The sequence below is a fragment of the Ochlerotatus camptorhynchus genome, unplaced genomic scaffold (assembly GCF_037179485.1).
Source record: "Ochlerotatus camptorhynchus isolate MF236.1 unplaced genomic scaffold, CSIRO-AGI_Acam_v1.1 ptg000366l, whole genome shotgun sequence".
NCBI lineage: Eukaryota > Metazoa > Arthropoda > Insecta > Diptera > Culicidae > Ochlerotatus > Ochlerotatus camptorhynchus.
In genome coordinates this window covers 145,001-282,500 of record NW_027040854.1, presented here as the reverse complement: position 1 = coordinate 282,500, position 137,500 = coordinate 145,001, and the positions used below count along the sequence as shown (strand labels likewise).

At 38.8% G+C, this 137,500-nt stretch overlaps 5 protein-coding genes across 7 annotated transcripts in view; 2 read left to right on the top strand and 3 right to left on the bottom strand.

The window, feature by feature from the left end:
• The window catches only part of LOC135709855 (protein phosphatase PTC7 homolog), a 56,461-nt gene extending 41,817 nt beyond the window's left edge, over positions 1 to 14,644 (bottom strand). Inside the window, exons 1-2 of one of the 2 annotated variants that reach the window (XM_065232278.1) lie at positions 14,621 to 14,644; positions 14,333 to 14,561 (exon numbers count right to left, since the gene is read on the bottom strand). In XM_065232278.1, coding sequence (XP_065088350.1) covers positions 14,333 to 14,534 — 202 coding nt within the window. In that variant the 5' untranslated portion in view covers positions 14,535 to 14,561; positions 14,621 to 14,644. Of the gene's footprint in view, positions 1 to 14,332; positions 14,562 to 14,616 lie in introns of both variants that reach the window. The other variant, XM_065232277.1, reaches the window with a different exon arrangement.
• A 38,404-nt stretch (positions 14,645 to 53,048) lies between these two features.
• On the top strand, positions 53,049 to 127,032 carry Spt6 (transcription elongation factor Spt6). Of its 2 annotated transcripts, none has more exons than XM_065232262.1 (10): positions 53,049 to 53,296; positions 53,372 to 53,453; positions 53,514 to 53,722; positions 53,810 to 53,929; positions 82,385 to 82,557; positions 82,626 to 84,286; positions 84,361 to 86,712; positions 126,182 to 126,315; positions 126,390 to 126,751; positions 126,818 to 127,032. In XM_065232262.1, exons 1-10 carry the CDS (start codon positions 53,258 to 53,260, stop codon positions 127,026 to 127,028), a joined length of 5,343 nt encoding a protein of 1,780 aa, XP_065088334.1. In that variant the 5' UTR covers positions 53,049 to 53,257; the 3' UTR covers positions 127,029 to 127,032. The 2 variants fall into 2 exon arrangements, with proteins under 2 accessions (XP_065088334.1, XP_065088333.1); XM_065232261.1 differs by having other exon boundaries at positions 53,369 to 53,453.
• Positions 57,376 to 61,654, bottom strand: LOC135709853 (uncharacterized). Its single transcript, XM_065232275.1, has 2 exons — positions 58,619 to 61,654; positions 57,376 to 58,553 (listed from the first exon to the last, which is right to left on the bottom strand). Exons 1-2 carry the CDS (start codon positions 59,640 to 59,642, stop codon positions 58,486 to 58,488), a joined length of 1,092 nt encoding a protein of 363 aa, XP_065088347.1. The 5' UTR covers positions 59,643 to 61,654; the 3' UTR covers positions 57,376 to 58,485.
• Positions 109,385 to 112,045, bottom strand: LOC135709859 (uncharacterized). The gene is made up of 3 exons (XM_065232281.1): positions 112,004 to 112,045; positions 111,786 to 111,926; positions 109,385 to 110,201 (listed from the first exon to the last, which is right to left on the bottom strand). Exons 1-3 carry the CDS (start codon positions 112,043 to 112,045, stop codon positions 109,986 to 109,988), a joined length of 399 nt encoding a protein of 132 aa, XP_065088353.1. The 3' UTR covers positions 109,385 to 109,985.
• On the top strand, positions 115,583 to 119,168 carry LOC135709854 (uncharacterized). Its single transcript, XM_065232276.1, has one exon. It carries the CDS (start codon positions 115,949 to 115,951, stop codon positions 116,906 to 116,908), a length of 960 nt encoding a protein of 319 aa, XP_065088348.1. The 5' UTR covers positions 115,583 to 115,948; the 3' UTR covers positions 116,909 to 119,168.
• Positions 127,033 to 137,500: the final 10,468 nt, after the last annotated feature.

Below are 137,500 nucleotides of genomic sequence, written 5' to 3'. Positions count from 1 at the left end.
AGTTGCTGAAGACAGGACGAGTCAAGGTTGGGTGGTCAGTATGCCCCCTGAAAGCTATCCCTCGGGTTACCAAGCAAATGGAGAGATGCTTTAAGTGCATGAGCTTTGGTCACCAGGCGAGAAACTGCAAAGACCCTGATAGATCGGAGCTGTGCAGGAAATGCGGAGAGAAGGGGCACGTTGCTAAAGACTGTATGAAGCAACCGAGGTGCATGCTCTGCAGAAACGGTCATATGACAGGAATTTTCAGGTGCCCAGCTTACAAAAATGGGATAGTGGGCCAATACCCGAAAAAAAAGTTACAGTGAAATTTTCAGTGGAAACAATGCTCTAACATTAATATTTATTGTCGACAATAAAAATGATTGTTATAATGTTGTACCCTTCCGAAAACGGCAAAACTGCTACCTAGATGTACAATGAATGTACATAATAAAATGTTGTTACAGGTATACCTCGATATAACGTAACTGTCACTTTTGACTTCCATCATCGATATCTCATAAATAACAATTCAATTATTTAAATTGGCATGACCCATAGATGAAGGATTGTGTCATATCTCTGATGGTGTTATTGATTTGCTTAATTTAATGATTGTTAGCTAGAAATCAACGATGGAAGTCAAAAGTGACAGTTACGTTATATCGAGGTATGTACAATGATTTTTATCGTATTTTTCATTTATTTTATTGTGCTCTCTTGCCGTGCGGATCTATTTGCTTTTTGCTTAGGGAAGTGTTACTACTACCTAAAGCTACAACAAATTTAAACAGCACTTTTCAGTGCTCAACCTCTTATTCCTCTTCGATCCTTGTTTGGACCCTACCCGAGGTAATCCTTCTTGGATATCGATTTGGAAAATGCCTCTTCGATCCTTCAGATTCTTATAGTAATCTGCTTGGAAGTCGATTTGGATAAAAAATTACTGCCGCCATGGCGAAACGCAAAAGAAAGGGGCAAACTCTTGTTCCTCCTTCTGATTAAATTAATTTGAGTAATCAATTTGATTTGCTTACGGGTGATGAGAATTATCCATCATCCAAGAAAAATTCTTTTCCGGCTTAATGCCAAGAAGGAAAAGATTCCCCCTATTGTGATAACCACTTCCGATTTTCATGCTCTTCGCATGGAACTTTTGAATTTCGTGAAAGTTAAGTTTTCACTACAAATTGGACGTCGGGGTGAATGCCGTGTATTGGCTGAAACCTTGGACGGATTTAAATGTCTTCTCAAGTATCTTACTGAGAAGAAGCACAAATTTTTTTTACTTACGACACCAAAACTGAACGTGTGTTCAAGGTTGTCATGAAAGGACTGCCCAGTGGTGAATCCCTGGATCAGATCAAAGATGAACTGGCAAAATTACTTGGAGTTGTGCCCCTCCAAGTAATCAAAATGAAAATGAAATCCCGTCCTGGCGATTCGCGCAACGGGATTTTTAATGATTTTTATTTAGTTCACTTCAAGTCTAGTGAACTAAACAACCTTAAGGCCTTAGAAAAAGCTAGCCTTATGCTCCATGTCCGAGTGAAGTGGGAACTCTTCAGGAAGACTGGAGGAAATTTCCAAAACCTCACTCAGTGCCGTAAGTGCCAGGGATGGGGTCACGTAACTAAAAATTGCTACATGCCAGCTAAATGCATGAATTGTGGTGATTCCTCTCACGCAAAGGACGACTGTCCTGTGAAGGAAGATCCTAAGAAATTTAAATGTTCAAATTGTGGTGAAAACCACAAATCCAATTTTTGAGAATGTACACACTAATCCAGTCAGTAAGGTTTTACTGGGTTTTTGAATTGCGGAACTGTTCGGTAAAACTTAAAAAATCTGTGGAAAATCCAAAAATAAGAAAATTTATTCCGAACTAAAAAAATAGAAAATAAAATTTATCGATTTAATTGATTCCTTACGGATAACGGCCATTTGAACTTTTACCGACTTTTTCAGCAATTCAAAAACCCAGTAAAACATACTGACTCCTGTAAAATAATCTAAGTGTGTAAGACTCGCAAAGCGATCCTACAATCTCGTTCTAACCGACAGGTAGGAAACGCTCCACGTTTCCGACCAGGTACAAATTCCTCTGCTGTTAACAACGGTCAGCGAGGAACAAATTCTACATTCGTACCCGTAGGTACAAATATCACCCCTGCTTCAAATTTTTCATCTGTACCTACTCTCCTCGCTACTAACAATGTTCAGCGAGTTAATGGAGCTACCTATGCTGCTATTGCAGCGGGTAGAAATCAAAATACAAACCAACGTTCTAACGGAAATTTTGACTTAGGAAGCATTACTGCCCCTAAAATGGAATTTTTACAGAATTCATTAGTTGACATGATTTCGGATATGCTTAAATCTAACTCCATGTTTGATGCTGTTCAAACTGGAGTAAAATTTGAAAATAATATTGTCATGACTTTAAAATTCAGTAATGGATTTTAATGCATTAAACATTTTAAATTGGAACGCTCGATCTCTTAAAGATAATGAAGACGAGCTATTTAACTTTTTGGGAGTTCATAACGTGCATATTGCCGTTATAACTGAAACGTTCCTTAAACCTGACCATAAGGTTAAGAAGGACTCAAATTATTTAATTTATAGAAATGATCGTCTTGATGGACCCTGTGGTGGCGTTGCCATCATTGTTCATAGACGAATCAAACATAAAATTCTTTCTTCATTTGAAACCAAAGTTTTTGAAACTTTGGGAGTATCTGTTGAAACAAAATTTGGACAACTTACGTTTATAGCTGCCTATTTGCCATTCCAATGCGTAGACAAGCAAAACTTACCCGTCATAGGTCTGTGAAGTACTTCAAGTCCCCGCGTACATCGTACGGGTTAGGCAAAAATGTGCGTCTATCTCTAAAAACTGTCGCATTAATGGCCCTTCGCTCATTTTCAACTTCTATTCAATTTTCATACTGCCGTACTCTAACGGAACTATCCACCTACCCTCTTCTAAAAAAGATCATTCTCTAGCTAATAAATCATCACACTAAAGCTTCATGTTAGCATTTCCAACCAACTCTGAAAATCGTTAGCTTCGCGTATGAAGTAACATAAAAACACTTTGAATGATTAATTCCCTTTATACAGTTAAATAACAATAATATATAATGCTAATGAAAAAAAATATATGGGGAAATCACGAAAATTTCATTGTTAAGATACTTAACAACCCCCCTTTTTTATTGTAAATTTTCCATTTACCATGAAATTTACTGTTTTGTACAACATAAATCGAGCTAAATTTATAGTAGACGTAACAATATAAATCATTGTTAAGACAATAATTTTCGTCTTATTGTTACATTGTTTTTTAATGTATTTTTGTTGTTATTTTTTTCGGGTAGTAATGGACATAACCCAAATAAATCTCAATCATTGTGATACAGCACAGCAACTGTTGTGGCAGTCGACAACGGAAACAAAGTGCGACGTTGCAATGATTGCGGAGCCATATCGAGTCCCTCCCGATAATGATAACTGGGTGACCGATAGAGCAGGGATGGCGGCGATACAAGTTATGGGCAGGTATCCTATACAAGAAGTGGTGACGAGGTCTTACGAAGGTTTTGTGATCGCCAAAATTAATGGAACCTTCGTATGTAGGTGCTATGCACCCCCTAGATGGACAATGGAGCAGTTCCACCAGATGCTAGATAGACTCACCGGGGAGCTCACCGGACGGAGACCAATTGTCATTGGAGGAGATTTCAATGCTTGGGCAGTGGACTGGGGAAGCAGATGTACCAACGCAAGAGGGTATAGCCTGCTGGATGGCAAAGTTGGACGTCAGTCTGGCCAACGAAGGAACCATCAGCACCTTCCGCAAAGATGGTAGGGAATCCATTATCGACGTCACTTTCTGCAGTCCGTCGTTAGTGGCAAGTATGAACTGGAGAGTGTGTGAGGAGTACACTCATAGTGACCATCAGGCGATTAGGTACAGCTTTGGCCAACGGATACCTACGGCAATGTGGAAAACGAAAGTAAGCAAGCGGAGGTGGAAGACGAAGGCATTCGACAAGGATTTCTTTGTAGAAGCTCTCCGGGTAGACAGCAGCGTTCCAGACCAAAGCGCGAACGAGTTGACCGAATCGTTAACGAGGGCATGCGACTCAATCATACCGAGGAAATCGGAGCCAAGGAACAGACGGCGCCCAGCTTACTGGTTGAACGAGGCACTTAGCACCCTCCGCGCTAGTTGCCTCCGAACCAGAAGGCGCGTTCAGCGGGCAAGAACTGATGCAGACAGAGCAGAGCGAAGGGTGGTGTTTCGAGCAGCCAAGGCCGCTCTAAAACAGGAGATAAAGCTAAGCAAGTCAAACTGCTTCAAGGAGCTGTGCCGAGACGCTGATGCCAACCCCTGGGGTGACGCATACCGAGTCGCGATGGCGAAGATTAGAGGTCCAACGACGCCCGTTGAAATGTGCCCAGAAAAGCTGAAAGTCATCGTGGAGGGACTTTTCCCGAAGCACGACCAAATGACCTGGCCACCTACACTGTAAGGTGAGGCAAAGGCAGACAACACCGAAGGTAGACAAGTCTCTAACGAGGAACTCGTAGCAGTGGCGAAAGGGCTGAAGACGAAGAAAGCTCCCGGTCCGGATGGAATCCCCAACGTGGCGTTTAAAGCGGCGATCCAGGCGTTCCCGGACATGTTCAGGATAGTGCTGCAGAAGTGTCTGGATGAAGGTCACTTCCCGGACCGATGGAAGATACAGAAGCTAGTGCAGCTGCCGAAACCCGGAAAACAACCGGGGGATCCAGCATCGTATAGGCCTATATGCTTGCTGGAAACAGTAGGAAAGCTATTGGAGAAGATCATCCTAAACAGGCTAACGAAATGCACGGAGAGTGAGCATGGATTGTCGGTGAGGCAGTTCGGATTCCGTAAAGGGAGATCAACGGTGGATGCAATTCGGACAGTGGTCGAAAGTGCCGAGAAAGCGTCTAAACAGAAGCGGAGAGGAGATCGATATTGCGCCGTGATAGCGATCGACGTGATATACACGAAAACTATGTTGGAACGAAACTTCTAGAACAATATGAGGAACATTATGCCGTACACTACACATTTTTATATCATATGGGTGGAAAATTCGTAGAACAAATACTTTAAAATTCTTCACTTTTTAAGATATCTTCGAGCATGAAACTAAGTCAAACTTCAATAAAATCACTTCGAATAGTCAACCTTTGGTTACAAAGTTGATACATGACACATTAAACTTTGCTATGAAAGTTGTTACAGCAGCTTTCGTTGTTTCAGTCTCGAGATACAAATATTATAAGCCGTAAATTACCTTGAAAACATAAAATTAACTAGAAGCACCTCTAAATCAACACCGATTTTGCTGAAAATTTGCACAAAAGTTCAAATTAACATGACGAACAGTAATCACGGTTGACCCGTTACATTCCGAACATTTCGTTTAAAATGAACAGGTCTAATAATTATATATAATAAAATATTATATATATTTATATAAATAACAAAACGGCATATAGAATTATGATGTTGGCGATAGGTTGGCTTCCAAAATCGTTGTTGATACCAAAGAAGATCTTAATTTAAATTTTATTCATACCTAATTCTTTATGGATAATTTTAGCTAAGAATGCTAAGTTGCTATAGAAGTATCGGATTTTGCCTCAGTAGTAGACAATATAATCAATTATATTATTTTCTAACGATATAAGCTCTTTTCATATGGAATTTTCGATTAATCCAAGTGCTTAGTTGCTGATTAGACAAAATTGAATCACAAATTGAGCTTCATTGGGTTATGAGATGATTTTGAGGTTCACTGGTTTGGTTTTGTGTAAAAATTGTACGTAAAAACTTTTTTTCCTTTAAAGTGCCCATCTCGCGATGTATGGACGATGGTAGTAAACATAATAAACTATCTTGAGGCAAAGTTTTCATTTCATTTTCAAGCACAGAAGGGGGTCATAGGGCCAAGTCACCAGCGAAAAATCGCTGTCCATACTGCACCAGGGTAGAGGTATAGATTTGGCATCACAGAATAATAACCACAGGGGTCAAATGAATCCTGTTTACGATACCGGATAGTAAGGAAAGCTGTTGAACATAGGGGATAGTCAGAGTAACAGCAATAATAGTGAAAGTTAGGAAAATAAGCAGGTAGAGATGGTTGATTTGCAATGGCTATCGACTCTGTTATATGGCCTACCGTATCAGATTCAAATTTAATGTCGTTTAATATTGCGCTTATTACTTTCATCTTTATTCTAAGCAATCTCCTTTCATACTTGTTTGTTTTAAAGTGAACTGGATGAAATGATTGTTTTATCAAAATTATGTTAAAGTTAACTACTATTCATATTTGCTAATTAATACCTAAATGTAATTTTTAATTTTATGAAGATAAGTTGCTCAGAATAGCAGCCTGTAATTCCGTACCAGAATCCGCCTCCAATTTAATGTCTTTTGTGGATTCGTAGTAGCAAAGTTGTGCTAAAAGCTAAATAGTTACCTAAAAATACTACCTAAATCGTTCACAATCAGAGCCGGGCCTCTGATGAAAACCAAAACTACAACCCTGAAAAAACGAATCGATATTTTCGAAGGCGAACACAACCTATTCTTGCTAGTGATTCTGTCCAATTGTTAGGTATCCAAATTATAGTCATTCATAAATTTATTATTGAATATATGGATGAATTATCTATTATTGAATAACTATTATTTACGATAATTACATGAAAGAAATAACATATAAACTACAAACAAAACGTGACTACTAAAATCTCAAAAAGATATTCTCACAAGTATATTTCACGCAACCAGGAATCTCAAAACCATTAGACGCTATAATGATACTCTGCACATGTTAGACACAAGAAAAGGCCAAAAAGCAAGCGTCCGACACACAAAACCCGCCAAATCCACTAGCAGTCACAATCAACGATTCTACGAATCGCGAGCGCTCACGAATCATAAAACCGCTGACTGCGACACTCTGAAAGCGAAATTGACAGGCTCTATGCGTCAAACACCCGCCCTCCAATCTCCTCCCGCATCCAACAACACAAACCTCCATTACAACATCTAACGAATTCAAAACTCCGAAAATCACTCATCTATAGAAAGTGAGTGGAAGCAACCCTGCATGCAACTATTCTTCATGATACGCTTTGTCTGTCTATCTTTCTATTAGGCCTGTGGACATGTGTTAGCTTCGAAACTTCTAACCAAACTAGGAAAATTTTGAAATCACAAAAAAAAAATCAAAGGTAATTACAAGCAAAATACATATTGATTATTTTACGCAAAACCGAGCAAGTAATATTAAATCTCTTGTATTGTATGCTAATGCTAATTGACTGTAACAAAAATAATATGCTTAAATAAAATAAAATATTAATAAAATGATATGCAAAATTTACTAGAAGGTCATTACTTTATTGGTGAGAAGTTTCTAACAACCAAGAATTAATCGTTTGAGGTATACTGAAGCATTAAGAAGGTGATATGTGTCACTATGGGAAATCATCATCGTTGCAAATATAAAGAAATTAAACATAACCCTTTGCTTCAGTACCGTCAACCTCCATGTCCATGGGGAGGGAACTATCTTGAGGCAAAGTTTCATCCAAATCAAACATGGTCATTTTTTAAACAACTTTATATTTTTTAAATCGATTTTCGACAAATTGATTTTTTTTTTCGAAAACTTGGACAATTTTCTAAAAGTTGTCCATACAAAACATTTTTGTAGGAGTTGTCATTTTTCCATAATATTTTTTTGAAAAAAATCGCCCTTTTCAAATGTAAGTCTAGACAAATTTTGGAAATTTTCATTGAAATCTGCCAGCTTCGATTCGATTTGGCGCGAAATGCGACAATAAATTTTTAATTCCTACATGTACGCGCTTGTTGAACATTTATCACGATTATTTTGCCGCGCAACAAATCAAACATATATGTGGACGGAGCATAAATTTCAATTTTTGCATCATCTGTCTTAAATTGGTAGATAATCGAGCCAAAGAACCAACAACTTTGGCTTCAAGCAACATGTTGGTGGATGACGTTTCTGCCATCGGAGTGATCAATACCACATAGGGAAAGATAGATTTTACAGTCACGTAAGGTTAAGTTCATAGATTAAGACTGCTGTTTACAAATGTCAGTACCTACTTAAACAAAAAGAAATAAGTAAACTCAAATGCTTTAAACGCATTCATCAGAGATTTCGCTTTAATAGCCTTACAAGGTTTGTTTACAAAATGGAGTTAAGGCCATTTCAATTATTGGTCTTGAATTATTAGAAAGTTTCGGCTCTTACGACCAAATTATTAACGTCTTTCTGGGTAAGTTTAATGATTGCCTGTATTGGATTCTAGATGTTATTTATGATTATTGCAGCAAATCAGTACACGGTTGAAGTTCTTAAACGCATCGAGCGAAAGGAGGTGGAAGAACTTATTCCTCAACCTTTCCTGGCCGAGAGGACCAAATTTCTTCACGGTTTCAACGATTGGCGAAAGCAGCTGGTAATTTGTAACTAACTGACATAAGATAGAATATAAGTTATACTTTAGATGTTGTAATTTCTTTTTTTTTTTGTAGTGATCCAGTGGCAGCACTTGCTTAAACTCTACACTTGACCCCTTTTATTGATAAATTTTGCTTCTATGAGCCTCTATTTTAAATCAACACACAGACGTTCCTAGGCTATGGTGCCCGTTTGGTCACTGTTGTTTTTGTGCTGATCCAAATAGTTTTGATAATATAATTGCGCATTTTTTTTTTTAAAGGTTGATTTTTGTCTCAGTCTTGTCACTTATTTTGTCATTTTGTCTTGTGTATTAACCCCCACTTGTCTTGTTTATTGTGTCAACTTGTGTCTATTGTCCTTCCCCATTTGTTTTTAAACTCGTTCTGTTACTCTCTCATGACTAATTTCATTGATATATAAAAATAGTAATATCAATTACAGGATAATATGGTTGTTTCTCGATTACTTCTTCAAAGGGAAGCACCAGCTCCTGCAAACAATGCATCCGATCGTCGATCCGGCGCAACCGGCAGCTCGCGCACGCCTACCAACACCACTACCAGGTAGATGAAAATCTCCCTATCTGATGATAGTGCTAGCATGCGTGGGCGAACCATCAGTTACGCCAAATCGACGACCAAACGCACCGCCTACAAAAGCGGATACGCTCCCTTGAAAAAGTTATCGAGATTTCTACTAATTAATGAATTATAGACAATTACCTCTCATGATCCTTGGATCCACTATGATTTTAACTTACCACTTTTAGATTATTTATCAAATACCTCTCCGAGTATATAACGCCCCGATGCCTTGTTGATTTCTGGTCTCATTTGGATTGGTCCTGAATTTGTTTGATATCCTGTTCGAAGTTATTCTTTTCCTTCTCCTTAGTCAATTGAAATCCCCGTGTCTCATGTCATATGATTCGCCATTCATAAAGATAATGGGTTAAAAGGGAGTAATACATACATAAAGGTAGATTAGTATTAGTTGTACTTGATCCAAACACTAGAAAGAAGCATAGATAACTTAGTAGGAAAATAAAACTAATATATAACTAGTGCAATGGATAAGTGTTAGTTCCGGGATCATTTTAGTGTTAGTAGTTATGTTAGTTTTGATCCGTATTCAGTCCTGCCGGCCCCTCCAGCACTATTTGCAGCAATTGTGATAAGATTATGCGACACTGCTACTACTACTATGTTAGATGTATGACTTGTAAATTTTCGCAACGCAATGTCTTTCAATAAATCACTCAATCACTTTGATGTCTGAAAATTTGCTCAAAAGGGTTTTGTTGACACATTATACCTTACCTAAAGCACAACAATCCTAATTCTTATTTCAAACCTATCAACATATTTAACACATCTTTCCTAAAACTTTACTAGTTCGTAAGCGTCTGGTTCAAGATATGACTTTCGCTATTAACATTGCCTGTAATTAACAAATACACTAAATAGGATTTATTATGCAACTTCAAAGGCTAGTCGCCTCCCTACGCGGACCCCCCGCGTCCTATCTCTTATGTTAATTAACTTTCTGAATTCTCTAATTGAAGTTTATTTAATAAATAACTGAAATCTCTACCTACACAATCATAACCCATGCTTTTAAACTTAAATTTAACGTGTTTCAAGAACTTCTGGCTTTGACATATATTAATTATATCTTTGTTCGTCCCAGGTGACACCTTCAAGTGACTAAAATGCTTCACTTTGAAGTAAGTTTCCAAGCTAATTTTAAATTGTATATTGTATAGGGTAAATGTTCCAATTACGCTCTCACGTTTCCACTATGTCGCACCACAAAAATACATATGGGTATGTAACAATAGAAGCACACCACACTTATCCCAAATCAAAATGAAGCACATATAAGATTAGTTACAATACCATGTACAAAAATGGTGTTTAACATTGTTTCCTGAGTAATACTTCAATGAAAACAACAATGAAAGCGTGGCACGTAAATAGAAGGAGTACCGTTCGGCACTTTCTGAAATATTTCAATAGTATAATTCCCTTGCAAACCCAAATAAATCTATCTGCGTAAAACTAAATAAATTAAGAGTGATTTGCGGCAAAACCCACCAGTATCACACCCAACGTCAGTGCCTATACGTAAGCGTACTACGACGCGGCTCTCAATCGAAGGAGTAACAAGTGTGATACTATCACTGCTAGACTAGATCTTTGGTTCTCTCATGCAGTGGTTTATCAGAGAGGGGAAGCTTAGTAATCCCCATTGCCTGCCCATGGCGCCATTCTATCGCGGCATGAGCCAGCAACGCCAGCCATAAACCTACCGTCTCCAACACTCCACTAAAAAGCATGGAATTAAGCCCGCCCACCAGCATCAAGGTGCAAAAATTAGCCAAGGGGAGGGAATACTTTAGGTGTTGTAATTTCATGACAATAATAAATGACGCTTAAAAAATATTTTATTGTATTATTATAAGTAATAAAAGCACAAAAAGAATCTAGCGTAAAGCGAACAAAATCGGTTTTTGATACAATGCGTTGATATTTTTGGAACTAAAATACAAAATTGTTAAAACAATAATAGGGGAAATGGCTCTTATGTTGGCCTATAGGTCTAAGATTGGGCCCATCGCTAAAAATCTGCTAGGGTAAATGCAGGTAATGTCGGCCTAAGTGTCCCTAATTTGGGCCCATACATAAATTCAGCAATGGACTAAATTTTCAATAGCAACCAAAAATATCCATTAGTAACTTACCAATAACGCGTTCATCTAGATAAAATTGATAAATAGCAGATTTTTAGCGATGGGCCCAATCTTAGATCCATAGGCCAGCATTAGAGACATTTCCCCTATTAATCAATTTATCTAGATGAACGCGTCATTGGGACGGTTCTAATAGATATTTTTGGTCGCTATTGAAAATTTAGTCGATTGCTGAATTTTTGTATGGGCCCAAAATAGAGGCATTTAGGCCGACATCACATCCATTTCCCCTATGTATTTTTTGTTTCAAAACAATATCTTTAGCTATTTCCATACACATCTGCATTGATCTAACAAATCATATTTTTGTTTCAACAATGATTTTGTTTTGTTTGTGACAGCTGGCAATTTTAGAGCAATTCTTGAAACAACAAACTTTATAGTGGAAGTAAATGACCGTACTACACTGAACGAAAACACCCGCCGTTTACTGAATGATTTTTGCCTCACCCAAGCCCCATGCTTATTATCAGATGATTTTAAGAAGATCGTCATTTAATTCATCTTTTGACAGAATCAAGGCCAAATGTATGAATATAATTTAAAATTAGCTTTATAATCATATATACAATAATCAAAACAGAACACTGTGTGAATGATTTGCATACAAAAACTTTTCAACTCATCAGTCTTGTAATGAAAGAAAATGAGATAGAATTCAAATGATGTCCATATCTATGTAGTTGGCTTAATAGGGGTATTTTCTTATCAGAAATATTCTTGAAAAAAATAATTACACAACCATTTCAATCAGTTATTAGCATTACTGTGTAAAAATAAGAAGACTACATGAGTCATCTCATATGAAATGGTCGTCTAACTATATTTTTCTAGAATATTTAAATAAACAATTAGACAATTATTTCTATTGATATAACTTTATTCCTAAAGAATGTATCTTAATTAAATCTTAAAATAATTAAATGTTTTCTCGTCAACGGATGTCATCCCGTAAAAAAAGAACGATAGAGGTACCGAGGGTACAAAATATCACTTTTTCCCGAACAAACTTGAGCCATTTACTATTCATTTTATTGTATTTAGTCAAACACTAAATTTCACTTTTTTCACAAATGAAAACAAACTCGCGCAGTCACGGTCTTCGCCACCATTTGCTAACTGATAGAGAATAGCCGAAAGATGATGACAAACCTAACCTGAAATAGAATGATTTTTGAACGTTTGAAAAGTAAACAAAAACCACTTATTGTTGATCATAAAATCATTCGACGTGTTTTTCATTCAATCTCAGGAATCATTAGTTTTGCTTGACGCTGAATGAGATTTCATTCAACGATCGGTGGATGTTTTGGTTCAGTGTAGTTGAATCAAAAATAATTACTGGCAAGCCGTCAGTCTATAATAAAATTTGTTGAATCGATACAGAATTCTTTTGGATTTACAACATATTTCTCTGCGTGTACATTTCTATATTATACATTTTTTACGCTCTGAGCGAGAGATTTAGAAATTTGTGCCACGAAGCCTGGGAGAGGTTGGATGGGAGTTAAATTCTAAACCTTTTACGTTTTTTTGTAAATATAGGGCACAATTTCTTTAATATTCTGTTGATATAAATAAGCGTCTCCTTCAAGGGATGGTTCATTGATACTGAGAAACTCCAATGAGTATTCACCTTTCTTATTATCACATGCAGCATGTTCTTTTGAGTTACAGGAATTCCCCGAGTAGCGCGGTGGATAGTGGCACCCTCCGCCATTTCTCGGCTGTCTTCTAATCAATTGAGCTGATTTCCTGTAGGTGACAAGTTTATGGTTGACCCTCATGCAAGGGTGAATACTCATTAGCATGTATTTCTCTAACAGTTTCAAGGTCACCGCACTGCAATAGAAATAAATTTCTATTGTTAGACGGATATTCTGCCGCTATTCACATAACAATCCCATGTCCTGTGGGTTTCATATCTTCATGGGACTGTTATGGGAATTTTTTTTTTTTCCTTTGGTTTGTTTTTTCCGTCGATCTTGTTTTCCGTGCTGAGCACCAATGCTACCGACGTGCCAGGAAGGCAGCTCCCACACCTGGACCCTACCTATCGACCCATCAACTCATGAACCGGGGACCAACGGCTTTACTTCCCATCCGAAGGAAGGCGTGATCAGAGATATTATGCCTCAGAACATCCCGGTGGCGCCGACTGGGATTGAACCCAGGCCTGCTGGGGTGAGAGGTAATCACGCTTACTACTACACCACCGGCGCCACCTGTTATGGGAATAGCGCTATCTACAAAAGGTACGAATTTTTGGATGGAAGTGAACGTCCAGGACAGATGGAATACATAATTTTTAAAGCCCTTATAAAGAATAAATAAACAAAGACTTGGAATATGGATTAATGGTCCATTCGGGTGAATGGAATTCGGGGAAATGGAAGGCAATCTTGATGACGTTTTTCTTGCCGATAATTATTATAACAACAAGTTATTATAAAACCTATAGGTAACATTATACACAAAACTACATACCTTACAAACTGACTTAAAAATTCCACCAACAAAATGATGATAACCGTCATCATCATCATCATCATAACATTCATCGTGAAAAAGCAATGTCGTAATCGGTCACAAATACTATTTAGGGCCCATGCATTAATTATGTCACGCTAAATCGAGCAAAAAATTACCCCTCACCCCCCCCCCCACCTATCGTGACGTTTTTCCTATAACTAATGCATTGCTTGTCACAAAATCTTAGACCCCCCTCCCCCCTTAAAGCGTGACATAATATATGCATCAACCCTTAGGCTTATGAAAAACAAATGTATAATGCGACATCCGTATCGTTGATTCAGTTAATTTGGTCAAATACGGGGTGTAGAGCTTTGGAATCAGAATTAAATGATTGAATACTACATCCAAATGATAAATTAATTGGTAAGCGTCACGAAAAATGGAACCTGTTTGCGTGTCTTAACCCTCGGGATGTTGCATTCAAGGTGTCTTTCAGGTGATCTCTTAGAGGTTGGTGTCCAAAAATTCAGTAGGATAATATTGCTAATGTAACGATACTTACCAATCACGTCTGCCTTCTTCGTGGAAGTTATAAACCATGCATCATCTCCAAACTTTCCTAGCCTAAATTTGGAACGCAAAATGTTTTTCGGAAAACCGCAAGCTACGGAAACTAGATAGTAGGGCTTTTCAATGTTTGTTTCTATCAAAGTTGAAAAACTACTACGCAGAGTTCTGCTCCATATACGTGCTGCCCAATTCATGGCTACCGATTGTGGACTGTAATTTCACTAAAAATAAACCACTTAGTAATAATTGTGTTGAAAATACTAAAATATAACTCACCAACCTATTAATTTCGGAAAAATCCTTTTTATAATTTTATATGCGTGATAAATTTGGCACCAATTTATTATCTTTCATTATGTGCACACTAATTGTAAATATCACAATTTAGAATAAATACACGCACGCTCGAAACTTAGGCTGTGGTCCATTTCAGTGCCAACATTTCAAAGGGGCGTAATTGATTTTGTAAACAATGGCTTTAGCCGTCGATTTCTCGCAAATAAAAGTTCACCTCTCCATATTAACAATGCTAGCTGGTAAAGGTAACATTCCTCTATCTGCTGGTGACATTAATCTTCATGATTGAGCTTTTATTCACCAGAAATCGAAGGCTAAAGCCATTGTTTACAAATGCAATTACGCCCCTTTGAAATGTTGACACTGATTTGGTGAATTTTCACTTAAATTTGACACTTCGAAACTAAATTATAATGTTCGAAAATCCCTCTGTTGTTGATCGGCCAATTTTCGAGAAGGTGTGTGTCAAAATTGATTCCTTGTCTGTCAGATATAAGTCTGCTGGAATAGCAGGTTAATTTGGAAATTTTCCATCTGTCAAGTTTAAGTGAAAATTCGCCAAATGGAACACAGCCTTAGGCTGTGTTCCATTTGGCGAATTTTCACTTAAACTTGACAGATGGAAAATTTCCAAATTAACCTGCTATTCCAGCAGACTTATATCTGACAGACAAGGAATCAATTTTGACACACACCTTCTCGAAAATTGGCCGATCAACAACAGAGGGATTTTCGAACATTATAATTTAGTTTCGAAGTGTCAAATTTAAGTGAAAATTCACCAAATGGACCACAGCCTTAGCGACTATATATTCATAGTCTGGCGGATAGAATCTCGGGAACCAATTGGGTTGTTTAACTTCGAAAAATATATACCGATTTTCATACATCATCATACATCATTCTGATAGACCCTACACGGTGTTTCGCAAAAACCCATTAATGGGTTAAAAAATATCCATTTCCGCTAAAATTGCCCCTCCTCATTTAAGGCCTGTATAGAGATCGAAGCGAAGCGAAAAATTCATACAAAATAAATACGCAATTGGCAAATATTTCGCTTCGCTTTGAACTGTAAACAGATGCGATCCAGCGAAATCTTATTTTGTGGATCGTATCTTTTTCGCTTAAGCCTAGTATACAGATCGAAGCGAAACGAAATTTGAAGCACGCGAAAAATCATGAAATTTCGCTAGCGAAAAAGGTTGTGAAAAAATGTGTGTGGAACATTTTCCAGTTTCCTTTTTTCGCAGTTTACAGTTCATGTGAAACGAAATCGATCAGTTTACACCTCCGGTGAAGTGAAAATCTGACAGATACGCTCTTCCGAAACGTCAACTTTTCGCTTAGCTGCTGCTCTTTTCGCGAGCGCTGCACGGTGTAAACAGTTACGATCCAGTGAAATCTTATTTTGTGGATCGTATCTTTTTCGCTTACGTTCATTTTTTTTTTCGCGCATGCAGTGCTAACGAAAAGAGCAGCAGGTAAGCGAAAAGTTGACGTTTCGAGAAAGAGCGTATCTGTCAGATTTTCACTTCACCGGAGGTGTAAACTGACCGATTTCGTTTCACATGAACTGTAAACTGCGAAAAAAGGAAACTGGAAAATGTTCCACAAACATTTTTCACAACCTTTTTCGCTAGCGAAATTTCATGATTTTTCGCATGCTTCAATTTTCGTTTCGCTTCGATCTGTATACTAGGCTTTAGTGGATAAAAAATATACCCATTATGCAACCGTGAACTGATTCTTTAAATGGGTATTTTTTCACCCATTTTATGATTTTCAAATTCCCCCATTTTTTGACAGCTTCATACATGGTTTGAAAATGGGTATTTTTTACCCATTAATAGGTTTTCACGAAACACCGTATAGGATAGACTAGAGTCGGTGTATAATGAGTCACGCCAAGAGAAAAACAGTTGAACTTGCATCACGGTTTTCGAAACATTCCAATTCTTTTCACTTGGCAACAGAGGACTTCTACAACAACTTCAAATGACTTCTAGCGAGAGAAAAAATATTGCGGCTGTAGTAAATCATTATATCAGTGATTTTGACAAATAATCTGAACAAAAAATAGTAGAAATTCTCATTACTAATCATTACCGAGCGTATCCCATGACAATTTAACGCTCACTGCGTGTTTATGCTCATTTTTTCGATTATATTTTATATTATATTGCAATACCTTTCGTGGATCTTTCATAGCATCGTAATGTTTATTAGCTTTGCACGATAGGTAGCCGGTTTGACAGTTCAATAGGTAGACTTGGCTTCACTCTTGGCGTGACTCATTATACACCGACTCTAGGATAGACCTTCGTTTTCTGAGCACAACGATATTTTTATCGATCCCGTACACGCTAACTCGAAGGTACCCATTAAATGAGTATCTTGTACTATTTTTTTGAAGTTATTCAAACCTGTCAAAAAATGGGTATTTTCAAAAAACGAAAAGCGAGTACTTTTTCCCCATTTGAGAAATATCTTCTGCAATCAAAAATGGGTAAAAATATGCCTTCAATCAATGTAAACACATCTCTCACGAAGTGAAGACCCAGAGTGTTTAACTTTTTTTTTTAACAAGTGAGTGTTGTGATCATTCCCGAAACGAGTATTGTTTGTTTCATTGGAAACAAAACGCTTCGAAACCATTGCAAAAATCGTTGCCATAGGAGTTTGGAACCGGTTGATACGAGGTAAGAATTAGAATCATGATGAACATTAAGACACGGTATTTTGAAAATGTGCTCCGTTTCAGGCTAGCGAAGAACTCCAAAAAGGGAAAAGTGGTAGGATCTGGGCCTGTGCGATAAGCAGCCTCTCTCTCTCGCTCTGACCAGCAGTGAACTGCACCTGTGGTCAAAGATTTTTAACGCGATTTATAAACTCAAATAAATTATAATGATTGTGATTATATTCAATAAAGAGTATGAAGTGTTTTAATTATATCCGCTTTTTATATAATTTAATTTGTTACTTCCAGATAGCCCAATAAAGCAAAACAAATCAATAAAATGTGTACTTTTTACTCATCTACAGAACCATCAAGAAGGATATTTTTTTTTGACGTTTTCATCGAATACTCATTAATGAGTAAAGTCTGTTTTACTCATTTCATGAGTTAAGCCACTTTTCTACAAAATGGGTCTTTTTTTACTCTTTAATGGGTACTTTTAAGTTAGCGTGTAGACATTCATCTCAATTGGAAGATTGCCGTAAAATCTCAACGCAGATGTCGCCACTGCATGATGATGATAATGTTGACAGACTGCATATAAAATTCGTGAAAATTAGCGTTAAATCATAATTTTCATCAAGCCTGTGTAAAATCCTTCCAATATAACATTCGAATTGAAGAAGAAAACGTTTTCACGATCAGACTGATATGCATCTTTGACTTTTCCAGTTGAACTTTCATTAGATATATTCATTTCATTTCGCGGCTCCATCAATGCTGCATTGTAAATATGATGTAAACAGAAGTAAATTGCTCAATTACTCAAAATAAAGATGATTTGTATTGACAAATCCATGTTTCAATCGACCACCGTGACGCTGCAATCGCAGCGGTGATAAGTTCGAAATAATGTGTCAAACTGAATACATTTTTGAAATTTCAACCAAAAAACCATTATTTTCTATTTATTCTAGCGAGTTTCTGTGGAAGTCAAAACATGATCCGAGCAAAAAAGTAGTACTCGTAATAATGGTATATAATGCTGAATTTTATCGTGCTTTGTTTCGAAAATATCTTCCACATAAACAAACATCATCCAAATCACCCGAATCGTCCACCGACTAAATCTATTGTCACTTAAAAATTAATTTCAGTCGGTGTATTAATCAGCAGATTAAATCGTTTTAGTTAGAGTCGGTGTATAATGAGTCACGCCAAGAGAAAAACAGTTGAACTTGCATCACGGTTTTCGAAACATTCCAATTCTTTTCACTTGGCAACAGAGGACTTCTACAACAACTTCAAATGACTTCTAGCGAGAGAAAAAATATTGCGGCTGTAGTAAATCATTATATCAGTGATTTTGACAAATAATCTGAACAAAAAATAGTAGAAATTCTCATTACTAATCATTACCGAGCGTATCCCATGACAATTTAACGCTCACTGCGTGTTTATGCTCATTTTTTCGATTATATTTTATATTATATTGCAATACCTTTCGTGGATCTTTCATAGCATCGTAATGTTTATTAGCTTTGCACGATAGGTAGCCGGTTTGACAGTTCAATAGGTAGACTTGGCTTCACTCTTGGCGTGACTCATTATACACCGACTCTAGTTTTAGTCTGGTGCTACACCGAGCAATCGGCCTATTTAATAGTTTTTCGTCGATTGATTTAGTCGGCCAACTTTGTCTGTTGTTTAATCGGCAGATGATTTCAAACCTTAACATGTTTTCAGTAATTTATAAGTCTTGAAGTAGCTTTTTATTTAAGAACAATGCACTACAAAATAGTTTTATGTATTTTGTACAAGATTCATCCATGCTGACAAGAAATTTTCATGAAATTACATTGAAATTAAATAATTTTGCAAACAATCAATGAAATTTTCAAGGGCTGTCACAGAATTATCACCGTCGGTTAGTACTTATTCCTGCCACCAGGCGCGCATGAGTTTAAGTTGGATTTCTCAATTCTTGTTATCACTTTGAAGACCATCTAGCACCATTTTATAGCATGGTGCGTGTTGAGTAAAGCAAGTTCCGTTGCGTTTTCCGTCGAAAATTGTGAGTATCAATATGTTTTCTTAGAAAAGGCCAAAATGAACATTTATTTAATATTGGCGTCCTATACAACCAATTCTCCATTACCACCAGCATGATACAACCTTTCATAAGTAAATGAACTTAATTTCCACTTTCATCTTAGTGTAAATCTCACATATTTACCATTTTCTGAAAAATGCAGCTGCGCAGGAGGTAACCTCTCCCTGTGGGTGCAAACTTGTTATGCATAATTTGCCATGAAAACATCTCCGATCCATACCGAAATAATAACAAATAGTTTTCAAACACGTTTTCTTACACGATTCAAGCAAAAGTTTCCACGGGAAATTATTAGTTTTTCTTAATGGACCGATTTGCCCCAAAAAGCGTCTGTTTTACTTGGAAAATTTGGAAACTATCCTCCTTCTAGTAGTTCTCACTTCGAAATGTAGGTGGCGAAAGCTTGGAAAAGTTTCACTGCAAGACGCCAATTGGCGTCTTGCAGTGAAACTTTTCCAAGCTTTCGCCTCCTACATTTCGAAGTGAGAACTACTAGAAGGAGGATAGTTTCCAAATTTTCCAAGTAAAACAGACGATTTTTGGTTCAAATCGGTCCATAAAGAGAAACTAATAATGAGAAAACGTATTTGAAAACTAATTGTTATTATTTCGGTATGGATCGGAGAGGTTTTCATGGAAAATAATGCATAACAAGTTTGCACCCACAGCGAGAGGTTACCTCCTGCTCAGCTGCATTTTTCGGAAAATGGTGAATATGTGCGATTTCCACTAAGATGAAAGTGGAAATTAAGTGAATTTACTTAGGAAAGGTTGTATCATGCTGGTGGTAATGGAGAATTGGTTGTATAGGACGCCAATATTCAATAAATGTTCATTTTGGCCTTTTCTAAGCAAACATATTGATACACACAATTTTCGACGGAAAACGCACCGGAACTTGATTTACTCAACACGCACCATACTATAAAATGGTGCTAGATGGTCTTTAATGTGATAACATGATGACAAATCATCTTTATTTTGAGCAATTGAGCAATTTACTTTTGTTTACCATCATATTTACGATGCAGCATTGATGGAGCCGCGAAATGAAATGAATATATCTAATGAAAGTTCACCTGGAAAAGTCAAAGATGCATATCAGTCTGGTCGTAAAAACGTTTTCTTCTTCAATTCGAATGTTATATTGGAAGGATTTTACACAGGCTTGATGAAAATTATGATTTAACGCTAATTTTCACGAATTTTATATGCAGTCTGTCAACATTATCATCATCATGCAGTGGCGACATCTGCGTTGAGCTTTTACGGCAATCTTCCAGTTTTTAAATCAAGATTTAAATTTTTGATCGTTGACTATTCGTTGACAGCTCGCTCCCATAAAAAGTCTCACCAAGGGGCGCTAAGCTGGTGATTTTTGCTAATGTAATCGTACTTATTTAAAATAGTTACAGTGTACCAAAATTGATGAAATTTTGGATTTCGGTTCCATTTTCAATTCAGATAACGAATATGTATTTATCTCAATACCCCTACACCACGCTCGCACAACTAATAGAGATTAGTGACGTTTAACGCACGCACACTAGCGGGAGCAACGCCGTATGTGTTCATTTTTAGTAAACAGGGCCCCGCTGTTGTGTCACTTTTTATCGAGTGAGTCAACTCAAATCCATCCGTGCACTCGTCAATGGACGAGTGCACCTGTGAATTTGAGTTCACTCACTCGAGAAAAAGTGATACAAGCTGCGGGCAATGTTTACTAATCATGAACTCTAATGGCGGTAAGCTCCAACTCGGATTAACTTTTAATACCGTCCCTGTTTGTATGATCTGAAAAATGTTTGCTCAGAATTATGTTGATTAACTCTGATGTCGACATCAAACCAGCCGGACATTCTTGATCGGGATTTAATCCGAGGATAATACCGGTTGGAGCTTACCACCATAAATGTTTATGAATAATGAATAATCAAGAGCAAATTTTCATTACGTCGAATGTAACAAAGGTAAACAAAGTCGAGCTATCAGTGTCAATCGATTCTCCTGCTATTACACTATATACTGTCCGAATATAGGATCAAATCCCATTTTTAAAGTCAAATTGCTTTTTGACGTAATCACCTTCCGATCAAAATAGTTTTCAATGTTACTTAAGTCACCCAATTTCTATGGAGATGCCGTTTGACTTAAGTAACAGTGCTGAGAAACCCGTGAAAAGTGTACGTTCGTCGTTTCGCTTTCTCATTATTAAAGTGAATAAATCGAACTGTTTGTTGCTAAGATGATTTTGGTGGTCCTAAAATGATGAATGGGCTGCACGTAAGGAGACATAATTGATAATTCTCCCGAATATCCTGGTAAATACACTTTGACTTAAGTAACAATAGGGGCCACCAAACGACGTATAATAACTTTTGACTCAAAAACCAGTATTTTTTAGCATGAAAGCTAGCGATTTGCATTTGTATGATTAAAACCCTGCTAAATATGTTAAACATTGCTATCACTATGAGATTATATGTGTTTACTTGGAAATAGGAATAACTTTTCGGTCATCAAAACAAAACTTTATTTTTCTCGGATTGGTGCGAATGTTACTTACGACATAATGAAAATTTGCTCTTGTAATGAACATTTAGTGTTCATGATAAGTAAACATTGCCCGCAGCTTGTGTAACTTTTTCTCGAGTGAGTGAACTCAAATTCATCGGTGCACTCGTCCATAGACCTGTGCACGGGTGAACTTTAGTTCATCTACTGAAAAAAAAAATTGACACAACAGCGGGGCCCTGTTTACTAAAAATGAACACATGAATAATGCTCGCGTAACATTTGAAAAGGGCCTATCAACTTTTGTAAATAATTTGCTAGGTCCTTTTCACAAGAACCGAAGTACGCCCACGCAAACCAAGAGCACTATCGAGAAGGGGAGATTTCCCCTGCCCGATGGTGTTGTTAGTTTGCGTGAGCGTATTCGGTTCGCGCGAAAAAGGCTTAACAAATTTTGTGTACATAAGTTGATAGACCCGTTTCAAATGTTACGTGAGTATTATTCATGTGTTCATTTTTAGTAAACAGGGCCCCGCTGTTGTGTCACTTTTTGTCGAGTGAGTGAACTCAAATCCATCCGTGCACTCGTCTATAGGATGCTGCACGTTGACGTCACGAATGAACGCGATGAACCCACATTCATCAGTTTGAAATCCAGTGGTGGTTTGTTTACCTTTGCTTGTTAGTCGATTCAAGTGGATTTGAGGTTTTAAATAAAAAGAATTAAAACAAATGATATCCGACTATGTTCGTTTGAAAAATATTCCTCTCCAAAAACTAAAAAAAAAACATTTAATAATTTTTTTTATTTTTTTTCTTAGTCCATGTAAACAAACCACTGTCAGATGTAAAAAAAAGTGAGGTTAACCCGACGGTGCAGCTCCCAATAGAGAGCTGCACCGTCGAGGTAACCTCACTTTTTTGACATCTGGCAGTGGTTAGCTTACATGGACTTAAAAAAATTATTAATTTTTTTTTTGATTTTTTGAAGAGGAATATTTTTTAAACAAACATAGTCAGATATCATATATTTTAATTATTTTTATTTAAAACCTCAAATCCACTTGAATTGACTAACAAGCAAAGGTAAACAAACCACCACTGGATGTCAAACTGATGAATTCGGGTGCATCGCGTTCATTCGTGACGTCAGCGTGCAGCATCCTATTGGAACCAATCGAGCAAATCACGACCAACGATGCCAGATATACAGACTTTTGTACACGATAAAAGTGGACACTATCTTTTTTAAACCCTTGTAATTATAATTATAATGACGATTTTTCTAATCTCAATAAATATAAAAATAGTTACAAACATTAACTAGTTATTGCATTCATTGTAGCTTCACGAAATACTTCATTTGATGTTTTTTGGATACAATTAAAAAAGGGTGACCACTTTTTTCGTGTACAGAAGTCTGTATATATGGCATCGTTGATCACGACCAACAACAGAAAAGAGCCCATCCGCTATTGCGAACAAAATTTCGAATGAATATAGCCCGAATATAGCTGTAGAGGTTTTCCGTCTAAACAATTAAGAATAACTCGTTATCGTTTCTAGATTAAAATCTTCTTTTATTCTGCGCACTCCATCATCTCCACTCCCGTTCACTCGCCCGTCCTTTCTACCTCCCCCCCAATCCACCACACCCACATTCATTCCCCCGTTCAGCCCGATCCAGGGTTGTAGATGTTGTTCAGGTGTGCTCCATTACAGCTTGTAATTGTATGCGTTGTTAAAGGCGCGTCCCTACACGGTTAGAAAAAAGAACCCAAAATTAAGTTCTTTTCACTCATCTCGGCACTATAGTGCAGGAACCCAAAAGTAGGTAAAGCGGGTCAAAGTAATTTTCATTTACTTGTGTGCAGTTCGTATGGAATTTTCCACTGGCTTTTTAACCAAAAGTAAGTTAGTTGTACCCAACAGTAGGTAAATATGATTCTACTCAACGTTGAGTTCCCACACTTTAGTACCCCTGTTGGGTGGTTTTGCTCCTCCGTTTTTGACAACATTAGAAGGAGAAAAGGAGACAAACTAGTCAAAAGTAAGTAAAAGTGAACTGGCCGTTGGGTACTTTTTTCTTACCGTGTACAATAGCGACTATATAGTTAAGAACCTTTACCATTCCTAGTACCATTTCAAATTCTTGTTTTCTCCATACATTTTCAGGAAAGGAATTATATTAGAATTTTATTAAAGATTTGAGAACTTTAATTGTAATGGTTATGGTAGTTGGTACACATACCGAGGTACACACTTATAGCAACAATCAATACGAAACTAACGATTTTAAATTGGCTCACCACTTTAGTAGCCTATTGGTCCCAAGCAAACGATTAACGTACCCTATTCTAGTTGAAATTCTATTACTACACTATGTTTGTTTTGATTCGCTATGAAAGTTTGACAGATAACATCAGGGGTGTGTGGATTCATGCAGAACATGCAGGGGTGAGTGAAATAGCTTGGGACTGCTTGGGACCGTTGTTCTGGTACTGAGTGAGCCAAAAATAATAGTGATTTTCTTCGGGACCCAGTGGTCTTAGAGTTACACTGATGAAGACTGCACATTGTAGTCGAAATACGTATCTGTCATGGATACCAAAATTAATTAAGTGGAATTAAATGGAAGATAAACCCTTTTGCTGTTTTATTTAGCATTCCGCTAACAACCCGATTTCATTACTTCATTCCTAAGGTAGATTGGAAAATAAATCTGGAGAATGTCGGAAGCCAGAGCGCTTACGGAACAGTCGAAAGAAACAAGGACATATTTCCGCAAGAAAGACCTCCTGGGGGATGTTCTAATGATCCAGAAATTTTTCCAAATGGTCACAAAACATCCCTGAAGACCCTGCAATGCCCCTAAAGCTTTTGGAACATTCCTGAAATGTACTTAGGAAAATTCCATATTTCCTCGGGCTGTTTTGGAGTACTCTGATCATCTTTCTCTAGACTTTCTTGAAGATTATGAAATTTCTTAAGCGCTCTCACAATGTTCTTGTATTTATTGTAACATCAACATTGAAGTTCTCTCATCTTACCGATTTTTCTAATTTTTAAAAGTTATCGACACTGCCATTAATAAGCACGGATCTTCCCATAAAATGTTCTCACAATGTGTTCCTATAACTTCCCTTACGTTTCTTAAATTTGCATGAGCCCCTCGGAATATTGCTGAAGTTTTCGGAAATTGCCTGAGTTTTTCGGAACTCCTTTAAAATTTAAGCGATTTCTTTGAAATTATTGATCTGTCCTGATGTTCTCGGAGCTTCCTAAAGTTCTCTCAATTCTCCTGAAACGAATGGAACTGTCCTGAAAAACATTAAATTTTCCAGAAGAGTTTTGGACTTGTGAAGTATCCAAAATATTTATGATGTTTCCTTAAATTCACTGGAGTTCGCTGGACCGGGATTTAGAATTTGAACAGAAGTTTTAGAAACGTTTTTTAATTTATCGAAATTTACTCACATGGTGTAACAAAAAGTTGGTTTCTCATAGAGAAATACCGTTGCGGTGGTAAAGGACAATCCCTTTGTTTACGTTGCATGGCGACATTTATGGCGGTAAGCTTCACCTCGGATTATTTTTTAATTCGGACTCTGTTTGGATAACCTGCCAAATGTTAGCTTTGAGTCGTGTTGATTAACTCTGATATCGACGTCAAGCAGATTGATATTCTTGATCAGGTAATTAATAAAAGTTAATAAAGTTAATCCGAGTTGAAGAAGCTTATCACCATTACTATTTTCAAGTGCGTACGAAAAGCGGTTCATAAATTTTGCTGTTTTCTTGAGGAAAACTATAAATTCGCGTTTATGTTGATTTCCCGACAGGTAAGTATGCAATTAACGAATATTCTGCTTGTTTTTCTTTTTAGTATGACTTCGTTTTCACTCCGAGCGAGGACGTGGAGGTGGGGCAGACGATGTTACTTAGGGGTAACAAATTGTAACAAACGGGTGGCAGGGTAGGGATTCAGAACACAAGGTTTGGAGAGCAATATGCTCTTGATCTAGAACTAAGCGACATACTGGAGAAAAAGACAAACATGGGGGGTACACCAATGGAGACCTAGCAACTTGAGAGAACACAAGGTGAAACTAACTATTAAATCCTCAGATCGATCCGTTTTAAAAACACATAAATTAAATTAAAATATTCGAGATCTCGGCTCGCCAAGATTTATCTAACGGGCCGCATAGGTTGTTTTCCTCGGGCCCTGAGGGATGCGGATAACTCGGATCTAGCAACACAATGTAGGGTGCATGACCAAAGCACGTGGTCGATATCGTGATAACCCCTACCACAAGCGCACAAATTGCTGCCTGCGAGCCCGATTCGGAAGAAATGCGAGTCTAACGAGTAGTGATTAGACATGAACCTTGACATGACACGTATAAAGTCACGGCTCATGTCCAATCCTTTGAACCATGGCTTGTTCGACACCTGTGGGAGAATAGAATGTAACCATCTTCCCAGATCACTCTCATTCTATTTTTGTTGCTAGTTGGTGAGGACGTGCTGACGGGTAATTGAAAAAAATTCCGCAAAGGCGATTTGTCGATCAAAAATATCGCCTTCCATTGCGCCCACCTTAGCTAGTGAGTCCGCTTTCTTATTACCCGGAATTGAGCAATGAGATCCCGAAAAAAAAAATTACAGTGAAATTTTCAGTGGAAACAATGCTCTAACATTAATATTTATTGTCGACAATAAAAATGATTGTTATAATGTTGTACTCTTCCGAAAACGGCAAAACTGCTACCTAGCTGTACAATGAATTTACATAATAAAATGTTGTTACAATGATTTTTATCGTATTTTTAATTTATTTTATTGTTAACATGATTCGATCATGGACAATAATGAACAACTCTATTACAATAAAAATTGTTGTTACATTAAATATTGGTGTATTTTCATTGTGGGTTACTTCACGAACAATAAAAATAAATCTGATTGAAGCATGATACTATGAGAGGGTCAGCAACACTGCCAATGTAATCAAGATAGGCACTGCTCGTATGGCTCTTGCTTTGACAGTTCGTTTGGCTCAAAACCAGGCAGTCCGCGTCCGCTCATCTCTTATCCTAGACCCTCTCTAAAGCTTAATGGAGACCTTTTCCGTGCAGTCAATAATCATACAATAATAATAAAAAATTCCACCACTTGAAGATGTCAGGAAGGAACTCTCAGGTGGAAGCATATTTCATGGGCGATTCTCTCCAGTCGAATGCATTAACTTATCAACGACGCTCAACCACCAAGGAGACGTGACCTAGAGATATCGAGCGCAGGGGAGTTGGCCTGCATTTCTCACAAGTTCCGGATCGAATCTCGATCCATATCCAGTAAAAAAAAGGACCACCCGTAACAGACATACCACCCCTTCCCTTCCCGCGGCAATGTTTTATTTTTTCGATTTATTTTTAAAGTCGATAAAGTAGATCTGTCAAGCCAACACATACACTCTAAAGTACACTGTTATTTTTTTTAATCAATAAATTCACCAACCAACAGTAAAATAACAATAATATATAATGTTATTGAAAAAAAAATATATGGGAAAATCACGAAAATTTCATTGTTAAGATACTTAACAACCCCCCTTTTTTATTGTAAATTTTCCATTTACCATGAAATTTATTGGTTTGTACAACATAAATCAAGGTTAATTTATTGTAGACGTAACAATATAAAGCATTGTTAAGACAATAATTTTTTAATGTATTTTTGTTGTTATTTTTTTTCGGGATGGGACCCAAACTAAGGTGATAGTATAGGAGCAGCTAGATAAAGTACTCAATTTAGCTCGGATTTCGGTCAGGAAATACGAGGAGTGCTTCATCGGCCTCATTGATCGAATAGCCTCCAACGAGCTAAGGCTATCAGTAAAAATAAAATAGTGATCAGATGTGTAACCTGCGTGTTACAATGTATCTCGTTTTGTGTAGTTTTGCCGCCGAGTGTAATATTGCCGTATTTCACACGAGCGTGTGCCGTGTTTGTTATGCTTTGTTTTTGTTGTCATTGCACGCCCGGTGACATACTCACCACTATGCCTTCGTGAATAATTTTAACTTGTAAATTTTGCGCGTTATTTTATTTATTTTTTGTTGTTATTAATTTAGTTAGATAAGAAAAAAATTATCGTTTTAGAATGTATCGCGTCTCAAATAAAATTAGGTCCCGTTTCTCCTCCCGCTGCAAAAGAAGGCGAATAACATAAACAGCATAAAAAGTCGAGCGCGGTTGCAGGAGGACGATGGCGGTTTTTTGTTTTGTGACGTTGTGAAAGAAGGAGAACAATTCGAGCCACGGTGGAGTGAGCGTGAGTTTTTTTGTTCGGAGACGATTTTCCCGAGATTTGGGTCCCGAACTAGCTCATCTCCTATTGGGAAGTTTTCCCAATCGCGTCGCGAGTTCAAGTACGACCACTTTTGTGTACCGTGAGTGAAAGCCGGCTCCGTGGCTGCGAAAATCACTGTACTGATAGTGTAGTGAAAAGGGTGCCGGATCGCCATTGTGGGAAGCAGGAACTATTCGCTTCCCTGGCTAACAAAAAAGGATCCGGTAAACACCCGCCGTCCTGACTGCGGTGGCTCAGCCAATAGAGCCAGTCTCGCCACCGCAGTTAATCGTCAAGCAGGACGAAGCAGGCGATACCAGAGGTGAGTTCGCATAGGCAGAAACACTGCGGTGTCTGCCGGGGTTGCCTACGGCGAGTAGGCAATCCGGTGATTCGTCACCAACGTCGCCGGGGGGGTTCCAACAGACGAGCCCCGCTCATCCCCCCCCCCCCCCGCTAAGTGTCAAGGACAGCTGCTAAGCAGCGAAGAAGCAAACCGCTCAGCACAGTCCGTGCTTTGTAGCAGCAGAACCGCCGCCATACCGTCGTCGAAGGGCCCCACCGAAGAGCAGCAGCAGCAACAGCGAGGAGGAGAGGGCAAAGATAAGTAGCGAATAGACGTCTAAAATTTTTCATCCGAGCGTGGGGTACTTCCACCAAAAGTTGGATTTTGGGTGGAATAAGGATAGTGGTGAGGCTTTTTCCGCAATAGGCGCGGTTCGTTTTAATTTTTTGTACATGTTTGTCTTATTCTAAATCGGCTAATCAACTTTTATTGCCTTCTGTAGAACGAGTTGTCACATCCGGCGTTGTTTCGTTCTCAGAAGTTGATTTTTAATTCCCTCGAGCCGATTTGGATGGCATTCGGACGCATTTGGTTACCTAAAAGTTAAGGAATCGTCAGTAAATCAATTAAGGTACCTTACCGTGTCCATACTGTGGAACGATACAACAGTTACCACTTCAACCCACCTCTACTCCTCTCTATATATCTTGGCCCACTCGGGGTACGAGAGAGAAGGCAACGAACATCATTATCATTCCAAAAGTAACTGCTACCGCGTTCGGTTGCATTGTATTTTGCGCTCGATCAATAAATGTAGTTAAAGTGATTTCTCGCGAGTTCCATTATTTCCACAACAGGTCCGAATCCGTCCGCTGATATTCCACTTCGTTGCCCTGACTCTACCGTCGGTTTCGTCAGGTTATGGGCCCAGCGGGATCGGACAGAAATCTGGTGAAAAGTTTTTAACCCGGAGTGACGCCATTTTTTTTTGTGCTGCTGCCGCCGCGTGCGAAGTGTGGAGATAGTGATCGCGAAAGACCCGAGCGAGAGCCATTTTTTTTTCAACCGCGTGTGAGTGAAAATCGATTTTGACGATGGCGGACGCTAGATTCTCGATTCCGAAGCTTAACGGAACAAATTGGTCTTCATGGAAAATACGAGTCGAAAGTTTGCTTTGCCGGGAAGATTTGTGGAGTGTTGTTGAGGATGCTCCCCCGGGTGAAGCCGATCGTACCGCTGCGTGGAAGACGGGCGATTGGAAAGCAAAGGCGACGATTATCCTCTTGCTGGAGGACAGCCAGCTGCCGGTGCGTATACGGCGCTGAAAAATTATCATCAAAAATCGTCCCGTTCAGTGCGCGTTTCGATTCTGAAGAAGCTTTGTGCGTCAAACTTGTCGGAAGGAGGTGACGTTGAACAGCACCTAGTGGAAATCGAGGAATTGTTCGACCGTCTCGACGCCGCCGGTACAGAGTTAGACGCCGACACGAAAATTTGCTTGCTGTTGCGTAGTTTGCCGCCGTCGTTTGACGGACTAGTTACGGCGCTTGACAGTCGCGTTGGGGACGATGTAACGATTGATTTGGTGAAGTCGAAAGTCGTTGATGAGCACCAGCGGCGGGTTGAACGTGACGGTGCTACAACACGATCGGAAAAGGCGATGCGTTCCGCCGAAAATAAATCGGGAAGTGGTTCGGGTGGTGCATGGGAGGTCCGAATTTGCCATTATTGCAAAAAGCCGGGGCATCTCAGAAGAAATTGTCGGCTGTTGAAGAAGCAAGATGAAGGTGCATCAAGGAAGGTGAAGAGTGGAGTGAAAGCAAAAACGGCGCAAAGTGATAACAGAGGAGTTGCGTTCGTGGTGTCTGGGAAAACGTGTCAATCTTGGATCATTGACAGTGGTGCCAGCGCGCACATGACAAACAATAAGTCTTTTTTCACCAATTTAAGTGAATTCGCCGGTGGTTGGATAACCATGGCTGATGAGAACAAAACCCAGATTCTTGGGGAAGGTAGTGGTGTTGTTTTTGGTGTTGATGGAAACGGTGAAGTGATCAAGATTGATACAGAACACGTAAAATATGTGCCGGGACTGTCGACCAGCCTGCTCTCCGTGGAGCAGCTGACTCTAAAGAACTTAGCAGTGTATTACGATAAGGAGGGTTGCCGAATTATGAAAGCCGGTACTGTCGTGGCGACGGGTTTCCGTCACGGTGGTCTGTACCATCTTCGAGTAGCTGAGTCATCGTTGCAAGCGACATCGGGGCAGCATAAAGAGAACTGCCAACACCAGTGGGATCGGCGCCTTGGCCACCGCGACTGGGCGGCTGTAGAACGGATCGGTAAGGAACAGCTTGCGACCGGAATGCAGGTGAGTGACTGTGGGTTAAAATTAGTCTGTGAATGTTGCTTGGAAGGGAAAGCCTCGAGAGCTCCGTTTCCGGAAGTAACCGAAAGGAAGTCGATCCGTGTACTTGACATTGTACATACGGACCTTTGCGGCCCCATGAAAACGGTCACCCCTAGCGGAAATAGATATGTGATGCACATAATCGACGATTACAGTAGGTTTACTGTAACGTACCTGCTGCTGCACAAGTCAGAAGCCACCCAGAACATAATTGATTATGTGCGTTGGGCAGAGACGAATTTCGGGCGCAAACCGAAGGTTGTGCGGTCCGATGGTGGGGGGGAGTTCGATAATAAGCGGCTTCGGAACTTTTAAAAGCAGGAAGGTATAACCACAAACGAAGTGACAGACGGAGCGGCTCGAAATTTGATTTGACGCACTTACATTTAAAATTTTTGAGTGTACCTCACGGCAACACTATCTACTCATATGTACTAGATTAAAGTAGGGGGTACCACCTGTTATCTCTTTTTCTCTAACGAAAATTGAAAGGGAGAGCCTTGTCAATCAGCATGTCATTATGTGGAGAGTTGTCAAACAGCATGTCATTATGTGGTCTGCACTTCTTTTGTATAATGAAAGACCATAGGCCAAAATGATTAGGGGTGAACACATAGGGTTAACATTTGCTTACAAGTACACGATGTTGAGCAGTCAATGACTCGCGCTTGCTGCACCCAAGCTGCCTGTTGCGATATCAGTTTTGTATGCTTCAGCTTCTTCTTTTCTTCTGCAGAACCAGACAGTGCGAGTACTGGACACTGGTTGTGTTTTATCATGCCAAACCCTCGGCCAAACCAACCGGTGGAATACTAATCCGAGAGACGATTTCTTTGGCACGTTGCATTTGTCGCAGTAGATCGTCACTTGCCGATGCATTTTCATGACAATCGTCGTGGCAGTAGTGTCGTACAGATCGACCACTGGATCGATATCAACCCGATAGGTAAGGCCGGCATGCTTCGTAGTGGCACTCCCTCATGTCGCGGGGAATACTTTCCAAATAGGCGGCGCATTAAAACGAATATGAGAATCGATCGGATTCCAATTACTGCTGTGTGCGGCGTTTTCGTTTGGCAACTCGAACAGGTTCCGGAGAGGTAAAACATTTGCCGGTATGGGTGCGGGTAGTGGAGCTAACATTTGTATCGGAGTGGATGTCCCTGTCAAATTGGTTAATTGGACGAGATCATCGTCATCGACAAGTACCAGTTATCAAACTGTCCAGTCATCAACGGAAAAATCTTTTCCACCTATGCAGCACAAGCGAAGGTTCAACTCGTGCCGTATGACTCAAAATTTCTAATTTGAAGAGTTCTTAATTATTTTGTAAGCATGAAATCAGCTGTTCGAAGTCTCCGAATTTTGAAAGCTATTTGCTCAATCCTGAACAAATGTTTAATCTCTGTATTACCTACATGTAGATAATTTCTATGTTTCTAGAAAACAACTCTTCATTAGATATCTTTTGATATTTTTTTAGATTGAATTTGGGTTTTATCATGCGATATTGCCTGTGATCTTACTTGAGGTATTTTATCATATTTATCTATTTCAAGTAATCCGGGAAAACTAGGTTAACAACCGAAAAAACAGGTATTTAAGTTCTTGAATAGAAAGGCCAGAGTGTATTTGTTTCAAGCCCGTTAACTTAAAAAAATAGATTATACAATTTCTCTTTTTTTCCTTTGTCTATGATCTCGAGATATCACAAATTTTCTGAGGTAACGAAAAAATTGAACTACGTTTTCAATAGCTTGGCTTTTTTGCTTGGCCATCTTGAAAGTTTTCCAAGTCTAAGATATTGAAAAATGGTCTAAGAAACTTTAGAAGCGTAAGAGATTTTTAAAAGACCTGAAGACCTGGCCGGTAGCTTTAGTATCTGTCCAAACATCGAAAAATTATGTAGTAGAACCTTTTTTTTTCAAAAGTTCTTTTTCTAGTCCATCAAATTGTATTTTTTACAAGTCCGGAATCAACAAATTTTCAAGCCCAGATTTTGGAGAAATTCTATGTCAAAATCATGAAATCTTTTCTATATTTTAAAAACATTTAAATTTTTCTAGGACTGTGAAATTAAATTCTTACATATTGTAAAATATTCTAGGTTTTCTTAATTTGTTTGTAATAGAGATCGCGAATTACTAAGTTCCAGCATTAATCAAAAATGTCCAATATCTCTAAAATGTATACCAGAATCATGCTTGGCATACGCAGTTTTGGCTCATTTGCTAACAACTTTGCACACAGTTGACGAAACATGGTTCTTTTTGAAGCAGTCGATAGAATTGAGTTTAAGCTTGTTATAGATACGTAAAAAAAAAGTAGATTTTAATTCTAGTAATACACTGTATTTGTTTTTGCGTTGTAAAACTGAAGTGAGAAATTCTCGCTGCACATCTCGGACTTTAAGTGTAAAAATTCAAATGTTAAGCTTTACCTACTCCTTGCATATCTATAGTTAACGATGATCCTAATCTATCAATTACTTAAAAAAAACTAATTTCAACAACTGAGTGAAAAGTTATTAACAAATGAGCAGTTGGTGTGTACAACCACCAAAGTTTTCGAGACGCTCCGTCTGTCACTTCGTTTGTGGTACAACTGTGCATGCCAAGCATGACCAGACTCTTACAACTATTTTAAAGATCAAGATTTTAAAACATAAACGCATGTAATATTGTCTTTCTAAGTGAGACAATTTGGCTCGTTCCAGAATAGTGATAATTTTTCTTGAACTACGATCTAGAACAGTTATCTAGGTTCCAGAGATTTGATCATTTGTCTATGTTTGAAGTTTTACAGAATTTTCTATATTCGAGATCTTTAAAATTGCTTGTCTTAAAATTGACAATTTTTGTTTTTCCTTTGATTTGTTTTCCGTCGATCTTGTTTTCTGTGCTGAGCACCAATGCTACCGACGCCAGGGAGGCAGCTCCCACACCTGGACCCTACCTATCGACTCATCAACTCATAAAACGGGGACCAACGGCTTTACTTCCCTTCCGAAGGAAGCCGTGATCAGAGATGTTATGCCTCAGAACATCTCGACGGCGCCGACTGGGATTGAACCCAGGCCTGCTGGGATGAGAGGTAATCACGCTTACCACTACACCACCGGCGCCGCTAATTGATTGACAAATTTGTCCTAGACTTTGAGCTTTTCTCTATGCACCTCAATTTTTCTCAATTTCAAGATTTCCTAATTAATGACTATGTTCAATCGTTCACATCCCGAAATTCATTCATAACCAATTCGCGTTCGGAATCTAAATTCAACTTAAATGGTTGGTTTCCCAAAAATAGAGACAGGAAAATGAGTACTGAGTGAGGAAATGGAGGTTAGAAATTAACCTATTGAAAAATGCTGGTTTGTGAGTTTACAATATTTCTCAAAGTGGGTCGCATTCAACGACAGATCGGAACCACATCTTTCACTTCTTTCCGATCAATAAATGTCACTATTGGTCATTTTTGTCTGTTTTAATCTCACTATTTGGTCACTTTTTTTTCGTTATTTTAGACACTACAGCCACTACTATTGCATAAAATACCCATCACCAGCCCCGCAAAGTAGACGTATTGTAAAGCAATTCTGCTGACAAAATTATATCATTATCTCTAAAGGGTTAATTTTTAACGCCTTTTTTTTAAGGCAGATTTTTTATTTAAATAACCGGGAAAATACCGGGAATTAAGCAATGGGATTTGAATGGACACCCTGGTGAGCGACGGGTGACGCTGCTAATCACTGGACCATGAAGGCCACAAATGTTGTCGAAAGAAGGAATATTTACGGAAAAATAGGACAACGCAAACATTCCAGAAATTCTATATGTAACAGCAAAACTGGTTTATACACCACTTGTTAGATATTGAAAAGTATTGCATAGCTTAATCATTCCGAGCAATCGGGACAAACCAGGGTCGCTGGAAGGATAACAGTAACATGTTTGCTTACCAACAAAGAATGTCGGGCAGCATGATGACAATAAATGGTCCGCACAGCAATGTAAAAAGCATGGCCGGAATACGTAATCAACGTTCCCTGTCGGATCGTCACAGCAGCGAAATATTCTGCAACCGCTACACTCAACTAAATATACACCTTAATCATATGTGTTAAACTTCATAGATTGTTGCAATCAACGATTACAATTAAGTTCAGTTCAATTCCATATTGGTTCTATGTGTGATCATTATAGATTCTTTATGCTGTTGAACTAAAATATATTCGATGTAACTTACGTATCCGAGTGTTTATTACAATATAATTTAATCTATGAGACACATGATGATCATATTTTATGTTTATTACGTTATATAAGAAGTATTTTATTATTTAAAGATGAATTGCAGGTACACATTTTCGTTTTTTTTTCTTCAATAAAGCGAGGATTATCCTTCTTGGTCCATATTGATAATGTCGATAACTATCTTGCTAGATCAGTTAAAAATCCCACAAACACTTAACATCCTGCATCATATCCGTAAGTTCAAAAATTGAATCACCATCGGAAATTCGTTTCTCGATTGCTGCTCGATTATCATGCATAAGCCTTATGGCAATATTTTCCAACAGGGACACACTTAATGATCCATCGAGCATGGCTGTATATGATTGCTTCGAATCTTCTACACAGTTGACGATCATCCAAACTTTCGGCAGGATCTCCTTCGCCAGATAACTGCAGTTGAGTGACGTCAAAATCGTAAAAATTTGACATCTTTCCTAGTCTACAGTAAACTTCTTTGGTCCTTGTCTGGATTACAGTTCCGTGTTTCTAAAAATGATCATGAAATGAAATTCGTAAATTAACAAACTAATGCAACATTTACCTGCTTCACTGCAAATGCTCGAAAACTTGTTCTAATGGGCCGGTTATCTGTTTTCCCAGTTCAAGTATGAGAACGTTCCACTCGTCCGCAGAAAAAAAACAGCATATTAGGAATATAAATACACCCATTTCTGTTCGTACAACTGGTTTTTTTCGAAAATCTTCCTCGAAATCTCCAATTTATCGTGCAATTGCCAACGCTTGATAAAGCGCAACCGTCATTCAACAAACCACACAGAGTTTTTCCGAGTACATCTGGTTCCGGTGGTTTCTATCGGTAGGCAAATCTTCAAGAAATAAAAAACCTATCATGATCACCACAAATAACATGAGAAAAGCAAATCTTACCACAATCAAGTGCAAGTGATCTGCTAAGTATCTCCCAACTTCCAGACCAGTTTCACATGAGCCAGATATCGGCAGTCGAAATTCCTCCTCTTTCTTTGGGTGCCTGACGTAGCTCGGCCAAATGTTTATGCATCCGTATGTACGTTCAACGGGTCGTAGTCAACGTTTATTTTTTATCTCACAAAGTTTTGATTGAAACTGAATTAGAGTTTAATTTCAACTAAAGCATACACTACTTCACAATATTGCAACCTGAATGAACAGAACAAAATGCAAGGACAATGTGATTGGTGAGGCAGAAGGAAACAAGTCAGCTCTTTTATTATCACGACGTTCTTATGCATAATCTAGTGTGACGTAACGTTGGATCATGCGTAAGAACACCGTGAGAACGAAAGAGTTGTCTACATTCCTTCTGCCGCACCTATAGTAACGCACACGGTTCCCACGCTGACTGTTCCTTACCTTCTCACTCTAATAAAAATTTCCTTCGTTGAGTGAGAAAACAGCACCTCGTCAACGCGAGTGAGAACGCGGGTTGCCAGATCATTGCACACAAAACCAACTTGAATTAATTCAAAGCAAAAATACTAGCGAACCTGGCGGTGAGGGGCGAAAGGTGGACTAAAATTCTATTACAGAGAACCACATTATTTTAATTAATTTCTTCGGAGAAAGTCGTCTGTCACTTCGTTTGTGGTATAACCATAGAGGTAACTCTAAGACCACTGGGTCCCGAAGAAAATCATTATTATTTTTGGCTCACTCAGTACCAGAACAACGGTCCCAAGCAGTCCCAAGCTATTTCACTCACCCCTGCATGTTCTGCATGAATCCACACACCCCTGATGTTATCTGTCAAACTTTCATAGCGAATCAAAACAAACATAGTGTCGCTTTAATGGCCCTTCGCTCATTTTCAACTTCTATTCAATTTTCATACTGCCGTACTCTAACGGAACTATCCACCTACCCTCTTCTAAAGATCATTCTCTAGCTAATAAATCATCACACTAAAGCTTCATGTTAGCATTTCCAACCAACTCTGAAAATCGTTAACTTCGCGTATGAAGTAACATAAAAAAAAAACACTTTGAATGTAACAACTCAAGGCGGGAGTAGCCGTCAACAATGCTGATGATGGTACAGCACGCAACAACCACCCTACTGCTTCCTCTCTGAGATGATCACGTTGGTCATGACGAGAGGAGCAACACAATAGTTGGGTAAAGAAGAACTGCATTATAACACACCATCGACTGGAAATGCTCTCGCAAACGTGGGGCTTTAGGTAGTGATGAAAACGTCGCTAGAACTATTCCACAGCCGCAGTCAGTTTATGAGCAACAAGAGGGACGCACATTTTTGCCTGTGGACTTGGAGACATACTTCAAGTCCCCGCGTACATCGTACGGGCTAGGCAAAAATGTGCGTCTATCTTGAAAACTGTCGCTTTAATGGCCCTTCGCTCATTTTCAACTTCTATTCAATTTTCATACTGCCGTACTCTAACGGAACTATCCACCTACCCTCTTCTAAAGATCATTCTCTAGCTAATAAATCATCACACTAAAGCTTCATGTTAGCATTTCCAACCAACTCTGATACAGAGGTTATTTTGACAGTACCACAACTTTTCTTTTGAAAGATCACACTTTTAAAAATAGCAAGTAGAATGTGAAAGATCAACTTTTAAGCTAAAAGAACAACATTTGCGGTGAATATTTTCGTAGTTAATATCACGAAATTCGGGAAACTTTTAACTTAAAAATGTCATATTTTTACTAAAACAATTTTAATTTTTTGTGTGTAGATCCTTAGAGATCCTCGGAATGTTCAAAGGTTTTTGTTTGGGCCGGAAAAAAAACAACCCATGGGCCTTTCGAGGCTTCTGGGTAAGCCTTTAGGCGGGGGAGCGCAGAGGTTTTCGGGGGCAATGGTGTGGGGGGTGATGGCATGGCAACCCTGCCGTGTGTAGACATAAACATCACGTGCCATTTTTTTTCTATTATCTTTTGTGCTCTACCTGCAATAAAATTTAGTTGATTTTGTTCTCTTTACCTAATCGGTGGTGTTTTATTTCGCTGCGCCATACAATCCAATAGGTTATGGGCCTAGTGTTAGCCATTTTGTTTTTCCGTGCGCGTTAGTACATGCCTAAAAATAAAAGCTTGGTATTTTTCGCGAGTGAGTCGGAAATTTGCTAGTGAAAATGGAGAGAACGGGCATTGTTAAGTTAAACAACGAGAACTATGATTCGTGGAAGCTCGAGGTGGAATTTCTGCTCGTTAGAGAGGGTCTATGGAAGTACGTCTCGCCGGGTGTGAAGCCGGAACTGGCTGCTAACGGTGCAAATGCGGCTGAGCTGACTGCTTGGGATGAAGCAGATCAAAAAGCGCGTGCGACTATCGGATTGTTGATGACTCGGAGTCAACACGGCCATATTCGGAACACTACAACCGCAAAGGCTGTGTGGGATAACCTGAAGAAGCAACACGAGAAGAAGACGCTGACTTCCAAGGTTCAACTTCTGAAGCGGATTTGTGACCTTCAGTACCACGAGAGAGATGATATCGTTGAGCACCTGCAGCAGTTCGAAGATTTATTTGAGAAGCTTGCGAATGCGGGAACCAAGTTAGAGAACGATTTGCAAGTGGTTCTCGTTTTCCGAAGCCTGCCTAGTTCGTTCGATTTTGGAGCTGGTCAAAGGCAAGATTATCAACGAAGTTCTCAAGCGGAAGGAATCAACACCAGCAGATGCAGTTGTAATGAAAACGGAAGGAATAAAGAAGAACATAGTGTGCCACCATTGTAAAAAAGTGGGACATAAGAAGCGATTCTGCAGACTTCTGGCGAAGCAGAATCAAGAAGAAAACGTCCGAAGCTCCGGTGAATCCGATCGTAAAGTGGCGAGGGCGAAGTTTACTAAATCGGAAGAGGACAGTTTCTTGTTTTGCGTGAGTGCTAGTTCGGTAAACGGGTGGATTATTGATTCGGGCGCGAGTTCACATATGTGCGCTAATCAAGATTATTTCCAAACGTTGGACAGACCGCGCGCGAACACTCCGAAGTCAGTTACAGTAGCTGACGGGAAGAACGCCGAAGTGAAAGGGATCAGAAATTGCGAACTGCTGTGCTATGGTGAAGATGCGACACAGAAGAAGATTGTGTTGAGTGAAGTATTGTACGTTCCGAATCTCGACATGAACCTTGTGTTAGTGAGCAAGTTGGTGCAGAAGGGAGCAAAAGTCACGTTCGGCGAAACGGGATGCATAGTAGCAAGTGGAGATCGAGTTGCTACAGTTGCACCTAGAAACAAGGGCCTCTACCATTTGCGAATGGTGGAACGAGCGAATGCATCGTCGGAGCAGAATTGTGTAAAACATTGTATCCACGAGTGGCACCGAAAACTGGGACACCGAGATGTGCAGGCAATTCAAATCCTCGAGAGTAAGCAATTGGCAACAGGAATAAAGGTAGGTAGGGTAAACGCTCCTATAGTTGCGGTACGTTAGAAGCGTTAGGTTCCTATAGTTGTGTATGGAGACTCCATACACAACTATAGGAACCTAACGCTTCTAACGTACCGCAACTATAGGAGCGTTTCCCCTAGCTGTTCACACAATTTTACCTGTGAGCCTTGCCTGCAAGGAAAAATGGCTCGCTTCCCGTTTCCCAGAAAGGCTAAAATAAAATCGAAAAGCGTACTTGACCTGGTGCACAGTGACTTGTGTGGTCCTATGAACACAGTCACTCCAGGTGGGCATAAATATTTCTTGACGCTAATCGATGATTTCAGTCGGTACACTACGCTGTATTTCCTGCACAAGAAGTCAGAAACAGTTGACGCAATCAAGAACTTCGTGCAGTGTATGAAGACACAATTTGGAAAATCACCAAGAATTATAAGATCGGATCAAGGCGGCGAGTACCGTGCTATCGAGCTGATCAAGTTTTTGAGAGAAGAAGGTATATTGCAGCAGTTTACAACTGGCTACACCCCGCAGCAGAACGGCGTCGCCGAGCGGAAAAACCGTTCGCTGGTTGAAATGGCGCGCTGCATGCTAATCGATGCTGGCATGCACTATCGCTACTGGGCGGAAGCTGTCAATACGGCAAATTTCCTTCAGAATATGCTACCTACTAAATCAATCAAGTTAACGCCATTCGAAGTGTGGCACGCCAAGAAACCAGATTTCGGAAAGGTGCAAGTTTTCGGAGTGGAGGCGTATGTTTTCGTACCTAAAGAAAAGCGTACCAAACTCGATTCGAAGGCGGTGAAGATGATCTTTATCGGGTATTCATCGCAACATAAGGCGTGGCGATTCGTAGACACGAGCAATAACAAAATTGTTTTTAGTCGTGATGCAAAATTCCTTCCTCCGAGAGAAGCGAAGGGTTCGAGCAGTGGAAATCAGTTCGAAAACGACGTGTTTTTGGAGCTATCACCACTTTCATGCGTATCCGGGAATGTCGAATGCCAGCCGTATAATGCACCAGGAGGAGGAATTGTATCGGATGAAGAAGAGGAAGATTTCTTAGGATTTGAGGATGACTCGGAATCCACCACGTATGAAGATGCTCACGATAACGACGAACTTTCGGAGGAATACTACAGTGATTCGGTTCAGGAGGAGCTTAGTGAAGTTGAGGATGAGCAATCCAACGGAGAAGTGCGATGTTCTATGCGAATGAACAAGGGTGTTCCGCCGGAAAGTTTTGCGGCCTGCGGTAAGTTTGTCTGTCTACAATCGAACGAGCCGCGTAGTTACAAGGAAGCTATAACCGGTGCTGAAAGTGAGCAGTGGATGGCCGCTATGAAGGACGAGTTGAAATCGCTTCACGACAACAACACTTGGGATCTCGTCAAGCTACCACCGGGGAAGAAGCCCATAAGATGCCGGTGGATATACAAGAAAAAGCTGGATGAACAAGGAAGAATCACCAGGTACAAGGCGAGGCGAGTAGCCCAAGGCTATTCGCAAAGATTCGGCCTGGACTACGACGAGATATTCGCGCCAATTGCAAAGCAAGTTACGCTACGCACATTGTTGACCATCGCAAGTCGTCGTGATATGGAGGTAAAACACGTAGATATTAAAACGGCTTACTTGAACAGTGATCTGGAGGAAACCGTTTTCATGAAGGTACCACCAGGCGTGGAAGGTGATGAGGTTTGTTTATTATCTAGTTCGTTTATTTGGAAGGCTCAATCGCGTTAGCTTTACGGAGCCGATAATTCATTGTTCACTGTGTGTAACAAGATTCACTTAATTCTATGTCTAGTAGGAGTTGGGCCGATTACTCGCGGCTTACTCGAGGTTAGAAGGGTACATTTTCGAAGGATAGGATCAGGGGAGGAGCTTGGGGTAGGGTTTCGTTGTCTCATCAGAGCGTTGTCGCCAGTATGAACGGTAGTGCTGTTCTAGCTTCGTCCGGAGTTCGACCGGCTATGGTGGGTGACCAGTGGGCGACGATGAGACTCATCGAGACGGGGGGACAAGACAAACAAAAACTAATAAAGAGAGACAAAAGACAAAAGGAATTAAATTCTTATACTAGACATTTGAAGAAAAACATAAACGGACTGCATATAGCAGAGATCACGGGTTGCCAACACGTCTCTGATAGGAACATAGGGTTGTCTTCCTTGGGCCTCGAGGGTATTCAAAAGTCGCTCTCTGGCGGCGTCATTATCCGTACATTGCCAAACTGCGTGTTCGATGTCATCATAACCGTTTCCACACCGACAGATGTTGCTGTCCACGAGGTTTATTCTATTGAGATGCGCATCTAGCGAGTAGTGGTTGGACATAAGTCTACTCATCACGCGAATAAAGTCACGACTTAAGCCCAAGCCTTTAAACCACGCTCTCGAAGAAACATTAGGAATAATTGAATGTAACCACCGTCCAAGATTTCCAGTGTCCCAATCGGTTTGCCAACTCGAAAAGGTACTCTGACGCACTAAATGGTAAAATTCATCGTGTGAAATTTGCCTGTCATACAATTCGCCTTCCTGCGCGCCCACCTTTGCGAGAGAGTCCGCCTTCTCATTGCCTGGGATTGAGCAATGTGAGGGGACCCATACAAAGGTAATCATATATAATCTTTCGACCAGTACACTCATCTGCTCCCTTACCTTTGAAAGGAAATAAGATGAGTGCCTACCTTGTTTCATCGACCGAATAGCCTCAATCGAACTGAGACTATCCGAGAAGATGAAGTAATGGTCTGTGGGCATATTGGAAATCATCCCTATGAGGTTTGTTTGCTTCGCAAGAGTTTATACGGATTGAAGCAGTCGGCCCGCATGTGGAACCGTAAGCTGGATGAGACTCTAAAGCGGATGGGGTTCAAACCTTCGGAAGCTGATCCATGCCTTTATGTTCGTTATGGGAATAATAAGAAGAAGAAGACGTATATATTGGTGTACGTCGATGATATGTTGATCAGTACGTGCAGCCAGGAGGAGTATGAAGAAATTCTGGATATGTTGAGCAGCAAGTTTCAGTTGACAACCTTAGGAGATGTGAAAAATTTCTTGGGGATTCAAGTTACCAAATCTGAGAAAGGATTCTGTTTGAATCAGAAGATTTACATCGACAAGATGGCTGCAAGATTCGGATTGGAAGATGCTAAAGGATCGCGCATACCAATGGATCCGGGATATGTTCAGCAGAAGGAGGAGGCGGAAAGGCTACCGACTTATGATAAATATCAGAGTCTTGTTGGCGGTCTGCTTTATCTATCCGTCAATACACGACCCGAAATTGGAATCACCGCTTCAATACTTGGACGCTGCGTCAGCAAACCAACGATTACAGACTGGACAGAAGCAAAAAGGACTCTACGCTATCTGAAAGCAACTAGTGGTCTGCAACTGGAACTGGGAGGTAAAGTTGGTGGACTGGAAGGTTATGCCGATGCCGACTGGGCCGGAAACGTTGCTGACAGGAAGTCAAACTCTGGATACCTGTTTCGCCTTGGTGGTGGTCTTATATCGTGGTGCGCAAGGAAGCAGCCTTGTGTGGCACTATCTTCAACCGAGGCGGAATACATATCACTGGCCGAATGCTGCCAGGAGTTACTGTGGCTGCAGAAATTAATGCAAGATTTTGATGAACCGATGGAAAAGCCTGTATGCATCTTTGAGGACAACCAGAGTTGCATCAAACTACTCAGCCAACCCAGCGGAAAACGTTCGAAACACGTAGATACTAAATTCCATTTTGTAAAGGACCTTTTCGAACACAATCAAATTGATGTTACCTACTGTTCATCCGAAGATATGCTTGCGGATATCCTGACCAAGCCGTTAAATCGTGTAAAGTTGGAGATGCTGCGAGAAAGGATTGGTCTTCGATCAGCTCGTGATGAGGAGGAGTGATGGCATGGCAACCCTGCCGTGTGTAGACATAAACATCACGTGCCATTTTTTCTATTATCTTTTGTGCTCTACCTGCAGTAAACTTCAGTTGATTTTGTTCTCTTTACCTAATCGGTGGTGTTTTATTTCGCTGCGCCATACAATCCAATAGGGGGTGCAGGTGGACGAGGAGGAGATGGTGGGGGAGAGGGTTGTGGGCGATACCTTTTCTTGAGATATGCTCCAGTATATTTGCTGGAGAGCGAGTCAACTGGAACGTCAAGGGTTTCCATTTCCACAACTTCCTCGAGACTTTCGTGTGAGGTGGAATTAAGAGTTTCGTCGTCTACAGGGTATAATACCCCGGACAGACTATGGCTTACATCATGTAATATAGGCTGTCTTGCAATGAGCACTCATACATAGGATTTCCAGTGAAAACTAGATGTATGAGTGCTCATTGCAAAACAGTCTATATTACATGATATAAGCCATAGTCTGTACGGGGTATAATACCCCGTTCACATTACAGTCTATATAACACGAGAGGCGATCAACTTCATAAATCAGCTGAATGGTAAATACACACTCAAAGAATTCTAATTATTTAATTCATTAAGCTACCCGAAAAAAAATAACAACAAAAATACATTAAAAAACAATGTAACAATAAGACGAAAATTATTGTCTTAACAATGATTTATATTGTTACGTCTAAAATAAATTTACCTTGATTTATGTTGTACAAAACAATAAATTTCATGGTAAATGGAAAATTTACAATAGAAAAGGGGGCGAATTTATTGATTAAAAAAAATAACAGTGTACTTTAGAGTGTATGTGTTGGCTTGACAGATCTACTTTATCGACTTTAAAAATAAATCGAAAAAATAAAACATTGCCCCGGGAAGGGAAGGGGGTGGTATATGTCTGTTTACGGGTGGTCCTTTTTTTACTGGTTATGGATCGAGATTCGATCCGGAACTTGTGAGAAATGCAGGCCAACTCCCCTGCGCTCGATATCCCTAGGTCACGTCTCCTTGGTGGTTGAGCGTCGTTGATAAGTTAATGCATTCGACTGGAGAGAATCGCCCATGAAATATGCTTCCACCTGAGAGTTCTTTCCTGACATCTTCAAGTGGTGGAATTTTTTATTATTATTGTATGATTATTGACTGCACGGAAAAGGTCTCCATTAAGCTTTAGAGAGGGTCTAGGATAAGATATGAGCGGACGCGGACTGCCTGGTTTTGAGCCAAACGAACTGTCAAAGCCAGAGCCATACGAGCAGCGCCTATCTTAATTACATTGGCAGTGTTGCTGATCCTCTCATCACAGACAAACAGACGTAACACTTTATTGTGTATCTTCGTTCATGCATTTAACGGTTGATTTGAATATTATCAGTTCCGCGAACTACTCGCCACAGCGCTGGCATCGGATCACTTTGACGTTTCTATACATTCTATAGAACTTTTATGCAATATTGTTTACGAGCTAGCGAGCAAGCTTGTTTTCCGCGAGAAGCCCGAGAGATGTCGTTACTGAGGTCATATGTTTTGAGATACTATGTTTTCAAGAAAAACTTTTTCAAAGAGTTACGTCTGTTTGTCTGTGCTCTCATAGTCTGCATGCTTCAATCAGATTTATTTTTATTGTTCGTGAAGTAACCCACAATGAAAATACACCAATATTTAATGTAACAACAATTTTTATTGTAATAGAGTTGTTCATTATTGTTCATGATCGAATCATGTTAACAATAAAATAAATGAAAAATACGATAAAAAACATTGTAACAACATTTTATTATGTACATTCATTGTACAGCTAGGTAGCAGTTTTGAAGTTTTCGGAAGAGTACAACATTATAACAATCATTTTTATTGTCGACAATAAATATTAATGTTAGAGCATTGTTTCCACTGAAAATTTCACTGTATTTTTTTTTTTCGGGTAAACTAATAGAGATTGCTAAAGTATGACTGTGTCAGTGATTTGTTTTCATCGGGAAAATTTTCCGCTATGAAGCTTTTTTTCCCGATGAAAACATTTTGCGTATACGTATACGTGGTATGCGTGACGTAGTGTGTGTACGATAAACGTCAGCAATCTCTATACTGTTTGTGTCTAAATAACAAATACTTTTTATAAGAAAACTAATCTTTTTTATAAACCTTGAACATATCATGCTTACACCTTCCACTTATCTTGTATCTGCTTTCCTAATCAAAAGTATAAGGCAAGCCTTATGGCTAAAAGTTATAAGGTTTGCCTTATACTTTTGATGTGATTAGGCATTGATATTGTATCCAATATGCCGCTCGAAAGTATTTCGTGTAGAATGAGCTGTAATTGCCAGAGGAAGTCCTGCAAATATTGGTAAATAGGTAAGTTGGCTCAAATCAATATCTAAAAATAAACTGCTCAAGAATAAAACTTTGATTATTGATGTGCTATGACCCGATATGACCCCCTCTTCTCGTTTTTAATCGATGTGCATTTTATTCTGAACATACATTTTCATCGAAAACGAGCATTGCCTTAGTACCACCAAGATGGTAGTATAATAGAACATATTTTAATATAACGCAATAAAACCGTAAATAAAAACATGATAGCATGAGAATTGTTATTCTCTTCAATATAATATTCATGTATCAATTCGATGACATCTATTTGACGCCTGATAAAGAGTATGTTCGATTGCACTTGAAATGTATAAGTCTATGTTATGAAATTGATTTGACACGGTTTATTGTGCTTCAGCTTCATGTGAAGATTGCAATGGCAAAAATCTATGTGGTTTGCTTAATACATTCGATATGGATTTTTCTTTTCGTGCACACTTCGGAAAATACACAAAAAAAAACGTAATTGCGTAGACTTTGAAACTAATACTCTGGACAGACTATGGCTTATATCATGTAATATAAACTGTCTTGCAATGAGCACTCATACACAATTAAAATTTTTCGCCGAGATTCCAACAGCCGAGCAGTTCTGCAATTTGTTTAGCTGAGATTCAGTAAAACAATTGCCGAGACTCAGCTAACTAATAACTTTTTGCTGAGATATCAGCTAACAAACAGATATTTTGCAGAGATATCAGCAAAAATAAATGCCGAGGTAATCGGCTGTTGGAGATTTTACCGAGCTACACGCAAATCAGGCGTAAACTGCACGAACTCAGATATAGGTAAATTTTTTAACCCAAATATGGGTAAATTTAAATCAAATTTGCATAATATAAATCATTTATGGTTCACAAGAACCCATATTTGGGTTAAAAAAATTTACCCATTTGTGAGTTTGTGCAATTTACGGCCAATCTCGGTAATCTCTTTGTACCGTCTAGGTAAACTGATCTTATAGTACGTTCAGACTACAGAGTTATAACATGTTATAGCTTGATGGTGGTTTCTGTGTTGCAATTATTTGACAACCGTTATAACATGTTATAACTCTCCAGTCTGTACAGCGTTTTATAGTACGTTCAGACTACAGAGTTATAACATGTTATAGCGCTATCTTGATGGTGGTTTCTGTGTTGCAATTATTTGACAACCGTTATAACATGTTATAACTCTCCAGTCTGAACAAGGCATTAGCGTGTAGATTAAGTGTGTACACACTTAGAAATTATCGCCGACTTCGGTAATTTTTACCGAAATCTGAACAGCTGAACTGTTCGGTAAAATTTATGCAATTCAATTCAATTGCTTTTCAGCTACTTTGAAACTAAATCTCCACTAAAATGACAAGATTTGATCCTTTAAACAAGGTTGACCATGTTTTGAAAGTATTTTCAAGTTCAATAGCCTTTAAAATGAAGGTCAAAGTTGTTCTGATTTCGGTAAAATTTACCGAATACAAAAACAAAATCTTAGTGTGTACATCTAGTTTTCACTGTATGAGTGCTCATTGCAAGACAGCCTATATTACATGATATAAGCCATAGTCTGTCCAGGGTATAAAATACCTCGAAAATACTTTGTACACGAAAAATACATTTCATAATTAATTTTACACACTTTAATACAAAAATACGCAAAACTTAAAAATACATGAATACACGGTGTTTCGTGAAAATCCATTAATGGGTAAAAAATACCCATTTTCAAACCATGTATGCAGCTGTCAAAAAATGGGGGAATTTTGAAATCATAAAATGGGTGAAAAAATACCCATTTAAATAATCAGTTCACGGTTGAATAATGGGTATATTTTTTACCCACTAATGGGTGATAAAACACTTTGAAATTTTATCGTCTCATTTCTGTCACCGATTCATTGGGAATGCAAATAGTTAAGGCCCAAGCGCAATGACAGCGCAAGCGAAACGGTAGCGGCAGTGGAAAAGCCCGATCTGAGTAAGCCTACTTGTCGGATCGAAAACTAGTTCGATCCAAATCGACATCCGTTAGGCTTCTTGATGTCATTTGTGACAACTGTCAAACTTTCCGTTTCCGTTCTGCTTCCGTCCACATTGCGTGTGGGCTTTTACTGTCCGCAGCTTTTTAGCGAAAATGGGAGATCTCCGGAAAAGATTAGAATCCGGAACGTTGGAGAGGCTTACGGATGAGTAAATACAATTTCATCCACCATATTGTATCATAATATTTCGTGTAATTTATTTATTTATTTATTTTGTTTTTCTTCATCGGACTTAACGTGTCTAAATGAAGCCTGATGGGGAAAAGCCTAGAAAAGGCGTAAAAACCATAGAGGTAACTCTAAGACTAGAAGGTCCCGAAATAACGTGCTCAACTTTTTGGCTCAGCTCTGGTACTCTCGATTCACCCCTCGAAACATAGGAAAAACCAATAAACCCTCATTTTATCTGTCAAACTTTCATAGCGAATCAAAACAAACATTGCATAGTACTAGAATTTCGACTAGAATAGGGTACGTTAATCGTTTGCTTGGGACCAATAGGCTACTAAAGTGGTGAGCCAATTTAAAATCGTTAGTTTCGAATTGATTGTTGTAAAAACCCCATATCTTTTCGAAATACATGAATCACAATAATACAATACAATACAATTACAACGAACATTAATCAAGTCTATAGCATAAAAAAAGTTATCCTCCTATGGCATAGAGTTGTCCGTGAATCAGGTAGAAGTCCTCGTCATGCAGTTGAACCGGAAACAAAAAAATAAACAGGTAGCGCAATCCTTCACGTGTTCATTAAATGGACAGCTATTCACCTTCTCAGAAGTCTGCGTTGAATACGGTGACGAATGGTTTCCGCTGCACAGTTGAAGTCGAAAAACTCGTAAAATTCATTGAAACGCCCAGACATGAAACGTATTGGGTCATGCAAGCTGTAGTTCGCAGCACGAGGTCCAAGATGCAGGAAACTCCTCGACCGAAGAACTCGTTCGGGTGCGTAGATTTCGAATTCAGCCAAGATTCCTGGAGAGTCGATATCATCAATAAGTACTTTCGCTGCAAACACGCCCTGACTAACCATCCGCCTATGTTCTAGCAACAATCAATACGAAACTAACGATTTTAAATTGGCTCACCACTTTAGTAGCCTATTGGTCCCAAGCAAACGATTAACGTACCCTATTCTAGTCGAAATTCTAGTACTACGCAATGTTTGTTTTGATTCGCTATGAAAGTTTGACAGATAAAATGAGGGTTTATTGGTTTTTCCTATGTTTCGAGGGGTGAATCGATTAGCTTGGGAACGAAGAGAGTACCAGAGCTGAGCCAAAAAGTTGAGCACGTTATTTCGGGACCTTCTAGTCTTAGAGTTACCTCTATGGTTCTAGTGTTTCAAGACCCAGGAGTTGACAACGATCTTCGTACGGCGGAAGGTTCACAGGGTCATTCCAAGGAAGGTGACGAAAGGCATACCGAACAAATTTCCTTTGAACTGATTCAATCCTCGCTATCTAAGCCCAGGGCAGAAAGTCTCCTTAATAAAGATATAAAAAAAATCCTCGCTATCCAAACTGCTTGATACGGGCACCATACTACCAACAATCAATACGAAACTAACGATTTTAAATTGGCTCACCACTTTAGTAGCCTATTGGTCCCAAGCAAACGATTAACGTACCCTATTCTAGTTGAAATTCTATTACTACACTATGTTTGTTTTGATTCGCTATGAAAGTTTGACAGATAACATCAGGGGTGTGTGGATTCATGCAGAACATGCAGGGGTGAGTGAAATAGCTTGGGACTGCTTGGGACCGTTGTTCTGGTACTGAGTGAGCCAACAATAATAATGATTTTCTTCGGGACATAGTGGTCTTAGAGTTACCTCTATGATACTACCAACAATCAATACGAAACTAACGATTTTAAATTGGCTCACCACTTTAGTAGCCTATTGGTCCCAAGCAAACGATTAACGTACCCTATTCTAGTTGAAATTATATTACTACACTATGTTTGTTTTGATTCGCTATGAAAGTTTGACAGATAACATCAGGGGTGTGTGGATTCATGCAGAACATGCAGGGGTGAGTGAAATAGCTTGGGACTGCTTGGGACCGTTGTTCTGGTACTGAGTGAGCCAAAAATAATAATGATTTTCTTCGGGACCTACTAGTCTTAGAGTTACCTCTATGATACTACCGAGCTGAATTCCAAGATCGATCGCACTAGAGAGCAGTATAGAGCTTTTAGACAAGCAGGATCGCGAAACTCGTCAGCGATTTTGAAAATGAACCCGAGTTGCCTGTTAGCTTTCGCAACGATGCCCGAGTAATGAAGCTTGAATGTTAAGGCGCAGTCCAGCGTGATTCCTAGGTCACGAACATTGTCGACACGTTGCAGAAGTTGGTGATTTATCGTATAGTTGAATGCCACTGGTTTCAACTTGCGATGAAATGAGATAATATTACATTTTTGTACATTCAACGTGAGATAGTTTCTTGAGCACCACTCTTCGAAAGTATCGATTAGGTGCTCAAGCCGCAAGCAATCGGTGAAGCTACACACAAAAAAAAATTGTTTTAATAAAAATAATGCCATTTCAAATTAAAAGTTTCCTAAATTTCGTAATTTTAACAACGAAAATATTCAAAATAAAAATTATTTTTTTGGTTTGAAAGTGTTTCTTTCAGGTTCGACTTGTAATTTTAAAAGTGCATTTTTTTTAAATGAAAGTTGTTCAACCATCAAAAATATATTTTCTAGGCAAAGTTTTTGGCAGCACTGGACCTCGGATTGCCGCTTTATTTGGCTTGACGTCAGAAGTGTCACGAAGATCGTGGAGAAGTTGGGAAGGACAATTTTCCTCCGTGAAAAGTAATAATCGCAACAGGTAAGCGATCAAATAACAATAGTCTCGGCTTATATTACATGATATAAGCCATAGTCTGTCCAGGGTATTAGAGTTACCTCTATGGTATTACGTGATATAGGCTGTAATGTGCCCGGTGTATAGAGCGAATTGCTGGATCATGATCAGCAATCCAATGCTTTACTGAAAAACAGCAAACGATATATTTACCGAAAAAATCAGCTAATACCCCGTTCACATTACAGCCTATATCACGTAATATAGGCTGTCTTGCAATGAACACTCATACATAGGATTTCCAGTGAATATCACGTGATATACGCTGTAATGTGAACGGGGTATAACATAAACTATCACCCAGTCAAAGAGCTGTCAAACTGTTAGCATCACAGTCGCAAGTATGTTTGCATTCGTCACCGGTCAAACCGCAGGAGTAGGAAGAGGTAAAAAAAACTACAAATAAATAAAATTATGTAGGCTCGGACACTGGTTATATTTAATAGATGATACACGCAGAAAAAAATATTTTCAAAGTAATAATATTTGACGTAAAATCAATAAGAAATTCATTTTGTTTTGGCTGCAAAAAAAAAATCATTATTGTTTCAACAATCCAGTATTTTTGTTTCTAAAAACCCATGGATTGTTAAATCAAAAAGAAAATCTTTTTTAATTTATTTAAGAGCTTTCATGGTTTTGACGAAAGCTGTCAAATTTGGGAGCTGGGTCAACAACAAAAATATGTTTGTTTTTAAAAGAGATTTCTTGTTGATTCAATCTGACAATTCACGCAGTAGAAATAAAAATGTGTTTATTGATGTAAAAATAATATGGCAATTTTTTTATGTTTCGTTTTCATTTTGAAACAAAATTGCAGAAATTGTAATTGTATTTCTGCCCCCGGTTCATGAGTTGATGGGTCGATATGTAGGGTCCAGATGTGAGAGCTGCCTTCCTGGCGTCGGGAGCATTGGTACTCAGTACGGAAAACAAGATCGACGGAAAAAAATAAAGGAAAAAAAAAACAGAAAAATTGATTATATTTATCAACTGCAGCTCGAATTGCAGCATACTTACTTAACTCAAGTCTCAAAATTTTCGAAAATCTTGCACTTATTTCCCGAAATTTACAATTAAAAACAATACTTACGTGGAACGCGTAAGTATTGTTATTGTTTACATTTTTGTCCGGGTGAAAACGAGGCAATGGTTGGTAGTTATTTTTGCTTTCATGGCCCAAAGAATGGACACAGCAAATAATTGCTAAATTAAAATTAACTTTTGTTGGCTTAGTAATAGAATATTATTATTTTTACAATAGCTGCATTTGAAAAGTGGCTGATTAAAACAAAACGAATCCTCCCTAATAAAAAATAACCATAAACGAACGATAACCCAAATCATCGAACCATTCTACAAATGGTTTGGATGATACCCAGAACACGTCGTTAAGCAAATTAACCATACAATTTTTATTAGGGCTATTTTGAATTTATATGAATAAGTATTATTGAAACAACAAAAAGCAATATAATTTCAACTAGAATTGTTTGCTTAAATACAATTAAAGATTTTTTTGGTTCAATGCAAACAATTTTCTGTCCATGTACTTGGAAAAGAGTCTGGAGATTTAATCTTTATTATCCCTATATTTGTATCAACGATCTTTCACAGAAGCTGGAAGGTTATATAGTGAAAACAAATTCAATTTACTGAATTTAATAGTTTAATCGGCAAAATGCTGCCAAATGTCAAAATTTTGAATAGCTGAAAGATCATTAAAGAAATATTGCTGATTTTCAGTAAAAGGTTGTCATTTTGACAGAAGTTGGAATTGCTGAAAAATTCAGCAGCATTATTTTGCTGGAACGTTTGCTGATTTTTCATCGAGTCTTTCATCAAGTCTAAAATCAGCAAAATTTTGATAGCTCTTTGACTGGGTGTTAGTTTATGTTAGCTGATTTTTTCGGTAAAATATCGTTTGCTGTTTTTCAGTAAAGCATTGGATTGTTGATCATGATCCAGTAATTCGTTTTACTGATAATGAGAACTTAAATTTGGTGTGTAGGATTTCACCATCAGTGGCGGGGCGACATCTGTTGGATTACATGGTGAAAAAGTAGAATCTGCATGAACTGAGTAAATGTGTTTCACCGTGTAATATGCATAAAAAACACCTATAATAATCTTGGTATAAAAAGACAGGAGCGACGACGACAGTAGCAGCGCATTTCAATCGATTCTAAATTTCCAATCGCTTATCGGTGTGTGGAAATTAAAAGTGGCTTTTATTGGTCGCGTCGTGATTAATTATCCTTAGAATTCCTGATTTGTTGAGGAATCAGGTTGTGAATTTAGTGGAGTGGTGAAATCGGATTAGTGGGGTCCGGTAGTTTGCTTTTAACGATCTGTGTTCATCACCTCTACAACAAAAATGGCCGATTTCCTCGACTCGGAAGCTGAAGAAAGTGAGGTAAATAGTGCTTATTCTGTGATTCATTTTGTCGCTGGGATTAGTTTGTTACCCTGTGTTATTTAACATCAGCAGGAGGAGGAGGATTTGGAACCTCATGAGCGTAAAAAGCTGAAAAAATTAAAGGCAGTCAGTGACAGCGAAGAGGAAGAGGAAGGTGGGCTTTCTAGTTTTTTCATTAAATTCTTTGAAAAAAAAAATGTTTCCTTGAAAATAGATGACGAAGAGCGGCTTCGAGAAGAGTTGAAGGATCTCATCGACGACAATCCTATCGAGGAAGATGACGACAGCGGCGGGGAAGATTCGGATGCATCCGGCAATCACCCCAAGAGAAAGAAAAGTGATGACGAAGACGAACTCGATGATCGATTGGAAGACGAAGATTACGATCTAATTGAGGAAAATCTGGGTGTTAAAGTCGAGCGGGTGAATATCATCTATCTATAAGCTGGTCGAATCCTCGTCAATGTTTTTTTTTTCTTACAATTTGTACTATGTTTACCTATTTCGCAGAAACGATTCAAACGGTTGAGGAAAATCACCGATGAGGGCAGCGACGACGATGAGGCCGTTGATGATGGTCTCAACAGAGAGGTGATTGCCGAACAGCTTTTCGAAGGATCCGGCGATGAGGTACGTAAAATTTCAAATTTTGTAGCGTATTTTCCTATACCTACATTATGGTCGGTTGGTATGGTTGATGGACAATCACCCCCTCCATCCCCGCTAATAAGCTACATCAAATAGGGGAAATGTCTCTAATGTTGGCCTATGGATCTAAGATTGGGCCCATCGCTAAAAATCTGCTATTTATCAATTTTATCTAGATGAACGCGTTGTTGGGACGTTACTAATGGATATTTTTGGTTGCTATTGAAAATTTAGTCGATTACTGAATTTATGTATGGGCCCAAATTAGGGACACTTAGGCCGACATTACCTGCATTTCCCCTATATCATATTAACAATATAATCCATTCATGCCTTTTCCAAATGTTGCAATGGCGACCTGCAAAATATATCTTCACGCAACATCTAGCGTTGAAAAAGGTCAGCAACATTCATTCAATTACAATCGAGGGGTGCGAATATAGCACTTATTACAAAAGTAAGAGTCAAATTATTTTCATTAATTACAATGCGTATATTATTTTAAAATTTGTCATGTCACTGTTGTCATCAAATAAAAAAAAAGCTGAAATACATTCATTTGAAATATTAAACAAATTTTCATTTGGTTTACCCCTCGTGACAATAAACAAATACATTGGTAGCCTTTTTGGCCACAGAGGTGCTTTCATCGCTAAAAATTCGGTTCGCCAGCTAAGCGAAAGAGTGTTGTGTTGTTAATATAATATATTTGGCTACATGTCATTTATGCATTCACGCTGGGCAGCAATCCATTTCCATTTCGGAACTGCTCGGTAAGAGTTTAAAAATCTGAAAATTCCAAAATGAGAAAATTTATTCCGAACTTGTAGGGGAAATGGCTCTAATGTTGACCTATGGATCTAAGATTGGGCCCATCACTAAAAATCTGCTATTTATCAGTTTTATCTGGATGAACGCGTCATTGGGACGGTACTAATGGATATTTTTTGTCGCTATTGAAAATTTAGTCGATTGCTGAATTTATGTATGGGCCCAAATAAGGGGCATTTAGGCAGACATTACATCCATTTCCCCTACATACATAGTTCTGTTGAATCACATTTAATGATACGGATTACGGATAAAGGGCATTTGACTTTTATCGATTTTCAGCAAACCCATTAAAACAAATACTGACTCCTGTAAAATAATCTAAGCGTGTAACGTGTACCTACGAGTTCTACCCCAGATGACTGCGTCCGGGAATATTATTTTGATTTTTCTCTTCCGGTAGCTCGCCGGGTATTATAAGCATAATATCCATACCGTTATACACTTTCATATGTACTTCTTGATACGCTGTCTACCGACGACCATGTTCATCGTTAAAGTATGTTTGTTCCTTCTGAACTGGTTTTGTCAAGACGAAGTGGACTGTACTGGGCGGGAGCGAACGGAGTTGATTAGCGTCAATCGAAGTTCTAAACTCAGAAGCTCTGAAAAGAGCTGGAGGGTTCGACGCTGCTCTCCGGGACACCAATGGACATGCAGTAGAAATGACGAATGCTGCCGACTACACTAGACACTACTGTTTTATTACTCTTTGCTTCTTAATACAACGTTTTACAGCTGCTGCTGCTGCTGCTGCTGCGAACGGATGCTCGGTTGGATTCAAACTTAACTTAAGCACGCTACTGCGGGGATTTTTATAGAACGGCACCGACCGTTTGCTCGTTGCTGATTGGTCGACGTTTTCTCCTCTCTTTCGGCGGTAGGCGGAACATCCTCCCCCCGGTTGAGCGATCTCAACACCCTTTGGAAGTCGGAGGGCTTTGACGGGGATCATTATCCTCGATGGGCAGAATGGACACCTTATTGATGGGACGTCGATACGTGGTTCCATTCACGAAGACATCAACTGCTCGGACCAGGCCGTCGGTTCCAGGATAGACGGCTACGATGCGACCTATCTTCCAGTTGAGTAGTGGTTGGTTACGATCGTGAAGCAACACGATCATGTCTTCCCGAATGTTCGGCTTCTCTTGTCGATTTTTCTTCCGAGGCTGCAAGGTATTCAAATAATCCTGGCTCCAGGCACGCCAGAATTGCTCGCGCATAAGTTGGAGATGTTGCCACCGTGTCAAGCGGGATGCTTTGACGTTCTCCAGGGATGGTTCAGCTGGGGCGATCAGCGGTCGTCCAATCAAATAATGCGCTGGAGTTATCACCAGCGGGTCCGCTGTGTCGTTGGAAATTGCGAACAATGGTCGGGAGTTCAAGACGGCCTCGATTTCTGACAGGATCGTACACAATTCCTCGAACGTTAGAATCGTATTGCCGACTACCCGCTTCAAATGGGTTTTGACCGACTTCACGGCTGCCTCCCACAAACCTCCGAACTCGGGTGCGTCGGGTGGAATGAAATTCCACTCAATCTCATGATTGCAGCAGAAAGATTCGATGGTCTCCACGGCCTGTTGGTCACAAAACCGCTGGTAAAGCTTGTTCAATTCGTGGTGAGCACCACGAAAATTGGTTGCGTTGTCCGAATGGATTTCTTGGACCATTCCACGACGAGCGATAAATCGTCGAAGGGACGCCATGAAGGCATCGGTACTCAAATCGGAGACGGACGGCTTTGGTTGCCATGCAAACATAAACGGCCACGTACGGCTTCACCAAAGTTGGACGACGTGTGCCTTGCTTGGTCCAGAAGGGGGGCGACGGCACTACTCTCGATACTGGCAGGTTTCCCATCAATTGGTTGGGAGTGGTGGGATTAGTCCGGAAGCATCTCACGCACCGGCGTGTGATAAATCGGATGGTGGATCTTGCGTTCAGCAACCAATAACGTTGTCTCATGGCGTTCATCAGGCCCGTTTGCCCGACGTGAAGGAGCTCTACGTGCATTTGTTGAATTAGTAGTCGTACTACCGGATCCTTATCTGGCAGAATGATTGGATGGCGACTTTCGAATGGTAATTGGGAGCGGTCCAACCGACCACCTACTCGAAGCAGTCCGTCGTGGTAAATTGGACGAAGACCTCCGAGTCTCTTGCAGGCCTTGTTTGCCAGAATTAGCTTAATCTCGTGGGAGAAATGTGCCTTCTGCAAAACTTGCATGATGACTTCAGATGAGCGGCGTAACTCACGGACGGTCAGATGGGGCTTTATCTCTCGATTGGTCGGGTCCTTTTTCCGACAATTGGCAGTGAATCGCACGACATAGCCCACAACTCGTTGGATTTTGCGGAAGTTACTGAGCTTTGGAAGAAAAGATAGGAAGTCCATACTCACATCTGGCCCTACTACCAAGGTCTTAAGTTCCGGTAGCTTCTCGTCTGGAACGTCTTCAGGGGCATCTATGTAGTACACTCAGGTCTTTTTTACACGGGGGATACGTACCGTGTAAAAAAAAACCTACGAGATTTTGATTTTTCACATGCTTAATTGTTTTTAAAAAATCGGATTTTGATGCCATTTGTAAATATAGCATGCTATGGTCCATAAAGACATATTTTAAAAATTTCTGTATTTACACCAAAAATTGTGATTTTTTTTTCTTAGTATGTCATTCGATTACCTATAGCTTGAAACGGATAATGTGATTGGAATCAAGTCGATAGGTTGTATCGTTGTCGAGAAATCTTTAAAAACGTACCGTGTAAATCGCGAAAAACCGTGTAAAAAAAACCGCGTAAAAAACCGTGTAAAAAAAGACTTCAGTGTACTCAACTCTTTGCAGGAATTCGGGCCCATTCCACCAAAGGCTGTTGTGCTTCAGGGATTCAACTAGTTGACCTTGGGATACGATGTCTGCTGGGTTCTGTTGGGACCGGACATACTCCCACCGGTACTTCCTGGTGTGCTCTTGTATAATTGCGATTCGATTCCGTACAAACAACTGTAGCTGGTTGAGAGGTTTCTTAATCCAAGCGAGGACTACCGTACTGTCGCACCACAGGAATATTTCACGGAAAGTGTTCCAGGGCTGGTAACACCTTCTGTACTAACCGGGTTAGTAGGAGAGGGGCGCACAGTTCCTTTCGTGGGATGGACAGCTCTTTTAGGGGAGCCAGTTTCGATTTGCTGGTGAGGAGACGAAGCTTCGCCGAGCCATCGCCAAAAAGATGCAGGCTCCATAGGCCTTGTTGGAGGCATCAGAAAAGCCGTGCAGCTCGTAGGCGACCACTTTGTCCATCGTCACGCGCCTTGGGATCTCGATCTCGTGAAGATGCGACAAGGAATCTTGGAGTTGTCGCCACTGCTGTGCGATGTCTTCGTCAACCGGGTCGTCCCACCCGGACTTAAGCTGCCACAATTTCTGCGCTAGAAGCTTCGCCAAAACAATGACCGGTGAAACCAGTCCCAGTCAAAAAACCTGGCGATCTCGGAGTACATCGTTCTTTTCGTAGGCCGTTGCGGATGCAATGTTGGGTTTGGACGATAGGCTATGAGTATCGAGTCTTCAGATGGATCCCAGAGTAAACGTAACGGTACAGAGTTCCAGGACTTGTAGGGGTAACGATGGGTGCTCTCTCCAAAAGATTCGAAGGAAACTACGATCCAACAGGGCTTTGAGTATTTGACGGTACATTTTAGAGATGTCTCCGGTGATGGCAACCTTGAATTTTCGGAACCGTAGCGCGATATGGTGCAGATCGTTCTGTACTACTGGACCAACTTACAGTACATCGTTCCGGGAGAGTTCCGATGGCGACAATTTTGCACTTGCGTCGAACACGACTCGACATTTCGTGCTCGAGCTGGACGGACGTAACACTGCATGATGCGGCAAATAGTAGGTTTGTTTGTTGGGTGGATCTTCAGACTCGTTGATCTCGGTGCAGTGGCCGAGAGCTTCGTACTCCCGGATGAAGTTCATGTACTGAGTCTGCAGCTCGGGATTGCGGATTAATCGCTTCTCCAACATCAGGAATCTTTTCAAAGCTAGACTGTGACAGTTATCCAATTGGAGAAGATTGTCCTTGAACGGCAGTTTCACGATGAATCTTCCAGTTTCGTCACGTTCGGAAAGGAAATGGGCTTCGCGTGCTGCTTCCTCGGTCGACAGCTTGGGAACGTCCGGCACCTCCTCGACTTGCCAGAACCGGTGCATCCTTTGCTCAATGTCTTCAACGGCTGTGTTGGATTGGAGCGACACGTTTGACACGAGCTGATCATTGATGGCACCTGCTACGATCCACCCCAGATAAGTGTCTCGCAATTGTGGAAGACCTTCGGCTAGGCTCAGCTGACCAGGTTTCAGGATATCGAAGAATAACTCCCCACCGATCAGCAAGTCCACCTTATCCGGACTGTGGAACTTGGGATCAGCTAGGATTACCCCTTCAGGGATCGTCCATTTGGTGATGTCTATTCTCGATGTAGTAATCGTGCCGGTCACTCTCGGGGTAACCAGACACTCGAGGCTTGCGTGGAAATTGGATACACGGGACTGGAACTTGACCACCACCTTGTCGCGGGCGAGGGACCGTAGGGCGTTGATTCCCACGATCGGAACGTTGGCTGGTTTCTTTGGAAGGCCAAGGCGGTTAACCATCTCTTCGGTTACAAAGTTGACTTGGGAGTCGCTGTCCAAAAGTACCCGGCACGGATATGGCTGGTTATCTTTATCCAAGACATGTACCACTGCGGTCAGCAACAGTACCGTCTTGGGAAATGAGACAACATTCGACGAACAGGTTGTTGACACTGGTAGATCCACTGGGGCAGGAATCGTCTGCACCGACATCTGTTAATTCGGAGCAGCCGGAACCAGAGGCGGGCTTGCCACTGCTTCCGCGGAAACGTTGGACTTCTTCTCATGGCGAGGTGCCCCATCATCATGGAGCAACGTGTGGTGTCGGCTTGACACTTGTGGCACGATTTGTTGGAAGGGCAGTCCTTGGATCGATGCCCTTTGCGCAAGCAGTTGAAGTAGACTCCAGCAGTTCGTATCTTCTCATTCTTTTGGGCAGGAGTAAGGTTGGACAAGGCCGAGCACTGGTGATTGCGGTGAGAACCTCCGATGACATCTCTCGTAGTGAAAACAGACCACGGATGTGGGTTTCTACGAGAACCCGCTTGTTTTCGTAATGATCCTCCAAAATGTCCCAAGCTTGTTGATAGTTCCCTTCACTAAGGATCTTGGTATTCAAAACACCAGCTGCATCTCCGATGAGCGCCTTATCGAGGTGATACAGTTTTATGGCGTCTGTATCCCCCGAGTGAGCCATCAAACCCTGAAAGACAGCTTTGAATTTAGGCCACCCAGAGTAATTGCCATCGAATGTTGGAATTGGTGCGCTGAGCGGCTGCTGCGGGACGACCACCTGCGGGTTATGGACGGTTCTCGGCGATGGAGTGGCCGCGTTCGCTTGTGCTTCTAGCAACAACTCCTGTACGGCATCGGTAACGTTGTTGTAGAGATCTTCGAAGTTGGCATATTCATGTTCCTGCTCGTCCAGCGCATCATGTGGAAGATGCGCCAGTCCTTTGCTGTGGAATCCGCTGTACTCGGTGTACACAACGGACAGATGCTTGGACATATTTGTCAGTTGCGCCAAAGTCGGTGGCTTTCCACTAATGAGAGAACGCCGAATGCGCACAATCTTTTGCTTCACTTGTTCACGTTGCCTGGATATTCCCTGCCACTGTTTTGCAGATTCAGGATCCATAGCTGCTTCCCACTCGAAGCCGTGAAATGAACCGGAACTGCTAACTGGCGATCTAGGGATAGGGTTCCCTTGCTGGTTTTCTTCAGCGTCTTCTGGTGCCATTTATGACACCTCACTCACTACGTGTCGTAAAGGGTGTCCACGATGAAATTGCCACACACAAAATTGATTCGCAAAATTCGAGTTTTCATCCGATTGCCATCAAATTTTCAGGGATTGAGAAATAACTATTAAACTTCATTTTACCATTTTACTCGTATTTTATTTACAGTCCATACGCAAATGCCCGCACCTTGGCCTTAACCCCGGCCATAAGATTCTGCACAACCTGTGAATCAACCGTTTTTTGCATGTAAACCCATACTTTCTTCAGTTCCTCGACTGTCTTCACTACCTTAGGTCGTTTAAGAAGGTGCTGCTTCATAATCGCCCAGTACTTCTCGATGGGGCGGAGCTCCGGAGTTTTGGGAGGGTTGAACATTTTCGGCACGAAATTGACCTTATTGTCCGCATACCACTTCAGCACGTCCTTGGAGTAGTGGCATGAGGCCAAATCCGGTCAGAAGATTGTTGGGACGTTGTGGGCCTTCAGGAGAGGAAGCAGCCGCTTCTGGAGGCACTCTTTTATGTACACCTGTCCGTTCATCGTGTCCTGGGTCACGAAAGGTGCACTCCACTTCCCGCACGTGCAGATGGCTTGCCAAACCAGGAATTTCTTCGCAAATTTGGACATCTTCTGAGTGCGGACATGCTCCGGAACGCTGAACTTATCCTTGGCCGTGAAAAACAGGTTGCCGGGGAGCTGTTTGAAGTCGGCCTTCACATATGTTTCGTCGTCCATGATGCAGCATTCAACTTTCGTCAGCATGTTGAGGTACAACTTCCTGGCACGGGTTTTGGCGGACTTGTTCTGCTTCTCGTCGCGATTAGGGGCCTTTTGTACCTTGAACGTTTGAAGCCCAGCCTTAGTTTTGGCCTTCTGGACAAAACTTCGGCTTAGGTGCAGCTTCTTAGCCACATCCCTAACGGAGGCGTTCGGATTTCGGTTGAAGGCCCCAACTACGCGGTTGTGATTTTTGGTGTTGTACGGAATACTTTTTCCTTCACTTCTGGGCTTCCGATCGGTGGTCAACCGTTCCTCGAACCGCTTAATCACTCGCGACACCGTGGAATTCGCGATTCCCAACGTTTTAGCGATGGAACGATGCGAGAGATCCTTGTTCTCGTGATGAATGCGCAAGATTTTATCACGCACGAGCTGTTCTTTCGACTCCATTTCCGCGAGTTTTGATCACAGGACTTTAAAACTTGCAGGATGTAAATAATGCACTATGAACTAAATCCACCCAAATTTTCATTAAATTCTACCCAACGGTTAAAAAGTTAGAGCAATTTCATAGTGTGGCAATTTCATCGTGGACACCCTTTATTTCAAATATCGAAACCACAACAAAACGTTTTATTTTTTTTCGAAAACGCACTTCTCACTCGCGCACGTTTAAACACGTTCGTTCTAAATGCTCCGCGTCGAGTCGCAAGCGTAGCAGCAGAAGCAGTTGTTTCGTTTTGCACGTAGCACGTCAGTTTCCACTCAACGGGAACGGTTGCTTCGGAATGGCTCGTGATCCGGTTCGTGACGGACCAAATTGATGTTCCTTCTGAACTGGTTTTGTCAAGACGAAGTTGACTGTACTGGGCGGGAGCGAACGGAGTTGACTAGCGTCAATCGAAGTTCTAAACTCAGAAGCTCTGAAAAGAGCTGGGGGGTTTGACGCTGCTCTCCGGGACACCAATGGACATGCAGAAGAAATGACGAATGCTGCCGACTACACTAGACACTACTGTTTTATTTCTCTTTGCTTCTTAATACAACGTTTTACAGCTGCTGCTCCTGTGAACGGATGCTCGGTTGGATTCATTCACGATCGCGTTTGTCATAGTGGTCTTTGGTTTTTTGTTCATGATTCCGTTATAAAAAATCTGGGACTTTGAACGGTTATCTGAAGTCTATGGCTTGGAAAATTGGTAACTACACTGCAATGCTCATTTCTGTTTGGAAACTTTGTAAACATATCAATCAAAAATGAAAAAATAGTGTATTACTGAATTATAAGTGGGGATGGGTGGCATTCACTAGCCCGAGAATACCCTCCAGATGCTAGCCTCTTCACCAACCATACATCAGTACACACTTATCGAGTCAGTAATTTTTACCGAGTTTTTGAATTGCGGAACTCTTCGGTAAAATTTAAAAATTCTGTGAAAAATTCAAAGTTGAGAAAATGTGTTACGAAAAATGATGAAAAATAAAAATGTTCGATTTTATCCAATCTTTACGAATAACAGTCATTTGAATTTTAACCGAGTCAGTAATCCAAAAATCCAGTAAAAATACTGACTCCTGTAAAAAAAATCTAAGTGTGTATACAGAAGGAGCGGAGCTGCACACTCCTCCATCAAAACAGCACCGCAGCTGAGCTGCGAGCGAGATAGGAAATGACAGGTGGGCAGAAACTCACACGGTAAGAAAAAATACTCAAAATTAAGTTAAAAAAAACTCAACGTTGGGTTCTATCATTTGAGGTCCGCTGTTGAGTGAATCAGAAAAGCGGCGTTGGTTAAAATTTACTCAACTATTGAGTAATAATAAATGAACTCAAATTTAAGTTTATTTTCATTGAGGTTGCTTTTAAAGGGTGATACGATCAAAATTTGGTCAATATCAACTTGACGTATTTCTTTCAATTTTGCATTTAAAAAACCTGAACACCCCTCATTTTGAAGGTGTGTGTGTGTAGAATGTTGCTCCTGTTTTGATTTTGGAATTCACTCTTCAGTTGTCAAAATCCCGTCCAAGCAAGAAGAGCAGCGTATCAAAATTTTGCTCGCGCATCGCGAAAATCCGAGCTACTCGCACGCAAAGTTGGCAAAATCGCTAAAAGTTGCCAAATCAACCGTTACAAATGTAATTAAAGTGTTTGGGGAACGTTTGTCGACAGCCAGGAAGTCTGGATCGGGGGGAAATCGAAAACCGGAAGCCGCTGAGACGACAAAGAGAGTTGCCGGTAGTTTCAAGCGAAACCCTAACCTCTCTCTCCGAGATGCCGCAAATAAGCTGGGTGTATCGTCTACAACCGTGCATCGAGCCAAAAAACGAGCCGGACTATCGACTTACAAGAAGGTAGTGACTCCAAATCGCGATGATAAACAAAATACGACGGCCAAAGCGCGATCCCGGAGGCTGTACACGACGATGCTGACGAAGTTTGACTGCGTGGTAATGGACGACGAAACCTACGTCAAAGCCGACTACAAGCAGCTTCCGGGACAAGAGTTTTATACGGCAAAAGGAAGGGGAAAGGTAGCAGATGTTTTCAAGCACATGAAACTGTCAAAGTTCGCAAAGAAATATCTGGTTTGGCAAGCCATCTGTACCTGTGGCTTGAAAAGCAGCATTTTCATAGCTTCCGGGACTGTCAACCAAGAAATTTACGTGAAAGAGTGTTTGAATAAACGTCTGCTGCCTTTCCTGAAGAAACACGGTTGTTCCGTACTGTTTTGGCCGGATTTGGCATCTTGCCATTACGGTAAAAAGGCCATGGAGTGGTACGCCGCCAACAACGTGCAGGTGGTTCCCAAGGACAAGAACCCTCCCAACACGCCAGAGCTCCGCCCAATTGAGAAATACTGGGCTATTGTCAAGCGGAACCTAAAGAAGACCAAAAAAACTGCTAAGGGCGAGCAGCAGTTCAAGGCAAACTGGCTTTCTGCGGCGAAGAAGGTGGACAAGGTGGCTGTACAAAATCTGATGGCAGGGGTCAAGCGTAAGGCCCGGCAATTCGGATTTGGAAAAGCGGAAGCCTAACTGAATATTTTTCCTGAATTTTATACTAATTGAACTTGAAAAAGAAATTTAATTTGATTTTTTAAATAAACGATTTCACCGATTTACACGCGTTTTCCCTTGACCAAATTTTGACCGTATCACCCTTTATGCGCCTTTAACCATTTTATTTTCACAAGCGTTGATAGACAAGTGGTCAACACACCGGCCCGTAATCTCAACGTCCATGTTTTTTTTTTATGTTAACTCTTTATTTGTTCCAAATTCAAAATAAATTACATTTCATTTTAACCTAGGTGCTCCAGTTACTGCAGTAACGTACCAGCCTTAATTGTTATGATATATATCTAAGTGTTTTTACATTGTTCATGTCTTGGCAATTCAGTATTTTAAACAGGTTTTTTAACCTGCATGTCAGTATAACAATTGATATCTTAAAACTAAAAACTAAAACTAAATCTTATCTAAGTATAAAAGGAATTAATCGTTGCAATTGAGGATTGCAACGATTTTTGCCTGAAATTATTAATTATTTTGTTGGACATTTGTTCTAAAGTCTCAACATTCGAAATTCTATGTACCTCGGTAGTACTGTACCAGGGAGGCAACTTCAAAATCATTTTCAGAACTTTGTTCTGAATCCTTTGAAGTGCTTTTTTCCTGGTAGTGCAACAACAAGACCATATTGGCACAGCGTAAAGCATGGCCGGTCTAAAAACTTGTTTAAATATTAGAAGTTTATTCGTCAGGCAAAGTTTGGATTTCCTGTTTATAAGAGGATACAAACATTTTATATATTTGTTACATTTGGCTTGAATGCCCTCAATGTGATCTTTAAAAGTTAATTTTTGGTCAAGTATTAATCCAAGATATTTCACTTGGTTTGACCAGGAAATTGGAACTCCGTTCATAGTGACTATGTGACTACTACTAGGTTTCAAAAACGAATCTCTAGGCTTATGTGGAAATATTATAAGTTGAGTTTTGGAAGCGTTGGGAGAAATCTTCCATTTTTGTAAATAAGAAGAGAAAATATCTAAACTTTTCTGCAGTCTTCTGCAAATAACACGAAGACTTCTTCCTTTAGCGGAAATGCCTGTGTCATCAGCGAACAAAGATTTGTGGCAACCCTGAGGCAAATCAGGGAGGTCCGAAGTGAAAATGTTATACAATATAGGCCCAAGAATGCTACCCTGGGGAACTCCTGCTCTAACAGGTAGTCGATTAGATTTGGAATTTTGATAATTTACCTGCAGAGTTCTGTCAGTTAAATAGTGTTGAACTAATTTCATAATGTAAAGTGGAAAATTAAACTTTTTTTCAATTTAGCAATCAAACCTTCATGCCAAACACTGTCGAATGCTTTTTCTATGTCTAGAAGAGCAACTCCAGTTGAGTGGCCTTCAGATTTGTTTGAACGAATTAAATTGGTAACTCTTAAGAGTTGATGAGTAGTTGAATGCCCATGGCGAAATCCAAACTGCTCATCTGCAAAAATTGAGTTCGTATTGATGTGAAGCATCATTCTATTCAAAATTATCTTTTCAAAAAGTTTACTTATTGAAGAAAGCAAACTTATTAGGCGGTAGCTAGAAGCTTCAGCTGGATTTTTATCCGGCTTCAAAATTGGAACAACTTTTGCATTTTTCCATTTATCAGGAAAGTATGCCAAATGGAAACATCTGTTAAATAATTTTACCAAGAAAGACAAGGTACTCTCTTGGAGTTTTTTGATGAGGATATAGAAAATTCCATCATCACCTGGAGCCTTCATATTTTGAAATTTTTTAGTTATAGACCTTACTTCGTCCAAATCAGTCCCCCAGGAATCATCAAAAATATTTTCCCGAGAGAAAATATTCAGAAAATCCCGAGCAACCTGATTCTCAATAGGACTAGTAAGACCCACACTGAAATTATGGGAACTCTCGAATTGCTTAGCAAGTTTCTGAGCTCTTTCCAAATTTGTGATCAAAATTTTACCACCTTCTTTAAGCGCTGGAATAGGCTTTTGAGGTTTTTTCAAAATTTTTGTGAGTTTCCAAAAGGGTTTGGAACTCGGGTCTAATTTAGAAATATTATTTTCAAAAGTTTTGTTCCTCAGGGCAGAGAATCGCTTTTTAATTTGTTTTTGCAAATCCCGCCAGATAACCTTCATGGCAGGATCGCGTGTTCTTTGATATTGTCTCCTACGGACATTTTTAAGACGGATCAAGAGCTGATCGTCGTCTATTATAATTGAATCGAGATTCAGAGATTCAAGAGCATAATTAATTTCATCTTTGGTTTGCAAAGGAATGTTTGGATCGAAGTTATATTCCATAAATGTTCGATACTGCTCCCAATCAGCTCTATGGTAATTGAAAGTAGAGCTGTTGGGATTACAAATTATTTCTTGGGATATTTCAAAAGTTACTGGAAGGTGATCAGAATCGAAGTCAGCATGGGTAACCAGTTGGCTACAAAGTTGACATGAATCAGTTAAGACCAAATCAATAGTGGAGGGATTTCTTGCAGAAGAAAAGCATGTCGGGCTGTTTGGATATTGAATAGTGTAATAACCTGCAGAACAATCATCAAACAGAATATTACCATTGGAATTGCTTTGAGCATTATTCTATGAGCGAATTGTTTTGCATTAAAATCACCAATAATGAAGCATTTAGACCTATGACGGGTAAGTTTCTGGAGGTCACCCTTGAGAAAATTCTTTTTCTGGCCTACGCATTGGAATGGCAAATAGGCAGCTATAAACGTAAGTTGTCCAAATTTTGTTTCAACAGAAACTCCCAAAGTTTCAAAAACTTTGGTTCCAAATGAAGAAAGAATTTTATGTTTGATTCGTCTATGAATAATGATGGCAACGCCACCACAGGGTCCATCAAGACGATCATTTCTATAAATCAAGTAATTTGCGTCCTTCTTAACCTTATGGTCAGGTTTAAGGAACGTTTCAGTTATAACGGCAATATGCACGTTATGAACTCTCAAAAAGTTAAATAGCTCGTCTTCATTATCTTTAAGAGATCGAGCATTCCAATTTAAAATGTTTAATGCTTTAAAATCCATTACTGAATTTTAAAGTCATGACAATATTATTAGCAAATTTTACTCCAGTTTGAATAGCATCAAACATGGAGTTAGATTTAAGCATATCAGAAATCATGTCAATTAATGATTTCTGTAAAAATTCCATTTTAGGGGCAGTAATGCTTCCTAAGTCAAAATTGTCAAAATTTCCGTTAGAATTACTTTGGTTAGTATTTTCATTTCTACCCGCTGCAATAGCAGCATAGGTAGCTCCATTAACTCGCTGAACATTGTTAGCAGCGAGGGGAGTAGGTACAGATGAAAAATTTGAAGCAGGGGTGATATTTGTACCTACGGGTACGAATGTAGAATTTGTACCTCGCTGAGCGTTGTTAACAGCAGAGGAATTTGTACCTGATCGGAAACGTGGAGCGTTTCCTACTTGTCGCTTAGAACGAGATTGTAGGATCGCTTTGCGAGTCTTACATTCCCAAAAATTGGATTTGTGGTTTTCACCACAATTTGAACAGAAATTTTTAAATTTCTTAGGATCTTCCTTCACAGGACAGTCGTCCTTTGCGTGAGAGTAATCACCACAATTCATGCATTTAGCTGGCATGTAGCAATTTTTAGTACCGTGACCCCATCCCTGGCACTTACGGCACTGAGTGAGGTTTTGGAAATTTCCTCCAGTCTTCCTGAAGTGTGCCTACTTCACTCGGACATGGAGCATAAGGCTAGCTTTTTCTAAGGCCTTAAGGTTGTTTAGTTCACTAGACTTGAAGTGAACTAAATAAAAATCATTAGAAATCCCGTTGCGCGAATCGCCAGGACGGGATTTCATTTTCATTTTGATTACTTGGAGGGGCACAACTCCAAGTAATTTTGCCAGTTCATCTTTGATCTGATCCAGGGATTCACCACTGGGCAGTCCTTTCATGACAACCTTGAACACACGTTCAGTTTTGGTGTCGTAAGTAAACATATTGTGATGCTTCTCAGTAAGATACTTGAGAAGACATTTAAATCCGTCCAAGGTTTCAGCCAATACACGGCATTCACCCCGACGTCCAATTTGTAGAGAAAACTTAACTTTCACGAAGTTCAAAAGTTCCATGCGAAGAGCATGGAAATCGGAAGTGGTTATCACAATAGGGGGAATCTTTTCCTTCTTGGCATTAAGCCGGGAAAGTTTACTAGAATTTTTCTTGGATGATGGATCATTCTCATCATCCGTGAGCAAATCAAATTGATTACTCAAATTAATTTCATCAGAAGGGGGGTCAAGAGTTTGCCCCTTTCTTTTGCGTTTAGGCGCCATGGCGGCAGTAAATTTTTATCCAAATCGACTTCCAAGTAGATTACTATAAGAATCTGAAGGATCGAAGAGGAATTTTCCAAATCGATATCCAAGAAGGATTACCTCGGGTAGGGTCCAAACAAGGATCGAAGAGGAATAAGAGTTGAACAAGGTAGAAAATTTTTTACAGGTTGAGCACTGAAAAGTGCTGTTTAAATTTGTTGTAGATTTAGGTAGTAGTAACACTTCCTTCAGCAAAAAGCAAATAGATCCGCACGGCAAGAGAGCACGATGCGGACTTCAACGTCCATGGTTTGTTTCCAGTCTGCTCCGTTTTATTATTTTTTTTTGTCAACTTGGTCAACGCCAGGATTACTCAAAATTGAGTTTTCTTCTTTAACTTAATTTCTCCTAGCCCCACGGAAGCCACGTGATGAGTGAAAGGAACTCAATTTTGGGTACTTTTTTCTTACCGTGCACGGTCTCCCAGTGTTGGTGAGTTCTTTTCCGTTAATGTTCACGAAAACTTCACTATTTTGCCATGCAGAAATTCAAAACAACAATTTTTATCTGCGGATTTGGACAGTTTTTGACCTCTTTTTTTTAACTATTTATTTGTTCCAAATTTAAAATAAATTACATTTCATATTTAACCTAGGTGCTCCAGTTACTGCAGTAACGTACCAGCCTTAATTGTTATGATATATATCTAAGTGTTTTTACATTGCTCATGTCTTGGCAATTAAGTATTTTAAACAGGTTTTTTAACCTGCATGTCAGTATAACAATTGATATCCTAAAACTAAAAACTAAAACTAAATCTTATCTAAGTATAAGGGGAATTAATCGTTGCAATTGAGGATTGCAACGATTTTTGCCTGAAATTATTAATTATTTTGTTGGAAATTTGTTCTAAAGTCTCAACATTCGAAATTTTATGTACTTCGGTAGTACTGTACCAGGGAGGCAACTTCAAAATCATTTTCAGAACTTTGTTCTGAATCCTTTGAAGTGCTTTTTTCCTGGTAGTGCAACAACAAGACCATATTGGCACAGCGTAAAGCATGGCCGATCTAAGACAGTTTTTGACCTGTTTCATACGACCGGAAGGTGTATGCTGGTCACAAATGCCGTGCCAAACTGTTTTCTTACGCAATTAATCAATCTTTGATGTGATTTTCACTAATAAACACGAGGAGCATTTCTTATAGCAAAACTTGCCATAACAAAATGGGCGGTTCATTTTAGTAAACAAACTAACACTTTCTTCCGACTGTGTCACCTCTCTTACTCGCCTAGAGCTGCGAGTGCTATGAAATAAAAGGGACATCGACTTATTACCACTACCCACCCTAATAAAAATGTTATGGTTATTTTGCTTAACGACGTGTTCGGGGTATCATCCAAACAATTTGTGGAATAGTTCTACAATTTGGGTTATCGTTCGTGTATGGTATTTGTTTATTAGGGCACTTCTCTCCCTTCCGCTCTCAGAATTCGCCGATTCGGTGTCTCTCGTTGTGGTTTCTGTTGAGGCTGAGCAATATTCGATACCGCGAAACATCTCCGCAGTTATGTTTTCTTTCGGCGCTGGAGATGTGGGGTAATCAAAAGTTAAGAATGTAGCTCAACATTTACAATAACATTCTACCAAATTATCATGTGACGGATTTCACGCCAACTCGTCTTCGGAGTTGGCAGCACCCTCTCAGAACCTTATGACACTTTGTGGGTGTGGAGACTTAGCAATTTTAAGCAACTTTGAGTACTTATTTTTTTCAAAATTTATCTCGCCTAACATTTGATAAGGGTCAAAGTTTTTTGTCGATTTTTTTTTCAAATCGATATAGCTTAAAAATGACAAGCCCTACAAAATAGTGATGTATGGCGAACTTTTAGCAAATAATCTGAAATTTTATAAAAAAATTTAAATAAATTAAAAAATTGGTTTCTACACTCTAAAAAAATATATTTAAAAATTAAAAGTCATTTTCCCAAAAATGGTACCCCTCAGATTTGCTTGATATTTTTTCTCATGAAAGGCAATATAATTACCTTACTTTTCTTCATACATCGCAAAGTGGGCGCTTTTAAGGAAACAAAGTTGTTCGAACAACAACTTTTTCATGTTAATTTTTTTTTAGCGTGTTTCACTCAAAGTCGAATAGTAATACGCGCACAACCTAATTAAAATCCGTTGAAACTTAATGAGCATAAAGATTTTGACCTTTTGATAATCTGGGCGTGCTTAAAACAAAAATCTAGCCTAACATTTGAAAGGGCCTAATACAGAGGATTTTCCTGCATTTCGAATGGTGTTTTAATAAATGAAAACTCTAGTGTTTTTGTTTAGTGCATAATTTATTTTCCTATAATTCTCCATACATAATTTGAGTTTTTCATTGATTATTAGTCTATCGGAAACAGAGTGAAATTTTTCGGAGTTTCCTTTGAATGTGAAAATCGCTTAGTAGAAATTATGTTTTGAGAAATAGGTACAAAACAATGAAATTTTTGTGTACCAGGTATAGTTTTTGCATGACTGAACAGCTCCTTGAATTCATCGGACATCTTTGTGTATTGATCATTTGATATGAAGCAGAAGTTCAATTTTGTTATGCTTGTATCTGTTTGTTTAACTGCCCAGTCATACAGTTCTTGTGGAGTTGTGATTGTGTTTCCATAATCTCGAGCAAGACTTGCTCTCTTTGCCATTCGTTTGAGAGTTCCTCCAATTGCGTCACATGGGCCTTTCCCATGAGACGTTGCGAAGAAGTGCCATTCTGCTTCCAATCCATACTTGGACTTGAAGTTGCACAAACTGGCAAAATTCTTTTTATTTTTGTAATGAGCCGCTGCTCCATCTGACATGAAAGTAATTTTTATGAAACTAATAGATTGTTTAATGAAATCTAACAATTTTGATATAAATAATTGAACTGCTATTGTATCATGGGTCAATACTTCTGAAATAATAATAAAGCTTAAATTTTCCAACTTGTTTTCTTTTATGTAGTAAATTTCGAAAGGATGTATCGTAGCTTGATTATTGTTCCAATGATACCCCTGTGCTGAGTTTTGAATAATAAATGAATAATTTTCAGAAAAGTCGCAAATCACTAAAATTTCACCGTTTTGAAGAGAATTTTTTTTATTACTTAGGTAAGATGATTGCTCTTTATGAATAAAATCATGGGTTATGAGCTTTTCAACTTTTTCCGTCAAATATTGAACAAACTCATCTGCAGGTTTAATAATAGTTTCCAAATTACAACGGTCGGTAGTCAACCACTGTTGAAATAAAACTTCTTCCATATCATCTGCTTCTAATACTGATGTAAGTTCCCTCACGATACTATCTGTGGAAATGCATTCTTCACATGTACGATAAAAACAATCTATGGTTCTAATAGGACTACTGCAAAGTATTTTGTCTGCAATTTCTTTATATGAATCAAATTTTACACTATTAATAATCAATTTAACATTTTCATGTATAGTACAGACACATACATTATGTGTACCTGTACTATCCAACAGTATGCAATGCTTTGGTCGGAGCTGAGTGAACGAAGTAAATCCGATTTTAACACTTTTGTATTTCTCTTCAAAAATCATAAAAGCCTCTTTAAGAGACATCATCAATAAACGTTTCTGAACATGCTCTTTATATCCATTTCGATATTCAGAAACATAATCATTACTTCCTGGCATAGGCCTACTAATATCATCACTGTCAAAGAAATTTAAAACAATTTGTTTTTCAGTATCATTAAATCCATGACCACTTCTTGCTTTCTTACTACAAAGAATACCTTGTTCTCTGACTAGCCTTTTCATCTGTTTCACTGTATGATGGGGTGCATTAAACTCATTAACTATTTGATTCACTGACCATGATTTAGGGAGCACTGATAACACTTTTAATTTGTCATTTGTACTCGTAGAAGGCAAATTAAATTTCTCCTTTAACTGCATGATCATTTCGTCAAAATCATTTGATTTGTTGACATCGTCTGAATCCATCCCAAATATATTTTTACGCACTGCCTTTGTGATCTCTGCATCATACTTCTCGATGAAATTGGTGATAACTGTAAGGTTGAAGCTATACAATTGAATTGTTCCACATTATATGGACCTTGGATCTGATCCGCTGATGGGATTGATTCTAGCGATGGATCTGTATCTGTAAAATTAAAGAAAAGAAAAAAAAAATATTACCACACATTAATATATAACGCTGTTAAGGTGATAGTACCATGAACGGGGGTGGTTTTGATAATAGGGGTAACTTTGGTAATGCAGCTAAGCCAAAAATTTATGACTTAAGGCACATCGTACGCAATATTTTGGATAGGAAACCGATGTTCCCTTCCAAAATAATGAATACGAAGAGCATTAAGTCATAACTTTTTGGATTAGCTGCATTATCAAAGTTACCTCCATTATCAAAGACATCCCCGTTTACGGTACATCGAAGCCGCATCTGAATTTTCCCCATGTTTGTGGAGCACGAGCTGCATAAACCGCATATCGTACAGTCGTGAAAATTTGATAGATTGTTCACCGAGGTTGGCCTACCAATCGATCAAATTTGTACGATAAGCGGTTCATCCAGCTCGTGCTCTAAAAAAATGTTGAAAATGAAGTTGTGTCTTCGATGTACAATCCTTAAACCACACAGTTGAAAAAGTTAAAGTTATTATTATTTACCTAGTGTATCATCAAATTCCTGATGTTCTGATTGCTGATGACTTGTTGATGGTTGCGGCTCTTCAAACTTCCGAGCATGGCTTGATTCTTTTCCATCCGATCGCCTCTTTTTCGGGAGAGGTGTCCTATTGTGCACTAAAATTCCACGACACGATTCACAAATACGCATTGTTACATCCAATTGATGATCAAAGCCCCATGAATGTATTTTCTCTATGAGACTTGATGATAAATTACGTAAATTATTGCGGCTGCAATTGGGATTGTTTATGTTGGCACTACATTGCACCCTTTTAATAATCAATTCAGCAGATTTTTCCATTGTTGTATATATAAACACTTTTTCGTTTCAACAACTATGCAGCACTACACTTTCAACAACTATTCACTACAGCAACTATGAGCATTGTTGTGATATCACCAAACTTAAATATTAGATTATGTCGGTAGAAACAGACTGCGGTGCTTTAAGTTTATACCTTATATCTCTCATGTGACTACCTGCGTTGTTATATAACTACTATATAGCAGGTAACTTAACGATTATTTTAGGCATGCCTTAAATAATCGTTAAGTTACCTGCGCTATTATATGTATTCACTTGAGAGATGAGGTATAAACATATATATGCATATTGCTTACTAATGGACACACCTAATACATAAAAATAAATGAATGATTATTTTTCTAATTAAATTAATCACAAATACATGAATTGAAATCTTTTCATGAATAAAACATACTAAGTGATTTTTACTTAGTTTACCTGTTGATTTTGAACAATTTGAGGGTGGTTTTATAGAAGTTGGATAGAGTGTATGCATATATTATAATACAATCCATCACAGGAAAGTGCAAACCATGCTGAGATGGCTGTTCCTCATTAGAACGTTTTGTTCTGAACTCTTATTGGACGATTTGCAGGTAACTTCTCTGTACCCTTTTCAAATGTTAGGCTAGATTTCGCCCAGATTATCGAAAAGTATACCCATAAAGTTTAATCGAATTTTAATAAGGTTGTGCGCGTATTACTATTCGACTTTGAGTGAAACACGCTAAAAAAAATTAACATGAAAAAGTTGTTGTTCGAACAACTTTTTTTCCTTAATAGCGCCCACTTTGCGATGTATGAAGAAAAGTTAGGTAATTATATTGCCTTTCATGAGAAAAAATATCAAGCAAATCTGAGGGGTACCATTTTTGGGAAAATGACTTTTAATTTTTAAATATATTTTTTTAGAGTGTAGAAACCGATTTTTTATTTTATTTAAATTTTTTTATAAAATTTCAGATTATTTGCTAAAAGTTCGCCATACATCACTTTTTTGTAGGGCTTGTCATTTTTAAGCTATATCGATTTGAAAAAAAAATCGACAAAAAACTTTGACCCTTATCAAATGTTAGGCGAGATAAATTTTGAAATGAGAAAAAATATCAAGCAAATCTGAGGGGTACCATTTTTGGGAAAATGACTTTTAATTTTTAAATATATTTTTTTAGAGTGTAGAAACCGATTTTTTATTTTATTTAAATTTTTTTATAAAATTTCAGATTATTTGCTAAAAGTTCGCCATACATCACTTTTTTGTAGGGCTTGTCATTTTTAAGCTATATCGATTTGAAAAAAAAATCGACAAAAAACTTTGACCCTTATCAAATGTTAGGCGAGATAAATTTTGAAAAAAATAAGTACGCAAAGTTGCTTAAAATTGCTAAGTCTCCACACCCACAAAGTTCCATAAGGTTCTGAGAGGGTGCTGCCAACCACTGGATGAGTTGGTGTGAAATCCGTCATGTACGTAGTCCACTGCGATTTGGAGGCGAACCAGCCTAAGGCTGAAAGCCTCCTAAATAAAGCTAAATTAATTAATTAATTAGTCCACGGCAACAGCCGAACGTACGAACGAATAGGGTGACCATAGCGCATTTTAAGAAAACGTCACAAGTTTTTATGTCTGTTTTAAATCAATAATTACGAAGAAACCATAAAGCCTACAAGGTTACTACCAAAGGCACAAATCTAGGGAACTGCATGGAGAATGTTTTAACAGTAATGAAAAGTTTCAACTTAAAAAGACTAAATTGTATGAAATTTCACCAGTTTTTTTTTGGCATTTTTAATGTATGATAATTAACTTTAATCGAGTTCTTTACTAAAGAGCATTGATATCTTAGACTTTCATCTTTAATCTAGTATGTTGAAATCAGAAAACCACATTAAGATTTTAAAAATATAGCTAACCAAAGTTGGCAATAAAAAAAAACATAGAATGTTGAATAACTCACTTAGCAGTCATTTTCGACCCTATGTTTCATGGGGATTTTTTCATAACTTTAGGAGACCTATCTACCCTGAAAATATGTAAAACCCGGAACCAAACACCCTGTATATATTTATATATCCATGTTGACCCCCCTCGTACACTTTACTAAAATTTTAAAATATTTTTACCGAGCGTATACTTTGGCTGGACTCCCCTACCCCATTGAAGTCTTCGTGGTTTTAAAACAGGCCTCAGTTTGACATTATTAATTTTGGTATCAAAGTTCTGGGAGAAGTACTTGAATGCTACAAATAATGACGAGGTCGAAGAAAAAAAATTAAAACATGAAGCATTTATTTTCTTTAATTACAATTTCACACATTTTTCTTCCGTTGAAAATGAATACCGTTTGACAATAATATACTTTAGCGGCGCCGGTGGTGTAGTGGTAAGCGTGATTACCTCTCACCCCAGCAGGCCTGGTTTCAATCCCAGTCGGCGCCGCCGGGATGTTCTGAGGCATAACATCTTGGTTCATGAGTTTGATGGGTCGATAGGTAGGGTCCAGGTGTGGGAGCTGCCTTCCTGGCGTCGGTAGCATTGGTGCTCAGCACGGAAAACAAGATTGACGAAAAACAAATCAAGGGAAAAAATAATAATATACTTTTCGTTTTTAGGGTTTGGTTCACACGTATATAACGGTTTTTCAATTTTCTTTCCATTTTATTTTAATCGGGTTCCGAAAAAACTGATGGTGTATTTTTGAATCTGGCTTAGAAATAGCCCATGAAAAAAGTTCTTGGGCCGTTGTTATATGGTGGCCTCGCAAACTCGCTTTCGCAGCGTTTCGTTTCAATACTCCTCCCAAAGCATCACAAGGGCCCTTTCCATGACAAGTTGCGAAAAAATTCCACTCGGCAGCAATGTCAAAAGCTTTTTGCATGTTGCATAAATTATATAAAAGCGGTCATCTTATTAAAAATAATTGGCTTCCTGATCCATCTGAGAAAAAGTAAATCTGTTGTAAGCCTGGCAATTTACATTTTATGGACGCTAGACAATGCGTAAGGAATAAACGAACTGCGACATAATTATGTTTAGTGAAATCAGCAATTGCAATAAAACTAGTAAATTTCAAATCGTTCGATTCTTCGTCTTTAAAATAAATAGCATAAGGGTGAATAGTACATTGGGTGTTCGTCCAATGAAAGCCTTGAACTGCATCCTGCACAACGAAAGAATAATTTTCCGAAAAATCACAGATTATGATGCATTGTGTAGCTTTCAAATTGCTTTTGACGTGTTTCAAGTAATTTGCCTGTTACTCAGCTATAAAGTTATGCGGCTATTAAATAATTTTTCTAAAGAAGTATCAATAAATTCATGTGTGTCCATTTCAACTAAGTCCATAATGCATCTATCTACTTGACGCCATTGTTTGAATTGTATTGATTCAACATGTCCGTTACTAAGAATAGTCATTAGTTCTGTGGCCAAAATTTGCGTTCCTGAACAATGTTCGAAACACTGTAGCCAGCATTGTTCACTTGGATTTTGACAAATTATTTTTGTAAACAAATCGTGATAGGAATCAACACCATCTGGGAGTGATTGTCTACTTTGTAGTGTTTTAAAAATAAGTTTAACGTTCTGATGATACATACAAACGCATACGGTATGCGTGCCACTTGTCCCTGTCAAAATGCAGTGTTTCGGACGGTCACTGGCGAACATGGAAAATCCTATTTTAATATCAGTTCGCAAATCGATCCTGACCGATCATTTCCAATTACGCTGAAACTTTGCACAGTTGTTCCTTTTTAGTAAAGATGCCAATTTGTGTTATCAGTTCTTCAAATTGAATCACGACTACTTTTTGAAAAGGGCCTATGTAAAAATAGTACTAATGAGTTTAAAAATATAAATTGCCAAAACGCTTTGTTCGATTGATTTGGTGTTCTGAGCAAAGTTGTAGATATTATTTTGGCAATTGTGTAAAAAATAAACATTGTTAAAAAAATTCGTTTGTTTCAATGAAAAAAATTATATTTATTATTAAAAAAGTTAATTTCTTAAAAAGTACATTTTTGAAAATTTTCGTTTTAAGCCTCATTGAATCTCATAATGTTTGCTACTAACTGGCAAAGTTTGGTAATGGTAAACTCAAAAATTATGGTTTTTTTTTTAATTTCACGATTTTTACATTTTCATTAAAAACACATGTTTTTTAACCGTGTATATTTTTCAAGAATCGCATTTTAACTTTGCACAACTTTCCCGAAGACACCATAGCAATCAAGCAAGCCTTTTTTGCAATGTATTAAAAGGTTTATTTTATAAGCGCTTTTCTACACAGGCCCTATTGGAAAAGTAGTCGGGGTTCGCTATTACAATTTATAATAGCGAATCCCGACTACTTTTTTATTTTAAAATTTCAACTTAAATCCACAAAATACATTTTTTTGCTCTTTTTTACTTTTTTTTAGATGATACATAATTTATTATCACTTACTTTCTATTTTTATTTACATCACTTCTTAAATACATCGAATATTTTGGCATCATTATCATTACAGTTTGAGTAACGTTTGGCTTTAATTTTATTTTCTGAAACAGGAATGAAAGAAGGAAACTTTTGAGTTCATTGAATTATTTTTGCATTATTATATTGCTCGTTGAGGTGTAAAGCCATACTTTCGTATTCCTCTGTTGTGGCAAAACTAAATGATAATTTTGTTAATTCTTCTTCTTTTCGATTATTTGCCCAATTATAAAGCTCTCTTGCATTTTTTATTGGATGTTCACGTTCTTTGGCCAAACTTGCTCTAGTAGCTATGCGTTTTATTGTACCTCCAATAGCGTCACAAGGACCTTTCCCTTGTGATGTTGCAAAGAAATGCCATTCGGCTTCAATTCCATACTTTGATTTAAATTTACAAAGGCTAGCTAAATTTTTCCGGTTCTTGTACTGTGACGCGGCTCCATCGGACATAAAATAAATCTTGTTGATATTTTTACTTTGGTTAATGCGTAAAAAACTTATCATTTTAGAAATAAATAAGTTAACAGCCACTGAGTCATGCCTTAACTGTTCAGAAATTATAATAAAACTTAAATGTCTAACTTGCATATTTTCTCTAAAATATACAACAAATGGATGAATGGTAGCTTGTTAGACATTCCAGTGATGAGACTGAATTTCATCCTGTAACACAAAGCTGTAGTTTTCGGAAAAATCGCAAGTAACTAAAAATTCACCTTCTTGCAAATTGTTTCGTGCAGTTTTCAAAAAATTAGATTGCTGTGTTTTTATGAAATCATGTGGTATCAAACTTGTCAATTTCAAGCAGAAAAATGAAACAAACTCGTCTGCAGGCTTTACAATAGTTTCTAAATCACATCTATCCGTTGTAACCCACTGTTCAAATGAAAGCTGATCAATGCATTTTTCCTCTAATTGTTTTAATAAAATGTTTTCTAATGCGGAAGAGTCTGGACAATCTTCACAACACCGTAGAGAGCAATATGTTGTCTTGTTTTCACAAAGTAGGCTGTCAGTGAACGTTTTTACATCATTTTAATGGTTAAGTTTTTCCAAACTGTGTAAAATTAGATTGATGTTTTCATGCGTTGTGCACACGGGATTGTGGGTTCCAGAGCTGGTTAAAAGTTTACATTGCTTAGGGAGGAGTTTTGCAAATGAAGAGAATCCAATTTTTACATTGCAGTGAATTTCATTGAATCGTTTATAAGCTTCTCTCAAAGTCATCATTAGTAATCTTTTTTGAATGGCTTGTCGTTTTCCTTCTTTCTGCACAGACACATAATCTTTTTGACCAGGCATTGCCCTGCTTATATCATCTTTAAAAAAAATATGACTGCCAATTTTGTTTCATCACTTAAGGCTGTGCCATATTTTGCGGTTTTTGACGAATGACCTTCCTTTATCAACTTAGTCTCTGTTGCAATATATCTACTAGCATCAAATTGATCCATAACTTTTTGTGTTGACCATGACTAAGGCAATAACAATAAAATTAATAATGTTTCACTTCTTGCAGTGGATGCATTGGAAAACTTTTCCTTCATGTTTTCTAAAACTTCTTTGAGTTCATTCACTTCGTCAGCCTCAGGCTCGAAGTTGAAAAGATTCTGTCTAATACCTTCGTTGATTTCATGGTGCTTCTTTTTGGGGTAGCGAACCCCGACTACTTTTCCAATAGGGCCTGTGTAGAAAATCGCTTATAAAATAAACATTTTAATACATTGCAAAAACGGCTTGCTTGATTACTATGGTGTCTTGAAAAAAGTTGTGCAAAATTAAAATGCGATTCTTGAAAAAATATACACGGTTGAAAAACATGTATTTTTAATGAAAATGTAAAAATCGTGAAATTTTCAAGAAATCCTAACTTTTTTGTTTTTGAGTTTATTTTGGCAATTGTGTAAAAAATATACACTGTAAAAAATTTCGTTTGTATCAATGAAAAAAATTATATTTATTATTAAAAAAGTAAATTTCTCAAAAAGTACAGAAGCCAAACGATACTCAAACTGTAATGATAATGATGCCAAAATATTCGATGTATTTAAGAAGTGATGTAAATAAAAATAGAAAGTAAGTGTATTACAATGAAAATAAATTATGTATCATTTGTCCATAAGGTTTTCGAATAAAAGAAAAGTAAAAAAGAACAGATAAATGTATTTTGTGGATTTAAGTTGAGATTTTAAAATAAAAAAGTAGTCGGGATTCGCTATTACAAATTGTAATAGCGAACCCCGACTACTTTTCCGATAGGGCCTGTGTAGAAAAGCGCTTATAAAATAAACATTTTAATACATAGCAAAAACGGCTTGCTTGATTGCATTGGTGTCTTCGAGAAAGTTGTGCAAAATTAAAATGCAATTCTTGAAAAAATATACACGGTTGAAAAACATGTGTTTTTAATGTAAATGTAAAAATCGTGAAATTTTCAAAAAATCATAACTTTTTTGTTTTTGAGTTTACCATCACCAAACTTTGCCAGTTAGTAGCAAACATTATGAGCTTCAATGAGGCTTAAAACGAAAAATTGTACTTTTTGAAAAATTAATTTTTTTAATAAAAAATATATTTTTTTTCATTGAAACAAACGAATTTTGTTACAGTGTATATTTTTAACATTATTGCCAAAATAATATCTACAACTTTGCTCAAGACACCAAATTAATCGAACAAAGCGTTTCAGCAATATAAATTTTTAAACTCATTAGTACTATTTTTACACAGGCCCTGTTAGAAAAGTAGTCGTGATTCAATTTGAAGAACTGATAACACAAATTGGCATCTTTACTAAAAAAAGAACAACTGTGCAAATTTTCATCAAAATCGGAGCCGACAAATTAAAAAAAATAAATAAAAAATTCGTCAATCTGTAGAGAATTGCTCTATAGCGCATTTTAAGAAAACGTCACAAGTTTTTATGGCTGTTTTAAATCAATAATTACGAAGAAACCATAAAGCCTACAAGGTTACTACCAAAGGCACAAATCTAGGGAACTGCATGGAGAATGTTTTGTAGAACAATTAATTAAACAGAAATGAAAATATTTAACTTAAAAACACTAAAATGTATGAAATTACACCAGTTTTTTCGGTACTTTCAACATACTTTTCAATTTTAATGTATGATAATTAACTTTAATCGAGTTCTTTTCTAGAAAGCATTGATAGCTAAGACTTCAATCTTTCATTTGGTATGTTGAAATCAGAAAACCACATTAAGATTAAAAAAATATAGCTAAACAAAGTTGGCAATACAAAAAAACATAAAATGTTCAATAACTCACTTAGCAGTCATTTCCGACCCTATGTTTCATGGGGATTTTTTCATAACTTTAGGAGTCCTATCTACCCTGAAAATATGTAAAACCCGGAACCAAACACCCTGTATATATTTGATTTTTTCAATAAAAAAAATTAATACATTTACACGCATTCTTGTTTGACCACATTTTGATCGTAACATCCTTTATACCATGCAGACACTTTAGAGGGGGAGGGGCAAATCCATAGAGCTTGCTGACGTTTATCGTATGCACACTACGTTACGTATACGTATACGCAAATGTTTTCATCGGGAAAAAAAAACTTCATAGTGAAAAATTTTCCAGATGAAAACAAATCACTGACACAATCACACTTTAGCAATCTCTATGGTTCATACAAAATATTTGCATGATTGTTCACACAGGCGGCGGGAACTGTCAATGCACAAGTATTAGTGCAGAACTCGGGGTAAATTATAAGTATTAGTGCAAGAAAACCTTTGAATTTACCCAAAGTTCTGCACTACTACTTGTTCAATTCACAAACGTCAGAGAAGACTATTGACGAGTGCACGGATGAATTTGAGTTCACTCACTCGACAAAAAGTGACACAACAGCGGGGCCCTGTTTACTAAAAATGAACATATATGTGTTCATTTTTAGTAAACAGGGCCCCGCTGTTGTGTCACTTTTTGTCGAGTGAGTGAACTCAAATCCATCCGTGCACTCGTCAATTGCTGGAATAATTTTCCATTTATTCATCGACGCATCATTCTGGAACCCATATCCAAATATTTTCCCCAATGAAAGTAATAAATTATACTAGTACTAAATTGAATCACTGTTTAAAGGACGAGGAGCACCATTCTGAGCGGGAGAGCAACCGCGAACTTCAAATGACGACCGTGGAAAATCCGGATGATGAGGAGGATGAAGAATCCGACGCTGACGATTTTATTGTCGATGACGATGGTGTTCCTATAAGCGATAAGCGCAAGAAGAAAAAGCACATATTCACAGACGCGTAAGAGGATCAACATTTAATTGTATTTCCATACGGCATTTTTAACTAGATTACATTTGCATTTACAGGTCACTTCAGGAAGGACAGGATATTTTCGGGGTCGACTTTGACTACGAAGAGTTCGATAAATACGATGAAGATGAATACGAAGATGAGTCGGAAGTTGACGATGAGTACGAGGAGGAAGGAGGAGAAGAGCGTGCTAAACGACCGAAGAAACAAGCCAGGAAGAAGACAGCTAAGAAGACCATATTCGATATATTCGAACCTAGCGAGCTGAAAAGGGGTCATTTTACTGATTTGGACAATGAAATTAGAAAAACAGATATACCAGAACGAATGCAGCTACGAGATGTACCAGTAACGCAAGTATCGGAAGGTTCCAACGAACTGGAGGATGAAGCCGAATGGATCTTCAAGCAAGCTTTTTGCAAACCTCCCGTATCCAATCAGGAAACATACACTCGAAAGTCTTCATCGGCGATTCCCAAAATCAAGCAGGCTCTCGATTTTATGAGAAATCAGCATCTGGAAGTACCATTCATTGCCTTCTACAGGAAAGAATACGTGCAGCCGGATCTCAACATCAACGATTTATGGAAAGTTTACAAGTACGACTCAAAATGGTGTCAGCTCACAGTGAGGAAAAATAATTTATTAAAACTGTTCGAGAACATGCGTAATCATCAACTTGACCAGATCATGGAGAATCCAGATGCACCGATTCCCGATGAAACACGCGTAGTCAAAGATGAAGATTTTGACCGGTTAAGGATGGCTCAATCCCAGGAGGAGCTACGAGACGTTCATAATCATTTCCTGCTGTACTACGCACACGAAATCCCAACGATGCAAGAAAAAATGAAACGTAAAGAACGCGAACGCATACGCCAGGAGAAACTGGAAGCTCGAAGAAAGGCACTCGAGGCTAGTGAAGAAGGCGTCGAAAGTATTGATTTGGAGAACTTGGAAATTGAAGAAGAGCCATATACAGAAGAACATGTAAAGCTCAACATTGATTCTGGTCCGTACGCTATGTGTCGCAAGGGGGGATTAAGTGGATTAGCGAAACGGTTTGGCTTGACTCCTGAAAAGTTTGCTGAAAACGCCCGAGATAGTTATCAACGGCATGAGGTCGACCAGGAAGCTTGTGATCCAGCGGATATAGCAAAAGAATATATCAATAACCGGTTCACAACGGTAGAGGATGTACTACATGCTGGGAAATTTATGGTAGCTAGGCAGCTTGCTAGAGAGCCTTTGCTGAGGAAATGTGTCCGAGAGTTCTACTACGAACGTGCAAAACTCAGTGTTCGACCGACGAAAAAAGGAATCAAGGAAATAGACGAAAACCATGCTTGTTATCCGATGAAGTATATAAAGGAAAAACATGTCAGAGATATGACGGGTGATCAGTTTCTGAAGTTGCAGATGGCTCAAGATGATAAACTCCTAACGATAACTATCTCCGAGCGCATTGAGGGTACAACATCCGGAGACATCATTGACGAAATGAAGGCCCTGTATCAGAAAGATGAATTCTCCAAAAGTGTTCAGGAGTGGAACACATTGCGTTCGGAGTGTGTCGAGTTGGCTTTTACAAAAATGGTTCTGCCAGATTTGAGACGGGAGTTGCAGGCCATTCTGCTGGAAGAGTCCAAGGAATCGGTTCTCAAAATATGCTGCCGGAAGCTGTACAATTGGATTAAAGTAGCACCTTTCAATCCCGGTGAGTGTCACGTTATGATGTATATTTTCATTCGGTTGTAAAACAAAACCTTAATCTTTCCCTTCTATTCGCAGCGTTTGATGTAGACGATGATGACTACGATTGGGACACATCACGCGGTATCCGTGTCATGGGAGTCGCATACGTTCCTGACTATTCGCAATCAGCGTTTGCGGCTATAACGGCTCCGGATGGTGAAATTACAGATTATTTGCGGATTCCCCATCTGCTGAAGCGGAAGAACACTCACAGAGAGGATGAAAAATCCCTCAAAGAGGCGGATCTGCAGTCGATCACTGATTTCATCCGAAACAAAAAACCCCATGTGATTGCGGTGGGCGGAGAATCCAGGGAAGCATTGATGATTCAGAAAGACTTTCAAGAATGTGTAAAGACCCTGGTCGATGAGGAGCAGTTTCCGGAGATAGCAGTTGAAATCATGGATAACGAGCTGGCAAAAGTGTACGCCAACTCTGTCAAAGGAACTAGCGATTTTCGTGAATATCCTTTTGTTCTCCGGCAAGCTATTTCGCTGGCGAGGAGAATACAAGATCCGTTGGTGGAATTCTCGCAGTTGTGTAACGCTGATGAGGAAATCTTATGTTTGCGGTACCACATGCTGCAAGATCAGCTATGCAAAGAAGAATTGCTGGAAAGTTTGTACCTAGAATTTATTAACCGAACTAATGAAGTTGGTGTGGATATTAATCTCACTGTCCAAAACTCAATCACTTTGAATTTGGTACAGTTCATTTGCGGGCTGGGACCAAGAAAAGGGCAAGCCCTAATCAAAGTGCTGAAGCAAACGAATCAACGATTGGAAAATCGAACGCAGCTGGTCACTGCTTGTCACATGGGCCCGAAGGTATTCATCAACTGTTCCGGTTTTATTAAAATCGATACAAATTCCCTCGGTGACAGCACGGAAGCCTATGTCGAAGTTTTAGACGGATCACGCGTTCATCCGGAAACGTATGAGTGGGCTCGCAAAATGGCAGTGGATGCATTGGAATATGACGATGAAGATGCCAACCCCGCCGGCGCTCTGGAAGAAATTTTGGAATCCCCTGAACGTTTGAAGGATCTAGATCTGGACGCGTTTGCAGTGGAATTGGAACGTCAAGGTTTCGGCAATAAGAGCATTACGCTCTATGACATTCGCGCTGAGTTGAATTCTCGCTACAAGGATCTTCGAACTCCGTACCGCTCTGTGACTGCGGAAGAATTGTTCGATTACTTAACGAAGGAAACTCCCGAATCCTTGTATGTTGGTAAAATGATGCTGGCTACCGTGGCTGGCATCAGCCATCGCAAACCGCAAGGTGATCAACTGGATCAAGCAAATCCTGTCCGAAACGACGAAACCGGACTGTGGCAGTGTCCTTTCTGTATGCAGAATGAGTTTCCCGAGCTTTCGGAAGTATGGAACCACTTCGATGCCGGTGAGTGTCCTGGACAAGCCACTGGTGTTCGCGTGAGATTCGACAACGGGCTGACAGGGTTTATTCATATAAAAAATATCTCCGACAAGCATGTGAAGAATCCGGAAGAGCGAGTTCAGATGGGTCAAACCATTCATGTGCGAATTACGAAAATAGACGTCGAACGGTTCACCTTGGATTGCTCGTCAAAAAGCTCGGATTTGGCAGATAAAAACAATGAATGGAGACCGAGAAAAGATGCAAATTATGATGAAGACACTGAAGACAAGGATAACAAGAAGGAAACAGAAACCAAGAAACAAAAACAGCGACAACAGTATATAAAAAGGGTAATTGTGCACCCTTCGTTCCACAATATTTCTTACGCGGAAGCTTTGAAACTCCTAGATCAGTTGGATCAAGGGGAGGTCATTGTGCGACCCTCTAGCAAAGGTGCAGATCACTTGACGGCAACATGGAAAGTAACGAAAGACATCTACCAACACATCGATGTGCGTGAAGAAGGAAAAGAAAACGATTTCAGTTTGGGCCAGTCGTTGTTGATCGGTAACGAGGAATTCGAGGACTTGGACGAAATTATCGCAAGGTATATAAGTCCTATGGCCTCCTACGCACGCGACTTGTTGAACTACAAATACTACAAGGACACTGACGGAGGCATGAAGGACAAAGCGGAGGAGTTCCTCAAAGAGGAGAAAAAGAAAAATCCAAACAAAATCCACTACGTTGTATCAGTGGCGAAAAATTATCCCGGAAAGTTTCTTCTGTCATATTTACCGCGTACGAAATATAAACATGAATACATAACCATCACACCGGAGGGCTACCGATTCCGAAGCCAGAATTTCGATTCGGTAAATGCACTACTTAAATGGTTCAAAGAACATTTCCGTGATCCCATTCCCATGGCAACGCCGGCAAGTACGCCTCGGGGTAGTTCATCAGTGACGCGTACTCCTTACTCAGGATCACCAAAGTTCAACAGTAAGTATTGTTTTCACAACAGTCTTAGGATAAAAACCTATAATCAAATTCCAAAAATATTCGGGCATAATACCCAAATGCGAGAAAAAGCATCTTATTGCCTATATCGAACTGCTTTTTTTATAATGATATGTTATTCAAAACATATGAAAGAGCAGTTCATGTTCAAAAGAAGGGGACATTGAATTATGTATTTTCCCTTATTTTTAGCTATTTAGCTATTTTTTCATGTTCCGGTTGAATGACACAGCGAATGAAAAAATATATAGCAGTATAGGAGAAAGCGGGGCAGTTTGACCACCTTAAGAAAATCATCACTAATGATACCAAATTCAGTGGAAAATTCTAAAGATTTTTAACCAAATGGATAGGGCTTGACCAAATATTATAAATTAACAATATGGTTCACTTCCAGAATTCCCTTATATTTCTGAAAAGACGCATAAGTTATATCTCCCAGTGAGAAAGGTGACTAAAAACATTCGTGGCCTTATTATTTAAGCGTGTAATCAATTCATACGTTTAGTCAAATAAAAGGTGTGACAAACAGTATTAGCTTTCTCATGCATGTTACACGCCTACCCTGACGTCATGACATTGTACTACGTTCAGACTAGAGTCGGTGTATAATGAGTCACACCAAGAGAAAAACAGTTGAACTTGCATCACGGTTTTCGAAACATTCCAATTCTTTTCACTTGGCAACAGAGGACTTCTACAACAATTTCAAATGACTTCTAGCGAGAGAAAAAATATTGCGGCTGTAGTAAATCATTATATCAGTGATTTTGACAAATAATCTGAACAAAAAATAGTAGAAATTCTCATTACTAATCATTACCGAGCGTATCCCATGACAATTTAACGCTCACTGCGTATTTATGCTCATTTTTTCGATTATATTTTATATTATATTGCAATACCTTTCGTGGATCTTTCATAGCATCGTAATGTTTATTTACTTTGCACGATAGGTAGCCGGTTTGACAGTTCAATAGGTAGACTTGGCTTCACTCTTGGCGTGACTCATTATACACCGACTCTAGTTCAGACTATAGTTGATATTAATAACGTAATAACCTAATATAATATGATATCAAAAGTGCCTAAATACCGTGATATCTGCTATAGTTTGAATGTACAATAAGCTTAGAGGTAATCCAAACTAATAAAAGAAAATGCAGATTATATATCTGCCATCCCTCTTTACATACCGCACATTGGCAACTGACAGGAGGAAAACTTTCAACACGCTAAGAACCGTTAACAAAATTTTGGGTAATAGATTAACAAACACGGTAGGAAAAAAACACTCAAAAACACTTGAATTCGATTTTCAGTTAAAAGTACTCAATCGTCATGTTTTCACCATTGGGAAATTTTAAACTTATTTTTGAATGAAAATCATAGCAACCTGCGCTGCCTTTGATACTTTCATTTTTGTGTGCTTCATCGCCTTCGTTCGTGCTCCATTATTGGCGTTGACGGCACCGTCGAAAAATGGTCTCTTCTAGAAATGATTGACAGTTTCTTATGGGATTTTTCGGTGAAGTGAAAGGATCCCTAATAAACAAATACCATAAACAAACTGTATCCCGGATGGGTAAACTATCCCACAAATGGTCGTTAAGCTCTTTTTTATGGTTATTTGTATTAGGGATAGTACCATAGAGGTTTTCAAAGAGACCAATGTAACAAATGTAAACAAATCGAGTTAAGCGATACAAGCTATTGCTCTTCTATCATTGTATGATATACAAAAACACCCATCCAAATTTACTTTCATTTATTTAAGAAAATCATTGATCAAAAATTGTCCAATGTACAGTTTGAAATGATTGTTACTTCGGTCATTCGGACTGCTTAACATGATTGGTGCTCATTTTCCAAAGGCGGGGCCAATCTAAAGTTAGGTGCTATACTCTGAAATCTGTGAAAGGGAATCTAGTATCATGTAGACAAAACGTCCAATGTAACACTCATTGATTATGTCATTGAGAAAAATCGTCCAATGTAACATGTCCGATGTACAACTCGACTTGTCAAAACGTCCTATGTGGTTTTTTCTATGTTGTAGCATGAAATTCAAAGGAAAATTGTGATTGTACCGTTTCTTCTGAATTTTCAACGTTATTATAAACTGACTACATTAAAAATAGTATTGCAAAATGTATTGTTTTTAAACAGTTAAAATAATAATCTGTCGAACTTCAACTTCGATTTTCTCAAAATGGTGGATATGTTACATTGGTCTATTTGAAAAGTGACGCGAGAAATGTGCTCAACTTTTTGGCTCAGTTCTGGTACTATCTTCGGTCCCAAGTTAATCTATGCACCCCTCTGAAATTCAATGAACCCCTCATTTTATCTGTCAAACTTCCATACAGAATCAAAACAAACATAGTGTCGTACTAGAATTTCGACTAGAATAGGGTACGTTAATCGATTTGCTTGGTTCCAATAGGCTAGTCAAGTAGTGAATCAATTTAAAATCGTTAGTTTCCACCGGTTGATAGTACGAAGTCCGCCATGTTTCACGGCACAGTCTGAAGTTTACTATTTTAACATAGGAGTAAAGAGCTACAGAGTCGCTGTCAACGCCAATTGCATTCAATTGATGGTTAGGTAATTTTCACTCAATGGATTATTGATGAGGATTTCTCAAAATTTAGTTTTCATAATTTATTTAATTTTACCTAGCCTCATGGAAGCCGCATTATGAGTGAAAGTGAACTCAATTTTTAACTAACTTTAAAGTACCCATTATTGGTTAAAAATACAAATTTTAAAGATAAGTGACTTACCATTAAATTAGCAATTTTTACCCATTAATGAGTATCTGTTACCTATTAATGGATAACAGTTGCTCATTAATGGGTAAAAAACTACTAATACTAGTTTCGTCACTTTTCTTCAAAATGGACCTTTTTTTACTTATAAATGGGTACTTTCAAGTTAGCGTGTTGGGTACCTCGTTCTCCATGCAGCAACATGTGCAAAGGCATACAAGCCAAATGTATGCAATGCATTTAAACGTCGGTTGTTCCCGAATTGCAACATGCACACTCAAACTAACTATATCATCTGATAGAGCAAATTTTCTCTCTGATGTTGGTTTCAGTTTGCCAAATTGAGTCAATACTCACGAAAAATCGTTCAAAGTCATTGTTTATATTTGGCAAATAGGCCTTTTTTACATGTTTCTTTACTTACTAGCTTTCTCTATCATACGTCAAAACCATCATAGCTCAAAACAAAAACGATAAAGTTGAGTGTTGTGGACTGGACTATGGAGAGTGTTTATGTGCAATCGTTGGAAATTTATAGTGGTCGTAAGCAGCGTTGGAAAAGATCGCGATATTTCACGAAGTTCACCAAGGGAAAAGTTCGCGAGTCATAGTGAGTTTTAGTGAACTTTTCCAACACTGGTCGTAAGTAGAGTCGGTGTATAATGAGTCACGCCAAGAGAAAAACAGTTGAACTCGCATCACGGTTTTCGAAAGATTCCCTTTCTTTTCACTTGGGAACAGAGGACTTCTACATCAACTTCAAATGACTTCTAGCGAGAAAAAAAATAGCGGCTGTAGTGAATCATTATATCAGTGATTTTGTCAAATTATCTTATCAAAAAAGAGTAGAAATTCTCATTACTAATCATTACCAAACGTATCCCATGTCAGTTTAATGCTCCCTGCGTGTTTATGATCATTTCTTCAAATATATTTTATATTTTATTGCAATACCTTTCGTGGACCTTTCATAGTATCGTAATGTTTGTTTACTTTGCACGATAGGTAGCCGGTTGTACAGTTCAATAGGTAGACTTGGCTTCACTCTTGGCGTGACTCATTATACACCGACTCTAGTCGTAAGTACTAAATACTACACGCTATTTCAAAACTATTGCTCTTCTATCACTGTATGTGATACAAAAACATCCATCCAAATTTACTTTCATTTATTTAAGATAATTATTGATCAAAAATTGTCCAATGTACAGTTTGAAATGATGGGTACATGATTGTTACTTCGGTCATTCGGACTGCCTAACATGATTGGTGCTCATTTTCCAAAGGCGGGGCCAATCTAAAGTTAGGTACTATACTCTGAAATCTGTGAAAGGGAATCTAGTATCATGTAGACAAAACGTCCAATGTAAAACTCATTGATTATGTCATTGAGAAAAATCGTCCAATGTAACATGTCCGATGTACAATCCGACTTGTCAAAACGTCCTATGTGGTTTTTTCTATGTTGTAGCATGAAATTCAAAGTAAAATTGTTATTTTACCGTTTCTTCTGAATTTTCAACGTTATTATACACTGACTACATTAAAAATAGTATTGCAAAATGTATTGTTTTTTAACAGTATAATAATCTGTCGAACTTCAACTTCGATTTTCTCAAAATGGTGGATATGTTACATTGGTCTATTTGAAAAGTGACGCGAGAAATGGTTATAATCGCATGTTTAGAATGGTGCAGGTATAAAAGGGAGATTTTTGCGGTGTCCAACACGGTGTTTCGCGAAAACCCATTAATGGGTATAAAAATACCCATTTCCGCTAAAAGTGCCCCTTCTCATTTAATGGGTAAACTATGGTTTACTCATAAATGGGTAAATGGGTGGTCTGTCAATAAATGGGTGTTTTTTCACCCATTTTCTTAAATTGTGTTTACCCATTATTCAACCATGAACTGAATCTTTAAATGGGTATTTTTTCACCCATTTTATTATTTCAAAATTCCTCCATTTTTTAACAGCTGCATACATGGTTTGAAAATGGGTATTTTTTACCCATTAATGGGTTTTCACGAAACACCGTGAAATATCCTACAATACTGTGGACCCCCGCTAATCTGAATGACACTTCGTGCATATTAACGGGGTTTATTTTTATTTTGAACTTCTTGTAACCCTATAGAAATTTGAGTTTCTGGTAGCCTTATTTGCGGTTTTGTTTTGATTCTGCTTTCCATTTGTGGGATTTTCGGGAGAAGGCAAAGTCGTGTGGTACACGATTGAAAAATGAATACGAAGTGTGTCTTTATTAAGTTCGGAGAAGGGTTTTTATAAACTTAAGAAATAATTGTTAGTGAGAGTGAGTATGTAAATCTAAACAGAGAATTCTGGAGCATTCTTCATTGTTCAGCTTTTTTTGGTAGAAGGCTTGGGATATTTACAAACTTCCATCGGTATAAAACAATAATTGAATTTAAAACGAGTGGCGAGGTTCAAGTGTTTATAAACCACTTACATTGATGGTACGTTACATCGATGCGCACGGAGCAATAACGATGGAACGTAGCAGCAATGTTTACTTGGACATGTTTCCTTGTTTTCGGTTAGTAAATGGAAAATAAATCAAAGCATTGTTCTACTTTTACCAAGATGTTGATTAAAGCAGAAGAATGTTAAGTCGTCGGTATTCAGGTTTTATGGGTTTAAGGAAATGATATGGATAGTTGTATGTTACGCGTTTCTGAAGTGTTTGGTAAATATTTTAATTGACATACTTGAGTTTTGTCAGTTAAGCAGAATTTTCTTATAAGGTTTGTTGAAAATGAAAACATCATGCAACAATGTTGCATGGGAGAAAGATAGATGGTCGTTTGAATAATTCAACGTATTTATGCCACACATTTTACATCGTTTCATTCCGCTTTATTATTTATTACGCAATTACAGCGGAAGCGGAACGGTAGCGCGAAAACGGAAAAGCCCAATCTGAGTAAGCCTACTTGTCGGATTGAAAACTATTTAGAACAAAATTGACTCCGGCTAGGCATCTTGATGCCATTTGTGACAACTGCCAAACTTCTCATAAAAACAATAATGAATAAAAACTGAAAATGTTCATGCATTTCCAAATGGTTTCCTACCATTCCCATATATTCGAAAGTGACTGGCCCTCTGGATGTGGATGCTGTCAAAAACAACAAAACATGATTAATTAAGTACATGGGACTTTACTTACTTTTGGCTTCCCACATAGTACCTAGTTGGGTGAAATAAACTTTTTTTCCTTGATTTGTTTTCCGTACTGCTTACCAATGCTACCGACGCCCGAGAAGCAGCTTCCACACCCACCCTTGGTGATCAGAGATTTTGTACCTCAGAAAATCCCGGCGGCGCTTGAGATATAAACTTAATTTTGACTATTTTTTTCTTACCGTGTGTAAAATTTTATTCAACAGTGAGTTGTTTTTGATAGCCTTGTTACGCTCAATTTACAATTTCCAGAACAACATGTGAAAAGGGCCTACAAGCTTTTTGTAAACAAACCTTCTTATGCCCTTTTCTCGCCACCCATATGACACCAACGCAAACCTTTAACATCACCGGGTAGGGGACACTTTCCCTTTCCCGATGATATTGCTGGTTTGCGTGGGCGACCCTCGGTTGGTGGGAAAAGGGCCTACAAAGGTTTGTTTACAAAAAGCTTGTATGCCCTTTTCACATGTTGTTCTGGATTTACAGTGTACTAGTCAAAATCGTGTCTTGAGGATAATAGAAGAGTGAACCATATTGTTAATTTATAATATTTGGCTTTACCCTATTTACACAATGAATACAGATTGAATATTAATAGCATATTTTTAAATTTTTTTTTAACCGAAATAAATCCGTTGGGATAAAATGAGCACCATAGTAAACAATCGATAAGAATATTCTGTTTTCATGAGGATTTAAGAAGGGTCAACCATGAACAGTTTTAGCATAACAATATTTAAAAGAATAACTTATTTTCTGTAGAATAAATTAAATTTATGAAATACTAACTATATTTTTTCAATCTAGTAAATTACCAAAGCAGCTGCTTCAAAATATAATTTCATATGATACAGTCATATTTATGAAAGGAATAATGCAAAATCGAAGAATTTAAGTAGACAATGCACAATGGGGAAAAATGGACGGAAAAATACATTTAATTGTGTATCACTGAAATTCGCTGGATCGAAAATAAAGTTTTTATCATTTCTGTAGGTAAACAACTTGCGGGATAGAATGGAAATGGTTTCATCCTGGGGAGAATACAGGATGTTTGTGTTTTTTGCTTTTTAATCCTAAAAAAAAAAGTTCCCTTGAGAATAAAAAAGCAAAAAAATAACACTTCCTGTATTCTCCCCAGGATGAAACCATTTCCATTCGATCCCGCAAGTTGTTTACCTACAGAAATGATATGAACCATATTTTTGTTTCAGCGAGTTTCAGAAATGCTACAAAATAAAATGTAGTTTTTCGTTCATTTTTCCCCATTGTGCAATGTTTGAAATATGAGGGGTGCTCATATTGTCCCGAATAGACAGTATTATTTTACATGCACACTTTTTTTTTTTAATTTCAACAACACAACATGACACTAGACATATACGCTGAAAAAATGCGTCAACAATCCTGTTTGTTGAATCGACGATATTTTTTAACTAGAAATAAATGTATTTTGAATTTACAAGGAAATATTGTGATATTTTTTGTTTCAACTATATGAAATAACTACGTGTAGTTAAGAAAAAAGTAGAAGGGTCTGTGCCTAGAGGCACGAACGAAAATTTGACGTAGGACCGCTAGTGGACGGAACAAATTTGTTGATCATTTAGTTCTTAACTCTTTCCGTTTTTGAATTGGTGGCCCTGAAAATGGCCGGTTGTTTTTCAAATGGTGGCCACACCAGTGCAATAGTCAATGCCGACCGAATGACGGCGGCCTAGTCATGCTGCCTATTGCGGGAAGCCTTTCCTCCGGTCGATGTGGGTGTTTTCGTCGTCGTCGTCGTCTTCGTATTGGTGCGATGCGTGCTGTTCCACTCGTACGTCGTGTCCGATGCTTATTCGTCCGTTGCTCGAAAGCAAATGACGGAGAAACCGATATGGCAAGCGTTTTTATTATCGCTGCTTTTCTCCTCCCTTCCTTTCATTGGTGAAATTGTGAGCGGTTAACCGAGCATTGAACTCGCTCATGTGAGCAAGCACAATGTGTCGTGTGTTCGATTTGCGCTCTATCGTTGCGCCCGTGTTTGGGATTTTTCGTTACATGTCTGAATTTTGATTTTTTTTAATGTGACCCCCAGTATAGAAATTAAAGACGTAGTCCTACGTCAAAAATGTTAATTGAAACTAGAAAAACATCGTGTCATATAAAAAAACCAGCTGCTGATTAACGATACGATTTACTTGATTACTTCATAGTAGTATTTCATTTGTATGAATTAGTTTCCTCAATTATAAGAAACTACTGATAGACCATATTTAATGATTCAGAAATCTTATAACGTTTTGGTCATTTTGAGCTAGTCTAACATTTTTTTTTTAATTTTCGCACTTTAGAAAAGTAAAATTTAAGACAAAAATAAAATGAATAGTTCAAGTAGGCTTTAAGCATTAAGCCTGCAATTTTTGTAAAATATGATTAATAAGTTAATTTTTAAACAGGTGGCCACATTGCCTCATTGGCGAATTTGCCCCACTTTCCCCTAAGTAACGTTTCTCCGCATTTATGCCATGCGGCATTATGCCAAATGGGGTATTACCCTATGTTCTGTGTATCATGTTAATTTTAAATCAGATAAATCATCATTGGGGCTAAAAGAAGCCTGTTGATGAATAATAATAATCATGTTCGATGAACATGATTTTTTTTTCTTTATTAGAGTGACTTTCAGCCACTGGCTGGTTCGTCACTTAAAAATGGATAGAGGGCTTCAGAGAGCGGCCCCCCTGATTGTAAAGGGTACAATTGTGTTGGACAGAGTTATAATAACGGCAGATATTCAGATAACTTGCGGTGTGTCTAGTAGTTGGTCCTTGTCATAATCCATTGTCGTCGCGTGGTCTTGTGTCCGATTATTGTGGTGATTTGGCTTTTATGTGTAGTAGTTTTCCGTGTTCAGTTCCATTGTTGTCGCTGTGCGTAATTTTGTCCCATCATCCGTCCATTTTCGTGTCCTTATTCGTGCATCATCTTATTATAGTCGCTCGTCCGTTTTGAGTCAGTGGTTTTTGCCAATAGTAGTTCAATCCTTTATCCGTAGTCGTTGCTTGGGTCAATATTGGGTCATATATCAAATTTGGTTGATCAATCCTGTCTCCCGCAGAAAGGAGAAGAGCGCTGTGGTGCTAGAGGGGTGCTTACTGAGATCCCGTGTTGGATGCGTGGTCCATAGTACTGGGGGCAGTTGCATAGGAAATGTTCTACTGTATGTGGCACATTGCAAGTCTCGCATTGCTTCCTAAATGGACCTCCGCCTCCCATGTTATGAGAGGCTTCTGTTCTTTATCGCCAAGTCGATAGAAAGTCCGGGTGAGTTCCAACCCCTGGCTCCACACCAGTGGACCCTGGCTACCGGGGGGAGTTCCAGGTCGGCGGCGTCCTTCAGGAGTTTGTTCGCCTCCATAAGGAGGGACACTCCATCACTTGTTCCAGTTGTCTTCCCTGCGAAGCCAACTGCCCTCTTGCAAACGGTAGCAACGATAAATTTGTCAAAGGGTAAGCTTCCACTCTCCACACAAGCTGCAAGCCTGGGGGTGGAGGGGTGGAAACCTGATGTGATTCTAATGGCCTGATAATATACCGGGGACAGTTGGGAAATCATCCTGTCGGCAGCTAGGCAAGTCAGTTCTATACCGTATGTTAATCTTGAATCGACTATCGCTTTAGCCACGCGCATCCGGACAACACGGTTGTTCGCTAGATGCTTCCTGGCTAATGTCCGCAGCAAGCCGATTCTTGTTTGGCAATTCCCTTTCACTTCGTTGAAATGGTCTCCAAAGTTTAAATGCCGATCCAGGCGTATGCCGAGGACGCGGATAGACTTCTTAAACGGCATGATCCTTCCGTCGACGCTGATAGGAGAGCGGAGCACCTGGTGATTGAACGGACAAATGTGGGTATTTGCGCATTTCTCCACCGATAGGTGGAATCCGACGGATTTAGTCCAGCGTGGCCGCGTTGAGTTTTCTGCGAAGGGCTTTCACTGTGGATCCGACCGCCACCAAGACGATAGCGTCTGCATACACGAAGATGTATATTGCTTTGGGTAAGCTGTGGAACACTGCGTTCATCCGTATTAGAAACAACGTGACTGCGATCACCGAACCTTGTGGGACGCCAGTCTCCTCTGGGAATCCTCTTGATCTATGGTTTCCGATGCATACCTGGAAAGTACGGTGTCGGAGGAAGTTCTTCAAAAAATGGAGGACGTGGCCCGACAGACCCCAGTCCGTGAGTTGAGCAAGAATGTCGGGTGTCCATGTCCTGTTATAAGCCTTAGAGATGAAGTCCTTCGGTTCGCGACCCGAGGTGCCCTGCTTCGGGATCGGGGCGACTAGGCTGTGTCTCCAGTCTTCTGGAATTGAATTATCCAGCCATTCTCTATTGAGAAGTCTGAGGAGTGTGGTCTTGCATTCCGGTGATAGGTATTTTAGCATGGGGTACCCGACGTCATCTGGGCCAGTCGATTTCCCGGTAGCCTTGGATAGAGCTAGATCGAGTTCCCGTGGACTGAAAGGCCGATTAATCTCCAGCGGTAGTTCATCCTCTGGGATGTAGATGCTGTCCAAAGAGTGTGTCGAAAGGTTTTTAACACGGAGAAAGCGATCATCGAATGGCCGAGAGAGAGGCAAAATATTCCCCCATAGCTTGGGCGATCTTATCAGGGTCTCTAGTGGTGGTACCATCTACCCGGATGGCCATTCCGTGGCTTTTCCGTTTGCCACTTAGGGCCGATTTCTTCACCTCCGCTTAAGCCTTAAACCAGGTTTAACTATATGGGTAAACCTGGTTTAAGATTTAAGCGGGGGTGAAGAAAACGGCCCTTAATGCGTTGACCTTAACCCACAGGTCGATGGCCGTCTGGCCAGCATTAATGCTGTCCAGAAATTGCTCCCAGCTTGAATTCTTGGTGGCCATGGCCACTTCTTTCAATGGATGGTCTGAAGGTAGTCGCTTAGCAGTCTGAAGAGCCTTCCTTCTGGCTTTAACTGCTGCTTTGGTCTTTGGGAACCACCATGGTAGAGACTTAGATCCCGGGTTGGGACTGGTTCGTGGAATTGATGAAAGTGCCGCTTGATGGATGGAGTTAATGAAGTCTTGGATACTGCCCGGTGATGAATTGGACCATGAAAAAGGGACCAATCAGCCTGGTCGTATTTCCATCGTGGTTTACGTAATGTGTCCTGCGGTCGGTCATCGAGTTGGATTATCAGTGGGTAATGGTCACTGCCCATGGGATCATCCTCGGCATTCCAGAGGAGCCTGCTGACAACGCTGACGCTTGCAAGAGATACGTCTACAGAGGATTCCCTCTGTCCGCTGGTGAAAGTGATGGACCCGTCGTTAAGAACGACGAGATCCGAGGCTTCTGCAACTTCCATAAATGTAGAGCCTCTGGAGTCTGGAGCCAACTTCCATAAGTGTAGAGCCTCCGACTTCGGTGTCAGATATGTAGTTTTTTGGTCGTTTCGGATCTGCTCCACCGCTTGTCTGCTTAAGTATCTTTTTCTTCGCTCCGGTGGGTTTTTCTGGTTGCTGAGATTGGGGTTTTTGTTGTTCCTGCTCCTTTTTTTTCTTCTCTTGGTACTGATGGTTTCGGGCATTTTGACTGTGCGATGAGTTCCTTGTACTGTTAGTTCACTAACCGAAGATTGGTGACCTCCTTATCTTTGTTGGAGACGGCGGCTTCAAGCATCTTAACTCTGGCGACTAAATCCTCAATGGTCCCGTGTTTACGCGTGATGTCCAACCGATTTTCCCGTTTGCCTCCGTTCGCAGGTCCGCAATCATCTGTCGGAGTTCATGCGTTTCAGAGCTACTAGTGGTTGTAGGTCCTTGTTGCAGCCTTTCCTCCAAGGCTGCGATCTTGCGGTCCTTTTCTTTCATTTGGCTGGAGAGATTATCGAACTCCGGCATAGGATCTTTGACTCGTCGAGGCCTCAAACAGCTTCCTCGCCGCTGGATATGAGATCCGCTTATCGATTCGGATGTGCTGTATAGCGTCTTCGCATTTGTAAACGGGGCAGATTCTACTCGACAAGGAGTGTTCAATGGTTTTTTTCACCACGATCGTATGATCGTCAGCAGCGATGGCTGACACGAAGATAGCGTCTCTGTGCTGTTGATGGCACTAATTAACTTATAGTTTTTCCACTGACCGCGTTGCCCTCAGGCCGAAATCCACTGTAGAACGCTTCCCAGGTTGACCGAGAAGCGGACTCGATGTGTTTCACGGCTAATCACTACGAAAAACACTCGCGACGGCGCGATAAATAGAATACGTAAGAAACAGCGTCTGGATGTGACGAATCCGAGCTGTCGAGTGTGGATGATGAACATGATGTTTCAAGTTGCATTTTGTTTATTTCCTGATCATTCCGCCAGGTGACCAGTCTAAAATGCATATTGCTGAAGATTCCTCCAAAGCGGCAAAAAGTTCCACGCGCTGTGTGTTCAAGGACGTATTATCCTGTTGCCTTTGTAGCAAAAATGCCAATTATGGATTGCCTTTTGCATCCGCCGTTCCTCCAGCTGCGTTCCGGCAGACACCTCGTGATCCCGTTTCAATAGGTACTGTACTGCCTATAATCGCATATCAGTCCCATATGGAAAGAAAAGGCATTGAGAAAATGGTAGTCGAAGTTACGAAGTGCATTTCCCATGTAAATATTTGTAAAATCATAGTAAATCAATAGATCATTCATTCAAGTTAAAATCTGTTGCAATGAAGCTTGCATGGTTTGTTGAATTAGCGAAAAATATGGTAATTCGTAAAGCAAAACTTGAAAAGGATTGAATTTCAGGATAGGACTAATATGCGATTATTTTGCTTGATGGGACAAACTGACTTGATGTTGTTTTCACCTTTTTCAAGATCAAAGTCCAAAGTTTTATCACATAATATGATAGTAGATGCCAATTGATAGTTGATAGTGTTGTTATCTAAAAAATGACGAAAATCCATATGGGACTGATATGCGATTATAGGCAGTGTAGAGCAATTCATCCCGTAGACGGTTGCAGTCTGGCATTGGCTTCAACAATATCCGCCCTTGGATAGTCATCCGTTAGTGGAGAAATTCCTTAAGGTTGTCGATATATCTCCCGTTCGTTCGGAGGTTGTTTCCAACCTCTGCCTAGTTCTTACATACCATACCAATCAAGCTAAGACCTTGATGTCGTATGTTTTCCGAAAAAGTCGTCTTCACTCCACTCGATCCATGGCCACACGTCGCCAGCCTCGTTGTCTGCGAAGGGTCCGCAAGTAACCTAATTTTATGATGATAACGGAACTGGAACGGGTTCTACGAACTATTCGTTTGGTTCATGGTGGAATGTCTGTAGGTGGTTGATTGCAAGACTGCGTTCCCCTCTTCATCGGACCCTGTAGTCCCATCGAATCGTTTGCCTCCGAATTGGACAGGTCTTGTTGTTGCAGCTGTTGTTCATACTGTTGCTCTTGTTGTTGTTGTTGTTGTTATTATTTTTCACACATTCACTATTCACTGTCTTTTTGTTACACTTCCTTGTTCTTTCTAAAGCATGTGATCCAACGAAAACTCTACCTCCTTCTTCTTCTTCTTCTTCTTCTTCTTATTATACTCTGTTATGCCACAGTGACAGTGACTACAAAAATAAGGATAAAGTTACTGAGACTATACCCGAGCAAAGTCTGAGATCAAATTGAAATCTAAATTTCATGTTGTGCTTTCGCTGATAATGATTAGATTGTCGTTTTGGTCGTTTTAACGGTTAAAATATCAAAATTGAGAGCAAAAAAATCTCCCTTCCCTTGGCTAGTTTTTGCACCTTGCTGTTGGTGGGCGGGCTTAATTTCATGCTTTATAGTGGAGTGTTGGAGACAGTAGGTTTATATCCAGGCAATGGGGATTACTAAGCTCCCCTCTCTGATGAACCACTGCATGAGAAAACCAAAGATCTAGTCCAGCAGTGATAGTATCACACTTGTTACTCCTTTGTTTGAGAGCCGCGTTGTAGTACGCTTACGTATAGGCAGTGAGATAGATGAGGAGATGAAAGTATAGAATTGATAGTTCCGTTAGAGTACGACAGTGTGAAAATTGTATATAGAGAGTAGAAAGCGAGCAAGGACAACTTGAGGAAGGTACAAATCGGTTTGATCATCTCTCTTAACCAAACTCCCCCGTTGGAGAGGGATGGTCAGGGGTATTCCCCCCGCCACCACTGGCAAAAAGAGATGATCACCGACTCGTTCATGTACCGACGATGTGTTTGAAACAGTTCTATCGATTTTTACCGCACTCAGTTGTTTTCTGAAGGAAGGCATTCAGTCGTAGGTTTGGAAATTGCAGCTATTGTTACCTCTACTACGGTATGTGCTCCTGTCATCGTCGACTTGATGATCTCGAGGGCCACGGGTAGGGTAGGTGCTGCTACTATACCTTTCTACCAATGACAGTAATTGATGGTAAGCTCTCATCCAGAGTTATGTACTTTGACTATATGTTTTGTGTTACTTCTGCGGGAAGTCAACGATTTACATAGTTGATCTGAAACAATCCTATTATGATTAATCGCTCTAGCTATATCTTTAGCTGCAATAAACTCATGTCTATACTGAAGAGGTTGTTGTGCATTGATTGCCATTAAAGTATTTAAAGCTGTAGTTTTGGCACCGACAAACCGACTTGACACTTAATTCTTACTTATGCGCCCAAAAATTGTAAACGGTCGATTTAAATGTGCAGTGATCCGAACTGTCAAATCCATAGGATTGTTTGATCTAGATAAAAATAATTTGTCCAGAATAGATCAGACACGAACCAATTTATAACTTTTGTATGCGGGTTCATGGCTTGGTTAAATATTTCCGAAGAGTTGAACTAGCCTTCGCCTTTAAATCTCTAAAATAAAGAATTTAAAAAAATATATATATTTCTTGTGAACCCGGAGCCAGATGTCATTAGTGTGCTTTGGTCAGAAATTTTATTGTTTTTGCTATGGTCATTCATGTCGGTTTGTCGGTAGTTTTGGTACAGCCAGTTATTTTCCGTAAACATGTATTATTTACTGTTTCAATTATTTTCTTATAAGTTTTTGTTACTGTTATTGTAAATTGATGAGCCATATTCAATAATACTTCTTAAAATAGATTTATAAATAGTGATCATAGTTTGCGGATGAGTTCCTATTTTTAGACTGTTGATAACTTTAATCATATTTAATCGATCTACAATTTTAATTTTTGTATTTTTAATATGAATTCCAAAATTTAAAAATTTATATAATGTATAAGTTCTGTGAGATATAACTGTTTCTGCACAAGTGTTATTAATATATATATATATCCTAAGTATATTATTTGAATTTTGAAAAAGAATTACTTTCGTTTTATCGGGGTTAATAGTAAAATTTAAATTATTCGTTCCTTGAATAAAATTTATCGACAACATTTTGCATTTTAGGATTTAAACTTTCTAAATCTTTAGTTTTTACTACGATACCAAAATCATCCGCATATTGTACAAGCACTACTTCAGAATCAATAATTTTATGGAGATTAGATGTATAAATATTAAAAAGAGTGTGAGAAAGAACATCCCCTGGGGAAGACCGCTACTTACGAATCATTAAATTTTCCTATTTTTGGTGTTAAAAATAATCTTTCTATTTTTCAAAAATTGTAAAATCCTTGAATTAATTCAGCAGGAAAATAATAACATTGCATAATTTCAACTAATTTATCTGTATTAACTACATTAAAAGCATTTGATAAATCTAGAAAGATACACGCAGTTACAAAATGTTGTCTTTTATGTTCCCTTATGGTATTAATTAAAAAAAATTAGAACATGTTATTGTAGAAGAATTTTTTCTAAAACCAAAAGATGTACTAGGAATAATAATTTTCTTAATAATAAAATTTTGTTTTTTTTTTCTAAAACTGCTGTATTTGCTATTTTAGTCAAAGTAGGAACTAAAGATAATGGTAGTTTGCCTTCAATTGTACATTGGTTTTTACCCGGTTTTAGAATTTTTAGAATTTTAAGTACATCATCAGAAATTTCATCTTCCCCAGGGCTAGATTTTTTTCTTTTTTTTTTTTATTTATGATGTTATTGAATTTATCAAAACTTAAAAGATTATAATCAATATAGTGCAGGTTTGTTAAGTTTTCTGGATTGTTAGGTCCGTTTCCAGTTAATCGATTTTTTTTTGTCAAAGCTCTGAAGAGGTCATTTGAGTATTAATTTCTTCAACAAATTTTTTTACACAATTTTTAATTTTGTAAATATAGCTTGCTTCTTTTTCAATAATATTAAATTTTCCACACTTGAAATCTTATTAAAAATAGCTCTCGCCTCATTCTTTTCTTTCCAAGCTGTTTCCACATTCTCTGACCACTAGTATTTGGGGATAAATTTATTGTCCTGTCTATTTTTCGAAAAGGTTTTTGTTACTATTTCCTGTAAATCTTGAATTGAATTAAAATCATCTGGATCTATATTACATACTGTATCACTGATATTTTTATGGTTATAAAAATACTGTGGTCGAGTAATTTGAAAGTGACTCGTAAAAGCAAACTCTATTAATAAATTATGGCAACCTATGCTACTATTTAAGGTTTCCCATTTTATCGAAGAAGGAATATTGGTGGATGTACGTAAGGTTAGGTCTATTGCAGTTGATTTTCTATTGCATTGTATAGGTACAAAAGTTTTTGAATTATTATTTAAGAGAATCAAGTTGCTATTGTTTATATAATCTAAAATTAAATCGCCTTTAGCATCTTGATAATCATTACCCCAAATAAAACGATGGGCATTAAAATCACCAGCAATAATAACTTTAGTACACTGTTTAAATTAAATTAAAATCAGGAATCAGCACTATTGGAAATTTGAGGAGCAATATAGAGAGATATCATAACCAAATCCAAACAAATTAACTTAATTACCACAACTTGTGTAAAATCTGACAATTGAGGAATAAATACTTCAAAATAATCTAAATCTTGGCGAAGATAAATGGCACAACCTCCATAATTATCATTTCTTGAGATTAAATATTTATGGTACCTGGATACATTGTATTTATTGCTAGATTCTTCAGTTAAATGAGTCCACGTTTCTGATAAAAACGCGGCAGTTTCATAAACTGGTAACTCGTACCGAGGTATATTTGTTTTCAATTCTGCTCTCTTCCTCTTGTTTGCTACGATCTTGATTTCATTGTTTCCCACGTTTAATGGATGATTAACCGTTATGTGATCGACAAAAAAAAACACCTTAAAGAGCTCGACAAGGGTACCCGGGTACCCACAAATTGAAATACTTGCTACTGTGGCCTATTGTGACCGACGATTGGTGCCAAAAGATTCAGAAACTTATCTTCTTTCTGGACATTGCCAACAATGTCCATCCGGAATAGTCTAGTTCCCGGAAATCCGGATTTTCTGTATAATGTTCCAGAACTAAGCATTTTGAAGGAATCGATATCAAAGTATCAGAATTTCCTTCAAAAACAATTTCAGCTTACTTGAGGACCAGTTAAAGGTTTCTCCCCGGAACGGCCATTCCGGAGTAGGTTCGCGTAGGGCCTCTAGAGGTCATAGAAATGTTTGGGAAGAAACCCCTGCAATATGGGTATCAAAATTCATGAATTTACAGCAGGAGACTGTTTATCATAATTTTGTGATCATCCGATGGATTGTCCCCGGGACGGCCATTCCGAAACAGGTTCCCGTAGGGCTTCTAGTGGCCATAGAAGTGTTTAGGAAGAAACCCCTGCAATATGGGTATCAAAATTCATGAATTTACAGCAGGAGACTGTTTATCATAATTTTGTGACCATCCGATGGATTTTCCCCGGGACGGCCATTCCGGAGTAGGTTCCCGTAGGGCCTCTAGTGGCCATAGAAGTGTTTGGTAAGAAACCCCTGCAATATGGTTATCAAAATTCATGAATTTACAGCAGAAGACTGTTTATCATAATTTTGTGCTCATCCGATGGATTGTCCCCAGAACGGCCGATCCGGAGCAGGTTCCCATAGGGCCTCTAGTGACCATAGAAGTTTTTGGAAGGATGTTCCTACAATATGGATATCAAAATTCATGAATTTTCAGCAGTAGACTATTCATCATATTTTTGTGGCTATCTGACAGATTGTCCCCGGAATGGGCTTGGATAGAATGCTCTTTATTTTTTGAAATTTAAAAAAAGAAACTTTTCTCATTATTTGTTTGTATTTGACTAAATGTCCATGGAATGGCCATTTTGGAACAAGTGAATAATCGAGTGGTGCTGAAAAATTTTGGATGAAAACTCATGCAATTTTTATTTCCTTGAGTTTTCCTGGGGTTCAATCTCTCTAGGGGTATAAACGTTGTGGATTAATGTTGTATGGAGTTTTTGCAGTCTCTGCTGTGCTAGAAAGAAACTGACATTTCTCTGGACTTTTAATCCTCATAAAAAATTGTTAAAAAATTACAAGCACATAAAAATCAAACGAAAAAAAAATAAGCAGTTATCGCAAATTACTTGGCAGTGCTGATTGCACACAGGTCTTGAGCATGTCTTCACATCTTCCTGGTCTTCCTACACTTGATGTCTTCACTTTTGCAGATATGACAGATGCCAACTTGTGGCTCCCGTCTGGACGGATCTCGTTCAACTGGAGTAGAACTACCTGCACACTTCGATAATAAGCATATAAATTTAAGTGCTCTGAGACTGACATATATGAGCGTCAATTTTGACATAGAATTCAGTCGACTTTTCGTCGAGTAACGAACTTTTCAGTCTGGAAGCACTCAATTTTACATGAAATATTTGTTTACGTCTTAAAGGATTATGTCAAAGCTGGATTCCGTCAAGCGGGCTAAAGGTGAAAAATAAAACACATTTGAAGAGTAACACAAGAAAAGGGCCTACAAACCTTCACATGCCATTGAGATTGCTGACGCTTATTGCACTAGTGTGCGTACGCGTATACGTATACACCAATTTAAGAGCGCTTTGTGAGAAAGTATTAGTGAAAATCCGTGGAAAATAATAGCAAACTGCTGTCAGACTCATTTTAGCAGGTAGAATCCATACATATTGAGGTTAGTTATAGGAAAACATTGAGCAACTTTTCACGGTGATTGTGTCTGTTAGTGTGCGTGCTTTAAACGTCACTTATATCTATAGCCCAAGTAGCAATTGGGGTTTTATGAGGGTTCTGCAGACTATGATTTAAACTTGTAGCATACTTTAAAACCATGATAAAACTTGCAATGTTACTTGGGAGGAAGCTTCCCCTGATATTCAGATGACGAAATAATGACATGGGGCAAAGTTGCCTTCTGTAAATTAATTAATTATGATAGGGGCTTCTTCCCAAACACTTTGATCGCGCACGGGAGAGATCCCTACGTTGTGTTTATTTGTTTATCTTTCAATTGTTGATCCTGCTCCGAAACGGCCGTCCCGGGGACAATCCATCGGATGACCACAACATTATGATAAACAGTCTCCTGCTGTAAATTCATGAATTTTGATACCCATATTGCAGGGGTTTCTTTATGGCCACTAGAGGCCCTACGGGAACATAATACGGAATGGCCGTCCCGTGGACAATCCATCGGATGATCACAAAATTATGATAAACAGTCTCCTGCTGTAAATTCATGAATGGTGATACCCATATTGCAGAGGTTTCTTCCCAAACACTTCTATGGCGACTAGAGGCCCTACGGGAACCTACTCCGGAATGGCCGTCCCGGGGACAATCCATCAGATGACCACAAAATTATAATAAACAGTCTCCTGCTGTAAATTCATGAATTTTGATACCCATATTGCAGGCAGCCATGGTAAAAACACTGAACCCTTATGCACGGGTGGCACTTTTGCCTACAAACACACCACCAAGAGCATTGGGTTTTACGCTCCGTACCAGTGCTCGATAGAAAACATCAAACGCAGCGAACAAGGCACCGGTACCGGTGTCCGTGCATAATTGTTTGCAACGGTGCATGGATGCTTCGGCAAGCACTAAAGCCGAGTGTTTCTGACTTCGGGAAACACCGCAGCCGAGTGTTTTCGATTTCGGAAAACACGCTTGCTGCTCGTAGGAATTTTCTTTGGGCGACTTATGAAAGATTTTTTTTTTTTTTTTTTCTTTATTAGAGTGACTTTCAGCCACTGGCTGGTTCGTCACTTTTATGAAAGATTATCGTAGCTCTTATACGCTTTTAGCATATTTTATTTCAACTAAAGCTGATAGATGAGTGGTCAAAGCGTTTCTTTCGAAATGCCAATGTCCATGGTTCGATTCCAGGCGGCGTTGAGTGTTGTACCCTTCTAATTTTTTCTGTCAACATTTGTATAAGGTAAATCTATAAAATTAATTTCAATTTCTTTTGGCGAAAAAGCATTACGCAATCTTATAAAGCTTATGAGGTCAAGGGATCATCTACCAGGATTATTTTAAAATACACAAATCACCCACTTCGGAAGAGCGTATTCCTGTTGCCTTCCACACACTGGTATTTCTTGACTTTATATTATATAATTTAGTTGATTGATTTAATATGATTAGAGTCAATCTAATAATCATAACTTATCTCTAACAAAAACAAACAGCTCAACTGATTGAATAATAGAAGAGATATATGGGGGGTTTACATAATATGTAATATATTATATGCTGGTTCACTATTAGATAATAATATATTATATGCTTATTCAGTAGCTCAACCAACTCAACTAACTAGCACGAATTTCAGAGGCTCATAAAATCTCATGTTGATAGATGCTGACGCCTTGTTTACATTATGCTGACTATTGACAAATCCATGTTTCAATCGACCACCACAATCGCAGCGGTGATAAGTTCGAAATAATGTGTCAAACCGAATACATTTTTGAAATTTCAACCAAAAAACTATTGTTTTCTATTTATTCTAGCGAGTTTCTGTGGAAGTCAAAACATGATCCGAGCAAAAAGGTAGTACTCGTAATAATGGTATATAATGCTGAATTTTATCGTGCTTTGTTTCGAAAATATCTTCCAAATAAACAAACATTATCCAAATCACCTGAATCGTCCACCGACTAAATCTATTGTCACTTAAAAATTAATTTCAGTCGGTGTATTAATCAGCAGATTAAATCGTTTTTCGTCTGGTGCTGCACCGAGCAATCGGTCTATTCAATAGTTTTTCGTCGATTGATTTACTCGGCCAACTTTGTCTGTTGTTTAATCGGCAGATGATTTCAAACCTTAACATGTTTTCAATAATTTATAAGTCTTGAAGTCGCTTTTTATTTAAGAACAATGCATTACAAAATAGTTTTATGCATTTTGTACAAGATTCATCCATGCTGACAAGAAATTTTCATGAAATTACATTGAAATTAAATAATTTTGCAAACAATCAATGAAATTTTCAAGGGCTGTCACAGACTTATCACCGTCGGTTAGTGCTTATTCCTGCCACCAGGCGCGCATGAGTTTAAGTTGGATTTCTCAATTTATAAGTACAACTTTAGTTCACTAGCATCAGCATACCAGCACAGATGTAAACACCCAAATAGCGGTGGGTGAACAGAACTACTCACCATTCATGTAGGGTAGAATAGCCCGAAATGCACCCCGGGCCAAACGCCCGATTTGATTTTTCATAGCTATTCCACTCTTAATTTTGCCGAAATGCTATTTCAAGTACTAAACTAGCACTGTGGCTTGTCAAATTTATGAATTAAAAACGAAAATGCTATGAAAAATCGCATAGAGCGATTTGCGTGAAGTGCCTTTTGGGCTGTTTTTCCCTAAATAAAGACAACGCGCTCAAGAAGGATCGCACTCTACCTTCTACTAGCTCCGTATCAGCCATGGTAGCTGTTATGTTGTTGTTGAATATAAGTTATCATTATTAGATTGACTCTAATCGTGTGAAAACAATCAGCTCAATTAGTTAACATAAAGCCAAGAAATACCAGTGGGTGGACGGCAACAGAAACACGCTCTTGCGAAGTGGGTGATTTGCGTATTTTTAATAATCCTGGTAGATGATCCTTTGAGCTCATAAGATTCATAAGATTGTGTAATACTTTTTAGGAAAAAAATCGAAATGAATTTCATAGATTTACCTTATGAAAAGATGATGACAAAAAAGTTAGAAGGTCTCATTACCGGAGTCGAACCATGGACATTCGAATTATGAGACCAATGCTTTGACCACTCGTCTATTAGCTCTAGACGCATATAAGAACTACCTTGTGTAACAAGATTATCTTTCATAAGTCGCCCAACGAAAATTCCGCGAGCAGCAAGCGTGTTTTCCGAAATCGAAAACACTCGGCTGCGGTGTTTCCCGAAGTCAGAAACACTCGGCTTTGGTGCTTGCCGATGGTTTATACACCGGTGCAAACAATTATGCACGGACACCGGTACCGGTGCCTTGTTCGCTGCGTTTGGTGTTTTCTATCGAGCACTGATACGGAGCGTACAACTCAATGCTCTTGGTGGTGTGTAAAAAAGGCAGTACGCAGTATAGTGTTGCGTTTAGACATGCCTGATTGCAGAGGTTTCTTCCCAAACACTTCTATGGCGACTAGAGGCCCTACGGGAACCTACTCTAGAATGGCCGTCCCGGGGACAATCCATCGGATGACCACAAAATTATGATAAACAGTCTCCTGCTGTAAATTCATGAATTTTGATACCCATATTGCAGGGGTTTCTTCCAACACTTCTATGGCCACTAGAGGCCCTACGGGAACCTGCGCCAGAATGGCCTTTCCGGGGAGAAACCTTACACTGGTCCTCAAGTAAGCTGAAATTGTTTTTGAAGGAAATGCTGATACTTTGATATCGATTCCTTCAAAATTCTAGCGGAAGTGCCAAGAAAATGCTTAGTTCTGGAACATTATACAGAAAATCCGGATTTCCGGGAACCACACTATTCCGGATAGACATTGTTGGCAATGTCCAGAAAGAAGATAAGTTTCTGAATCCATTGGTGCCAAAAGATTCAGAATCGGTTAAAATTGGCCGCAGTAGCAAGCAGTTCAATTTTGTGGGTACCCGGGTACCCTTGTCGAGCTTTTTAAGGGTAAAAAATTTCACGACCCCCCTCTTTCGAAGCCCCTTGCTGCAATTTGAAATCTTTCTTCACGAAAAGTTGTCACTCCATGAGTTCTAAGATGTCACTGAATTCTGGTTTCCTGTCGTGAAAATAACTTCATAATTTATTAACTTGAAATCTGAAAAGGTACCCGGGTACCCTGTCGATCACATAAGGGTTAACAACTGTTTGGATTGTTCCAGATCCCTTCTTGACGTACTGGGCTCTGGATTTCATTATTAATGCCCTCTGTTGAAATGTCCACAGGAATGCATACCAAGTGACGTGGCATGTATGGTTTGTAACTAGCTTCTTTCAGTTTGTCATCTACAATCATTGAATTTGCTGCAGTCATGTGACTCATGAACACAATGATTTTGTTGCTTCTTAAGTAGGGTAGGACGGGGCAAGATGAGCACCCTTGATATATACATCCAAATTGGTATTTTTCTTAAAAATGCATATCTTTATCCATCAAAGATGATTCATAGATACCTACATAATTTCAAAAATAAATATCAAATACACACGTTATAGAAAAATAAATAAAAATGCGAAAACCGAAAAAAATACTCTATTTGCTATACACGCTAACTTGAAAGTACCCATTAATGAGTAAAAAAAGACCCATTTTGAAGAAAAGTGGCTTAACTCATTAATGATTAAACAATTTTACCCATTAATGAGTATCTGGTACCCATTAATGATTAACAATTACTCATTAATGGGTAACAGATACTCATTAATGGGTAAAATTTTTACTCATTTAATGAGTTAAGCCACTTTTCTTCAAAATGGGTCTTTTTCAACCATTAATGGGTACTTTCAAGTTAGCGTGTAAGAAACTAGCATCAGAAAATAAGCATTTGCCATTAAATTAGGTTTTATTGCACCACAAACAAATCACTAGTATGGTAAGGCCGCTTTACTTGATGTGTGTGTGTAATTCATTTTTAACTATTTATTAATTTAATTAGCCAAACAAACACTTCAATAAATGTTCTCCAAACGGGGTGGAACGAGCACCTATCTCCGGGGTAAGATCGCCACATCACTACTCAGTGTCCTAACCTCAAAAGCAGCTGTCAAAGTTAAATTTTCAAAACAACAGTATAAATCTGAAATCTAAAAAATGGTCCGAAATTATAAACGCGTTTCCTGTAGAAAAAATTGGGCCACAGCAAATCTTCATGCTGCGGTCGAAGCTGTTGTCTCGGAAGGATTTTCCGTTAAAAGAGCTGCATCTGAGTATGGCATTCCTCGGCAAACGCTAACGCGGCATCTTAAACGTAGTGAGAAAGAGAGTCAGTTGGGGTGGTACTGCACCGTTTTTACGGAACAACAGGAGAACGAGCTTGTACTGAATGTGTTAAACATGGAAAAATCGTTCTACGGCCTTACGACCAAAGAAATTCGTCAATTGGCTTTTGATCTTGCTGAAAAAACCACATTCCTCATCCGTTCAACAAGTCCATAGGACTTGCGGGACAAGATTGGTTGGCCGGATTCCGAAAGCGACATAAAATTATGGAAAGAGAAAATTGGAGTAAATGCACAAAGTTTAACGCATGGTTCCATCTTTGTGAGGGTACAAATTGTCCATTTTGCTAATCCGTATCATGAATATAAGAAACTCGTTTAATCAAATAAACTTACCTTATGTATTTGTTTGCTACTTGTTTTGTTCTTTTTACTAATACTGGTATTCTGTGTTTATAAACCAATCCATATCTTCGCTAAAAACTCGAAACGGGGTGCTCATCTTGCTCCAAAGTATATCAGAACAGCAAAAATAAGTTATATTTTTAAGTTTCATTTTTTTTAATCAATTCTTTGCACAATATGTTCTACCACAGCTTAGGCACTAGGGAAGACATGAAAGAACTAGGGTAGCCGATATTCTGATGTCAAAAATGCTATTATTCAATATAAAACTAAAGTCTACCTTAAGGTGGCGATCTTGCCCCGTCCTACCCTATTCCATTTCAGTCACAGTCTGTCGGTATTTGTCCATCTTCCTTAACCATGATCCAAGTGAAAAGTTGTTGATTTTGTTCGTCTTGTTGACCAATTCCACATAGACACGATACTGTGCATAATCTCCGATTAAATAGTCGTTCTACGAATTCGACGTCCATTTTGTCTTTTCCTTGTGCTCCGATGTCTTTGCAATTTATCGCAATTTTTCACTCCTACTCCGATGTCCGTGGGCACACTGCCTCCGCCACCTTCCGCCATCTGGCTATAGCCAAAACTCAAGTGTTCACTATTTTTTCACGACTCAACTCAACACCATATCAAAAACAGCTTTTTATTGCACTAGTCTTCCAACAAAAGTCCAAAAAAAAAACTCGATTAAACGCAGCAAAGCCAAAATATAACTTCACGCTACCACGTTTATCAACCGAATGAAAACTGCACCACCTAAGGCAGCGTCGAGTATGTATCGTTTAGATTCGTCAGTGGTTTAACTATACACTGAAGTGGACCCTACACGATTGCTTTTTTTGACAATAATTTAATAATAATTCAATATTGACGTCAATACATCGGTGTTGACAATATTTCTGCACTCACATCATCAATATTATTGTCAATAATTCCCCTTCGCCATGCTTGGCATACACAGTTTTGGTCACGAACTGCTCATTTGCTAATAACTTTGACGGAACATAGTTCTTTTTGAAGCAGTAGATAGAATAGAGTGTAAGCTTGTTATAGATATGTAAAAAAAAGTAGATTTTAATGCTAGTAGTAAACTGTATTTGTTTTTGCGTTGTAAAAATGAGGTGAGAAATGCTCACTACACATCTCGGAATTGAAGTGTTAAATTGGTTAGTGTTGATTCAAATGTAAAGTTTTACCTAATCTTCGCATATCTATAGTAAACTATGAGCCTAATCTATCAATTACTTTAAAGAAAAATAAATTTCAACATCTGAGTGAAAAGTTATTACCAAATGAGCAGTTGGTGTGTACCCGAAAAAAAATTACAGTGAAATTTTCAGTGGAAACAATGCTCTAACATTAATGTTTATTGTCGACAATAAAAATGATTGTTATAATGTTGTACCCTTCCGAAAACGGCAAAACTGCTACCTAGATGTACAATGAATGTACATAATAAAATGTTGTTACAATGATTTTTATTGTATTTTTCATTTATTTTATTGTTAACATGATTCGATCACGAACAATAATGAACAACTCTATTACAATAAAAATTGTTGTTACATTAAATATTGGTGTGTTTTCATTGTGGGTTACTTCACGAACAATAAAAATAAATCTGATTGAAGCATGCAGACTATGAGAGGGTCAGCAACACTACCAATGTAATCAAGATAGGCGCTGCTCGTATGGCTCTTGCTTTGACAGTTCGTTTGGCTCTATTCGTTGCCAAGTCAATTGAACGCCTACGACCAGATCGGTTTGAGTTGAACTCAACTCTCCTGCCTCATCTAAATCCCGCTTAATGCAGACCTTTTCCGTGCAGTCAATAATCATACAATAATAAAAAAAATCCACCACTTGAAGATGTCAGGAAATAACTCTCAGGTGGAAGCATATTTCATGGGCGATTCTCTCCAGTTGAATGCATTAACTTATCAACGACGCTCAACCATCAAGGAGACGTGACCTAGAGAGATCGAGTGCAGGGGAGTTGACCTCCATTTCTCACAAGTTCCGGATCGAATCTCAATCCATAACCAGTAAAAAAAGGACTCACCCGTAACAGACATACCACCCCCTTCCCTTCCCGGGGCGATGTTTTATTTTTTCGATTTATTTTTAAAGTCGATACAGTAGATCTGTAGTAGACATACACTCTAAAGCAAGGTTGCAAAGACTCATTTCAGCTAAAATAATGTTTTTCGGAATAATAAAACCAAAAGATGGTATGATGGCATGTTTTACTTGTAACTTACAAGAAGAGGTTACAAAGTATGCGTTGGAAACATAAAACCTGTAAATTATGCTTTCTGTGAGTCACAATCAGCGATTTGCTGATCGCTGAGTGAGTGAGTGAGTGTGTGAGTGAGTGAGTTTGTGAAAAATCGCTGATTGTGACTCTCATGAAGTGAAATAAACAGGTTTAATATGTCAAACACATTCTTTGCAACCTCTTCTTGTATCCTACCAATTCAAAATTTGATCATGGCATCTAATTATTTCATAATTTAGAAAAACATTGTCTTAGCTGAAATGAGTCTTTGCAACCTTGCTCTAAAGTACACTGTTATTTTTTTAATCAATAAATTCGCCAACCAACAGTAAAATAACAATAATATATAATGTTATTGAAAAAAAAAATTGTGTGGGGAAATCACGAAAATGTCATTGTTAAGATACTTAACAACCCCCCTTTTTTATTGTAAATTTTCCATTTACCATGAAATTTGCTGTTTTGTACAACATAAATCAAGGTAAATTTATTGTAGACGTAACAATATAAATCATTGTTAAGACAATAATTTTCGTCTTATTGTTACATTGTTTTTTATTGTATTTTTATTGTTATTTTTTTTCGGGTACAACTGTGCATGCCCTTCGCGTCAATATATTGATACGTGTGTGGTTCGCTTGAGGCAAACAAACATAAGAATTCCATAAAGTGGACCCTACACGATTGCTTTTATTGACAATAACCGTATTGTCAATACATTCTATATTGACGTCAATATATCGATATTGACAATATTTTTGTATTCACATCATCAATATTATTGTCAATAATTCCCCTTCTCGTCAATATATTGAAACGTGTGAGGTTCGCTTAAAAACAATTTGGGGGCGATCCTGGCGTAGTCGTTAGCATCCATACCTCTCACGCTAAAGCCACGAGTTCAAATCTCACCCCGGACAAGTCACGAATGACCCAAGTGCGTTAAAGTGACTATAATAATAATAATAAAAAAAAACAATTTTTGATTTTTCACCACAATAATTTATTATGGAAATCATAAGTTTGACCTACAACAAAAATAATTCATAAATCATTGAGCAGAATGGATTGGAACCTTGAGCGGAACAGGTAAAATTAATCCAAATAGAGACAATCTAAGCCAAACACGATTTATTGATTGGCTGTGGTGTTCATCTCGTTCAGGATCTTGACATACACAACTCCAGACGCTTCGCCAGTGTGGGCTTTATCGAGGTGGTACTACAGTTTAATAGCGTCTGTATTCGACGCATTTGCCATCTTCAGGTCTTGAAAGATGGGCTTGGATTTTGTTCCCGGATGACACATCATTGCGTGTCTCCAATACCTTCCCATCAGCTGGGCTGGAAAGTGCCTCAGAGCGTTTACAAAGCAGCTCAGTTGACAACTAACCCGCATAAGCGCGAACCATAAATTGACCTTACCTAAAATGGTTAAAATTGTTTATAATCCCTGCTAAACTTCAACTGAAATGGTTATGGAACTTAACATGAACGTTTAATGATAAAGTTTTAACCTTAAGTATTATAGTTTTTTGGAAGTGGACCTTACAAATAATGGGTTGTTAAGAACCATTACCATTCAAAATTCTTTTTTTCTCCATACATTTTCTGAAAGAAAACTATACTAAAACCTTTTAACTTATGGTTTGAGTATATTAATGGTAATGGTTATGGTAACCAGTAAGGTCCATGAATGGTTTTGTAACATCGATCAACTTTATGTGGAATATATCGCGAATTGGTTGCCTGTAAATTACTGATTACCAATTCACGATATATTTCACGTAAAGTTGAGCGATAATACAAAACCATTAATGGACCTTACTGACTACCATAACCATAACCATTAATGTTCTCAAACCATAAGTAAAAACGTTCTAATATAGTTCTCTTTCCGAAAATGTATGGAGAAAACAAGAATTTGGAATGGTAATGGTTCTTAACAACCCATTATTTGTAAGGTCCGCTTCCAAAAAACCATAATACATAAGGTTAAAACTTTATCACACAAACGTTCATGTAAAGTTCCATAACCATTTCAGTTGAAGTTTAGCAGGGATTATAAACAATTTATAACCATTATCGGTAAGGTCATGTGATGGTTCGCGTTTATGCGGGAAGCCCTGTGCGTGAAAGACGTGTTTCTTTTATCCATCTCGTTATCAGGTTACAAGCTAATGAGTTTTTTATCATATGGGTGCTAAACGGGAGAACACCTTGGTAGTAGGCTTTAGTGTGCTGCCGAAGCCACCAGATGCATCTGCCGTACAGAAATTCATGTACGGTGAGTTGAAACTGGACATAGCGGACGCCTTAAACATCCAGTTTCACAATGTTAGAAACTGTGTCTACGTCGAGATGGTAGATGCAGCAACAACCAAGCGCTACTTTGCATCACACCATCTAAAACACACTATGCAGTGTGAGAAAAAAGCTTACAAAATTCCCGTGTTCGTGGAAGACGAAGCCGTTAACGTGAGAATCCATGATCTCCCTCCGAAAACACCTAGCACGGTGATTATAGAAAGTATGCGACCATACGGTACTATTCTTTCCATCAGCAGAGAAATGTGGAAGAATTATTTTCCCGGCATCCACAATGGAGTACGTGTAGTACGGATGAAGATCAAACAACTCATCCCTTCCTATCTGATGATCGACGGTGAGATAACTTTGATTACATATCGCAATCAAGCAAAAACCTGCAGGTTCTGTGGACAAAGGGCTCATCCCCGACAAAAGTGCAATAGCTCTACATCACACATTACTATCAATGACCGCAATGACCCTACAGACGCAGAAAAGGTCACAAACGATGAAAACAGCGAACAAACATTACTGGATACCAATCAAACCCAATTTACAATAGGCGAAACCAGCAAAAACACCCAGCACCAACACTCCGATGGAAACAATAGCGCACAAGAATCGACGGATAGTGAATCGGATGAATTTCTAACCGTCACCAACAAACGAAGGCTGTCAACGAAACAAAAACACAACAATGCGAAACGATATTTTACGAACCAGGGTTGCCAGAATAATGAATCAGCAGGAAATGAAAATTCGATGGAAGATAAAGAAGACGAATTGTCAGTTCCGGACTCACCAGTCAAGACGAGGAGCAAAAATAAGCAGCTAGGAAGAAAGTGAAAAAAATTAATTTGAATTGACTGTATTTTCATATATTATTTTTCAGAGACGAACCAGCCTACGGCTGAAAGTCTCTTTAATAAAGAAATAATAATAAAAAAAAGTTTACAAAGCAACTTTGTGCATGCAGCGCACAACACTCGACAAAGAGTGTGCGGTTCTCCCATTTGCTTCGCACACTTTTCCCAACTTATCTTTGAGATAGCAATCTACACAATGAGCGATACCCGGCAAATCAATTCGTAGGAATTTCTTAAGGATTTGGTAATGAAATCATCATAATGCATAGCTTAGTTCATAATGACGCATTAAAAATTTTGAAAATTGAAACATACACTTTTAATTACACACATTATCTATTTTGACACCAAGCGAATGAATAACGAAATGCATAATTTCAAAATTTATACATCAGTGATGAGTGAGAGATACCAAAAACCCATATGAACAGATTCCATTACTGAATAATAATCATGCATAGGATCCACAGTAGGATTCTCAATTACATGAAAAGACGGCAATTCGTTAAATGCTGTCTGAAAAGATCCCGGTTAAACAATGTTTTGCAATAAGAATGTCTTGCTCGTAGTTCTGCCTGTTTCTTGCATACTCATTGTGCTCTTCAACATCAGTTTGCAATTGCAATTTATGTCGTCGGTAGCAGTGCTGTAAATTCTCAAAATCATTTGAACATTTTTATGAAAATGAGAAAAGTAGCGTTTTAATATGCGATTCCGTGAATATTTATAGGAGTTCGTGAACCGAATTGTAAGTTTATAACCTTGTCATCATGTATCATCATTGAAATTAAAATTAAACCCCATCAAAAAATGTTAATGATTTTCTCAAAATGTCATGTCGTACGTGCTCTAAAAAATGCTACGGGGCAAGAGGGCCACTCTTATGGGGCAAAAAGACCATACACTGAAGTCTTTTTTTTTACACGGTTTTCCACGATTTACACGGTACGTTTTTAACGATTTCTCGACAACGATACAACCTATCGACTTGATTCCAATCACATTATCCGTTTCAAGCTATAGGTAATCGAATGGCATACTTAAAAAAAAAAATCACAATTATTGGTGTAAATACAGAAATTTTTAAAATATGTCTATATGGGCCATATCATGCTTTAATTACAAATGGCATCAAAATCCGATTTTTTAAAAACATTTAAGCATGCGAAAAATCAAAATCTCGTAGGTTTTTTTTACACGGTTTTTTTTTTACACGGTACATATCCCCCGTGTAAAAAAAGACCTGAGTGTATGTCTAAAATGAAGTGAAACTGATAAATGTTCATTTCTAAACAACAAATTACTATTCTTAGGTATGACAGCAACTGCTTTTATTGTTTATTCCACTAAAATATTGATTTAACGATATTTGTTTTTATCCAAAACATATAAACCATTTGCGTCAAAGAATTCAAATGAAAACTATTTTTGATACTATTTCATACAGTTTTTTTTTTCCAAAATTTCACGAAGACAATGTATATTGGAAACATAAATGCCCAATTGTGAAAAATGCTTCGCTCAAGGCTTGACGGGGTGTAACTGATGGCCGCGAACGGTTCCTAGGGAAAGCACTAGACGCGAACATCCTCCCAGGCATGGCAGTACAAAACATTTGTGTTCGGAACTACGTAACCCATGGATTGGATAATATCCGTTAATTAAAATATACGTAAAAAATCTTGGAAATATCAGGGATTTTTGTAAATTAGACAAGTAAAAGCTTATGATCTCGTGAATGTTTTACTAACTATAAAAATCAATAAGTTGTTACTTTTCTACCTACGTAAACTTTCTTTAGGATAAATGAAAAACGTTTGTCTTAGATTGTTAATATGCTTCTCCGTTTTTTTTAAATATCAATATGATTTTGTTCTGCATTGAGTCCAATCAGTGGCAATCATCCACGGCCCATACAAATTAATTTTTGTTTTGTTTGGACAATTGTCTACGCAGGGGAAGGGGGGTCAAGAATCCCAAAAAAATGTCTACGTAGTTAATGAACAGCCCCTTATAAATCCAAAAACAATGTCTAACCCTGATTTGCATCTTGACATACATATAATAAGGGACTCCGAATTTAAGAAAATGTTTTCCACGCGTAGAGTTTATGATTACATGAATATATGATAAGAAACGGTAGAAACCTACCTTAAATAAGAAAAGTAGCTATTAAAAAATCGTGAACAATAAATCCACGGGGTAACGTAATTTTTAAAGGAGGAGTCTTGCAAAGCGCTATTTATTCTTACCAAGGGGAAGATGGGGTGATAAACCCGGATTTTTACGTTACATAATATGTTTACGGCGCATAAGCAAAACAAAACATCAATTAGTGTTACTGAAACTTTGAAGAAAAAAATGAATCCAGTTAGGTAGTATGCATCACCCCAGAAGACCTTGATTTAATCCCAGCTGGTGCCGTCGGGTTGTTCTGAGGCATAACATCTCTGATCACTTCTGCCTCCCTGGCGTCGGTTGCGTTGGTGCTCAGCACGGTAAACAAGATCGACGCAAAAAAAAAGCGAACAGACAAAAGATTCGAGAGGGGAGTGGATGAATTCAGGAAGCACTGGTCACTTTTCTGTTGTTATTGAAAACAGGATCGACGGAAAACAAAACAAGGAAAAAAGAAAAGGTAGTATGCATGCAGTATCGTTTCAATTACCGGGGATACGGGATACGGTAACTATAAACTCTGCATGTGGGCAACATTTCATAAACTAAAAACAAAGCACTTCGTAAGCTAAAGCACTAAATTTAGTACATTTAATTTTATGCGACACTATTTTTTGGATTAAAACAGAGAGTGTCCATCTTTCCCTCACTGCCCTCAAGATGCCTCGTTAGCGCAAAACCGTCCATTTGTTGCAAACTATTTCGCCTCCCGCAGCAAAATTTAGGTGAGCATTGCTCAGTGCACGGTAACCGCAAAATACCCAATAATATGTATGTATATGAGTAGCCACCATCCTAGCTTGAGTCTTGCCCTGCATGCGGCTCCACTCAACAGCAAGATCAAATTCCATCATCATTCTGAATTCAACATACTGCTGTATGAAGGGCCAAAAAGGGTTGGACGGGCCCGTAAGCAGAGTCACTTACGCGAAACCCGCGGGAATAAGAGAATCTCCTTCCAACAATATGATCCAACAAAATGAATAACGAAATTCGCAATACATGTTAAGCTTTCCACGGCATGGTTTGTTTAAGAAGAGCGCGACAAATTCATTGCAACTGTTGGAGTGAAATGTAACTATCTAAAATGACAGTACACATTCCCTCCTAGACTCCGGTTGGCACTCCACTCCATTGTCCAGTTACAACTTCAATGATGCCCTAATGCTCCCTCCCGTCCCAGTATTTATTGTAATTTACATTATGAATTTATATATAATCATGTGATATATAATGTATATAAAATATGTAGCAAAATGAAAAATATAATAAAAAAAAGATGTTTTACAAAATACAAATAACCTAGATTATTGGGTCCTATACACACACTTTTTGTTTTATGTGCCATGAAATGACATAATTCATCATTGTATGTTTTGAAAATATAATAAATATGTAATATAATAAATTTAATATAATAAAGTATTGAATCAATAGACCGAAAATCGAGGTTATTTGGACATGAGACATTATATTTAAAAGGATACTACCAAACCGACCATCAAACGCACTGCCCACAAAAGCAGACACGTCCCCTCGAAAATGCAACCGAGAAATGTACAAGAACAATCCTCAACTAAACGGCGCCGGTGGTGTAGTGGTAAGCGTGATTACCTCTCACTCCAGCAGGCCTGGGTTCAATCCCAGTCGGCGCCGCCGGGATGTTCTGAGGCATAACATCTCTGATCACGCCTTCCTTCGGATGGGAAGTAAAGCCGTTGGTCCCCGGTTCATGAGTTGATGGGTCGATAGGTAGGGTCCAGGTGTGGGAGCTGCCTTCCTGGCGCGTCGGTAGCATTGGTGCTCAGCACGGAAAACAAGATCGACGAAAAAAAAAACAAACCAAAGGAAAAAAAATCCTCAACTGGAACGTATTCACCAAATCAATATATCCGGGAGCGCATTCCCGATGTCGTCGAACGGCAAAAAAAAAGGGAACTCATTGAGCAAATTTGTGGTACGGAATTTTCACTGAATTTTCACTGAAAACAACCACGAATTTCACCACACCCAACTGCGAAACACGTTCAGAAGCACTTTTGGTACACTTTCGATATCAATTTCTTTCGAAAAAACTTTATTTTTTTTTTTTGTAAATCGTTGACTTCACGTAGAAGTAATACTAAAAACATATAGTCAAAGTACTTAATTTTTTTTTTTTTTTGCAAAAATAGTTGCAAGTGTACCAACATCAACACCGATCGTGCCAACTTTTTCACGCACCTTGCAGCGCGTACATAAACTGAAATTAAAATTTTCACTCGCGATGCCACAAATTTCTGGTCCGGGAGAAACAATCAAACCACGCAGCGCCAAATCTTCTGATGCTTGCAATTTTGCAAACATGATGAATCATGTTTCTTTCTCGATTCTAAAACTTCTCGGAAAGCGAGAAAACCACGACTCACACACGTATAACCGTCCGGGAGGCAGAGTGCTAATCCGGCAAATGCAGCCGAAAACTATGAAAGCGAACGCACGCACAAAACAGAGAACAAACACAACCGTATCCCAATAATTACTATAAAAGACTCGATATTGACTACAAAGTAAGCATTTTCGAGGGAGACTGGGGCTACCCATTAAATGAGTAAAAATATTACCCATTTATGAGTATTTGATACTCATAAATCAATACTTACTACTTATTTTTGTAGTTGTAATTACTCATAAATGGGTAACATTTTACTCATTTTATGGGTAGTCCCAGTTTCCCTCGGAAATGCTCATTTTGTAGTCATTATTGGGTATTTTGCGGTTGCCGTGTGGGTGAAGACAGCAAAATCTGCATCAGTAAAGGCCCACGCACATTAGATCCAGATCGGACGCGTTGCGGCAAAGTGACAGCTACATCTATTGTCTAACTGTCAAAATTACGTCAACGCAACGCAAACTAATGTGGGTGGCCCTTAAGAATAACAACAATAAGCTTCACCAATGAAACAGAACGCGGACTGCGGCAGGCAGAGAGAAAAAAAAACTCTCTTTCCCTCTCTTTGTCGTGTCCGTACATAATAACCAGTAAAATCTTGCTCAATCATTGACTCAGTCAATCAGTGATTCAAGCCACTTGAAACTCGAGCGGCACTCACTCAGTGCCCGAGTTCCCTCGGTATCGGTTTGGATTTGTGCATTTCATAGAATGAACGGATAAAGGCATAAACGTAAAGGGCACTCTTTAGCTCTTCTCTTGAAGCGGTAGGTGACTGATGAGCAGAGACAGTTTTGGTTTGTAGTTCTCTCCCGTGGAGATTATTGTCGGTTTAAAATCGCGGCTTCGCTCATCAATCAGCAACATTGCCTTAAATTAACCTTACATTGATCCGACATCGGGTCGACTTGTCTGTTCGGGACCATTTTGCTGGGTTTCTTCCATACTCCATTGTCGTATATCAAATGATAGTGAGTGACTCAATTGACGTGACAATGAGCTTCGAATGAGAAAGGGGCTCTTCAAATGATGGTCATGTCAGTGGAAACATGTCAAAAGGGTCTAACTCGAATCGTAAACAATGACTTGGATCGTCGGTTTCTTACGAATGATAACACACCCACTCAAACTAACTAAATCATCTGACAGAGAAATGTTCGTTCTATGAGCTGGTGTAGTTAGATTCCGTGGGTGTGTGGTCATTCAAGATAAATCGACGTTCAAAGTCATTGTTTACGTTTCGAGTTATACCCTTCTGACATGTTTCCCCTGATGTGAGAATTCGTTTACACATAATTGGTTGAATGGCTCTATTGGTCCATCTTCAACCGAATGATATGAAAATTTACAGCACTTGTCGGTAGAACCGACATTAATATATGAAATTCACTAGAAAGCTTCTTCTTCTTCTTCTTCTTCTTCTTATTCGCATTTCAAGCTTCATACAAAAAATAAATCACATTTCCGATGGAAAATATCCATTAGAATTTCACATAACTTTCATGTGATCTCATAATTGGAACGGCGCCGGTGGTGTAGTGGTAAGCGTGATTACCTCTCACCCCAGCAGGCCTGGGTTCAATCCCAGTCGGCGCCACCGGGATGTTCTGAGACATAACATCTCTGATCACGCCTTCCTTCGGAAGGGAAGTAAATCCGTTGGTCCCCGGTTCATGAATTGATGGGTCGATAGGTAGGGTCCAGGTGTGGGCGCTGCCTTCCTGGCGCGTCGGTAGCATTGGTGCTCAGCACGGAAAACAAGATCGACGGAAAACAAACCAAAGGATCTCATAATTGGGAATCGCACCACGAAATCACATGAACCTGATGTGTCCAATGAAGTTTATGTGATTTATCACATAAAACTCATGTGATCATATGAATGTTACGTGAATTTCAGATAAAAATTATTAATTTTGTTATTGGAAAAATATCATGTGCGTTTCCAATGGATATTATATGAAAACTTTTTTCAGTGTTATTGCTTAGCGCATATTAGCTTAATGCGTGCTCTCAAGTTGATGTTCTAAATGCACTTCCACAGTTATTAATTGAGAGCTTTCGATGCCAATACCAATGCATGAATTTGTATATTGCGTGGCCAGGCATGGAAAACCATTTGCATTAATTTCATACATTCATTTACAATCATTTGTCTCTAACTTTTTTCATCAAAAGCATTCAGCAAAATTATGTAAAGAACTTTTGTATGTTTTGTTATTAGCTACAACTTTTGGTCATTACTCAAATCTGTATCTCTCAGTGGGACAGTGGGGGTTAGATTGTACACACACACACACACACACACACTCAAATCTGTATCTCTCATGTATCACGAACTAGAGCGGGCAGAACTTGTTACTGTTTTTCAGTGAATTAAAATACATTCACTGAAAAACAGTACTGGCTTCTGTTCGCTCTGGTTCGTAATGCATAAGAGTTACGGATTTGACTTGTTGACAAAAGTTGTAGCTAATAACAAAACCTACAAAAGCTCTATACATCATTTTGCAGAATGCTGTTGAAAAAACAGTTAGACGCAAATGAATGCAAATGATTTTCCATGCCTGTGCGTGGCAAGTACAATGATACTCTTCGCCCAGGGAAGTCGAAAAAATGTCTGCTGGATTTCCCATTTACAACCCTACACTTTGAGGCACTGTTTGCGTCGGAGCCGTCGAAGCGATGGCTACACATTGAGGTTTTGTTATTCTCGCGTAACACGAGAAAAGGGCCTATCATTGTTGATCGATTTTCTTCATCGATTTCCTCTTTCGCGAATAACCCGACTGCAAATGAATTTCCCATTGAGTGTGGCGCAAGCTAACATCATCTTCTGCTGGTGTGCTGCGAGCTTAGCGAGAAATTTGTTTATGTTGCCGTGGTAACCAAAGAGAAAGTCGATGAAAAGAATCGATCAACGAGGATAAGTATGCCTTTTTTTTTAAACTTTGTTTTTGAGATTTTTAGCCGTAGACTAGTTCATCTCGTCCATGAAAGGTGGGGCCTCAGAAGGAGGACCCTTAACAGAGTAGATTTTTACAGTGTTTACTTCAACCGAAAATTGGTTCCTGGGTCGATCGTACATTTACACAACATATTAAAGACACAACATTAAAATCGCTCCACACCATAGCGGCGCCGGTGATGTAGTAGTAAGCATGATTACCTCTCACCCCAGCAGGCCTGGGTTCAATCCCAGTCGGCGCCGCCGGGATGTTCTGAGGCATAACATCTCTGATCACGCCTTCCTTCGGAAGGGAAGTAAAGCCGTTGGTCTCCGGTTAATGAGTCGATGGGTCGATAGGTAGGGTCAGGGGCAGCTGCCTCCCTGGCGTCGGTAGCATCGGTGCTCAGGACGGAAAACAAGATCGACGGAAAACAAACCAAAAGGAAAAAAAAAGAGCTCCACACCGGGGAACCGGGAGGGCCCCAACCAGGCAGAGATGTCCCAACAGCCAAAAGGAATTAAAAAGACTTAATTTTAAAATACAATGCAGCATCCTTTAAAAAGCGCATTACTGCTGCCAAGGTGGAGGGATCATCACGCGTGGGTCGCAACCGACGCAAGTCCTGTGGAACGGCGTTCCACCGAAATTGTGCGAGATCTTGGTGTGACCGGTCCTCAAACGCGACGCTATCTTCTGATCCCGCTGGTTCAACTGTTCTGTCCATTTCCTCGTCGTCCCTTTTATCCGTCTGATGAAGAGGTAGTGGTTTTGGGCCCACTCTGCGTCACAATCTTCCCGTACTTTGCTCACGATCCAGCGCTTGACATCGTGTAACGGTACTTCGTCAGAAAGTCAGCTTCAGAGTTGCCTGGTATTCTGTAGTGTCCCGGAACCCAGCCGAATACCGTATTTGGTGGTGCGGACTTCATCGTCGTCTGTACCCAGGGATGAGTCGGGGCCTCGGATGTCAGGGCTTGTATGACGCTGTGCGAATCCGTGAGAACCAGGATCGGTCGGTCGGAGAGCGTTGTAGCAGCGATGAAGATGGCAGCAGCTTCAGCAGAGGAAACAGAACATTGCGGCGGTAAGCTGCAGTTGGTTGGTGTGATGTTTCCGGCTAGACCGATACCGACCCCGGCCCGAGAGCGAGATCCGTCCGTGTATCGGTGAGTGTGCGTGGGGTATTTTTTTTCTTAACATTTCAGCTGCAGTCCTTTTCATGGCCACGGAATTCTCTCCGGCTTTGAACCTGTCCTTAATCCGGCTTTCGATTTTCGGATAGGCCCTTTGCAAATGCTAAGCGATAAGATAATGTATCAGAACCTGGACGGACATGAGCCTACTCAAGGGAGAATCCGGATATGACCACCCATGTGTGTCTAGAGTATCGTATGAGCTGGCGAGTGCAACGGGAAGGACTGTCTATAGACTAGGGGGTTAGACCCTAGATAAGCCAACTTAGCGGTTGGCACAGTCTATACACTGAACAATTACAATTACAATAATATCTGTGCATACAACTTTGAAAAGTATTATTGTCTCACTCAGTATTGAACAATACCTAATTCATTAATGTATTATTGTTATTCAAGCATAGACTCAATAATTTTCGACAGCTAGGCGATTTTATTCTGGTTTCTTCAGGTTTACGGTCCTGCCGTTATGACTACATAAAATTTGCTTTTATTTACAGGTGATGCAATCACGAAATTAGCTCAAAATATGCCAACACATATGTTGAACTCTCTATCGCAAGCCACAAGTCATACACCGCGATACGATTACACACCAGGTGATTTTGGAAGCACCAGCAACTACGTGACTACAGTAAGTTTACAGCAAATGTTTGAAACCTTGAAAGTCCTGTGAAATGTATTCTAATGTATCTCGACACGTTTCAGCCATACACTCCAAGTGGTCAAACGCCGTTCATGACTCCTTATCAACAAACGCCTCATTCTTCACAAACTCCAAGGTATGGTTCTTCAACGCCGTCGCAACACTCGAACGGGTCTTTCGTGCATCCTGGATCGGTAGGCATGCAGCAACGTAATCGTATGGGACAAAATGATCGCAGTGGAAGCTCTCCCTTCAACAATCCCGCATCAGTGTCTCCGTACTCTAACGAAAGCAACAGCTTCAATCGTTTCGACTCTATGCAACAGGAGAAAAGGAACTGGGAAAAGGCAACTGACTCGTGGATGTCCAAAAGCAGAGGAGGCGGTAACAATCCTCGGGATGGCGGCCGAAACACTCCTAAAAGGTAATTTACATCAATAGCAAAACCCATATCAACAGCGGCAATAATATTTGATTTTCCTCATTTTAGTGGACCATCCGGCCGACCGACAGGGGAGTATCGGCCACGTAATAAGTTTGCTAGCGAATCTTTCGGCTCTACGAATCCACAGCCAGTGAGAGGTAACAATGCAGCTCCAAGCCCCCGTCCTAATTCGAACACTACACAAAAACCTAATAGCTCACCTCCACAAGGAACGTTAGCAACTCTAGGAGATTCAACCCCATTGTGGGATGAATAAGCAGCGATAAGGAAAAATGTATTAATGAATACATGAACAATAAAGTAAAAAAAAAAAGATTCTTTGTTAAAAAAAACATAGTGATGAGAATATTACTAGTAAACTGATCAAAGCAATAGATGACATTCCTAGAAAATCAAACAGAATTCAGCTTAGTTCGCAAACGCTGTCAGGGACGAGCCAAAGACGCTCTACGAAGGGGGAGAGAGGGATTTAAAAGGGCTAAAAATATGCTACGTCATTTATGCATGGCCCCCAATAGATCATAGAAATGAACAATGGCTTTTTTTTCATTGTACTATACTGCCGTTATACGCATAACTGTCCCATGTTCTATGCAATCCTTATGCACCGTGGAACTCTTATGCGTATAACGGCAGTATACATTTCAAACATTGTTACTTTTAGGTGCGCATAATTAGGAACTTGCACGAGATAGTCGCACAATCAGGCGCCTTGCATTGGTGAACCATATTTGTTTCTCACAGTTTGGGTCTATTACGCAATCCAATTCAACCAGTCGGAAACTGTTAAACCTTATCGAAGAATTGTTCGACCTGAGTTAAAGAATTTCTCGTGATGGATTAAAAAATCGGTGCATGGAACGTTGAACTACCGATTACAAATTTATAACATTATTCCACACGTTATTATCCCGAATGGGCATTACCCCGAATCCCTTGCGAAAAACTATTGTTTATATATTTATTTGTATATTAAAAGAAGGGAATATTCCCTTCTTTATCGTATATCCAAAGAATTAATTACTTCCTTTTGTTATGTTTTCAAAGAAGGGAATATTCCCTTCTTTATCATATAGTTAACGAATTAATTATGTTCTCTTTTATATATTAAAAGAAGGGAATATTCCCTTCTTAATCGTGTATCCAAAGAATTAAATATTTCCTTTTCTTATATTTTCAAAGAAGTGAATATACCACCCCGGGAGCTACTTGACAGCTCCAGTGTAATGTCAATGTACCCCGAAAATTCTGGTACTCTGGTTCTGTCAAATCGAATAATGGTGGAGTAAATTTACAATTGGTCTCATTTTTGATCAACTCTTTTTTTCACACTTGTTTAACTTTTTATAAAAACATTGATATTTTTTCTAATAGTCTTCCGATCGGCTCAGCTTGACGGGATCGCAATATGTGTGCCTGTGTATGTGTGTGTGAGAGAGCACGTAACCTAATTTTCTTAAACGTATTTCTCGGCAACCACTTTACCGAATTAAACGCAACAACCACCAAATGAAAGGTACCATGATTCTAAAGAATGTTAATTAATAGATTGTCAATCGATTAACTCAGTTGTGCTATTGCTATAAAACTGTAACAGATTTTTCTGAGCTCTAAATAAAGTTAAAAAATTGAAGTTCGAGATTTCGAAAGATTTACAAAGTCTTAAGAAGTTTTCCAAGTTACAGAATCATGAAAATTATCCGAAGGTTGCTATGCTGAAGGCCTTTGAGCTGAATGGGTAACAAGGTCGAATTTTGTAAAGTGAAAGATTGTAGTAAAAAATTATCTTTTGAATTTTGAGCTTGAAAATAAACTTGGGATCTGTCTTGAACATGGATAAACTTACAGGATACAAATACAAAGGAATGTCAATGAGAATTGGGATAATTCAAAAGTTATTCCAAATACAACTACAAGGTAATTCTGGAAAGTATTCTTTCAGGAATTCCGACGAGTCTAGACTCAAAGAGAATTCAGAGGATAGCTACAACAAATATAATTGTGATAAAAATTCTAAAGGAATCTGAACCTAAAGTTGATTCGATTCCAAAGGAATCCTTGTAAGAACGGCGCCGGTGGTGTAGTGGTAAGCGTGATTACCTCTCACCTCAAAACGCCTGGCTTCAATCCCAGTCGGTGCCGCCGGGATTTTCTGAGGCATGAAATCTCTGATCACGCCTTCCTTCGGAAGGGAATTAAAGCCGCTGGTCCCCGGTCTATGAGTTCATAGGTCGATAGGTAGTGTCCAGGTGTGGGAGCTACCTCTCTGGCGTCGGTAGCATTGGTACTCAGTACGAAAAACAAAATCGACGGAAAACAAATCAAGGAAAAAATAAATAAAAGGAATCCTTGTAAGAAGTTTATATTTTTGAAAGCGTCAAGAAAGTAGTAGTGTTGAGTTAATTTCCAGGGAAGATCAAACTCACGACATGATAGGTTAGCGTCGTGGGACTTTTGAGGACAATTCAACATAATTAATATCAGAATTTTGGGAAAATCAGAACGGTATTTATAACGGAATTTGATGGTACATTTGAGAGTTCAAAAATCAAGATCATCCTGAAAAGAGTCTCAAAAGAGTTTCAAAGAATTCTAAGACCCTGGCAGAGTGAATCCGAGAAGCCGAGCTGACCAGAAGAAATAATAATAATTATTAATAAGATCTTTTTCCACTCGGCTTCTTGCATTCACTCTGCCTGGTGCCTAAGACGAATTTCAATTCAGAGGATTGTTTCTCGCGAATAACGAGTAAGATTCGAAGATACTTCTAAGAAGCATATCAAAGGACTTCAGGAAACATTCCATGGAATCAACAGTTCTGTGGACAATTTAATGTTAATTCTGGACATAATGACTATTGTGAAATAACAAAACTCATGAAGCATCTTTGAAATGTTTGGTCAGCCTGTGGAAATATATTCCACAGTCTGAGAGGATGTGGCCCGCTGGTCGTTGAATGAACACCACTGGATTAACTGGCTTCGGACGGAACAATACCCGAAAATCGCGGAATTCAGGAACTAAGTCAGGGTGGCAAGTGAACCAGGAAAACCGGGAAATAGTCGGGAATTTATTTTCACCAGGAAAAACCAGGAATTTTATAAGTCCACCAGGAAAATAATCTTGCTTGTATAATTTAAATAGGTTTTAAATTTTATGTATGTTAAAGTTTCTTTTTAGAATCAGGTCAAAACTTACCATTTTCTTCAAGCTAAATCTTTCACACAACTAAACATTGATGAACCAAAATTTACCCTGAGAATTTATTTTTAATTTAATTTTTTTCTCGAATCAATTGCATGTATGATTTGTGCTTAATTGATAGCAGACTTAAGCAGTGTCGACGCGTGTAACTACTTTGAAGTACCTGTTCAACATGTTCAATAAAAAAGTTCTAATTCTAAAAACTTCAGATAAGGCCTTCGCACTTCATGCAAGTTCTACAAAATTCGGTAAAGTCTTACAAGTTTCAGGAAAATCCTGTGAACTACTATGATGACCTACGACGGTCAGGAAATGTCTCCGAATCTTCAGAGAAGTTCTACAAATTTCAGAGAAGTCTTACTAACTTCAGGGAAGTCCTTGAATCTTTGGGGAATAACTACGAATTTTACAGAATTTTCTACAGATTTAATGTAACTTCTACGACATTTAGGCATTGCTTAAAACTTAAGGATAATCCTATGACACTTATGCATTTTTTCCGAGCTTCAGAGAAGTCTTCAATACTCTTGGGAAGTCCTCTGAACTTAACATACTTCTCCAAGCTCAAAAAAGTTCCTAGAACTTCCGAGAAGTCGATTGAACTACAGGTAGTCCTACGAAATTCATGGGAGCTCTCCAAACTTCAGGGAATTTCCAAGAAATTAAGGAAAGACCCACGAACTTTTGGAAAACCCTTCAATATTTAAAGCCCTATGAACTTCAGGGAAGCTCTTCTAAATGTAGGGTCCTCATATATTCAGTTAAGTCCTTCAAACTTCAGGGAAGTCCTCAGATCTTCGAGAAAGTTCTTCGAACTTGAAGGAAGTCTTACGAACTTCTGAGAATTTCTACGAACTTCGTGGTACTTCTACGATATTTAAGAAATTCCTATGAATTTAAAAAAACTACGAACTTCAGGGAAGTCCTAAGATCTTAAAAAAAAAGTCCTTCGAACTTCGGGGAAGTCCCATGAAATTCAGGCAATACAAACTTCAATGAACCCTTCAGGAAAGACCTTAACGCTTCAGGGAAGTTCTACGAGCTTTAGGGAGTTTCCATAGACAAACAGACGTAACACTTCATTGTGTATCTTCGTTCACGCATTTAACGGTTGATTTGAATATTATAAGTTCCGCGAACTACTCGTCGCAGCGCTGGCATCGGATCACTTTGACGTTTCTCTACATTCTATAGAACTTTTATGCAATATTGTTTGCGAGTTAACGAGCAAGCTTGTTTTCCGCGAGAAGTCCTATGTTTTGAGATACTATGTTTTCAAGAAAAACTTTTTCGAAGAGTTACGTCTGTTTGTCTGTTGAGTTTCTATGAACTTCAGCAGTCAGTCTTTTTAATAATAATGAGCGTTGTTTATGAAATCTTTTAATCATATGATTTTGAAATCATGTTGTAATCAAAATTCCGCTAAATAAGATCATTAATCGTTGAAAATTTGCGGAAAATTTAAACAAACTTGAAATCCGTAAAATTGTTAGAAGCAAAGGTTTGTTTAAAGAGTCCTCATTCATATCACACTTCACAATTTCACCTTGAGATAAACTAGCCCGTTGGTTAAAAATCTCAATAATAAAGTTAAAAAAACGCAGTTTCAAAAACAGAAATCTCAAGATTTAGAGGCTTATAGATCTCTAAATTCCAGACATTAGATAGGGCTCCGCGCTAGTCCGTTGTATCTCAGCTTTTCTTCGTCATACACCCCTAAAATCGCTCATTTTACGGGTTATCGCAAATGTTTCTGTGTCAATCGTAATTAATCTTGTAAGCAAAGATGTTTTTGCAAAAACATGAGTAGAAACGCTTTGCTATTATAGTTTTAACACATAGAACGGAAATAGGCACCATGCTACGACGAAGTAGCGCGGCTCCCTACTAGCTTCTTTACAGCAAACAATCAGATAAAGATACCTTAATACCTATTTTGGTTTGTGAAATTCCGCATTGCGCGAAGAATGATGGTACAAGGGTCCACTTTATTTTTTTTAATTAAAAATTGTTTTTTGAAATACCTACATGGTTTTTAAACCAGGAAATTTTTAAATTATTGACCAGGAAAACCAGAAATTTCAAAATGGAAATTCACTTGCCACCCTGCTAAGTTGTGTTTGTCGGCAACCACATAACCGAATTATACAAAACAACCAGCATTTAAAAGGAATTATGAATGTGAATACTGATGAACAAATTTAGAATCGTTCAACTATTTCCGCAGATATGGGCGGGATAGGTTCCGAAAAACATGGAGTTTGGGAACTAAACCGTATTTCTCGGTAACCACTAATGCGAATTGCACGCAGCAACCAAAAGTATCGTGATCCCATAGCCTCGCCCATAGAACATTATTGAACAGATTCAGAATCGGTCAGCTGGCGCTGGAAATGTGACAGAAACATGTTCCGGGAAATGTGAGCCATGATACTAAATTTGACCGGTAAGGAATAAAACCTTTCATGTGACAAAACAAATTACTTCAAAATATGATAACCACATCAATGTTGGCCATTTCAAGCGCCGCGGACCGCATTGGTTAGTTCCGGGCATGTCGCAGATGCTCCCGGGGAATTAACCAAACTTGAATTAAAACCCATCATGCCAAATAATGAATTTAGAATTCATCAAATGGATTAAATTCCAAGATATAAGAAAAAAAATGCAACATCAATAATACGTCTCACTCAAAATTTATTCTTGGCTTGCTTTCGACGTCCATATGAAGTGAAACAAAAACATGTTTTCTGATGTGAAAAAAGTTGTGCCAACAACGATGGTTGACCCCATTGTTTACGTACGGTGGAGACATCTACAATTTGGAATTGGGTACGTGAAACTAAGGTTTTCTGTCTAGATACTCGGGGGGTGGAATATACCCTTCTTTATCATATATTTAACGAATTAATGATGTTCTCTTTTATATATCAAAGAAGGGAATATTCCCTTCTTTATCGTATATCTAAAGAATTAATTATTTCCTTTTCTTATATTTTCAAAGAAGGGAAAACCCCTTGTTTTTCTCTACTTTTTATATATGCGAAAGAAGATTCCAGAAGTGACTATAATAAACAAAAATAGTCAATCTAATACATGACATATGTATCTTTTCTGGGGAATGGTTTTCTGTGGAATGTTATAGAATTCTGAAAAGTTATATGCTAATATATCTTGTCAATATCGATTTTGGTCGCGTAGTCCTAATTAATCCAAGAAACTGCACTGAAGACGTCAACTCAATTGAATGCAATCCCAGAGCGTTATTTTTTTTTCATGCTAGATTTAATTCCTGGCCCACTGTGCAATGGTGTACTGTAAATGTCAGAAAAATTATTGTCCCTAGAGCTTGATTTTAAGAAATTTTGATCTTGATATTGATTTTATTCAAAGTTCTTAGCATACGAAGTCTCAACATCATAAGAGGGTTAAGATATATTATCAACTACCTGAACAATAATTTATAATACTCCGGATTATGGCTTAGATCTAAGCATGTATATTAGTGTGAGTCTCCGTTATATGGAAAAAAGCAAACGTTACCTCACCAAGCGAGAACAACCCTTTTTTGGTTCAATTTGGGGTCCCAAACAACTGTGCAAATTTGGGGACGATTGGTTGTAACCCGGCTTTCCGCGTTACGTTTGAAATTTTTATAAATATTAGTATGGGAAAACCTACTTTTTGTATTTTTATCCCTAGAGACCAAAATTTTGCTTGAACCATGCAACTAACCATGCTCAAATATAGTCCAGGAAGTACCTAACAACTTTGCCAAAGGAAGTACGGTGCTAGAATGTCTCTAAAAAAAGTTATAACTGTTCAAATATTTATGGTTTGAATTAAATGCCAAAAATCAATTTTCTGCCAACACTGCCGGTGTACTAATGGGAGTCAGATTCTGTTCGGGATTATCGTTTAAACTGTTTGCACCATTTGCGCACCCCTAGTGCAAGAAAATTTTCAGCTGTCAAGAGAAATCCATCACCCGGCTGGCGGAAGCAGCGGTGCCAGATATACAGATATGTCTGTATTTATACAGATATCTGAAGTTTCGTACAGACCAAATACGGACTACAGACATTATACAGATATTTGAAACTTAATACAGATTTTGTTGGTTTAGTTGGTTCCTGAAATCTAACATAAAATAAACAAAATTATTTTCGAAATTTGAACAGCTTCAAGCAATTATGGACTTGAAACCATTGAAAATGCTCCACCCGGCTGCCACACACTGGTTGTCATTAGAGCAGGTGGTGAAACGGATGCTAGAAAGACTTCCAGCTCTCAGAGTATACTTAAATAATACTAATTCGAATGTGGACTTGATGCCGAGAAGATGAAAGATGGTTGGTTGTCTTTATTAAGGAGATTTTCAGTCAGACGCTGCTGGAAGAAATCAGCGGTATCTTGGAGAACCCCATGACGGAGCTTTGCTTGAGGTTTTTGGAATTTGTTCTACCAAAAGTTAACAAACTAAACCGCTTGTTCCAATCGGAAGCGCCTTAAATATTCCGACTCAATTCTGAGCTAGTTCGTTTGCTCAAGGAAATCCTCGATAATTTCATGAGGCCAGACTACATTGCGAAGCTTGAAGACCTGGGTTCGTTAATTTTGCAACCCAGAAACTACGGTGGAAAAGGTTTATATGGGTACTGGCGTACCAAAACATTTGGATGATGTTTTGTCATCCAATCGCATCAAGCTTGAGGATGTTCACCACTTCAGAACAATGGCGATGAACTTCTACATAACGCTTGTAAATCAAATCGGGAAACGTATCAATATGGATGATATGATTCTCGTAAACCATTGCCAGGTTTTTGAGGTAGGGCATTGACCCAAAAAATCTCAAAAATAAATCGCTCCCCTCAATGTACCCAGTTTTGCGGGTGTTCTCAAATCTTATCAACGAATTAGAAATGCAAATGGTAGATGACGAATTCCGGGATGTGAAAAACATGGATTTGCCAATGGATACTAATGTTGATGATGATGTTGAATTTTGAGGAGTGGTACTGGCCATCAAACGGGTGAATGGCGAAATCGCTTTTCCTTATCTCAGACGAATTGTGCCAATCCTACTTGCATTGCCACACTCCTCAGCGGCAGTTGAAAGGATGTTTTCGTCGATCACCCTAAACAAAACTAAACTGCGTAACAGGATAGATGCAGCTATGATGCAGGGAATCCTAGCGTCCAAGGAATATGGAAAAACCATCAAAATAAAAAAGGAATCACTGTAATCATAAAAAAACAGCTTTCGACTATTTTAAGCATCATAAGACTAAATAATAAAATCAGTTCGGTAAGTTCTGATCTCTTCTCAGTTATTTTTATTTGAAATAATAGATTTTCCCTTCTTCTAACCTTACCCACATGCCTATGTTCCTTTTTTACGTTGTCACTTAATTCCGATGGTTCGGTACATGGACCTTGGACGGGATTTTCATTTTTTTTTTAAATCTCGTGATTTTAAACAGCAAAATGCTTTCTAAGTTTTGACTTCGTATTTTTTGCACTAAGAATCAGGGCTTGAAAGGGGATCGCATATCGACTGTGACTGCGTGATCGCGTACGTTTTCTGCATTCAATGTGCGAAGCAAGCACGTTGGTTTGACTGGCAAAATGGCGCAGTCGTTCTGCCTTTTGTCGATTGCTTGTGTGCTGTTTGCTGCAGCAGCTCGGTGAAAGCCGATTTTTCAATTCATTCATTCTCCCGCTTATCGTGCATGTTGAAAGTTGAAGCTGCAGAATGACCGGGAGTATGCTGCGTATTTTGTTTTCATTTCTCTTTTCCAATGGTGAGCTATGGTGTACGAGTCTCTCGATAGACGCGGTAGGAAATATGTTATATTCACCGCTATAACTCGGCTGTTTTCAAACAAATCGATCTAATTTTTAATATTTAAAGTCTCTGGTTGCTATTACGGCCAAATTTGACCGATTTTGAATCTTTTGGCACCATAGGATTCAGAAACTTGTGTTCTTTCTGGACATTGCCAACAATGTCCATTTGGAATAGTCTGGTTCTAAGAAATCCGGATTGTTTCAGAACTAAGCATTTTCTTGCCTTTTGCTAGAATTTTGAAGGAATCGATATCAAAGTAGAATCTCCTTCAAGAAACAATTTCAGCTTACTTGAGGACCAGTTTAAGGTTTCTCCCGGAACGGCCATTCCGGCGCAGGTTCCCGTAGGGCCTCTAGTGGCCATAGAAGTGTTTGGGAAGAAACCGCTACAATATGGGTATCAACATTCATGAATTTACAGCAGGAGACTGTTTATTATAATTTTGTGATCATCCGATGGATTGTCTCCGGGACGGCCATTCCGGAGTAGATTCCCGTATTACCTCTAGTGTCCATAGAAGTGTTTGGGAAGAAACCCCTGCAATATGGGTATCAAAATTCATGAATTTATAGCAGGAATTTAACAGCAGGAGACTGTTTATCATAATTTTGTGATCATCCGATGGATTGTCCCGGAGTTGGTGCCCGTAGGGCCTCTAGTGGCCATAGAAGTGTTTGGAAAGAAACCCCTGCAATGATTTTGCAGATTTTGCTCCACCTCCACCAAAGCAGGTCCGTCCAGATTATTCTTTTGCATTTCAGTTTGACCTGACTGGTTTGTAATTTCATACTACAATAGCTCTTCGAGGTTTATATGGCAATTACAAGGGAAAAACAAGATTTTGATTTATTTTCTTCGTTTTAGCCTTTTTCCAAAATGATATACGGGTATGCCTACTATCTTTTCTTATGTAAAATTTGGAGACTACTTTTTGATAGAACTTTCTCAAATTTTCTCGTAATAATTTCCTTATAAAAATCAAAGAGCGGCATGAGATCGCAACCAAATGGGTCCAAATTTCTGGAGAATACTCAGAAATTATAATCGATTGAGCAGGGTAGAGCAAAATCTATATTTTTAAACACCCTTGTATGGTTAGTCGTGGATTTGCTAAATATAATTTATGAACATTTTCTGTCTGTTGTTTAGGCTACCCAGCAATCTCTAGCGTAAAAAATGTATTGAATTTGAGGGAAAAAACGGTAAAGAATTCGAACTGAGGTCATTTCTTTATTATCTTACAGGTTTGTCCTAATAAAGGGTGGTTAGTGAAATGTTACGTTTATTTCCTTTGCGAGTGGGCTAAAGGGTATCAGAGTATCAAAATTTAATAAAATGTTGCCCTTGGGTAGAGTTTATATTAGATGGAAGGAAAAAATAGAGTTTATCTCAGTGAATTTCAGTTCAACTTTTCGAGGTTTTCAGAACATCACATGCTATAAGAGTACATAGCTTGAGAACGAATGATCTTAGAAACAAGGTTGTAGGGTGTAGCACTACTTCGGAATATTGGAAAAATTTCTGTTATACGCATCACAAGTTTAATTAAAAAAGCTGTGTGTATGGCGCTGTCGGAAGACTGATTTTTGGGGGTTTGCCGAAGTGAAGTGAGGTATGCTGCAATGGAACCGCACGTTATATTTATAATTAAGAGTGATACTATCTGCTCA

Excerpts from the sequence above, each read along its gene's own strand:
- Spt6 (XM_065232261.1), top strand. The coding sequence starts at position 53,258 with ATGGCCGATTTCCTCGACTCGGAAGCTGAAGAAAGTGAG. Across the intron at positions 53,723-53,809 it reads TGGGTGTTAAAGTCGAGCGG|AAACGATTCAAACGGTTGAG; the intron begins GTGAATATCATC and ends CCTATTTCGCAG. Across the intron at positions 126,752-126,817 it reads GGCCGAAACACTCCTAAAAG|TGGACCATCCGGCCGACCGA; the intron begins GTAATTTACATC and ends TCCTCATTTTAG.
- LOC135709853 (XM_065232275.1), bottom strand. The coding sequence starts at position 59,642 with ATGTCGGTGCAGACGATTCCTGCCCCAGTGGATCTACCAGTGTCAACA. Across the intron at positions 58,554-58,618 it reads TCGAGTCGTGTTCGACGCAA|AACGATCTGCACCATATCGC; the intron begins GTGCAAAATTGT and ends CCAGTAGTACAG.
- LOC135709859 (XM_065232281.1), bottom strand. The coding sequence starts at position 112,045 with ATGGCGGAAGGTGGCGGAGGCAGTGTGCCCACGGACATCGGA. Across the intron at positions 111,927-112,003 it reads GTGTGCCCACGGACATCGGA|AACGACTATTTAATCGGAGA; the intron begins GTAGGAGTGAAA and ends TCGAATTCGTAG. Across the intron at positions 110,202-111,785 it reads AGACTGTGACTGAAATGGAA|TACTTAAGAAGCAACAAAAT; the intron begins TAGGGTAGGACG and ends CCCGTCCTACCC.
- LOC135709854 (XM_065232276.1), top strand. The coding sequence starts at position 115,949 with ATGGGTGCTAAACGGGAGAACACCTTGGTAGTAGGCTTTAGTGTGCTG.